Consider the following 123,954-nt stretch of genomic DNA (forward strand, 5'->3'; position numbering starts at 1 on the left):
ATCACCTGAACCAGAGCCTATCTGCAACCTTACAAGTTGTGATGATTTGCTACACAGAAGGCAAAACCCAAATGGCACCAGACAATCAGCCAAGTGGGGAAATTCCTGTCATGCCCCTGTCCCAAGGACAGACGACACACGACAGCATACCAAGGTTGTTAAGTTGTGGGCGAACATATCAGACGACACAGCGATTCTTCCAAAGCAGCTCTTTATTTGTAAGCTGGAATAGAACTAAGCTGAGGAACTCAGTCAGCCTGCTTATATAGAGCTCCAGAACAATGTAACTGTTGCCATTTTCTAAAACTATCCAATCACTGAACGTCACTTTTCGATCCTTCATTTGCATAACTATCTACAGTATCCCCCTGCTGGCCCAGGGTGAGAACTTCAGTACATAACAAAGGTCAATCACAAAACCCTAAAAGTAGGGAGAGGTGTGTGTGTTCCAAATGCACGCGCCAAAAGAGGAAGCTCTGGGTCATGTGCATTGGTATAAATAGGTCCCTCAAACTGTTTGGACTGCATCCCATTGACCAGATTGCACCCAGCTACAAGGGACCTACCAATCGGGTGTTGTGGCTGACCAATCATACCCACCCACAACACAGGGTGTCTGTTTCCAGGTCTCACGACAATATGTGCCCTCTTTAAGCGAGGACCCGATTAGGCATTACATACAGAGCAAAATGGATAGCCCAACTCTGCATTAGGCAGCTCCTTATGTTTCTAAAATAAAACAGCATCTGGCAATTCAACAGCCCCCATGTGATTTGATTAAGGCATGAGTACAAAAACTTGGAAAACATTTCAGTATTTCCTGGTCTCTGCTGAATATATCATGGTGATTATCAATCCTGGAAAGCAATGCTCCCTTCTTCATTTTTTTCAGGATTCAGCTTTCCTTTCTTTTCATCCGCCAGAGATCTTAAAAGCACACAGTGGGCTTCTCTAGACTTGCAGTCTATTCTTTCCCTCTGTTTCCTTGCTCTTGGCACGAGGACAAGAGCCAATAATCCCAAACTAGCATTCACTTTGGTGGGGTTTTTTTTTTAGTTACACTTTGGGAAATGAGATGAGGAAAGGGAAAGTCAGATAGGTTTTGTTTTTTATTTAAAAGTTAGTTTGAAAATCTTAACAAAGGTGCAGATCATATTTATACAACAAAAATACAGCATTAAATGTAAAGAAGGACGACATAGAGGAAAAGAAAAAGAAAGGCAATTTGAACTGAACACTGAAAACTCTACAGAGGAAATTTGTCAGACTTAGCAGTGTTAACCCAGAAGATAACTTTAAGCCAAGATTTTAATAAAGGGAGGTTTGCGTTCTTTTTAACAAGTACCGATACCACTCCACCCCTAATAGGCCAGAACCTATTTAAGTGTTTATAGCAGTTAGTTGCAGTTTCTGCTCCCTATGAAAACTCAAGGAACAAAGCATCTTTTAATTTTTACAGCGAACAAAATGCAAACACAGAGCATGGGGCGGGGGTCTTACCATTTGTGTGGCATGCGAAAGCTATAATTAAAACCAGAATTCTGTCAGGCAATTTTACAATTCCCTGTCTTTGTTACTAGCTGCCCAGGCAACCAATGGTGTAGTAGTCTCTTTTGTTCCTGCAGAAGAGATTGTTAGATCTTTGCCCTAAAAATCAATGACGTTATTTTCTTGATTAGCCAGATGACATTAATAGAAGGTGGCATGGCCTTTCAGAGGACACCTCCTTTCTTCTCAATAATTTTAAATAAAGTACTCAGAGAAGGAAGTGGCTAAATTCCAAAGGGAGAGTTCAGAAGCATGTTAAGTTGTGCCCTATCCTTTTAGTATTCTTGATTGAATGATTTCCATTGTTGCTGAACTATTTTAAATGTAGGCACCCAAAAGTTAAAGAGCCCAGGGGATAGATTAAGCAACCGAACCATCGTATTAGACCTACGGTATTTGTTTGTAATATTGGTGGGAGAGTGGAAATTAACATAGAGGAACTATGTAATATATTTTCTAAGGCAGGACACATTTGTGACTGATTCAATAACACAATAACCTAAAATAAATAAATCCTATTTATAGAATTCCTTCTGTTTGTCCTAACTGGCTGCAAGCTAACCTAGTTATAAGCACTTTGCTGTGATCCAGATGAAAGCTTGCATCCTTCAGATTTCCACAGGGCACAGAGCCTCTGTATTGTGTGTGATGTGGACTAGTTTTCAAAAAATAAAGAAACAAATATAGAGATTTTCTTAAAATAAAGATGAAATCACTGAACTAATTTCATTACTAATATCAGGCGTTTATTCACAACTTGGAACAGTTTCCTTTGATTTAGTTGGAAAGGAGAAATAAAGTTGGGTATCATTATATTGGTGACACTGAACTCCCAATGACCTCCCCACAATTTTCATGTAGATGTTAAATAGCTTGGGGGACAAGATGGAAGATGGACATCACAGACACAATGGCTAAGATGTCAAACAGGAATTCCCAACATCACCTTCCCAGAAGGACTAGAACCACCAAGAAATGATGCCTCAAAGTACCAGCCATGAGGTCCATTGATTGCACAATTAAAGCCACAAAACCAACAGGGAACTCCTCCTACCTATCAAGTTCCTGGTATACATGCATACATACATACATACAACCTCTGGGGGAAGATGCTTGCTGGAGGAAGCCCATTGTCATTTTTAATTAATCTCTGAATGAAGGTGTAGAAATGTTTACTAGGTAAGGTAAAAGGTAAAGGACCTCTGGATGGTTAGGTCCAGTCAAAGGCAACTATGGGGTTGCGGTGCTCATCTCGCTTTCAGGCCAAGGGAGCCGGCATTTGTCCACAGACCGCTTTCCAGGTCATGACTAAACCGCTTCCGGTGCAACGGTGTGACGGAAACTAGAGCACACGGAAACGCCATTTATCTTCCCACCATAGTGGTATCTATTTATCTACTTGCACTGGCATGCTTTTGAACTGCTAGGTTGGCAGGAGCTGGGGCAGAGCAACGGGAGCTCATCCCATTGTGCGGATTCGAACCACCAATCTTCTGATCGGCAAGCCCAAGAGGCTCAGTAGTTTAGACCGCAGCGCCACCCACGTCCCTCTTGAAATATTTACTTATTAGGCATGCACTATTGGTCCCTGTGGAGAAATCCCTCCGCACAGCATCTACTATGAGGAGAATCTTTGGTAGGACCATTTCATACTTAGCTTGGCTATACCCCAGCATCCTCTGATTCCCTTGCACAAGTGCCACACACATTGCTCAAAGGAAAGCTAAAATGTACATATAATTTCAGGGCATGTTCTTCCACTCAGGGGCATAGCGTGTGGGGGTCGGACATGCTGCTCACTCTGCCCTCCTCAAGCCAATGCTGGTGTTGCTTCGGTGCCGAGGACTGGCCAGGCGCAGTGGGCTCCTTCGCCTTCCATGCCCCACGTATCTGCCCCGGGTGCAGTGTAAGCATGCTCCACTGATGCTTCCACTCCGTAGCTACAGGGAAACACACAATGCCACCATAATAGTTGTTTTGTTGCACAGCTAACATTAGATGAATTTTTATTTTATGTACGCTTCCATTTTAAAAAATCTACTGTGCTTAAATCCTTTGCAACAAAATTGGGGTGTTCATTCCAATAGTAGTGATCTATAGTGGCCCAATTTCTACTTGTCACTTGAGACGTTGGGGGATTTTAGGGAAATTTTGGCATAAATCATGTCTTCACATATCACAAAATTTGCTTTGGAATGTTGCATCTGTAGCACTCTTCCACACAGCTTGTTCCTCTGGTAGAAAGGTGGGGCCAGTTCTTAAAAAGAAGAAGAAGGATTTGTTTATGTGTAAAACTGAGTAAGTAATAAGGGGGGGGGGAATTGCAGAAATTCCAAATGTCATCACAAACAAGCTGTAGACAGTTCATTACATTAATTTGCATAGTCCCTTAGGTTTCCTGTAACGTGCCCTCAGTTTTCATGTCAACATCCCCCCCCATTGCAAATTCCTTGAATGTACATGTCCCACTTGAAAGGGGGGGGGGAACTCATCTTATTCTATTTTGACATCAGTCTGTGCTGGTCTTGAACCAGCAACCTTAGGAATGAAAAGTTCATACCAGCACATGGGGAAGGAAGCAAAGAAAAAGACAAATAATATCTGCCAATATGCTGTAAAAGTACACCATTCCCCACCCCGCCAGCAATCCAGCAATGCTTTTTTGGCAACCACTATATGAACTGCTTATGCAACGTAGAAGGATTAAGCAAACTGGCATAAGGTTGCTTTAATTCCTGTGAGTGCGTTTAATCCCAGAGTGTTTATTTATAAGAACTGAACACAGTTTAATCATAAATGGGGGAGGGTCTCTTATAGGGATAGAAAATAAGAACTTTATAGGGTAATACATCAGTAGCTGGAACCATTTGAACTTGTAGTTTTTGTCAAACTCTCAATGTATTCAAATTAACAACCTAGACCTCTTGTGTATTAATTTATTCACATATTTGAAACCTGTATTTTGGTTCAAAAATATCTAAAAGGTGGCTTACTAAAATTTTGAAATGCATAATACAAAAGAAAATAATCAAAACCCATAATTTTTCCTTTAAAAGCCCACAATAAAAAATAAAATAAAAAAGGAAACTGAAAACTACTTGAAATTAGCAGCAGGAGCTGATAGAAAACTCTGACAATCCCAAATGATTGCAGGGGGCAGGGACTGTCCATGCTCAGCACCTAATGATCTGTAGAGATGGGGTAGACTGTGAATCTTCCTCAGGTGAAACCAACAACATTGGTGCCACTGCTGAGTGGGCTCTGTCTTATATAGCCCTCCACCATAACACCAATAACAGTGGGACCTAGAGCATTGCCATGAAGAAAGATATTAAAATGCAGGCAGATTCATGTGAGAGATTGAGGTCTTTATTGTATTCTTGATTCCAACCATTCAGGGCCTTATAGATCAAAGCCAGTACTTTGAACTGAGCCCAGGAACCAACTGGAAGCTGTCAAAGTTACTGTTGACAAAGGCAGTTTCATGTAGAGCATTCTGCAATAATCTACTCTTGATGTCACTAACATATGAATGTTAGGAGTCTTCCATCCACCTCACAGCGAAGGCAGCAAACTTGATCAAAATACAAACTAAAAAGGGCAAGATAATCAGCATCATTCAAATATCCCTGAAGCTAGGTCAACTCAACCTGCCAATGGTTGAAACCTGCTTTAATGGTCTCCTTGTTAAATAAAACCAAAATGTTCTTCCTGAGCTTATGACAGCCATGGATTTGGGTGGCGGGGGAATAACACAATTTCCAGAGGATAATGCAAATGTTGGAAATAGTTGTACATCAACTATGAAAGTTGCAGCTGGATACAGGGTAGGGTTGGTAAATCCAATTCGACAAATAAATTGCCACCAATTAACAAACAGAGTGATGTTCAAGTCAACACGCAATAAAGGCTTTAAACATGTCGCACACAATGTTGTTGTCTGCACCTTAAACCTGGTTGCCACATATAGAGCTCTGGAACAAAGTTTAATCAGGTCTATCTATCCCTTTCCTTTTTTAAAAAAACAGTCACATTTGAAGACTCTGCCCTAAATTGTTGTCTTGGGGTTTTTTGTTTTGCCATACCCTTACAATGAATTGAGTTGAAAGCTTGTTTTAGCAACAAGCACAAAGCTTACTAAGTAACAACGGCCTTATAAACTGCCACACCAGTCTCTGAAAAGGATGAGGACCACATATAGTTTGCACAGCATGGCTATTGCCTGAAAACAGAAGAAACAGTGCACCTCTCTTATCTGTTTACATACTCAGATAAGGGGTTCACGAAGTAGAAAGGTTAGGCCACACCCAGCCACCACTGGCAGATAACTAATCTCTCAGCAAACAGCTTGGAAATCCTTTGAGTCTGAGGCAAGGGCACACTGCACTCTAGTTTTACCCAAGCAAGTATAGGATGCTAATCCCACAAGCAGGCCCAAACTCAGCCCTTCTGCTACAAACTGCAATAATAAAAGTAGTGTGAGGTAAAATTACATAATAATGTATTCTGTTGAAAAGGAGAAGTAACAAATACCAAGGAATACTAATAATAATAATGATCGATAGCGTTTGTTACCCGCATTAAATCAAACCACTTTGAAAGATCCCTTCAAAGTCATATCTGCCTTTCTGAAGGAAGATAAGAAGCATGCTGTCTTTTAGAAAAAAATATTTAATTTTACTTCTTCAGCAAAACCCTAAAATAAATCCAACCCACAGGCTTGGCAATGTTTGTGAAACCCAAACTCCAGTCAGCTCCAGGCAGTTCACTGTGACGCACAAAGTCTATCGATGCTCACAGCATCGCTCAATGTGACCATGTGTCACATAGGCTGCGCAGAGTGCATGTGGAAGTGGCCATTTTCATTGTGAGGGTCTCCCCCTTCCCAGGAGTTTCACTGCTCTTCCCCCACATAGTCCAGGCATGAAAAATCCCCCGGCAAGAAATAAAATTCCAGCTGTGGTCCAGGCCACAGGTTCATTCACGGCAAAGACCCACACCTATTTGCACAGAATGCTTTAGCAGATCATATTCCAACTATGACTAAACACAGCTTGCATTTCCATGAGCTGTTTTGCCCGAGGAAACGCAGTGTGCAAAGTGTGTGTGATTCATCTCAGCAAGAGACAGATAGAGGGTGACAGTGAGAGGCTCTGACTTCCCCAGCGCAGCCACAACACAAGAGGGAAGAAACCCAAATAGCTTTACTTGCCCGATCCCACCCTCATTCCTCAGAGCAATATGGGCTACTCATGGCTCGAAAAGATTCCCTTGCCTTTCCAAGCCTCACTCTGGGCTATAATTAGGAAAGCTGATGTAGCATATTGGCCTAAGAGACAGAGGCTATGTGCACATTAGCGGCCTAAAACACAGCAAGGTCATTCTCCCTCCTACTGCATTTCAAGTCACATTTGCACATTGCTGTACACACCAGAGAGTGTGTGGGGATAACTTTGCCCAATGTACAATACTTGCGTGGCTTTCCTGTGCCCGAACCCCTCCCCCAATCCTATTCATGAAACTGTAATCTGCACCTGTGCAATAGCTGTCACAAATGTACATACCTCAGCTAAACTGAGAAATAAATGTGACTTTTCAAATTGGATGGAAGCTGGTTTGAGGGGAGAAGTATCCAACAGCAATATTTCTCAAGAAACTACAAGATGGGTATGAATTGTGGTTAATGGCATGTGAACATGGTTTCAGCGGGAGTGCCCTGGAGCCACAGTAAGTGGTAATGTGCACACAGTCTGCATTATAAGAAGAAGAAGAAGAAGAGTTTGGATTTGATATCCCGCCTTTCACTCCCTTTAAGGAGTCTCAAAGCGGCTAACATTCTCCTTTCCCTTCTTGGCCACTAGGTGGACTTAGCCAAGCCATTCTCACTCAGTCTCAGTCATTCCAGCTGCAAAATGGGGGATCATACTACAGACTTACCTTACAGCAGGACTGGGGAACCTGATGTTGTTGGACCCTAGTTCCTATTCACTCCATTCAGCATGGCCAGTGCTCAGGCACAGTAGTAGTGACTGTTGGAGAGGAGTCATGAAGCCACCCTCCTGACCCCAGTGTTGCTGCAGCTTACCTGGACAGTTGTGGGGTGGGGCAGGCTGGAAATGAAGTGGGGGGTTGCATGGATACACTGCTGGAAGCGTGTATCCTCTGCTGCTCAGAGATAATGGAAGTTGTAATCCTACCAGTCTTGGAAGGCCACAGGTTCCCCAGCCCTACATTACAGATTTGTTATAAGGATTACAAATAGGTAATAGGAAGTGCTCAACATGTATTTTAATGGCCAGATACAATTTTTGCTCCAAAGGGGAGAACTGATAAAGCCTCTTCCTCCTGAGCCAGACCACTGGGTTCATCTGCCCAGGTACGGCCTACTCAGCCCTACTCCTTGGCAAGTATTTCAACTGAGCACTTTCAGCTCCCGTTGCCTGTGGCTCTTACTGTCCGAAGGCAAAGCGGGTTTGCCTAGAGATGCAAAATGTCTGCCAGTGTTTGATTTAAGCAGTAAGGCAAAGCATGCTGGAGAGACCAGTGACTGAACCTATTCTGGAAAGACCTTATGTGCAGAAAGCTTCTGCTCGGCCCCTGAGATATAGGCTCCCCTTGGCAGCTGGCTATTATGAGGCAGCATAGAAGCCAAAAGCAAGAAAGGCTGTCTCTGTTCTATGAGGCAGCCATGTTCTGCATTCTGCCCGCATAATCAATCACAAGACACAGTGCACAGTGGCAATGCCCATAAGCTTGGGAGTGGCTCCCTCAAATATTTTATGGGGAGGCACAAAGGGACCTCAGCCCTTAGGAGCTGACTCCTATGGGTGGTTCAATATACGTTATATGGCATAGGTTTGGCAATTTTTGCAGGTGCCAGCTTCTGAAGAACTATTAAAGGAAATGACAAGAAGTGGCAGTTCAGGTTTGGAGTGGGGAGGCAATAGTCATAGCAAGGCTTGATTTGATCTGCCCATCTCCTTCCATGCCCATGTGTCCCCAGTCCACAAGAGGCCATTTCCTTACATCACCAAGAGGGATTCCCTGAAACCAAGAGCAGGGCTGTGCCTGACACTCATCCCTCTCAGCCAGTGAAGCAGGCAGACACTTGTGAAAGAAAAGGGAACTGGGCTTTAATAATTAATTTTTATAATAATGATAATGATGATAATGATGATGATGATGATGATGATGATGATGATGATAATAATAATAATAATAATAATAATAGTATTTTTACCCCACCCATTCTGGCTGGATTAAGACTGGTGTGCATTTTCAGAGCCCAAGCAGTCCTTTCAGCAGGGGAATTGTATTTGTTTATTTATTTAAAGAATTTTTTAGCCAGCTTTTCACACACTCAAGGCAGCATACAGAAAGTAGAAAAAGACTGCAAAATAAGAACAAGGGAATAAACAGCACCAAACAAGCAAACTAGCCAGCTGAGCTAAAGGCTAAAGCTCCTCAGCGGAAAAAGAGAGGATGTGTTTTGAAAATTCACCAGAGGAAAGGGAATAGAGAAGGGGAGTTGTTTACCTTGGGGTGAGTCTATTCAGCAGCCTTAGGGAATTTTGTGTAAAGGCTGTGTTTCTTGCCACACCATAGTATTGAGAAACATATTGAAGTGAGGAAAAATGCAAGGAGAAGTGTGAGGGAGCTCTTCCTTAAAAGGAAAGGGGAGATTTTACTGTCCTGTGAATTTTTACAGATCTCCATAGTTGAAGACTATGTGAAAGGATGCTTAAAGCATCTCCAGCCTTTCCATGTAGGGTGTGAAATGTCTCCTATCTGAACCCCTGGAGAGACTCTACCAATCACAATAGACGATACTGAACTAGATGGACCAATGGTCTGACTCAGTATTAGGCATGGATATAAATCAGGAAGTTTCCTAGAAATCACCAATAAACCGTAATTCCCAGACATAGTTTCCATTTAAAAAATAGAAAGTTTGTAGCATTTGTAGAACCTGAGACAGGAGACAAAATGTACATATGCTATCCTTCTTAACTTCTTGGCAGAAATCAGCCAGCTCCTCCTTTCAGTGTTTTAATTTACACACACAGAGAGAAAAGTGCTGCAGAAGCCCATGGCATCAGGCAGCTTCTTGGGTTTCTAGGTGTTCCTCAGGAAGAGCCACTGAACTTCCCTTCTTGTGCCCCATAAATCAGCCTTTGTCTATTGTTGTCATCAGCCCCAGCCAGCTGTGCTGCCCTAAATGGTGCTCCTGAGCTGCTGAATTGTGCTGGCACCAAAGTCCTGCCCTGCTATGGAGCAGGGAGCTGAAGGCCTTTGCTTCTTTAGATATGACAGTACTACCTCAGATCAACTACAAGAAGAAATGTTTTCTTCCACAAGTAGCTTTTATTAGTTCTTTTTTTGTTTGTAAAGAAATGAAGCAACCTGACCGATACTATAAAATGTACAGAGTGCCCCGAGTCATCACATCACATCAGAGGGAATTAATCTGACCTTTGTAATTTCGGGAGCACAGAACTATTATTTTCCAGGCAGTACATATGTGCCATTTAGATGGCAGGAGCTGCCTTTCTCACAGCATTTGTACTGGCATGGATTAACCAACACTGTAAACAGCAGAAGAAAGGCAAATATTTGACCTCCTTTATTTATTGTTATACTAAAACACCCTGTTGAAGCAAGGATGTTACAGCTGCTCAAGCTAAGAGAAGGGAAAGAAAGCTTCTCTGGGTAGCATGGATGTAACCAGTGCGAGTGACAGCAGTTTTGAACAGGGAGGGGTGATGGTTCTAATTATCTGTGCCTCAATGTCACAAGTGCAAAGTGGGAGAGATAATGCCAGGGTCTGGTGGGGCAAAATTCAGACAGCAAGTGAAAACCATAATCTGTAGGTTGGGATGGGTGAAACTGCCAATTGCGGCTTCTCTTGGTTTTCCATTTTCCAGTCTAAGGTTTGGTTCTCCACACTTGTACATCAATTTGCAATGAAAAGCACCAACATCTTCATGAAAATGTATCAGTATTTTAGTGTGGATTTATCCCAATATACACATTTTATATGCAGTTTGGCCTAATCACACATATGCAGAGCAACCTGCCTAGTGCCCTAACGTAATATGTTTGTATATGTTTTTCCCCACTCATATATGCAGTTGTGTGCACACTTCACCCTAGTATGTATGTATGTATGTTGTTGTTGTTGTTGTTGTTGTTGTTGTTGTTGTTGTTGTTGTTGTTGTTGTTTTCTCATTACTTGGCTAGAGAAACTGAATGCAAAATTCAGAAAAGGATGAATTTTGAAGGGTGGCTGTGTTTCAGTTTGTGCATTGTTTCAGAAAGTGTGAATTAGTGAGGTTTGCCTTTAAATGTGAAATGAATCCAATTCTCCCCCCCCCCCATCCCTACAACTGGAGGTGAGCATGGTGCTGTGGGAGGGGGCAGACACTGAGGAAAGGGTTTTGAGTGTACCTCTTTAAGAGCCTGGTTTTAGTTTAACTGGACTCAACTGAAATCCTGCTGAAGACTATTGAGTTGTGCAGAACCAATTCAAAATATACCATTTGGGGAGTTCAGGAGAGAGTAGACATTGGTTTACTTTCCCCAAGCTCAGACTACCTATCATTTCTCAGGACTCCTCTGTTTCTGGGCAACTGGTCACACACAGATTAATATAAACAATGGACATTGCTATGCACACTGATAGGCATGCACAATAAAGGTATAAACCTATTTACTTGGGGGTTTTTTTAAGGGGGAGGGGGTAGCTGATATATATTGACTGATCATATTAAACCTCCTGAAAACATTGCTATAGTTCTCCTAGCATTTGTTATGCTACATTTTCCCCGCTTCAAATATATGCTTAAAAATTAATTGTGAAAATATTCAAGGCCACGTCTTGAACCTTGTTGTTATCCCATCTATGAACTCTCAAACAGTGACCTTGTCCAGTACAAATTCAGGAGACATATTCAGAAATTCTGTCTCTTTGCGGTTATTGCTGTGAATACACATTATTAGTGTGCCAGTTTAATACCTCAACTATGGTGTGTTTAGGCTGGTCCAATCTGGGCAGGTGAGCCAAGGGGATAAGGAGGAACATTTGTGTTTTTTAGGAGGCCCATAAAATTAAATTGTGATTTACAGAACTGTGTTTCAAGGCCTTTTGTGTGTTTAATTTGAGTTTATATTGCAAACAACAGACTTTCTTTGACTGATAACACTTTTTTATTGTGTTTTGTTAGGGACTTTTTTTAGACTGTGCTATTGCAGAATTCTGTATTGCTTCTGCTCTTATCTGTCCTGATCCCTTTGCCTTCATTAACTGTTAACCTTTCCTACGATAACAAGAGGAGACTCTTTAATTTTCTTCTGCCCGATGAGAGAGATTTGAGAGGCATACCAAGGCCATGCATTTCACTTCCCTTGGAATCTTTTCCTTTTTCAGCTGCTAGTTTCTGGCACAGTTTATGCCTGTGACATTTTCAAGAAAAGATAAGGCCACTCAAAATGGTGACACATTTGAGCTCGGTTCACTCATAAGTTGTTCTGCTCTGAGCTAGAAGTGAATCAACTGAATCTGAATAAATGCCATCTCACTTATTTCTGTCCTGAGCAGAATTTCAAGGATGCTGCTATCCTGAGCATGTTTACTTGGAAGTAATTATTGTTTGCATGGATTTGGGTGCTAGAATTCTGAAGTATACCTAGACAGAACTAGAATCAGTTTAAATTGAAGATGTTTTCAGATGCGGGTGGCGCTGTGGGTTAAACCACAGAGCCTAGGGCTTGCCGATCAGAAGGTTGGCGGTTCGAATCCCCGCGATGGGGTGAGCTCCCGTTGCTCGATCCCTGCTCCTGCCAACCTAGCAGTACTAAAGCACGTCAAAGTGCAAGTAGATAAATAGGTACCACTCTGGCGGGAAGGTAAACGGTGTTTCTGTGTGCTGCTCTGGTTCGCCAGAAGCGTCTTAGTCATGCTGGCCACATGACCCGGAAGCTGTACGCTGGCTCCCTCGGCCAGGAAAGTGAGATGAGCACCGCAACCCCAGAGTTGTCTGTGAGTGGACCTATAGGTCAGGGGTCCCTTTACCTTTAATGTTGGATATTTTGAATGGCCAGTTTTGAATGACACACATTTTTAATGAACTTACTATAGTAGAAGTCCTTCAGAACATGCCTGTCACTGCTGAAGGTCATTCATGGGACTCCACCCCCCTTAAGGTTCCTGGCTCTGTAGGGGACAATCTCCTTTCCAATCATGGTAGGAAAGTGAAGAGGTAACCTCCCTTCCCATATGCTCCTTCCCAATTAGAATCAGAATCCCTTGGATCTTGTTTCTAAGGGAAAACAAAGTTTGTAACTGCATACAACATAGTAAGAGAATGTCTACCGTGGCCCTCAGTGACACTTCTGGTGGTGTATCTGAAGAAGTGTGCATGCACACGAAAGCTCATACCAAGAACTAACTTAGTTGGTCTTTAAGGTGCTACTGGAAGGATTTTTTTTGTTTTGACTATGGCAGACCAACACGGCTACCTATCTGTAACTGGAACTTCTGGTGGGAACAACAAAGAGTTTTGTAGCACTATATTAGGACTGCTGACTCTAGCCCTGAGACCTGCGGATAGAGAGCATTATGCAAATTTAATAAACAATAATAAGGTGCAACAAGGCTCTGTGGTTTTTTTGCTACAACAAACTATTGTAGCTCCCTAACTAGAAATGGTAAGGCTCGTCATGACCATCGCCTTGTAATCTCATTCCTAACAAAGATCCGCTATCCTGGCTTTTACAGCTATTCTGTGCTGAAGGGGAAAATTCTGTCTCCTCAGGGGCAGCTTCATCTATTTTCTGAGCTTTGGCATACCAAGATTGAGCCCAAATTAAGTTCTGTTTTTGGCTCAATCCTGTGTAGTGAGTTTGGAGGAGAGGCCTCATGAGAGGAGCACAAAAGTCACCTTGCAATGAAAAACAGCTAATGAGACTCCACCATTGCCATATGGTGGCAGGAAAAATCTAGCTGAGCCAAGAGAAGAAGAACCCACTCACAAAGGGCTTGTTATCATCTTATGGTGTGATTACCTATCTAAAAAATGTTTGCTGATTCAACATTCACCATGAGCTTAGTAACCCATGTTCTGACATGCTAAGTGAGTTATAAACATTCCCAGATCTCTAGATAACACCACTAGATCCTATACTGGATGGGTTCCTTGCTCAGGAAAGGATGCTGGAGTGGAGGAAGAATGGATTCTGAGCAACATGTAAGGTAGTATACAATGGATAGACGAACCTCTGTATACAATGGATAGATGGACCTAAAATAAGGCAACAGTTGATTTGGTAGAAACACTTAACAGCACAGTCCTGTACAAGCCCACTTGGAAATATGTCTTATTGAGTTCAGTGAAATCAGCACCATTGGGCTCACTTCTAGAGAGGCATGTATAGGAATGTGCTGTGAGTCAATATCAAGCCCAGTGCTGAGTGAAGAGGGCCTAGTAATATTGAGTTTTAATAAAATATTCAAAGGTCCCAGAAAAAAATAATGCATGCATAATAATTCATATAAATTTTACACAGGCTTTCTTGTGGGTAAACAGAGATTCACTGGTTGAGGTTCATGAAGGATGCTTTCAGTCTTCCAGCTTCTAAGTCTTTATTCTGTTCTAAGTTCTGTGCCCCGCCCCCCTTGCCAGGGCACACAGACAAGTGGCAGGAAAATGACTATTCCCCCCCCCCATTGTTCAATAGCAGGCTTAAATTAAATAGTGCCAGGTGCCATATTGTCACCCACACATCTGTTTGTTTCATTCTATAAGAGTCTTCAAAAACAGATGGTATCTTGGATACCCCTTTCCTCCCAATGAATCAGCTGGCCTTGAGACACTAAGATCTTCCTCAGATTTCTATCATTAAGAGAAATGTCACTGTGGCATTACCTGTCTGTAGTGCTCATGCCTAATCACTTCTCCTAATTAAGGCTAATTCCAAGCACTAATGTTGTACCTTCATTAACTATCTCATTTTTCTCTACGGCAAATATTAGAGCAAAAAGCTTCTGTGGATCCAATATAACTGTTCAGTGTTTTTAACTACACTGGATTTTGACTGATTTAGCTTGGGAACAATCCTAATTATGCTGGCAGGAAGACTGACGTAATTAGTAACATGTTTTGGCATTGTTTGTATATCATTATCTGCAGTATATTATCTGTCTGCTTAATGAATCCAGATTTTTGATAAAAATGTATTATTTTAATCAGATCAGGTAGAATCAGATTAAGGGGGAAATATGTCCGATTGTTTCTTGTAGCAAAGAGTTGCCATCTAGTGAACTGTACTTGCAGACCCTCCAAGTGTCCCTGTTTTCCAGGGACACCCCTGATTTAGAGAATGATTTAGGGTGTCCCTATTTTCATTTGAGAAATTTTGGAGGGTATGGAGGTATGCGACCTCTGAGCTGTCTGAAGGCAATCCTGTATAGGGAAGTTTTTAAAAAATGTTTAATGTTTTATTATGTTTTTATATAAGTTGGAAGCTGCTCAGAGTGGCTGGGGCAACCTAGTAAGATGTGTGGGATATAAATAGTAAAATCATCATTATGGGATGGGATGTCCCTATTTTCATCAGAGAAATGTTGGAGGGTGTGTGCTTGGCCCTCTCTCTAGCCAGGGCAATTAGGAGTGTTGAAATTTGAGCAGAGGTACTCAAAGGCTCCTATTCAAATTCTTGCAAGCAGAATTGAAGCAGGCATGCCCTGCTGGGAGCAGACTGTGCTAGCCTCCATTCTGCTTGCCCTCCTTGCCCTCCACCACCTGCTCCTCTATCCCTTGAATAACAAACATTCAGCAGGCTTCAGAGAGGCCTGCTATTCCTAGAGCACATGATTTGCATGCAAAAGGTTTCAGGTCCAATCCCCACCATCTCCAGGAACGGCTGGGAGCACCTTGGAAAGAGACACTGCCCATCAGTCTGTCACAGCGCTTAGCTAGATGACTCTGGATAAGGAAATTGCCTATCTACCTTCCTCCAACTCTTTGGAAAGTGAAGATGCTGTGGGCACAATGAAAACCCTTGAGGGTCTTTTCATTAGCCTTTTCCATGAAATGCTCAAAGAGCCCAATGCATTTTGGGATGGCCACAAAGCTTCTCACTCATTTCTAATGGCAATGAGGGTGTTGATGCAGACTTCCACATACACCCCTGCTGGACAAACATACGCCACATAAGTGGTTACCACTCACCTGCTCCCACCCTAAGAATTCTGGGAACTGTAGTATACCCCTCACCAAACTATAATTCCCAGCACCCTTAACAATGTACAGTTGCCAGGATTCTTTGGGGGAGGCCATGTGCTTTAATTGTATGGTGTGAATATGCTGTCAGCATAGTCCAATTTAGGCAGGTGAGATCGCTGGATCACTTGTTTGAAAGTAGGGGAACTGAGCTTAGCTCATTTACTCTCCCTGCTAGGTGACTTGTGCTTCATTTATGTACATGCCACACTTCATGATATTAAATTTCAGTGCCGCATACAAGAAAAAAGTACAATATAATAAAACACAAAAGCTAAGACTGCAGAGTTAACAGTACTGAACTTTTTCAACAGCAGGGATGCTCATGAAGGCATACACAGCTAAGTTGGAGTAAATACCTTTAATTTGGCTGGGTGCATTCCTTGATGCAAAACAAATGTATTAGCCTCTCTCTAGAAATAAATGATCAATTAAGCCCTGTTGGTTCAATGGCACTTAAGCATGACTAATGCGTTCTGGATTAGGACCATAAGCTTCTTGCTTATTGGTTAATTTTCATTCATCAGTCAAGGGTACAATCTTTTATTACAGAAATAAAAAGCTGTAGTTTGGGTCTATTAACAGTCCCCCCAACACACACACTTCCTCATTCAGAAAGGGTAAAAAATAATGTATTTCTGAAATATAGTAGCTCAAAGTCAAAGAAGGTGAAGAAAACAAGAGAAATTCTAATAATTCATTTGCAGTGTGTCATACGGCAGTTCTAGGAGGAAAAGGTGACAACACTCCACCCTTTTCTTTTTTTGGAGGCTATGACTCAGTAACCCACATACCTCAATAAATATATGATTGTCTGAAATAAGTTGGTATTTCTCATGGACTCTCCTAGGTGAAAAAATAATAGTTTCTTCTTACATCTTAAATGAGCTCACCATTCTACAAATCCTCCTGTGGAGCTTAGATAATGATGCTTTACAAAGTTGGGCGCAGAGAGAAGGTCGATACTCTGAAGCAACATACAGCTGCACTGCCTCATTGACGTCAATGGCATTACACTAGAGAAAGTGGTTTGAATACAGTATTGTAGTTTCTTGATGGTGGCTGAGGGGGCACTGAGGGGGACTTTAAAACTGGAGGTAAGGATCATACAGACAAAACTCTGAGTCATTTGAAGAGCTCTCTCATCAGCTGCACCGAGGAATAATGATGGGCTTTCCAATAAAGAGATTCATTGTTTTCCTTAAGTAGGTTATTCCTGCAGCAGCCATTGTCAAAGACTCTATAGCAGACGTGGGGAACCTCTGGCCCCTGGAACCTTCTGGAAGCCACATCCCCACCTATCACTCACTCTGCTTTGTCCCCTGAGAGCTTTGGCTTAGGTGAACCCTGATGGAGCCTGGATGGAGTTTAGAGAGGGATGTGTAAAAACTAGGCTGCCCTACAAAGGTGAAATGTTCATGAGGATTTTTCAAAATTGCAAATTGATGCAGAACTATAGAGAGTTGAATTTCAGGCTGGACAAATGAAAAACAGACAGACAACAAAGCTGAGGTATTTGCCCATCCCTACTGGGTGTATAGGGGACGCGGGTGGCGCTGTGGGTAAACCCTCAGCGCCTAGGACTTGCCGATCATCGGTGCGGGGTGCGCTCCCGTTGCTCGGTCCCAGCGTCTGCCAACCTAGCAGTTCGAAAGCACCCTCGGGTGCAAGTAGATAAATAGGTACCGCTTTATAGCGGGAAGGTAAACGGCGTTTCCGTGTGCTGCGCTGGTGCTGGCTCGCCAGAGCAGCTTTGTCACGCTGGCCACGTGACCCGGAAGTGTCTGCGGACAGCGCTGGCTCCCGGCCTATAGAGTGAGATGAGCGCACAACCCTAGAGTCTGTCAAGACTGGCCCGTACGGGCAGGGGTACCTTTACCTTTACTGGGTGTATGTGTGATTTCTTTGCACACCAGCGCACTAGTCTCTGCCCACTGCAGTGCTGTGTCTGCTTTAACTTTTACCTTGCCAAAACTGGTGGAGTCATAAGTAAAGGTAAAGGGACCCCTGACCATTAGGTCCAGTCGTGGCCGACTCTGGGGTTACGGCGCTCATCTCGCTTTATTGGCCGAGGGAGCCGCCGTACAGCTTCCGTGTCATGTGGCCAGCATGACTAAGCCGCTTCTGGCGAACCAGAGCAGTGCACGGAAACGCCGTTTACCTTCCCGCCAGAGTGGTACCTATTTATCTACTTGCACTCTGACGTGCTCTCGAACTGCTAGGTTGGCAGGAGCAGGGACCAAGCAACGGGAGCTCACCCTGTCGCGGGGATTCAAACTGCCAACCTTCTGATCAGCAAGTCCTAGGCTCTGTGGTTTAACCCACAGCGCCACCTGTGTCCCTGGTGGAGTCATAGGGAACCAGAAAAATATGGGTTTTTTGGGGGGGGGGCAGGTTAGCCATACTTGCTATGAAGCCAATGCTGGCTCAGTGTTTTTGGCCCACCCTTATTGAAGTACCATAGCATAGATCTGGGCCTGGGACACGTGAATTTGAAATGAGCCTTCAACTGGAGCTGCCACCTCTGCTAGGATGACTGTGCCAGCCTTGGTGACACAGTCCATCATCACATAAAAATACAAAATGATAGAAGTGAGAAGAAACATAATACTGGGTTCTGGTTCACTGTAGAATGTTTCTCTTTATAGCCTCCTCCCAACCACAGGACTGAGGTAAGCTCTGAAGCCCTGCCCCGAACATACGTGCTGATGTAGTTTGTCAGCACTACAGATCAAACAGCTGTGTGGTGCAATCCATGGTACAGGTAGCTGTCATGATAAATATTCATATAAATAGGAAAATAATCTGAGTAGTAGTGGCTGGATAATTTATGAGGTAGCAGGCAGGTTTATGTTTATGATTCTCCCCAGAGTGTATGAAATGCTTTCTGCAAAAATGAACAGTCCTTAAGACAATCTTTAGCTTGTCTGAGTCAGTCCCCCCCCCCCTTTTCCAGGCTTATTAGCAACAAGAAATCAAAAACAAAACACAACCGCCACCTCACTCTCTGTGCATAATAAAACAACAAAGGTTGATTTTTCTGCAGGAACATGGCATTAGTTTTTCATGAAGCTTTGGATCATCAGGCAGAAATGATGTGCAGAACAGCTGCCTGGGTGCTGTGCAAACAGTCTGAGGGCAATATTTGTCCAAGTATTCAACCTTTACAGCTCTTCCAACACTTCTATATTTCACACTTTGCCCTGTGGAACAAAACCCATGTTGACGTGGGAACCCAAAGGGATGCTGATAGCCCCAAATAACCTAGAACAAACTGCTTTTGAGTGTTGCTTATTGGTTAATTTAAAACTTATCTATCCTGCCTGATCTTTTTAAATTTTAAATAACAACAATGCTCTAAGGTAAGTAGCTTGCCAAAAATTCAATGTGAGACAGCGAGCAAAGAGAATTATTTTTAAATAGAATATACAGTACACCAAAAGCTCTGAGAATACTGAATTTCACTGTGTAATGCTCATAATTTTTGTGCCGATCTTTCCTTTCCCAAAAGGGGTTTGTGGTTGTGACTATTACATGGGGAAATGCGGAAGTGCAAGCATTATGTGCAGGAAATGGTCCAAGGAGCTGGGCCGGCGGAATAGGGAGAGCAAGCGTGAACCTTTTGTTGTAGGTGAAGTGAGAGAGGTGGGAGGATAAAAGGCTTTCTCAACATAGCTCCTCATATAACCATGTGGCCTTCACAGGAAGGGATTTTTATATCCTTCTAAATGACAGATAAGAACACATAGGCAATGCTAGCATAATCAGTCACTACCCATGTCTGTCTAGTCTTCTTAGCATAAACAGCACCCACCAACTCTCCTCCCACCATCAATCTGCCACACACAGAAAAGGTGACCAGATCCCAGTCTATGGTTCCTACCTAAACCTTTGAGGCTGAGCCCCTATGCATACTTAGTGGGGAATACTTCCGAGTAAACTGGCCTAGGTTTTGTCTGCAAACATTTCAAGAGAGTGGGAAGAGAGTCTCACCTCACTTCTTGCCCTTTTCCTCCATGGGTCCCTTTATTCATGCAGGACTACAATGCCCTTCATGTCCCACCCAGACTAGGCCTATGGGAATTGGAGTCCAACAACATCTGGAGGCTCCCCACCCTGGCTCTTTAGTAGAGAGGACTAGAATGGATTCCACAGATGAGATCGACAAAGAAGCATGGTAGGAAACATAGCTGTGGTTCCCTCTCCCATTCCCTCTAAAGGTATAGGCAGGATATCTGAGGCATTGCCTATCCAGCAATGTCAAGAGACCTCCTACAGCAATGCCTCTTGCTTCAGTGGAGTCTACAGGATATCCCAGGGCAATGATGGTGTGCACTGCTTCCTGTTATTCCATCCAGTATTTTTACAGTATGAAGCCCTGGATGAGAAAGAGCTGCTGATTTGAGAAAGAGGAAAATCAAGACTCTTTGGGTTCTGATGTTCAGAGCTGCTGAGGTTTATAGACCAGAAAGCTGGGGCCTATAAACCCTGGCTTTATAATTTTGGCAAAATCCAGGAACTGTAATTCACCAGTGATTTCCCTTGCATCACTCTCAGTGGAAAGCAACAAAAGAAACTAGCATCAAGAAGAGCCAACTTTTCTATCTGTCAGCTTGCCTTTCATTCTCTCTTTTTAGAAGGGGGGGGGGGATTGACCCAGGGGCTTCTGCAGGGAGCTTGAGTCTGCCAGTCCGCCTGCATCAGCATTAATGAAAGGAACTCAGCTGCTGATCATCCCTGCTGATATAATCTCGGGAGAAATTAGAAAGGCAGAGGCCTGCTTGTGAGGGGAGAGAAGGGGCTGAAGGAAAGCAATCACAGGAGCAGCGAAGAGGGAAAATTGAGCGTGTAAAGAGGCAGAACAGGAAACTGACAGGCTCCAAAAGCATATTGTTTGGCGAGCTGAATGCAGTACCTACACAGCCAGTCCAAATATATGTGGACTCAAGGGAAAAGGCTTCGTACTGGTTCTGAATTCACCTTGTAATGAGGAAAGAAAGGGGTTGCCACTTCTCAGGACACCAGCGTTTGAAAAAACAACAACTCCACTATTGGGCACAGTCCAGGCATGTGGAAGAAGAAAGCTGGAGAGGAATGTGCAGGAAATCCCATCCTCCTTTCTGTCTGATGTTACAGCAGGGGCAGCCCATGGCGTTTTGTTGCTTCCCCATCAGGGTGTCTATTACATCCAAGGGCCACCAAATTATTTTGCCACCCGAGGCAAAATATCCCATGAACACCTACCTTCCCACTGTTGGAAAAGGCTGTTATAGCTAACCCGTTTCCCTGCCCCCACTCTCAAGCAATGCTCTCTCCAGAAATAGTTGCATTTATGCCTGAATGATTTCCAGCTCAGGGGGCTTGCAGTTTATTGTGAGACAGGCTTCATACAACGTATGAAGAACCCCCTGAACAAACACCATACTTTGCCTGGAGCAAGTTATCTCCATTCTATAAAAAAGAAAAGGTGTAATTGGCTTGGCTTGTGTGCATATTAAGTTGGAGCAGAACAAAAGGTTGGAAAAGCCACACCGTAATGGCCTAGCAGCGCATAGGAGTCCCTGCACCCCGTACCCCTCCCCCAGCTTTGCAGCAGTCACATTGAAATCATTTTTTAAAAGTGCAACAGAAAAATATTTTTTTTATCAAGTTTTTATCACAACCCAACATTCCTGCACCAAAAAGGAACTAAATAGGAACTTAAGGACATTCGTTACATTTCACTATTACCGTAATTTTCAAAGCAAGCATTAATGAGTTAAGGAAAGTGTCTTTCTTTTCTCCAGCCACTAGATGTCAGACTAGTCTTTAGAAATGATCCTCACATTTGAAGGAAAACCTGTATTTTATGAGGCCTGCTAATGAGGCCTTCACATCTAAGGTGTGATGGGCATAAGCCATTCCTAGCCAAATTGGGATTATATAATGATAATTTTTTTATGAGAGGTGCACAGTCACAAATTGTTTTCACTAATTGTATCTGTTTCTGAACCAATATTACCATAAATAAGACCGTCTTGGAAACAAGTAATTTCACAGCAATCAGCCCCTTCCCATGGCGGAACATTTGAGGGTACAGTTTCCAGGCAGGCTGAAAGCACAACATTGATCTTTTAAGAAAGATTCACTACTGCAACACCTAGAGACCAGGCATCTTCAATTAATGCATTGATAAGGCATGATATTTCTGTTTTCCTTGCATCTGTATTCTGCCCTTCCTCCAATCTGCCCTGCATAAACAGGGTTTCACAAACACCCCAAACCTGTGTGGTAAGTTTGACTAAGATTTGGCTCAGGGTCAAGTGAGATTTATGGATAAATGGGGATTTGAACCTTGATCTTTCCAGTACTAGGCCGCTACTCTAACCATTATACATCACTCTACCTGCTAAGGATGTGGTGGGAGGGGGGTGCTTCAATTTGCATTTTAAAGCAAACCAGTCTATTTTTTTTAGTAGTCAGAAACACCTATATTTTTACCAAAAAAGAAAAAGAAAAAAAGATACCAAATATATACTTTGGGGAAAATACAATGATAAGGTTACAAAAGTGTATTTTGGGGGGCAAGAATGCATACAAAATGCATGCAATTAAACTGTGATTTTTTCCACAAAAAATGGGGCAGCATAGATCTATGATGGAGTGCCTATCAAATGTGACATGGAATGGAAACAGAATGATATGCAGGCAAGTTATTATCAATTAAAAAGTGGTATGATGAAACATGGGACTATGTTTTAATGGATTAATTAATCCTCTTTATCAGATTCAGAAAATAAAATAAGGACAAATGGGACAAAACTTATTGTGGGATGTACGAGTGGTTACTCAGCGCACGTTATGGCTTCTCAGTGTTTTTATAAAATGAAGTTTATGTCACTCCAAAGTCATTTCTTGTACTACTGTATAATTTCCTTGAGAAAATATACACAATGTCTAAACTTGAGTAATTGTAAGATACTTTTTGTTATCTATTCATTTCAAGATACATCCATTGCAACATAAAGTGAATTCAAATAAGCAAGCAAAGAAACAAATAAGCAGATGCAATTGAATATGCTGTCTGCCCCTACCTGTGGCTGCTCCCACCTTCCCTCTCCTCAGGCTTTCAATTTGCCCTCTCCTCTTGCTGGCAACAGAAGGGCAAGTCTCCATGCTCTCCCTGTTGCTCGCAGGTGGGAGGACTAAGAATATGGCCTGAGCAGCCACAGCTGTTTCATCTCCTCTTTACTGGTGCATTTAAAGGAACGTATTTCATTTTCTGGAATGCAGCTTGGTAATCCTAGTTAGAGTGATGATAGATAGATAGATAGATAGATAGATAGATAGATAGATAGCAATTTACTTCTGTCAGGGTTGCTGAAAGTTTTCCTGACAAAGGTGTCTGTTTCTTTAAAAGTAACATGGCTGCAAATAAGTCAACAGGTAACATCCCCCCCCCCCCAGTCACAGGTTTAAGCAACTGAGCAAACACTCTCAGCTGAACTTCTTGTAACTGTGCAGGAACTTCTTTCAAAATACTGTAGGTGGCAGACCTATTGTCGGTGCCTGGCGGAACCTGCTACAAACTTACCACGATGCAGAAATCCTACTAAACCTCTCATATTAATTCAAGGCTATAATCCCTATGTCTACTCAGAAGCAAGTCCCTTTGAGTTATGTGGGGCTTACTCTCAGATATCTGGGGTTGGGATGGCATCCTTGGCTGGAAGATCAGCTCTTGACATTATGAAGTTTTGTCATAAGAACAAAAAAGAAATAAAACACCTGGCACATCTACCAAAAACTGGTATTCTACGCTGCATCAACAGAAGTATAGTGTCCAGATCAAAGGAAGTCATAATTCCACTCTGTTCAAGGTGAGTACTTTGTTCAGCGTGGAGTACCGTGTCCAGTTTTGGGCACCACAATTTAAGATGGACATTGGCAAGCTGGAACATGTGCAGAGGAGGGTGACCAAGATGACCAAGGGTCTGGAAAACAAGCCTTACGACGAACAGTTGAGGGAGTTGGGGATGTGTAGCCTGGAAAAGATGAGACTGAGAGGAGATACGGTAGCCATTTTCAAATATCTGAAGGGCTGTCACATGGAAGACAGAGGAAGATTGTTTATGCTGCTCTAGAGGGTTTGACCCGAGCCAATGGATTCAAGTTACAAGAAATAAGATTCTGATGAAACAGAATTTTCTGGCGGTAAGAGCTCTGTGACTGTGGAACAGATTCCCTCAGAAGGTGGTGGACTCTCCTTCATTTGAGGCTTTTAACAGAGGCTGGATGGCAATTCGTCAGGCATTCTTTAGCTGAGATTGCAGGGCGTTCTACTAGATGACCCCAGGGGTCCCTTTCAACTCCACAAATATATGCTTCTATGAGCACCAATTAATATAAGGGTGCTTATGTCCTCCTTTTGACCCTACAAGCCATCTACCCATAGCAACTTACAAGAAAATAATATCCCAATCAAAATACAATTAAAACCAAATAGGATCACTAAAAAGACAATCAACCAACAGAAGGAGAAAATAAACATCGCCCAAATCAAGAGATAGACATATTTCACAAAGTCTTCACAGTTTTTGGAGCCTGTTCCTTTAGGCCTTCATGGTAGTGGTACCCACCCTGTGGAACACCCTCCCATCAGCTGTCAAGGAAATAAACAACTATCTGACTTTTAGAAGGCAGCCCTGTTTAGGGAAGCTTTTAATGTTTGATGTTTATTGTGCTTTTAATTCTGTTGGGAGCTGTTCAGAACGGGTGGGGTATGTATAAATAAATAAATAAATAATCATCATATCAGGAACATGACACCACAGTGCGCTCAAGACTGAACGATGCCAATCAAATAGCAAGGCTCAACAGGAATTAAAGACTGAAACCAAACAGATTCATAAAGAAAACTGAAAAGCTGTATGGACTGAGCTTAAGTTAGAGAAATAACATTGCTGGTGAAGTTGAACAGAATCTGGCCAAAGTAAATGTTAAGCATCTTCAAAGCAATCACTCTTCCTTACATAGGAATAATCCACTTGGAATGCAAACTCAGAGCTCATTTGCATGGTGCCTGAGGCTGCTGAAACAGGGTTTGATTCTGAATCAACCATTTTTCTTTATACAAGCAGGGAACCTGAGGGTGCTTTAGCCACACACCCTTGCACATCACTGCATATTGAAGTGTGGTCGCAACTCTTCAGGGTTGCTGTTGATGATGTGCTTTAAGCTGCGTGACAGAGAGACATTCTGTAAATGGGTCTTTTCTTCTCTCTCCCCCAGCATGGAAATGCTCCAAGCAGAAAACATTTCCTATCAAATTTATGGCTGTCATGCAGATATTTAAGGCACAGAGTCTCTGTCAGAAAGCATCAAACCTGAGGGCAGTGCAAAAATGACTAATGTCGACATACCAAAGCCACTATCAGTGATGACGACATGCCCTTATTTATGCTGGTTGACCCTTAATTCTCCAGGTGTTTCCCCTTCTCCTCCACAGCTTCTGAATTATCAAAGAGAGTTTTCTGGTGCTCTGGCCAAAACAGATCAATAAAGAAAAGCTTTGGGCTGCTTCACATGATGTAACAGTTGATTGTTTTCTTCATTTGTAGAAGCAGTGAAAAGCATAGGGAGCTGTTTTATACCAAATCAAATTATAAGAAAGGAGATTCTGACTAAGCATCAGGAAGAACTTTCTGACGGTAAGAACTGTTAGAAGATGGAAAGTGCTCCCTCAGAAAGTGGTGGGCTCTCTCTTGTGGAAGGTTTTCAAGCAGAGGTTGGGTGGCTATCTGTTATGCATAGTAAAGGTAAAGGTAAAGGTACCCCTGCCCGTACGGGCCAGTCTTGACAGACTCTAGGGTTGTGCGCTCATCTCACTCTAGAGGCCGGGAGCCAGCGCTGTCCGCAGACACTTCCGGGTCACGTGGCCAGCGTGACAAGCTGCATCTGGCGAGCCAGCGCAGCACACGGAACGCCGTTTACCTTCCCGCTGGTAAGCGGTCCCTATTTATCTACTTGCACCCGGGGGTGCTTTCAAACCGCTAGGTTGGCAGGCGCTGGGACCGAACGACGGGAGCGCACCCCGCCGCGGGGATTCGAACCGCCGACCATGCGATCGGCAAGTCCTAGGCACTGAGGTTTTACCCACAGCACCACCCGCGTCCCTTCATCTGTTATGCATGCTTTAGTTCAAATTCCTGCATCGCAAGGGGTTGGACTAGATGATCCAACTCTACAATTCTGATTCTATGAAAGTGTCTATTTATTAAAATGGTCCTGCTGCCCTGCTAACAATCTTTAGACATTCACACTAATTTTAAAAACAATTTTGAAACCCTTTGTCCTAATAGAAGTGATAGAAAAACCTTCAGCATTGATGTTTAAAACAGGAGCAGGAGCTCTTGCTGTCAGCAGTTGGACCCAGTTTTCTAACTTCTTGCTGTGTTGTGTCCTGAGGCCACATCAATAAAATCATATCACATTTGCGGCAGGCCAGTGTTCCGACAGACGCTGAGAAGAACTAACAATTGATCTGCTCCCCACAAAAACTTGCATTTTCCAAGTTTACTGTTCTTGCACAAGGTAATTGGCTATCGATATTCCAGCATGAATCTTTACTGCAGTGTGATCAATACCATGTATCCTTGCCTAACGGGTCAGGAGCAGGGAGGTCATCTAAGGCGTTACACTGCCTGAGGACAAAACAAAAAATAGCTTGTAATTACCTTCAGATCTCAAAAGTCCACAGCAATTAGATCTGAGGGCCATAATATTTCATACCAGGAAAGTTAATTACATTCTGTATTTGATATAATAGATCTTGGCTATTGCATGTAGAAGAATAATTACATGCATGTTAGAGCGAGTCTGCATGTTATATGGCAATCACGTCGGCTGCAGGTTTCGCCTCGGCAAATACACAAAAAAATGCAGGATTCCAAGGCTTGGTTCCAAAGGAAAGAAAGGCATTCACTTCCTTATCCATCCTTCTATCAAGAAGAACTGCCCAAGGTGAAAGGAAAAGAGCACAGTCATAGTACAGAGAAACTTGAGTGCTGATGCTTTCTGTCTAGGAGGTCAAGATTCTCTATTGGCCAAGATAAGAGAGCAGCTTTTTGTGGCTTGAATAGCATCAGACTTTTTGCTGTTTTGCCAGCCAATGCTTTTCAGTGATGCTTTTGATTTGGGCTGTTTATTTATAGCAGCTACTCAGCACCGGGTACAGCTCTTGCTGTAGGGAAGAGATTACAGCGTATTTAGGATATAGGATAAATTTAAAAAAACAAACCAACTGTGCCTATCAACATTAACAATCACATCTGTGCTATTTCATCAATAGTTCAATAAAATGGAACTGTAGGGTGATTTGCTAGCTGACATAAAGGAGGGCTTGAACATTTTGTTGATTGGATTGGCAATAATCAGATAAAGACCATAGATCAAGTGAGGGGCGGTTTGGGAGATACATAATTTATGCTATACAAATATTTTCAGGTTAGAGACTTTTAAAATTATTGGTTGCCAATAGGAGGAGTAAGGCAGCCAGATAATTTTGTCAAAACCCAGAAAAATGGTTGCCTCACATATGTCAATCTGTTATTCATACGGGAGACAGTACACAAGTTGACTATGTCACAAAAAATGGGAGGAAATGACTGGGACATCAATAAATATCTGGAAATATATATGGGAAAATATTACCAAATATACTGCATTGTTAGCATTGATAGACAATTCTATTAAACTTTGGATAATGTGGTGTCTAACACCATCTGGGATATCTAGAAGATACAAGACAGGAAATGATAGATGTTGGAAATGTAGAGCGGATAGAGCAGATTTTATCCACTGCTGGTGGAACTATCCTGAGGCTAAGAAATATTGGCATGAAACTGTGTCTAATATAAACAATCCAAGCACTCAGTACACTTAGACCCCAAAGCGTACTTAATGTTGTTGTTGTTTAGTTGTTTAGTCGTGTCCGACTCTTCGTGACCCCATGGACCAGAGCACGCCAGGCACTCCTGTCTTCCACTGCCTCCCGCAGTTTGGTCAGACTCATGCTGGTAGCTTCGAGAACACTGTCCAACCATCTCATCCTCTGTCGTCCCCTTCTCCTTGTGCCCTCCATCTTTCCCAACATCAGGGTCTTTTCCAGGGGAAAAAAGCGTACTTAATAGCTTTCTTTAAAGATGCAGTCCCCCAAGGACAGAGATAAATTCTTATATCATATGGTTCTAGCAGCAAGGATTTTGTATGCAAAATATTAGAGGGGAGAATGGTTTATACAGTAATACTTTTGGAACTTTAATCACAATCACCTGGATGCCTTGGGTCCGACAAGGCAAAAGGAAAATAAATATTCTTTTCTTCTCTTTCTTTTTCTCACTCCTTTGGTGTTCTTTTTTATTTCTATTTGTTTCTTCTTTGTTCATTTTATATTTTGGATTTAAATAATAATCACTGTTATTTAAAGTTCACTTACAATCCGATACATCTTTGTAAACCAGGTAATGATTGTTTGGATGTCAGTCTGTTTCCTATTCCACTTTTTCTATTTTTACCTCTACTAATAACAACAACAATCAGTGCTTTTTTCTTTCTTTCTAAAAAAAAATGTTTAGGGGTACTCTCATTTTCATACCCATATTGAAATACTGCCCCTCAATGAGGCCAAACTTAGATTCACAAAATGTTTAGGGGAATGCGTCTCCCTGCATCCCCCCAGAAAAAAGTACTGATAACAATAGTAATAAGAAAATAAAAATTTAAAATCCCTAACAAGCCTTTCTGTCAGCTGTACATCAGCAACAACCCTATATTTGATACAAAATGATTATTGATTTATTATTTACTTATTTTTGTTAAGCAGTCTTGAGGGAAAGTACACTTTCCACTCCCCCCCCCCCCCCCGTTTGTGTGTGTGTAAACCTTGTTTTGTGCATTATCAACATTCAAGCCTAACGAAGTCAAAACCTCATTGTCACAAGTGCAGGAGCTGTTCAGCTGCAAACAAACCCGTATTCGATGCAGTAAAAATGCCTTGGAAACAAAAATATTTGCAATATATTAGGCAGATATAGAAATACCTCCCTCTAGTGACTAAAGATGGTAATTTGTGACCTCTTTCGATAGGCAACCTTAAGCCTTTGCTGTAGATTTTACCTTCCAGGCGAAGAAAATTATGCATGAGCGCTTAAATTTAATCTACTGTATTAGGCCCCCTGTGAGAATAAAGAATTTCAGGCTGAAATACTTCAGCTTAACTTGGTTAACTAAACTTGGTGCAAAACTTCACAAGAGCCCTCATGCCTCCTTCCCAAAGCTCAGCACCTCATTTACTCAGCTTTGGGAAGGCAGTTTGAGGGCTGGGGAGGCATCAAAAGTTGCATTGGACTGTGTGTGGAGCTGGCAGTATTTTTGTCACCATATTGCAGATGGGGGGCTGAGACCTCCAAGGAGTGCTATTTTTCTAGAAAAAGAGGTGCTGGAGCTCACCATGAACAGCTCCCTTGTTCTCTTAGAATGGCAATTGCGCCCACCTGAGAGGTGCCAGAACTGAGTTCCGGCATGTTCTGGCTGGAAAAAAAAGCCTTGCTCCAGAGGAGAGTGGTTTGTCAAACGCTTATTGGTGAGTTCATGGTTGAGGTGAGGTGTGGATTTCCCAGCTCCCTGCTTTTGCAATCATATTACAGTGGTTCCTTGGATTACAGACGCTTCAGGTTACAGACTCCGCTAACACAGAAATAGTACTTCGGGTTAAGAACTTTGCTTCATGATGAGAACAGAAATCGCGCGGCAGCAGCAGGAGGCCCCATTAGCTAAAGTGGTGCTTCAGGTTAAGAACAGTTTCAGGTTAAGAACGGACCTCCGGAACGAATTAAGTACTTAACCCGAGGTACCACTGTATATGAAATTTGGATCTTACCAGTGTAGCATGAGGGTAGACGAAGATGATGTCAGTCCTGCATACTGCAGTTGGGCCCAGTACCGGGTTCAGGAGCTGTGAAGTGGTGCCATCAACTTGTCTCTCCTCTGATAGAACTTGTGAGAGCCTTGTAGCACACTTAGGTGGATGAACAGTTTAATACTGAATTTCTGCTAGAACGGATGCAAGACCTGAAACAATTCTCAACTAGCATATTCTCTTCTACCACAGCATCTTTCTCAGATGTAACAGGGATTAATTATACCTTTAGAGAGCATCAATTATAGCCACTTACTCACATCTAGAACATAATGAAGATTACTGTATTTTCATCAAGATGTGATTTTTTTTAAAGGGACAAAGCCCTTATAATTCAGGAAGTGAAACTGTTACGTAATGTATGCTAGAGAGGTATACTGATAATGTACTCATTTCAGCCTACTAATTTGGATGCTTTATTATCATAGGTACACATATTTTGGGGGAGAAGGAGTTGCTGAGCAGCTGCTGTAGCATTTTCTGCATGAAACATGTCCGTTACTATCATGATGGATGAAGACTGAAAGCTAGTAAGGGCTGCATACTTCCTTCCCTTCCCTTCCCTGACCAGGGCTCAGCAACCTTTTTCAGCTGTGGGGCGGTCCACCGTCCCTCAGACCATGTGGTGGACCAGACTATATTTTGAAGGAAAAACTGAACTAATTCCTATGCCCCACAAAGAACCCAGAGATGCATTTTAAATAAAAGGACACATTCTACTCACATAAAAACATGCTGATTCCCGGACCATCCACAAGCCAGATTGAGAAGGCAATTGTGCAGCATCCGGCCCCTGGGCCTTAGGTTGCCTACCCCTGCTTTAGACATCTCAAATAATGCCTCCTCCTGAATAGATGCTATGATCTTTGGAGAAGACCCTGTACTGCAGCCTCAGGAGGTCTATCTTGTGATAACTTAAGAGGAGGGCCATTTGCAACTGCATCCTGCCTGAAACAAGGCAAGCATCAGCTTTGATGTGCCTTTGAAACTTGCTAAAGTGCCAGCTATTCACCCAGGTATTTGTGGGTTGTTTATACAGGCCCTGTATTGTTGGGAGACTGCCTGGTCCAAAATCACACACTAAGTTTTCTCGCCAAGCAGGGATTTGATCCCAGGTATCTGTAGGGATAACCCAACACAACAACCACTACAGCACCCTGGCTGTGATTTACATCTCTGGTTGCAGCAAAACTAAGCCACCAAAAATAGGGATTTGGAATTGGTGAGTTTTGTTGCAAAGCTGGACGGCTGCCTGGATGCTATGTTGCACTTGTACAGAGTCATGTTCCATGGGGGCACAATATCATTCATCACATCTTGTCAGTACAAGATGCCTCTGCAAATATATGTTCTGCATCTTCAGTGAAACCTACCCCACACAAATATCGAAGCCTCTTGCATCTGTAGGTGTAGCCCACAGTATCAGAGCTGACAAAGCCAATTAAGTAACTGGTGGAACAGGACATCCAGAATCCAGAATGGATTCTAGCACGAGTGGCAGAACTTCAGAAGACTTCCAGATAGAAAAGTTGTGTCTGCCAAATCTTCTTCAAGCAGCACCAGGTGGTCCCTTCCTTCTGCAGCGGCTTTGCCAGGGGAAAGTGCCATTTGATTGGGGGGAAATGAAATCCATTTGTAGAACCACCAAGAAGACATTGCCATTTTGGGAACCAAATCATTAAATATTTGTAACAATACTTTTGGAAAGGCTCAAGCTGTATACAGTAAATAACCTTGACAAATGTCCACATAGTATGATCAGTTCTCCAGCTTAAAAAATAAATAAATACAGAGACAGTCTCTGACATACAGATGAATGATATTATCTAAAATGCATTGAAGTATAAAAGGGTAGTAAATGAACAAACATTGCTCTATTCTACCTCTCAATTATTTGAAATAAATAGGTGGCTACAACCAATAATTCATTGTATCATTCTGGTTTAACATTGCACTAGAGCATTTTAAATGTGGCATTAAAGTGAAAGGTAAAGTCAAGTGCAGTGGTACCTCGAGTTACAAATGCCTCAGGTTACAAACGCTTCAGGTTACAAACTCTGCTAACCTTGAAGAGTTACCTCGAGTTGAGAACTTTGCCCCAGGATGAGAACGGAAACTGTGTGCTGGCGGCGCAGCGGCAGCAAGAGGCCCCATTAGTAAAAGCACGCCTCTAGTTAAGAACAGTTTCAGGTTAAGAACCTCCAGAATGAAATAATTTGGTAACTAGAGGTACCACTGTATTAATAGGCTAAGAGATTGTGAGTTCCTCTATTTCTCAAATCCTGCAAGAGAGAGCTGAACACATCGGTCACGCAGATGGTCAGTCCAGATGGAGATGTGAACTGCTTTCCACTGAGCCTGATGGATGCTTCTGATATGGAGGAATGCAAGCACACACCTGGCCCATTGGTCACACAAAGCTTGACTATAGCTGGGTCTATGCCATAGCAGAGGCCTTCTAAAGTCAGTAGGTGCGGTGGTCTGTACATGCTTCAACTGTGGGTTTTGCTCTTCTTTTTCTTAGCTCAGCATGGATAGTGGTCTGGTCTTCCTTAGTTTGATATTTTCTTTTTAGCTTCTTTTTTCTCTGAAAGGCACCTCTAGCATCCATTGTTGATCTGTATTTCCTATTTTTCTTAAAAAGAATAAGCACATTTATTTAAATTAAGCCTGACACAACCTGGATTAATGTTGCATGGTTCCTTGCTTATACTTACGGTATTTGGGGAGGGAAAACACACAACCCCTTTCCACAATATGAGGGGACATGAGAATTGCATCACCTAGCCATGGCCCTTTGCATCGGCCAGATATGCCCTCCCTGCAGCCCACAGTCGTAAGCTCAGCCTTAGTGGGCATTATAAACTCAGCATTCCTCTATGGACTCCTGGAAGTCCCGTGCCAATCAAAATTTCCCATCATTTGGAGGAGCCATACGCCTGTACATCCTTACACATGCAGGGCCCATTACCACTGAGCCTGAACTCGCAACCATCAGAGAGGCATGGCTCAGCCAGCACAATCCCACTTTCTCCTCAATATGCAAGGGGTGTTTTCATGAACACCCTCTTGCCAACCTGTAACTACCGACTGTTCTGTTGTGTAATGATAGTGACACTGGGTCTCTGCGTAGTTGTGCTTCTACAGGTTTGTACTTAAAAGTATGGTAAGATAGGAGCCAACTTCTAGGGGCCGAGGGGGTCTATGCCCCCTCCAATAAAATATTTGTGGGGGCCAGGGGCTCCCAAAGTTGATGGGCCTTGCCATTTAAACGGTGTGTGTGCACCATGTGATGTGATTGCTTATGTGGGGTAGGGCTTACCTAGGCACCTCAATATTTTATTCAAGTTGGCACACCTGTAAGACACTGAGCTTTGTGCATCTGTGAAGGGAAGCAGTTTCCTGAGACCACAACTCTGACCGTATCAGCCTAGAGTGACCACCCTTACTCCTCAGGTTTTTGTAAGACTCATATCTGTCATGAGTAATAAGAAAAAGCAATTTCTACATTTATTAAAAATCACTTTATTTCTTTATTACTAGGGCTGCCATTCAATAAAAAATGTAGTTGATTAATTCTGTAAGATTTAGTCAATACTTTTGTGCATAAATTTGCATATAATACAATTGTGCTTGTAAAAGTCTTGCTTTGAGACAGCAGCAAAAAAGTTGCCGCATGGTAGAAAAGGCGTGCCTCCTTTCTAAACAGACACACTGCGGTTTTTATAACTGTGTGCATTAAAAATACTTTTTTTTATAAAGAAACAACCTGTGGCCTGATTAATTAGAGGCACCTTTAGTCAAGCGAAATGTTCTAAATTGATTAATTTATTAGGCTAATTCAATGAATGTTGCAGCCTTTACATATCACACATTTAACACAAATAGATAACAAGGGAGAGAAGCAACAAAAAATAAGTAAACAAAATATACAAAGGTGAATGAAACAGAATTACATAGCGTACAACTGAAAGCAATTCAAAATACAAATAAAAACTAAGAAAAATGATCAATGGAGGCCCTGCAAGGCCTCCCCTTAGTTGGAAATGGTGAATGGAGCGTCACCTCCTGCCAGACATTATGGAACATATAACTACAAAAGCTGCAAGCTCTACACAGGTGCTATTTCCCATTAAACAAGAGGCCTTGCAGCATCTCTCCAACATGAAAGTGAGACCTCTCCGATTCCCATTACTCCCCCCATCCCCAGCATGCAAATGTTCAGGAGTAATTGGATGGTGGTGGGCACAGGGTTCAAATCGCACCTTAAGTCAGGGCCAGGTCAAAAGGAACTACACCTGAAACAAATAAGGTCAGACTTTTCAAGTGTGTGTGCATGCATGCCTGTCAAAGAGAATCACATTTTTAGTCCTTCTCTTCCCATTCAGAGTCTAGCATCATTACTCAATGTGCTTGAAGTTGAATTACAGTGTTGGAAGGGACCATGAGGATCATCTAATCTAGGGTTGTCACATCTTGAAGAGCAAAAAAGAGCACAGCCCTGCTAGCCCATGCTAGGGAAAGAGGCAGGCGGATGCGCGGGTGTGTGGGGCTGCCATGCATTTCTCTCCCCGGCTCGGGCTGCCACGGCATGCCTGCACCCCCCCAAAACTGAACCCCCCAAAACCCAGACATTTGCTATAAATATAAACATCCCCCAGATGGGTGTGTAGGCCCCCCAAAAGAGGACATGTCTGGGATTTCCTGGACGTAAGGCAAACCTAATCTATTCCAACCCCTGCAGTACAGGACTCTTTCACCCAGTGTGGGACTTGAAGGCATGACATTGAGATTAAGAGTCTCGTGCTCTACTGACTGAGCTATCCCTATACAACCCTATACCTTGGTTGTCAAACTTTATCTGTTCCGGGAGTCTATTCGACTCCTGGAACCGTTCGAAAAACCAAGGCGCGGCTTCCAATTGGCTGCAGGAGCTTCCTGCACTCAATTGGAAGCTGCGGAAGCCACGTTGGATGTTCAGCTTCCAAAAAACGTTTGCAAACTGGAACACTTACTTCCGGGTTTGCAGCGTTTGGGACCCGATATGTTCGGGGGCCAAGCCATTCAAGAACCAAGATACCACAGTAATGCTGCAGGAAGCAAGGGTTTCACAACACTCTTGCTACTGCTACTAGTTAATATTTATTAAGTACCAAGATTCCATAGTGTTGGTTCAGAATGCAAACGTGATGTATTAGAAGGGTAGTGAGGGAGAAGCCATGTTAATCACCCCGACCTCATTTGAAACACCACAAGCAAGCAAGCAATCAAAAGGAGAAAATGATAAGTACTATGGGGCCCAGCCTCCATCAGTAGAACATGAGTAAAAAAATAGGGGCTTGGTGTAGTTACAGGACTGCTACACACAACTATCAAAGGCCAGGAGAGTACTACAATTCTCAATTCACAAGCAGCTGCTTAAAATCAGATTATCTGTGCTGATAATGTTGTTGAACCTTAGAGATGGACTTTGGCCCTTAGGTTAAAACACAACAGTTACTGCTGATTAGAGAAGAGAGATTACAGGCAAGCAATGCACCAGCCTCAATATTGTTGCCACAGAACTTCTCTAAAGTCTTGAAAAAGATGCTTGACAAATATGCAGTGCTTGTGCAAATGGTATTGCTATTGTGTGCATGGGGGAAGACTTCCTTGGCTTTCACATGCGGCCATTCACAGAGGATGGATGGAGAAAATAGGGATGGCAAATAAGGTATTAACTTTGAGAAATACACTGGTGACAGAGAGGATGTAGCAGAGGAGCTATAAGGTGAATTTCAGTAAAGACTTTTCAGGAAAGTGAGTGCTGAGTAGTGATGGGCGATTTCCCATCAGCCAACATCAGGCTGACTTGGAAAATTACGGTAGTCAAACTACTTTACAGAATTGAAATACCTTAGCTTCTTTCCCGAGCCAACCCAATTTCAGAAGTTATTTACCATCCCAGCCTGCAAAACACTCAGCACCTATGATTGCCAATCTCCCAGTATTTATTTCTAAGCAACAAATTTTCCTACTTGGAGTAATAGAATGGAGTGTTTTCCTGGACAAAAAGTACTTTGTTGCTTCCTTTTCTTTCTATTCATCATCCAGCTAGGGTGCTTATGGGAGAAACATCTTCCAGCTGGACAAAACAAAGGCCAGTGCAGATGCAATGCCACAGAATGAGATTAGTCAGCGCACGCCTACGTGGGCTAGGACACACTGCCAATAAGCAATGCCTGGTAGTGTGAGAAAGGTTCTGGGATCTAATACCTGTGTTGTTAAAGGAAACTGGATTCACGAATTAGTCTGCTCCATTTCTACAAATAAAAATTATTTATCTTGCCATCCTTCTAATTTAAATGACAGGATTTTGCAGAGCATTTGTTCAAGCTAATCTCAGAACATACCATACTTCTTTAAAGTACTAACTGTTGCAAAGGGAAACAATACTCTCAGTTGCTAAAGAAGTAAACAAGAATGAAAAATGATAGGTCATGTGATGAAACTAGCTCCTTGAGAATTGAAAGTAAGTTGATAAAAATATATCATTGAACAATGTTCCGAGCATAATTTGTAAACATTCCTTTAGTTATCACACATGAGAATGAGGCATCCTTATCTTTTGTCATTTTTTGTAACACTAGGCATAACCTTTCACAAACTCTCTCTCTTCACTAGAAAAGGTGAAGAACAAACACAGCCCAAAATACCAATATTGAGATTCCTAAGAATATTTTAGCATTCCTCTGCTGTGTCATGTACTTTGTAGTTTGTGTGTCTAGATTCATATATCCTTTCCCCCTCCCCCAATAGGTACTTCTACAACAAGGGGTTCTAGAGCTGTTATTGCACTTCATAAAATCCATAAATATATAGCAAAATGGCAATCAGAAGCAGGCACGTGGTCAAGTTTGCACAGAATTTTCTTTTTCAGGATTTTTTTTACATGTATCACCACCTCTTCACCCAGCAGAATAGTTGAGGATGGTACCAAGGTAACTCTCCACTCCATTCCACTAGACTTCCTTGGTTTAGATGTTCGTTTATTCTAAAAACTGTCTGACAATACTGAAATGCATATTGGTAATTTTGTTGCAAACATTTATTGCAATTAAAGCATAAAAATATAATGCCAAAGTAATGGCATACAATTACAATTATAAAATCAATTTTAAAATCAATATCATTTAAAGATTATAAATGGATTTCAAAAATAACACTAGGAAAAAAGACAGAGTTGCATTCCAAAATACTGCAAAAACTGGTGCTCTTTTCTGACCAGTAAGGAGGTTTACCCAGCTTCTATTTCAAGCAAATTTACTTTTTCTTCCCTCCTTTTCCTCCTTTTCCTCCTCCCTTTTTCTTCTTCTGCACATCTGGGGTTTTCTTTTCTTGCTCTGCTCGAAGAGCGGCTTCTTCAGCTGCTAGTGCTTCTAATCTTAAGCGCTCAGCTTCTAATAGCTTAGCTCTGTATGCTTCCCGGACGCTGAGCACCCTGCCTCGTGCTTCATCTAAGGATGCCTATCCAAAGACAAACACATCCACTCTATTCAAAAATAAACCTTTAGGTATATAATAAATCTAGTGCCTCTCTAGTAATATTTTAAGTACTTCATTTATTCCATTCCATAAATATGTGGGTCCTTTCCTTTTCTCAATTACATGGCTTAATTGTCAGTTTTGTTTAATTATATCAAATGGGAGAAACTATCATTTACCTTTTCAAGTGTATACTTGGGTGTATACCTAAAACAACAACCAAATATTTTGAGCAGATTTCAGTGTTCTAAAACTCTGTAACGCTTACTTCACAACTAAGAAAATTGCACAACAAATTCCTTACTTATTATCTGACACCAGGCCTTTTCTACCTATGGAAAAATTCTGCATCTTGTTACAATAATGTTAAAACGCAACAAATGTTCTAAAGTATAAAACGCATCAAATGTGCATGCAATTTGTTTGATTTTCAAATTATTACAAGATGTTATTTCCCAGAAGTCTGTAGTAGCATAGAAGGTACTGTAATAAAAAATCCTAAGTATTATCTCTTCAATACTGTGGGTTGCACAACTTTTATGAATATTTTAGTTACCTAGAGCTCATGTATATTTTCTCACAAAGTTTTTCTTTTTCTAATGACCACATAGATGTATTATACTGAAGGTTTTTTAAAGATGTGTGTCTATGGGCTGTTTGTTCATACATAACTCTAAGTAGCAATACTAAAGAAACTGCCTAGGGAGCAAGCCCCATTGAACCCAGCAGGACTTCTCTGAGTAAACATGCACCGGATCATGTTACTGCAATTTCTGGTCACTATAACTGCATGTTGTACTTCCTCTCCGTCCTCAGCATGCCAAATTTGGATTGATGATAAAAAAGAAAGAAAAGGAAGTGAAAGGAAATCAGGAAAAATATGAACTGAGCAAAAACATAACAGGTAAGCATGCATGCATGCATGCATGCATGCATGCATGCATAAATAAATAAATAAATAAATAGACATTTATTCAAATGATTAACAGAATTATGCATACTTACCTGAAGATTGTCATACATATCAAGTACATTTTGCTTCAACCGATTCCTAGCCGTGTGTTCTTGCCCTCTGTGTTCTCCAACCATCTCTCGAAATTGTCTAAAATGATTTATTTCTTCTGCCTTACGCATCTCTTGCTCTTGAATAATAGCTTCATTTTTCAAGACAGGTTCAGGTAGTGTTTTTCTGTGGGTAAAGCAGAGATTAAATAGTTCCCTTTGATGTGCTGCTTAGTTAGAATTGATTTCAGGGTGCTCAGAACCAGATCCACTCCATCTCCATAGCTTTAGGAGCAGGACATGCTTAGACAATGGGATTAGGCACAAATGCGACAACATGGTGTACTGCTAAATATAAAGGCATATAAAGGTCTGTATCCGAGGAAGCCATCCTTCTCGCAAAAGGACTTTTGATTGAGCGGAATGAACTTCTCAAGTGCATGTTGTGCTCTCAACCCTCTAGAGGGGAAGTGCCGTCACACAAGTGGGAGTTCTTGTGCTAATGGGATAACTTCATGAGATACAACTAACCATAGGAGCTAGATGAGTACTTTAAAATATTTCTTAGGGTTGCCATATTTCTGGAATTTCCTGGCCATATATGGAATACTGCATTTGGCAACAGTGTCCAGGTGGAAATCGGCAAAATGTCCGGGATGTATGGCAGCCCATGCTGGCGGTGTCAACTTTGCCAAACTTCCATCAAAGTCATTTTTTTGCAAAACCAAACCAAAAAACTCAACAACTTTTCCGTCACTGTTTGAAATACGGCAACCCTACATTTCTTAACTTTTACACATTAAAAATATATATATGTTGTAACCAAACTTTAAACACTTGCTGCAATTTACCTAATATAGGGAGCGAGGTCTAAAGCGAATTCCTTCCGCTGCGTTTCAGCAACTACTCCAGCGGGGGACACCACTAGTTCAGAAACGGGAGAAGCAGTCCCTGACCAGAAAAAAGAAACTGGTCAAAACTTTAGTACCAAATTATCCCAGACTATGAATACATGATAGTTATATATTGACCTGATCCAAAGATATAAATATGCACCAGCGTGTATATTTGCAAAGTGACATGATGATCAGATGGCCAGTGAAGTCACCTTTACCCAAACCGAACAGCTGCCTGGTAGAAGAGCTTGGGCTCTATCCCAGTCTATAGAAACATATTGTCAGTACTGTCAAAGTTAGCATTTTTTTACTCATCTGAATGAAACTGCACCTCCAGACCATGTCTGTCTATGTATGAGATCCCTGGTTGCACAGCAAGGTGTGAACCTTTCTCCTTGTGCCATATTTCCTATATCCTTCCAATCACTAGGCTACAGACTTAATTAGCTGGCTTCCACTCCATTTCTGGGCATAGCTGTCAACTTATCCCTTTTCTTGCAAGGAATCCTATTTGGAATAAGGGAATTTCCCTTAAAAAAAGGAAAACGTTGACAGCTATGTTTCTGGGACCAATACAAAGTGCTGGGTTTAACCTCTAAAGCCCTAAAATGACTTATGGCTGGGTTACCTGACAGTTCACCAGCCCCCATACATATCTGGCCAGACCTTGCAACTTCCTTGGAAGCCCTCCTCCAGGTTTTCTACCTAATTAAGTGAGAAAAAACAGCTACGAAGGAAAGGTGGTGGTATCTCCCCATTTATGGAATGTCTCCCCCGCCCCCCAAAAGCTTGCCTGGCACTTCACTATGGTGTTTATGACACCAAAAGAAGACCTCCTTGTTTTTATAATTACAACCCATTGAGTGCTTCAGCTTTTGTGCAAGGGATTTTAAGCTAGTGTTAACTATTTTAAATTCTAGGTTTCTGCTTGCTTTAGTTGCTTTTTTGCTCAGCTTTTTTTGTTTTTGTAGCTTATCTTATTTCAGTGTAAGTGTTTCAACTGTGAATTATATTTTGTAATTTATGTAAACTGCCCAGAGAACTTAGTTGTATGAGTAATATACAAATGATACAAATGCAATTGACAGAAAGACAGATATCTTAAGTGCCTGATTAAATATGTGTGTATATACAAGAGCCATTAGGCCTTCCGACTGGGAGTCACACAGTGGATGTTAATCCTTCCTTCCATGCTGTTCTCCCAACAAAAATGGCCAGTGAAGCTCCCGGGGGCGGGGGGGGGGGGGGAGAGAGTTGATATAGACACAAAGAGCAGCCTCCCTCCTGGGCCAAATGTCAGACTGCCAGGAGGATTTTCACTAGGAAAACATAGTGAAATATATTCAGAGTCGCATAGTGATTTCATGCTCTTTATTCAGCTCATAGTGGTGAGGAGGAATGCACAAATGTCCCCTCAAAGTATCTGCTTTATATACATTATTTACACAATGGGCTGCACATGATTGGCTAATTCCGGAATTCTACTGTAAGCCAATCAGGTTGTGGATTCACTTCTATCTGGAGCATGATTGGGTAGTTCCTGCCAACCAATCATACTGCTGCATTGTTCTAGGACCAATCAGACTGCTGCATTCTGAATCCTATTGTTCTAGGACCAATCAGACTGCTGCCTTTTGGATCCTATTGTTCTAGGACCAATCAGACTGCTGCCTTTTGGATCCTATTCAACTCAGTACATAACACATAGCGAGGGAAACATCCTTCCTCCAAGCTGCTGCCCCTGACTTGGATCAGGGGGCTGTGCAGCATGGTTGTTTATGTTGTGAACCACCCTGAAATCTACAGGTATAAGGCGGTATACAAATTTAATAAATAATAAATAATAATAATAGTTTGGACTGCAGTATTTTTGCTAACATGCATTCCAAAAGCAAGGTATATTCAGAAGTGACTTGAAATGCAGCATATGATAGAAGTAAAGAATATTTTGCCTATTACCAACACAGCCTGGTTGGTAATGACACCCATTTTATGGCAGACAGAAATTACTTTTTCATTCCACAAATCCTACACCTGAAAACAGTTTCTTCAAGGTTTTCATAGGTAAGAAAGCTTGTATTATTTTAGGGTTGCCATGTGTCCTCTTTTTCCAGGACACCTTTCAGCGGTAAAATTTGAGATAAATTGCATTTATTTGCTTTGAATGGCTGTTATAGCCATCATAGCATCCTCTTTTTTGCTCTTCAAAATATGGCAACCCTATTTATGTAGGCATACACATACCTGTTTCTCCTGGACTCACTCTAGTGCTGACACTGTCGGCCTCAGACGCAACAAAACCTTTCCGCGCACATTTATTAATAAACTGCATGCGCTCCTGAACAGCCTGCAAAGAGAGTTTTATTGCAAATATTTGAAGTACTGCATGCTATATTAGTTATCAAGCCATTTTTATATAGGAACATTTTTAGCACTGGCAAAAGATATATTCAATAATTCATGAATTTTATAGATGCAAAAGCCAGAATTTTAGGCTAAAAGCTTAATATGATCATAAAAATTCTATGCATCCATGTACTGGTAAGCACTGGCTATCAACATGGATTTAAAGCCTCTTGGTTTTATCAATACCAACATGTATCTAGCACGGATATCTAAAAGCAATTATAATAGTTGTCCCACCCTCAAGTCTGTTTAGAAGATGCTTCCAAAGCCAACATCTTGTTTATGATTCCCAGTTCACATGTAAACAAACAAGATTGGCCTGGCCTGTTTGTTGTTGGGTTGGCATTGCAAACAGACTTGGGACATTGGGAAATAGGGTTCTTCTATACAGCGACAACTGGTGAAGCAATTTTTAACCCTCCCTTCCTTTCCCACATAATATTGATGTTTATTGCACTGTAGCCTTGGAATGCCTGTTTGCTCCAAATCAAATCCTGCCAACAGGAGGTCTTTTCGTGGATGACAGTCTCCAGGAAAAGGTTGCCAGGCAGGAATGCTCCCCTATATTTTATAATTTTGAGATGACTGACAAAACAGTCCTTGAGGCAGATCTACAATAAGCCAGGCAATACAAAGCAAGGTCATCCACAACCTTGTTGACTGTGATGGAGAATGAGTAGGTGGTCACTCCCTTTCTTCCACTCATGCCATTTTTCTTAAAGTAATCTGGAAAGGTATTATTTCCTTCCCCCTTCAAATAAGTTGAACTCGGGGAAAGGAGATTACCTCTTTTTGGAGGCACAAATTTTCAACAACAAAGAATGTGTCACAATTAGAGAAATGATCTCAATAATTGTCATCCAGATGGGTTGGGGGAGGATCCAGCTTCTCAGACAGGAGAGCAGTGGAGCAGAATCCAAAACCAGAGGCAAGCTGGCAGGGAGTAGCTAAATACACAGTTCAAAATTAGGGGAGGCAGGTCCAATGAGTAGGTGATGGGTGCTTGTCTTCTTTCAACTCCAAAAGGCAGCTATTGTGTCTGACTTTGTATGGAGAAAGAAACTAAAAGGCATGCTACAGAAAGCCAGGATTTGACACTTCACTGGTTATGTTAGGAGACACATCTACTCAGGGCGGTCTTTAGCATCTGCGCTGCCCAGTGCCCCAAAATTTAGTTTAGCTGCCCCCAAATTAACTTTTATTGAGCTTTTTTGGGAAGGGCAAATCACTCACCTGTAACAACAACACAGTGGAAAAAGCTGCTTTTGTTTCCTAACTCATCAAGAATATTTGACGCTACAGGGTAGCAGAGCAACAGAGGAGTGGGGCGGGGACTTTCACTCCATTGCTTTTCATTGCCACCAATCAAGAGGGACCGGTGTACAGCAGTAGGTACACATTTGTCACCCCCCAGAATTCAGCGCCCGAGTGCCCCACACCACGGGTAAAGACGGCCCTGCATCTACTACCACATCTACTTCATGTGAGGCACTTATATGAATACATTTCTAAGAAAGACAGGAAAGTCTAAATCATTGCATGTCTGCTACATGCCCACTTCTCCCCTGTCTTACCACTAGTTTGTGTTTGAGCTGAATACTATCTTAGAGAACAAAAACAAAGAAATAAGCTTGCATTTTCTCACCCAATCCTTTGCCCATTGCCCCATAATAGAGCCACTGCTGGTAAGATGGCCACAATATACCAGGCATAGTCAATGTTAGGGCAAGCAACAGATAGATAGTCAAAAAGCCTGACATGGCATAAGACAGCTTCCTGTATTGCCTATGATGTTACCATAGCAACATAGGCACATGCATGTAATTGCAGTGGCATGCGAAACAACAATCTCTTCAGATTTGGTCTGGCTGTACAACAGTAGCATGTTATCATTGCACACCAAGAGAAAGTATCATTTAAATTTTGAGCCGAGCGGCTTAATTATTTTAATAAGTGACGGAGGTCTGGCTGACAACTGAATGATGAGTCACTGAATTAAAGCACACACATGGGTAAATGACTCATGTCACAACATTCAACTGCAGTGCTTGGAATGACAGGAACAGAAACAAAAAATCAATATTTTCTCCTTAAATTATGCAATTTTAAGCTGTTTGACTACTAGCTGTTAAAAAACAAAAACAACTGGGTACATGGAAAATGCACTGAATAAAGCACAATATTTTTAAAAGCAACTGAAAAGGGGAGATGATTAATGCTTATAAAAGAAAAAACACCTTGTTTTGTTTTTGCAGTCATGTTGATGCTCAGTTATTAACATATGATATGCCCTGCTGGAATGGATCAAAGGCCCATCTAATGCAGCATTCTGAGTCCAACTGTGACAGGTATTGTCTTTTAAACATATTAGGCTGGATTAAACTAAGTTGTTGTGCTAGCAGAATCCAGTGCAATGAGTAATGAGTCACACTGTAGGACTCCCTTGCTCCCCACTCTTCCCAAATCAGCTTGGGAGGATCAGGAGAACCCCTAGAAAAGTCAGAGGGGTGGGAAATCCTTCTGTCTGGAAAGCACAGGGGTGCCAACTCCTAGGGACTGAACCCCCCCCCCCAAGTCCAAAGCATGGAGCCGAGCACAGTGTGGCCTCAATAGCCACGGCTCCTTCTCTTCCTCCTCCTGCTGTGGAGGGGAAAGAGGCTGGAAACAGGCCCAGGCTGGTGGCGGCAGCAGCAGGAGAAGCCACAGCCACTGAAGCTGTGCTGCCACTGTGCTGCCACTGCGCTGAGATCTGCCCCAGCTCCTCTGACATCCTGACATCACATGCACTGTGCACCCCCCCCCCCAAAAAAAAAAATCTTATTCAGAAGCTGGCACATGTGGGCAAGCAGAAACACTTCTGCTGAGAGGGCAATTGCTTTGGCACAAAATTTAATTGCACCCATTGTAAGCCACCTCATGTTGGCTACTGTGATGAAAACAGCAATGTTAAAAATTGCAGCCATAACCAAGTCAGAATGTTACCAGCCAGCACTGTAAAGCATAGATGAAAATTCAGGGCTTTCACTGCCTAGCTGCCTACCTTGATTTATTCAAATCAATCTCTCAGTTCAGCCTCAGCACTCACTCTTCAAACAGGAGTTTGATACTGAAAAATCTCTGCAGGGATTTGACTTTTTGGTTGGCATTTCCACACTACCCTGCTGAATCTTGGAACTCGTTTTAAATGCATGTGCAAAACGATAAGCCCTGGTTACCTTAACAGCTCTCCCTGGCTCCGCAGCCTCCCATGCTTGCTTCATAGCTTTGATCTCATCTGCTCTCTCAGTGTCTTTCCTCAAATCCAGTGCTTCTATTTCATTTTGTTCAACGACTAGACGTAAGATCCAGGAGGGTTTGTTAGGATCAGATTGCTGGAAATGAAATGCACAAAGCGAAATCAGAAGAGCACATATTGCTTTGAAACTCTCAAATGAATGAAAGAGCCAATTCATTATCGAGAAGCACTGTCCGTGATCGACTGTTATTGTCAAAGAATGCCAAATGCCACCCTCTGGTCTCATTTGACGTATGTGTGCTCAACTTTGCAAGGGAACCTGCAAGAGTTACCATCCCCAAAACTAGTCTGTTTCCCCCACACATGCAGCAAAGGCTGCTTTCAGTCAATATCTTCTTTAGCAGACAGGAGCAGTAATGGGTCAGTGGAGGGCTGGATTTGAAGTGAACCCCAATGTGAGTTTTTTAAAACCTGGTTTCTAAACTGCGGTTCAGGAATGCCCCTATTCATGGCTAGCATATGACTGCCAAGAGAAATTTGTACAAATGGGGTAATTGCTGGGGAGGAAAGAGAGCATGTGATTCTGCTACCCAAACTATGAAAAGTCTTCGAGTAGCACTATGTTTATCATGGGCGCTAATCATTTGTAGCACATCAATGGCCTGAAAGGAGGGGGGGGACTCTTTTTCCATTTACAAATGCTTGACGATGGTTGTTATTTGCCATAGCTAAGATACCAAGTTGCCTAGGGGGCTCTTGTGGATAATTAGTATTACTTGGCTTATCTAGGCCATCACCATGTAAAATGAAGAAATGTGGATGGACACAAGTTAATGAAAATAAACAAGAGAGGCCACTTGAGTTGATCCAAGTAGATAGACAGAAGAGAACACCCTAAAAAGTGTGGCAATGTATTTCCACCCTCAAGTGGAGGTGTGGAGGAAGGGGAATCAAAAAATATTAAGGGTCATTAAATAAAGGGTCATTAAAATAAAGACGATGATAATTATGATAGTGGAAGATGTGAATGAAATGTGTATGAGGGGCAGAACCAGTTGTGAAACCTCTCAGTTGTCACAACTATGACATTAGTGATGCAAATTGCGATATTAATATTTCATTGCTTCAGCAAATTCAAATAGAATTTGAATTCAATTCAATTTGCATTCCATTCAATTATACAGGATCTCAAGACAGCTGCCCACCCAGGCAGAGCTGAAATATAGCACAATACAGTGTGTGTTTCAGCCATAGCACTAGAGTGAACATATTACATTTTTTTTTTACTACTTTCCCCTTCACACCTGGAAAAATAAAGAAGAAATTTACCCTATACAACATCATTCAGATCATTTGAAAATTCACTTTATGAACTCATTTATTTATTATTACCTGTGATTCGGGCCTAACAACAGTTACGGGTTTTTCTTTAGCAGCTTTTTCTGCCTTCTCAGTTGTTTTCTCCTTCACTTTTCGACCTCCTTTGGAAGAGCCTGCAGATTTTTGTCCTTCCATGTTGCTGTGAATGTCTGGACTTAGGACACTTACACTTTCTTCATGTTTTTCAGTAGGACGTGCTGTGTAAATTTCATTGTAGTGTTTATTTATGCTTTCCATTTATGCTTCTGGAACTACATAATTGTTTGTTACCAAAGAGTTTACTTTTAGGAAACAGGTCTTAAAAATTATGCAATCTCCCTTATTTACGACAAACTGATGTAAATTTCACTTTAAAAGTAAAATGTTCTGTCCTAGCTACTTAATTTGGACACTAAAATCTACCCTAGATGGCACTGTTGTCTTACATTATGAAATATGAGGTTGAGAGATGAAAGCTTATAGAAGTGGTTTTCTATTTTTCCATTTACACAATAGCGTTTTCTGGAAATTATCAAGTGACATGTTCTTTTGATGCACGACTGTATCAGCATCTTTGAATGAAAAATAATTAAAAGTAACTTAGATCTTCTTGGGAGAAAAGCAATGACAAACCTAGACAGCATCTTAAAAAGCAGAGACGTCACCTTGCCAATCAAGGTCCGTATAGTTAAAGCTATGGTTTTCCCAGTAGTGATGTGTGGAAGTGAGAGCTGGACCATAAAGAAGGCTGACCGCCAAAGAATTGATGCTTTTGAATTATGGTGCTGGAGGAGACTCTTGAGAGTCCCATGGACTGCAAGAAGATCAAACCTATCCATTCTTAAGGAAATCAGCCCTGAGTGCTCACTGGAAGGACAGATCCTGAAGTTGAGGCTCCAATAATTTGGCCACCTCATGAGAAGAGAAGACTCCCTGGAAAAGACCCTGATGTTGGGAAAGATGGAGGGCACAAGGAGAAGGGGACGACAGTGGACGAGATGGTTGGACAGTGTTCTCGAAGCTACCAGCATGAGTTTGACCAAACTGTGGGAGGCAGTGGAAGACAGGAGTGCCTGGCGTGCTCTGGTCCATGGGGTCACGAAGAGTCGGACACGACTAAACGACTAAACAACAACAACAACAACTTAGATCTTAAGAACAGTTAGTTGGATAACAGTGAGTGGTCTTAAGAACAGCCAGTCACAAAGAAGGTGGGCTGGCCAGCTGATCCCACACAGACCCAGGTGGAACACATAGTCCATCGTACACAGAAAATTAAAAAATAAATAAATAAAAAGCACAGGCAACAGCTTCTTCCAATAGCTTCAGCCACAAGGGAAATAGGGCTGGCCACACTCAGCCCTGGATATAACCATCACCACCTAAAAAAACCCAGTTTCATATCCTTTGATATGCATAACTATTTCAATCATTATAAAGGATGGTAAAAAAGTTATCATTTGGGGGCATAATTCAAAACAAATGGCACTCCAAAGTAGAAGTTGGAAAAATAAGACCAAATAAATAAATAAATAAATAAATAAATAAATAAATTGTGACATCATTCTCGTAGTATCAGAGCAACAATTCATCTTCAATTGTATGTTCATATTTGTTCATTTCAGTACACTGTTGTAAGAGAGGTAATAAGGTACACTAGCATACTAAAGAAGAAAAAAGCTACTCCCAGAGAAATTTGCACTCCAGAGTTATTGAATTCCTAAAACCACCTACTAGGAAGAACGTCCCATTGAAATTCATGGCACACATTTCAGAGTAAAAATGCATAGGATTGCCCTGAGACGTAAGCACCATAGTTTTAATGGACTTGAGTATAATTGAATTTTTCTGGTTTGACCTCTCTCTCTCTATTTGATAAAGTTTTGTGCTACTATTCAGTAAAAACATTCTCAGGGTGGTATTAAAGGCATTTATCAGAAATAATTTGCTATTTGTAAGTTCTCATACAATTCTGTTAAATGTAAGTTACATAATTAGCTAACTGAAATCAAAGAAATTGGTGTTTCAGTTATGACGCATTTCAATAAAAAAATAAGCATGTAGCAAAGTCACTCACTCACCTTTGATTTCATTTTTTTCCAGTTCTCTCAGTGCCTGAACAAATACCAATTGGTTCTCAGTAAGTGGCCAACTATTATGCAACACGGAGGCTTGTATAATATACTTGTGAGGCTGTAAAAGCCAAATGCAGTAAATTACTTTTTTCAGAAATAATCACAGCTTCTTATTTTAATATTTTAAAAAACCTTGCTTTTAGCCATCACCCCCTTGACTGCTATCTTGGATTTCTGTAGGGAAGGAAAGAAGGGTCAAATAAGGTGCTTGAAGAATCTGAATGTGTTGAATTCATGTACAAAACAACCTGATCTAAACCTCTCAGACTGAAATGCAGAGAGCAGAAGAGAAAGAGCGGGTTTGGTGCCCTATTGCTGCCTGCAAGGAAAGACAGAGCACACTCCAAGGCATTACTGGGCTGCCTCTTTGACAACTTGAGCATGTCCCTTAACTCCTTGTTTCCTACAGGTTTGTTCTGCAGGTGACCGTGCCCAGCAAAGGCATGGGTCAGCACAAGAGAGGAAGCAAACCATGACATACAAAAGCTGCCCTCTCTGTTACAGGTAAACTTGCACATATTCTTATTTATTCGAGTTGTTAGTCGCTTTTTACACAGAGGTCTCCAAACAACCTACAGCTTATTACAAACATAAGCACCAATACATTATAATATGAACATGTACCTTGGATACCAAATATTGTATTACCATGTGTTTATTTATATTGTATAGATTTAATATCAGCTGAGGAAGCCCTTCAGGGTGAAACAAGGGAGATATCCGGAAACCTTGTTCTGCCCAAATTAGCAGTTTGCAGCTGCACCAGCCAGCTAGTGTCAGCAGCCTACATTAGCTGTGTTGTTCTTATTACCTTGAGGACTTTTCTATTTTCACCTAAGGATTGTGTTATACAGGAACTTACAAGGAGAAACAATAAGAAAAGATAAGTAAAGAAGAAATGTATTAATATTGTAATTAGTCTCATAGGTTATATACCGTACATATGAACTGTATATGTTGCACATACTGGGCTAGACCTTTACATTAGGAAATAACCAATAAAATGTTTACAGTTATTATTATTCAGCTTGTTGCGCTTTGTGTATTGTGTTACACCTGAATACAGCCACCACAAGTATGTGCCTCCATCTGGCCATTCAGTAGCCCTGGGAAGAACAAAAGTACCATTTTAACAAGCTAGAGTGGCGACTCGGCAAGATAGCCCCACTGCTGGTGGTGCCTTGTTCCGTTTTGCACAAAGCGTTCTGTTCTTCCTTTTCATCTAATTCCAAACCCACATTTTGCAGGAATCTTGAATTACCTGAACCTTGTTTTCATCCTCTTGTTTTACACGATACGTAAGAGTTCACTGCTGGGGAACTGCTTTGTTCAACCTTCCACAGGAACTTTAGGATACGATGTTTATTACACTATGAAGCAACGTAGTAGGAATTATTCTCAAAATTCCTCCACAAATATATTTAAGATCTCTCACCTGCTGAAATAAATTTTCATCAAGAACAGGGGTAACAATAGTTTCTTCTTCTGTTGAAGTTGGGCCTTCCTGTGACATCTTGGCTGCAGACTTGACATTCTTCTGAGCTGCCACAGTACCTTTTTTCTTAGAGACTGCAACTACTTCAGGTTCCTTTTTGGGAGTGCTTTGGGCAACTCCACCTTTACTTGATGTTGCTGGAAGAGGCAATAACATTTTAAAGAGTATTTTAGCATTTAGTCATTTGTCTTACTAGTTTCAATTTTATATCTACTTCTGTAATTCTCTCCTTCTCCTGCTTTACCTACTTATCTACTGACTCTTTCTAAGGATTTACATCCCAACCTTCATAAACCTTCCCAGGGAATTTTAAAACATAGTAAAATAATTAATATAATACTAAAATACAGATAACCACAACTTCCAAAATGCTGATATCAAACAGTATAAAAATTAGATAAAATACCTATTTAAAGTGCAATGAAAAAGTAAGAAGTCTTCATCTGACACCTAATTGAGAGAGCCAAGTCTCTTCAAAGACAGCATGTAATAATTACGTACCACCACCAAAAAGGCCCAAACTGTTTTTCACCCACTAAATTTATAATGGCAGAACTTCCCAAATCATATTTCAGTGAACAGGCAGGCCCATATGGCCCACTCCTTTAAGTTGAATAATTCATATTTTAAAATGGAATTTGGTCTCTTTGCTCTTTATTCTTTTGAATAATGCACGTCTGAATAATAATTAATCCAGAAAAACAGCTCAGAACTGTTTATAAGGAGCTTATAAATGTTGATTAGTCTTGGCAAAATAATTGCTTGATTGGAAGCTTGTTAGTTCTAAGTAAGGCTTAACAGTCAGAATGAGGAAGTATCACATCAGACTTTGCTATTCCTGCTATTAGCTGCTGTGAGACTCCTAATAGCACCCTAGTGGAAATCTCTAGAGACAATGTGGTGTAGCAATGTGGTGTAGCAACATATGAGATATGGCTCTCTTGGAACACCTAACTTACCACTGTAGGGTAATTTGAGGGGAAACAGAATTTGATTCACTTGACAAGGAATGGTATACCCATTCTGCATGGTCTGATGGTCTATATGCCGGAAACTGATACTAAATATGCAAGCCTGATCACTCAGCAGCAAGCATGACAAAGCAAAGTCAGTAATCCTTAAATGAGGTCTTAGCGTATGCCACAAATTATTAACTCCGTTATTAAGGCAGGTGCACATGTACATGTATTGGCAGTCTCTTTGTTCACAATAATCATAGCAATTAGTTTACCATACTTACACATGCTACTTAGAGGCCGCTCATTAGATATGAAATAAAATGCAGGGACAACAGCATGACCCTTCCCAACAGAGTGCACCATTTCTTCCTCAGAGTCCAGAACTTGCACTTTAATGATTACATCTGGCTTGGAGGTCTGTACTTGCACAGTAGCCATAAGTGGTGTTGTTACTTTTACTGCATACCTGAAGGGGGAGTAAAGGTATATAGTTAACTGAGGCAGATTTTATTATTTTCAGCAAGTCTAAGATCTCAATCCTTAAAATAATGTTATTCAAGAAGGCAGCCTAGCCCCAGCTCAGCAAGCTCTGAGACGGAAGTTAACACATATGTTTAGAACAGGCCATTTGCTGCTATGGAAACCAGTTATCAAAATGAAACTGCAGTTAAAATGCCAAGATTGACTACAATAAACTTTCTGAACAAACATTAGACAAATGATAAAAAGAGGCCTGTGCAAAGCCCTGAGTACCTTAGGAACAATCACATACATGTTTGCACAGAAGTGAGTCACTACTGACTTCAGTGTGGTTTACTCCTTCATGTTTTTAGAATATAAACCTTATTTCCTAGATCATGCAAATGTCTTGAGATGAACGTGAGAGAGAAAAACAACTTTCATGTCTGACTTTCAGAAAGACCAGCATTTTAGAAATGCCCAGTGAGGTGCATTTGGGGAAATATACAAAAGCATTACTGGGGACAGCTCAGTTGGCAGAGCATAAGACTTAATCTTGTGGGTTTAAGCCCCACATTTGACAAAAATAATCATGCGTTGCAGGGGTTGGACTAGAATGACACTCACGGTCCCTTTCCAACTCTAAAATCCTATGATTCTATGATTACTACTCATTAATGCTTCAGTAAGTAATATGCTCAAAGTAACATATGAACACTCAAATAGGGTACATATGCAAATACCTTTGCTGTTTCCTCAATTTTACCTGAATATAATATTCTTAGCATTTGGTACATAATAGTCCTTAACTTCTTTAATGGAATATACATTGTTTATAGTCTCACGAGAAAGAACTGGAAGGGGACTGTAGGAACCTATGAGTCGAAGCCTCCATTTCCCAGCCAACACTGGTGACTCACCAGTTTGAACTTCAGCCATAAAAGTATATCCTCTCTGAAATTAAAGTTAATTTTGTTAGCTATTAACACAAGTAATATGATACAATAAGTACTGGTAAGTAAAGAGCAAATATTATAGCTGCTGCTGATGCAATACTGTATACCCCAAAATGGCCCTACAATAGTCAAGACTTGTACATTATGAAGAATTACAGGTTGTGTTGTTGCATTCACAGTACCTGGGGAAAATAATTGTTATTTATATCAGTGTGTAGTAACAGGTCCTTTGTATCATTTTGTTAGTAAGGTAGTCAGTGGCGTAGCGTGGGGGGTGCAGGGGGGGCCGGCCGCACCGGGCGCAACATCTGGGGGGGCACTCCACGGGTTAGGGGGCGCAAAATCCATGGGTTAGGGGGCGCAAATTACTTGCCTTGCCACGGGTGCTGACAACCCACGCTACGCCACTGAAGGTAGTAGTACTGTAATTACTATGAAGATGTTTGTATTTATCACCTTATTCTTTGTATAAAGATGTGGTGCAACCCTGAGAAAGATCCGAGGCATTTCTTCCAATGTATCATTGTCTACGACATGCAATGCACATGTAGGTATGGAAGAATAAAACTTTGCTGCTATGATCATATCTTCTGGAACATAAAACACCTCTCTATAATAAAAGGGAGAAAAGGGTAAAGTAAGGATAAGGGGATCTGTCTATCTGCAATTCATGCCATTTTTGCAGGTTTTAGCCATACAGTGGTACCTCAGTTTATGAACTTAATCCGTTCCTAAACCGAAACTGTTCTTAAACCAAGGCGTGCTTTCCCTAATGAGGCCTCCTGCCAATGGTGCCCTTCCACCGTTTGGATTCCATTCTTAGACCAAGCTAAAGTTTGCAAACTAGGACATTGCTTCCGGTTTTGAGGAGTTCGTAAACCAAATCATTTGTAAACAGGAACAACTGTATTTCCATGTCACTTCCGCCATGAATCTAATTTTTAAAAAATACATTTAAAATGCCTATTTACAGGCAGATTTTGACATGCTTAAACTGCCTAGAACTACTGCACAACATTCAAAGAAGGGTTGCAATCTAGTGAATATCAAAGTTCTGATCCACATGTCACTTCTAGAGATGGTGATCAGATAATTTCATATCGAAATTAATGAAGACTAAATTCCTCAAGCATGACCTTCATGAACAAGTACAAGAATGCTTCAACATGTGGTCCCTTGGCTTTCAGTCACACAAACAGAATTAGCAGTTAAACTATAATATGATATAGATGGTCTGTATGTGACTCATCAATAACAAACCTCACCTGAAGACCACAAACCAAAAATTTGCTGGCTGGTCCGCATATGTTACAGTATAATCAGCAAAAGATGTCTTAGTCCACTCATCTTCAGCACAACGGTATTTTTCAAGTGACTTACATTTACTTTTGAACATATCTCTATGAAACACAACAAGAAGAATATAAAATAATCAATTGAGATCATAACCAACAGTACTGAGCTTCAAGCTGCCTCCACTCTATATATACATAAGATCCCAAAGCGTCCCAAAGATTAAACAGTGGCAACTGTATTATGAAAAAAATGCCTTCAACAAGCAACAAATTACTTGTGGCAGAGGCATATCAAACACTTTAAGTGTGGGTCTACTCAATCTCACAAACGAGGGATCAAGCCTTCCAGATGCTGCTAAACTACAACTCCCATCAGCCCCAGCAAGCAAGGCCAATGGCTTCCCCACACCAGAATAAACAGTAGGAGTCTGATTTAAAGGGCAAAAGGGATATGGGGATGAAGGGTGCTGAACTATACCCCAATCTGAGGAGTATCTCTGTTTAACTGGGATTTCACTTCTCTGTCAGCTTGAATCTAATTGGGAGGTGAAAGCAGCTGGAGCAAAAACCGCAATAAGCTCAGGTTTAAAGCCTCACTACACACCTTTTTTGCTCTTAAAGCCAGACCTCCCTTGTTCCTTCTGCTTTATGCTTAATTAGCCAGACCTATATTTCATGTTGGCGACCCCAGAGTCATTTGCAACTGGACTTAACTGTCAGGGGTCCTTTACCTTTTTATATTTTAAGAGCTGGCCAAACTAGAAGTAGCATGGGAGATGCTCAAATGCATCTTTCAACATCTTTTTTCCTGCTAAACCCAGCTGTGGCGCCCCCACTTTGGATCACAGCCAATCCAATTCGCACATACACCAGCTGCTATTAGCTGTGAAAGGAAAGTGTGCTGTGGAAAGTGAAACTCATACTGTTTCTATATATTTTACTGTCTGAAACGAATAGCAGTTCCCAGAGGGAGGATTTAGATTAGCAGTGTGACCCAAATCTAGCCCTACTCCCTCTCTGTGGCTGTTTTTGGAGAAGAATAAGATGTCGGGGGTTGCATTTCTGAATCTTTCACATCACATCTAATGTGGCCCTGAGGAGTAGCAGAAGTTCAAAGGGAAATTAAGATATGATCATGCAGCTTTATCACTGGACACAAGAAATATATTCTATACATTCTTTTAAAAACTACTTTCTCTGTATCAATGTAATAACTATGCTACCTCCAGGCTGGCATAGTTTAGGGATCCAATTCCGGGGCCTATCAGGAAAACAAAGGAACTTTGGATCCAGCGGGCCCAAAAGGGCTACCTTTAGTCTGCCTCTGCAGTACCCTGTTTCAGACCTTATTGCTGGCTGAAGCTGAGCTGTCAACACAGAACAGATGTGTACATTGGATAGGCAGTGTCTCAATCTGTGAGCAAGAAGAAACCTCTTGTGGATTCGAGTCACAAGTCTGTTCTTACTGAGCGGTGTAAAATCTATAAAGCCTTAAATGGCTCAGGACCACAGCACGTTTCCTTTCCTCATATGAACCAACCCAGTCCTTGCAATCATCATCTGAGGCCCTTCTTTGTGTGCCCCCTCCATGAGAGGTCTGGAGGGCGGCAACACAGGAATGGGCCTTTTCTGTGGTAAACTCCGCAGTTGTGGAATGCTCCCCCCAGGGAGGCGCCTGGCAAATCTACACCATTATAAACTGGGGTGGGGGGTGTTTTTGCTTGTTACTATGTTATGTATTTTTGTGCTTTTATATTGTAATCCAGTCTGTGATCCTTGGGATTATGGGTAGAATAGAAATGTAATAAATAAAATTATAAATATATAATCCTTTCCTCATGATAAAAAAAATATTAAGAAACTTGGCTTCCACCTTATCAACTAACACAGTTTGAAGACAACCGTCTCTACTCAGTCAGACTATAGCCCATGATTTGTAGATCTATTCATGCAGGGTTCAGTCATTTATCTGGGACAGCAATCTGGTATCCTTAATACAGATGTGAATGTGGATCAATTAACAGAAGAGATGTTGCCCCATTTGCCAATTTGCACATAAAGGTAAAGGTAAAGGATCCCTGACAGATACATTACATTTAATTCTTCAGTAACAAATTGATGTAAAATTCATAGTCTGTCTCTTGATTTTTTTATCCTGAATATAAAGCAGAATAAAAATTGATTCAATGGTTAAGAAGGGTGTTCTTTAAATTTCACTTTTACATCTGAAAAACTAAATATAGTGATGCCCCAAAATGGGCTTCAGTACTTTCCCTATAGCACTTACACAGGGTCAGGTCAGTTTTTATAGGAGAAAATAAGGGGGCGGGGGAGGTGTTGTGAGGCAAAACATGTGACCCTGCAGAAACCATACTTTGTATTACCTCAAAAATGTCAAAGAACATTGTTCAAAATTTGGCTCTATTAGAGCCCACAACTTTTGAAGTGTGTCTTTGACTTTAGTATTCTCCTTAGTACCTGAAAAATAAAAAGACAAATAAAAACAAATTTGGCTATTAGTAAATATTCAACATAGTTATCATTCCTAAACACTGGCATAAAGAAATAAGGTAAAATATAAAGCTCTGAGAGTAATCAGAATGAAAGCATGTCTAGCTGAAAAGACTATCTAACCAACACTTCTGAAAGACATCATCTGAGGACATTTGTAGCCAACAATGCCATGTTTTGCACAAATAAATAGTTTTTATGATATAATGACCAACTGCATTATAAAAGCACTGTGGTGATTCCTATGGCATTCTGTGAATAATTCAAGATTCTAGGTGTCGAGATTGGGCCCTGGCCCCCCAAACCGAAAGTCAGGAAAATTGTGTTTGGCAGCCATTTGGAAGTTCTATGTCCTTTCCACTCCTCATCTGGGTTTCTGGACAGAATCTTCCATCCAGATCCCTTTACAGGAGTACCCTAATATATCACACCTGATAAAAAAGGCGGGGTGATGCACCATCTCACCCCGCTGGGAGTAGACTAAAGAGTCAACCCTTATCTACCACATGAGCTGGCACCCAGTGCAGCCCACTTATATACTTCAGTGGTGGACCGGAGTGAAGCCTTGGTTCCTTCAGTCCGTTTCTGAAGCCCCACCCTGCCCTGCATGTAGGCCTCCATTAGCCAACTTAGAGTTTTGGTGGGCTATACCATCATCCTCCGTGGCTGGTTGAAGCCAAAGCAAATGGCTGTCTTCAAAGGAGGAAGGTGCTGCCCTGCTCTGTCCCCTAGGGGCTGTGTCAGGGCACAACTGTCACTTCTCTCAGAAGAATCCTGACCTGGTTTTCTGCCATTCATTAGTAGCCGCACATAAGACCCTTTCCAGGCAGCCTGCAGTTTAAGTGCAACTTTCTCCTCTTCAGGTGTGGGATCTTTGCTTTGCCAAGCAGAAACATCTGTCAGCTCTAAAAAGAAATTAATACAAAAGTTACCTGCCTGTGAGATTACAATACTTACGTCATGTCTACAAAAACCAACAATGGAGTGTTTTATTGTTTTATGATGAAATCCTCTATACTAATACACATCTACAAGTGTGGATTCTTATGTAGTCACACATAAGAGGGATCATTGCAACATTTGGTTGCAGTTCCCACTTGTTCATTACAATCCAGGAACCCAAAGAAAGCAGTCTAATGCAACATTTCTGATGAAAATATATGGTTCTGTACTGTTTCCCTGCAAAATGTTTTCAGGTAACTGGATAATGCAGGACATTTACATGAATTTAGTTGGTGGGGGGGAGGAAGAGGAGGGGAACAGCAGAAACGGTGGTGGCATCTGCTGCCATCTCAGGTGGTGCAATATCTACTGCTGGTCCTGGTTAATCCTGATTGCCAAAAATGGAACCTCACTTTTCAGAGGCAATTCATTGCCAATTGTCAGATGCTAGGCACCAACTACAGTAGTGGCTTGTAACTTCCTGGAGCTTGGCCTGGCAACTATTGGAGATAAAGCACTAGCTAAACAAAGTACTTAGTTTTGGTCCAGGATGACCTCAAACAGACAGCACAGACCGTTTCATCCTCCACACTAGATGCAATGCATTTACACTTTAAGTCTGGGAACATAAAATGCAAATTGATTTTTGTATTGAGTGCTAGACTTATGTCTTGCAAGCTTAGGTAAGCGATGTGCTGTTCTCCTAGTGTCAAATGCTAATTAAAACTGAAATCCAATTAAAGTTTAAGAACATATATAAGACTGATTTTTTTTTTGTAGGTGTTGCAGAGCATTTGAATGATTGCAGTGCTGTTGAAATGGGAAAAGGATGTAGCTCAGTGCTAGAGCATATACTTTGGATGAAAAAGCTCCCAGGTTCTATCTCTGGCATCTCCACATACAGATGTAAAAGACACCTGCCTGAAATCTTGGAAAGCTGTTGTCAGTCAGTGTCAGCAATACTGAGCTAGATGGAACAATGGTCTGTCTCTAGAGAATCAACAATGTTCAAGTGCTGCAGGGCTCTTATTGTTAACATTGTCCTAGTCTTCCTTTGTATTCCTTTGCTTGTGTCTCCACATTGATGCCCCAAAAGTTGGGATCAAAGATGGGTAAACCTCAAAAGTATCACACAAAAACCAAACAAGTTCAATGGCATAAAGGTGTGCTGATAAAGAATTAAAGTTAGCAGCATCATGTTAGCTCTGCTGTATGAAGTTCAAAAAATCTGTAGGCTCCATCAGTTATATGAGAGAATACCACCTAAGAATTTTGTGTCTGGTTTGTTGTGTTAAAAATGGCAGGACACCTCAACATTCAGGTATCTTCTTAATAGATTATTTAAAAATAAATATTGCTGGTACATTATTTATGTTTTCCATATACCTGAAGAGTCTGTGTCTTCAACAGACACATCACTGTCTTTAAAATCCAAAGTGAAACATCTGTAAGCAAATTTATAGTTGAGAGGAACATTCCCCAATGTCTGTTTTATCAAATGCCAAAAAGCATTATTGAAAGCCTAAAATGTAAAAGAGAAATGGTCAGTAAATTATTATAAATAAATGTTCAAATGCTTTCTACTAATGATTTTCTGAGGAAAATATTACCGAACACATACCCCAACCTGTATATTTGACTACTAGATAGAGTGGATTTGTAGAATCTATAAAATGGCTCACTCCAACTAAATGAGTTTTCCTTTTGATATTTCAAACCAGCCACATAATGTGATCACTATCTTAAGATATGATGGCATATAAACAGTATATTTCCAGAGTATCAGATATCTGCCTAGTGACACTATTGTTTCCAAATTATTTAATTGCATAAGCAACCAGAACAAACAAATGTATCTTTTCAACATCAGTCAAAGGTTGGGGACAATTCAGATTTGGGGGCATTGTGGTGTTTGAACAACTGACAACCCAGCAGCAGCAGCAGCAACAACAACAGTTAGCTGAAAGCTATATCCAAAGTCAAAGTATTTTGTCTGAGAAAAGGCAGTTCAACAACATGTTAGCTACTGCAACATGGGCAGCATGATCCTCAGGCTTGCACAGCCATAGCTAAAGGGACAGTCCTTTGAGATAAGAGGAACACAGCTGCTCAGTGGAGCACATTGTAATTGTCTCTAAAACTCATACTTCACTTTCTCATTATTTATATAATGTACTGAAAATTAGGGAATGGAGATCTGTTCTGAAGACAAGGCTGTTGATCTTATCCATTCTTCACTGTGTCTGCATGATTTGAAGAATGGCCCTTGTGTGCCACACTGGCACAAGACCATAATTTCATTTTCATAGCGACCAAGGATTACCTCAGTGCAACAGCACAGCTGCTGATTCTATGCTCTTATGTCACTAAGCAGCCAGAGAACAGGAATCAGTGTAATTATTAGTTCATACCATCCAGAATATGGGGTTAGGTTTCTTGTCAACATTGAGGAAAATCTAGACTTTTCAAACTAACTGATGTGAAATTCACAAGAGCATGTTTACAGGAATTCATGACAACCTAAATTTTCATTATCAGGAGTTTCAGCTAATGGGCTGCACTAGAAAACAATCATTTGAAAAGCACAATATATTCTGCATGTTAACAGAAGGATAAGATTCTTCTTGTTTTTTTACCTTAAAGTGTTCTCTAGTTGTTCCTGGAGCACAGAGGCCAGGAGGACAATGTGTTGCTTCCAGTGTCTTTATGGCTGCGGGAAGGTTTTCTGCATTTCCAAAATTCAGTATCACATTTCCAATGGCTTTCATGATAGTGGTGGCTTGTTCTATGAACCGATAGCTTTCCTGAGGACAAAATACATACACTACTATTAGTCAGAACTATTAAAAATATATCACTATTTCAACAACATGCACATGGTCAATTCATTAGGAATTACTGAAGCACTAAACCTATGTTAGCGACTATTACATTCGTATGTAATTACTATGAGGGTTTTTTTAATGTCCCCGGGGAGAGGAAAGAGAGTTCCACATAAAGAATCATTTGAAAAATCTATGAATTCAATATACCGTATTGGCCAGAATATAAGCCGCACTCGCAAATAAGCCGCACCTTTAAAATCTGGCTGCTTGGGGGAGGCTTGGGAGCCACGGACGGGATGGGCACCATTGCCCCGTGCTCCCAGGCTGCTCTCGGCCAGGGGGGAGAGCCGTGCTGCTTTGCCGGTGCTGTAAGGTTGTGAATATAAGCCGCACTTTAACTTTTCACGATCGGAAGTTGGAAAAAAAGTGTGGCTTATTTTGGGGCCAATACAGTAGATCAGATCAGGAACCACAGAAACCTAAACATAGTGAAGAAACAAAAGGGGAAAAACTACTGAATGAAGACTGAGCATGCTCAGTGGGTATGGAATGCTGTCTGTCTGCTAGAGGAAAACTTAGAAAAACAGGAGATGAGTGGAGAAAGAAGAGAATGTCTAGAACCATGAACAGAAGGACTTTACCCTGTAACGCCACTTGTATAAATGTATTTGCTAGCTCTGTTAAACCTACAAAGAAAATCCTCTAGAAAGAAAATCCAGCAGAAATTGAACCACAACTACTTTTTTGAAGAGCTAGGTGAGATCCTCGTGGAGCTCAGTCTGTAGTCATTTTGCAGAATTTTCTCCCCGTATGATTTGGAGAAAAAATGCTGGGCACTTACCTTTGGCCATCAGTGGGGCCTGCAACCAAATTTCAAAATTGCATAAGCAGTTGTATGTCTTAGCATTATTTTGGGATGATGCAAGTGTCTTCCAGATTCTGCCCATTTTAAAATTAAATTGCAGGGTAATTATGGATCTGTGATCTTTTCCATTCAGAAACAGACTAAGTACTTCTCGAACAAAACTTTAACTTCAATAGGATTTAAAACTTGACAATGAACATTTGTTTCTCCCAATGGGAATATAGCTCCAGTTGTTATGGTAACAAATACCTTTTCAAGATTTGGCAGGACAATATCCTCTTCACCAAACACACATGGGACCATGCTACAAAGATGGATATGGTGCCCTACAGGGGAGTTCGCAGTGAAGAGTAACACATGGCGCCTGCATTTAAAATAAGCACACTAATGGACAAAGAAACTAAAACATAACAGAAATTCTAAACAGTCAGTGTAAGTAAACCCCTCTTGTCTCTTTCATTATTTATTGCTTGGCTCTCAAAACATTTAGAGAATGGCTCTAAGACTATTTGGTGGACCACATGTGTTTGTACACTTTGAAAACAAGTTATATGTGAAAAAGTGCTAAGACTTGTTGGCATTTCATCCACCCACTAGCAAATAAATATGTAGCTTATTCTGCAAAGTAAGTAACCATAGCTATCTTCTTCCTCATGCAAGAACAGATGCCTCAGGTGGGAGTTGAGCTCTCCCTTGTGGCTGAAACTGAGGTGGGAATCAGAGAGTTCCTGGTATAAAGCTAAGCTCTAAACAAGAGAAGAGATGAGGGACTAGTGAGACACGTTAGCACTAAAAGTCCAAACCATACTGAGGTAAAAAACAACAACACTGGCAGCCAGGGAGGGAAACTACCACTACCTTAGAAAAAACACACATACAAAACTGACAAAAATCACAAATGGATTAGAAAGAAGAGGCCAGAAAGACAGCACAAGCTTTGTGAAACTGAGAAATCAGATTGTGGCTTTCCAAGGGAGAGGCACACAGCAACTTCTTTGAAAATGTCAACATTTCCTGTCTGCAAGCACAGAGAGGAACAAGATCCCAGTTGGAAGTGTCCTGTTGCCCACTAGAAAACAGAGAGTTCCTCTGCTGAGGCATAGCCCTACCATGAATTAATTTATTTAAATATTTAAAACTGTATTTTTCATAAAAGATACAGCAAAGGGGTATACAACATACAAAGTGACAATAGCTTTGATAAAAGCATAAAGGTGTGTTTATTTATTTAAATATTGAGGTAGCGTAAAAATAAATGCTTATTTCTCAGCCTCAGTAACTCCATGGAAACAATGGCACTGACCTATTTTACAGGATTGCTGTGAGGATTAGAAAATCTGAGAAGGTGTGTAAATAATTATTTAAAGCACTATTTTAAAGCACTATTGCTATGCCTCTAACTCAAAAGGGATCAAAAGGGTGTAGCAGAATGGCACATACCCAGCAGGAAGACTTATCACAGAAGCTTTAGTGGCATATGTATGGATCTTCAGGATTAATTGTCCTGGCGCCAAATTTTTCCATGAGAATTTTTCAACCATGAGTAATCCCTTGGGCAAAACATGACCTTCTTTTTGTGCACTTGCTATAAAATAAAAGTATACAGATAACTTGTTGTTTTTTTAATCACCAAAATGTAACCATTTCCAATATCTTTACATATGCTGAGGATTTTATTTATACCCTACTCATCTGGCTGACTTGCCCCATCCACTCTGGGCGGCTTCCAACACATAAAACATAAAAAAGTCAAACATGAAAAACTTCCCGATATAAGGGCTGCCTTCAGATGTCTTCTGAAAGTTGTTCTTAGATGTAACTTGTAGTTTGTTGCTTGTAAACCTCATAGAACATGATTTATATCTTATAAATATCAGCAGGCAGTCTTTCAAGAGAGTAGACAATAAAACAAAAGGAAAGGAGAAAGCTCATCAGCCTTTTCCTTTCTGCCTATAACATGTTAAGTCAAGTTGCCAGGGACAGCAAATAATTAAAATTTGTAAGCAGTTCTACTAAGAAACAATGAAACACTCAAATTCTACTGTCAGATGCTGGTGTGGTTGCTCAAGAGTAAACAGGCAAGACTCCGACCTGTCTTTTCCAGGCTTTATTCTTGGTGCAAACTATTTACAGTGAAGAGAGTCGTAAGTTCATGTCTGGCTCAATCGCTAGCAGAATCTGGGAGTGGTCGGTTTTTGTAGCTCCCCCAGCATAAAAGTCGCGTCACCCCCAGCCTTTTCCGCCCCTCCCTGCGCCGAAACCTACTGCACAGAATGGGTGCTGGCAAGGGCCTCTCCGGTTTGCTCAGGCTCGGTGTTGGGGCTCTCCCTAGCATCCCCTGGTCTCTGCACCTCTTCTCCACTGGAGGTGGGGCTTTCCTCTTCACCGGAAGAGGAACTGTTTCGCAAGATTTTCGGAGGCTCCCTATAACACAACTGCCCTTCCATCTCTCGCCTCTGAGCTGATGGCAGTTCCCTGACACCTACATATGCCTACCACTAAGAGGCTTACTTCAGGTACATGAACAAAGAGTCTAACATGTTTCTCTTCTACACCTTCTTGAACAGGTAAAATCTTGAATATGCAAGGAGTGAGGAACATGCTATGTTACCCTCTCCAGGTCTCAGGTAATGAGATGCCTCTTGTGGTGGACAACAAACCAAACCCAAGGCAATGATAGGAGACAGAGTAGACTGGTCCTTCACAGGTTTCCTTGAGCCTCATGTGCACTGTACTAATGCTGAAGGGACTATGTGTTCTATGTGCCTTCCTTAAAACCTAAAACAGAAAGCTTAATAGTTGTGTGGACTGGGAAAGGAAGCTCTAGGAGATTAATGTAGGGCAAATGGTAGGGACAGTGGTGAACAGAGCAAGCAGGGCTGCAGACCCTAGAACTCCAGTAACAACTGAGCCACATGTAAGGCATTTTTATTCTGACATATGCCTTGAGGCTGTTTTCAATTGCAAATTATGGCAAACCATAAAAGCAGCCTCAAATTATTATGAAGAGGATGGAAGTTGATTGAACTTTGATTTGTTTGTTAATAACATGTGCAGTTCTACTACAGACTCTGGGCTTAAGAACAATTAATTGCATCCAAGACTTTCACCACACACTCGTAAAATGAGAAAGTTGTGTGTCAAAATAGGAGAAGATCACAAATACTGCAGCTCTAACAGAGTTCTATCTTTGAATACCTCTTTGTGAAGAAAATCACAAGAATCAATACTTGCCTTACCTATCTATTTGATACTGATCTTACCTCCTGATTCCCCCCAGTGTACTAATGCAGAAAAGCTAACCAGGATATCAGTAGGCTTCAAACTATCTACAGATAAATAATATACAATACGATCGTCCACCATCTGTAAGGAAAAAAAGAGTATCCATGTTTATTATTTATCTAGTGTTGGAGCAACTAGTATTTGACAGCATTTGAGTTATATTTTAAACACCGTTTTTCAAATCAGTGTATGATATAAAGTGAACAATGAAAGGTCATCAAGCAAAACCTTAGGTTTTGCTTCCCCATAACATTTAGTTTCTATTTTAATCTACTGAAAAAAGTTAAGTTTATCCTAAGAATAATTTTATGTATGGCTTCCTACAAGGGCTGCTCATTAAAGATTTTCCCTGACCCACTTCTGTTATTGTAGGAAGATGAAATTGTACATGTATACATCTCTCCATAGGTAATGTGGTAATTTGTAGCTGCATAAAGCGATGGGAGAAGTGTGTGACTCTTGCTGGTAGCTATGTAGAGAAGGACTAATAACTGTGCCCAGTTTCGTTTGCCTCAGTCCATAGGAAGTACCGTATTTTTCGCTCTATAACACGCACCTGACCATAACACGCACGTAGTTTTTAGAGGAGGAAAGCAAGAAAAAAATATTCTAAACAAAACAGTGGATGTATGATTTTTGTGGTTCATGCTGTGGCCACAAACGTGATCTGACGGTGAGTTTGGGGTAGCCCAATGCAAAAATCCTGTGGATCCATGTGGATCCATGCTTTGTAACCACGTTTTTGCGCCATTGCAGCCCCATGAAACAGTGGGTGCGTGATTTTTTTGGTGCAGGCTGTAGCCATGGACATTTTATGTGATCTGATGGTGAACCTGGGGTGACCCAGTGCAAAAATCCTGAGGATCCATGTGGATCCGTGCTTTGTAACCACGTTTTAAGTAGGGAGGGAAGGAAAAGCATTCAAGGGACAAGGAGCATGCGTGGGGTGTGTAGAGAAGGATGTGGCTAATGATGCAGGCAAGCGGTTAAAGGGGAGAAGGAACACGCGTGGGGTGTGTAGAGAAGGATGTGGCTAATGATGCAGGAGAGGGATTTAAGGGGAGAAGGAACACGCGTGGGGTGTGTAGAGAAGGATGTGGCTAATGATGCAGGAGAGGGATTTAAGGGGAGAAGGAACACGCGTGGGGTGTGTAGAGAAGGATGTGGCTAATGATGCAGGAGAGGGATTTAAGGGGAGAAGGAACACGCGTGGGGTGGGTGGAGAAGGATGTGGCTAATGATGCAGGAGAGGGATTTAAGGGGAGAAGGAACACGCGTGGGGTGTATGGAAAAGGATGTGGCTAATGATGCAGGAGAGGGATTTAAGGGGAGAAGGAGCTCGAGTGGGGTGTGTGGAAAAGGAGCTTTTCGGCGAGCTGAGAGGGGAGGGGGGAGGGAAAGAGCACTGTTGCTTTAAAGGAGCCAACCAGACAGCAGCCACTTACAGCAGTGTAAGCAGCTCCTTTCCTCTCCCACTTTGCTCCTTCTCTCCCTCTTTGCTGCTTTACGCAGCTAATGGCGAATCCCCTGCAACCCAAGTCCTGCTCAGCGGATCAGCTGAGACGCTGGGAGAATCGTAATTTCCCTCTCTCCCTCATCCCGTGCCCTCCTGTCCCCAGCAGCCTTTTTAAAAACCTTTTTACTGGTTTTCACTGCGCTCGTGGCTCAGAGCCCTCCTGTGCCCTGCCGTCCCTCTGCAGCCTCATTGCTCCGTTTAGAGAGCGTTGCTAGCTGAGGCTGCAGCAGCTGTTGCTGGCTACGCGGCGCTTTTCCGGCTCCCTATGGCTCCCGTCTGTTCCTCCTCGCGTGTAAGCGGCTGCTGCCCGCTTTGCTGCCATGGCTCTCCTTCCCTCCCTCCCTCCTCGGCTCCTCCCCCTCCTCCTGGCTGTAAAGCAAGCAAAGCTTGCTTTGCTTGACTGACGGCAGCCATGGATCCAGTCGAGTGCATTCGCTCCTTAACACGCACAGGCATTTTCCCTTACTTTCTAGGAGCAAAAAAGTGCGTGTTTTGGAGCGAAAATTACGGTACATCAGGGGAAATCTTTAATGAGCGCTCTTCGTAAACTACTGGTCTAAATATTTTAAAAGAGAAGACACAAAAGCTAGTTAATATGATGAAGCAATGGGTTTAGGACTTCTGCAACTATATTTTACTTAATTAGCACAAAACACTTAAACACAACACAAGTCTCCTCTCCATTTGCCCCCCAAAATTGGCCCTGAGGGGGTCAGGAGAATCCCAGAACAGTATGAGTGAGAGGAGAAAGGGATCATTCCATCTGGTAGGCTGAAATGCTTGTCCTGCTGGAACAATCACCTTAGTACAACACTGAATTCTTTCCCGTGTATTGGTCCAGAATGTGCAACTTGCTTTAAAAATGTAGAACAAATGAACTTCTCCTCAATTTCTTCTAGGCCTTAGGGTACAAGGGGTACTTGAACTGGCTGAATGCCTAATAACTTTATTTCACTGTATTCCAAAATGTTTTGGATCCACAGAAAATTCCACATCAGTGGACTGGGATAAGTTGATATTCCTACCCCCATTCCTCTGGCAGCTTCCAACTCCCAGAAAGTTTATAATGAGAATCAGGGGACCCAGTTAAATGGGGTAGGCTGTGGCATGGGGTGGGGGGAGGGGGGAGGGGGGAGGGAGATCACAGAAAACCAGGCAGTGGCATCTTCCATGAGATGGCTGGGGGTAAGCCAGCTGCGTTTCTATAGGCTTTTATCTGGATTCAACTCAATATAAATTTGGTGACAGAGTTTAATGCTGGATTTGTTTTAATACTCGATTGGGAGCCGCCCAGAGTGGCTGGGGAAACTCAGCCAGATGGGCGGGGTATAAATAAATAAATAAATAAAGTTATTATGTTGAAAGCCTCTATAATAGTAGTTGCTTGGTGACATGCTCTGAGAGGGAAGAGAGGTGATCACTTTGAAAAGGTATTAGGCGGGGCCTAAATCATGTAAATTCATTCTGATTGGACTGGGTGATAGAAGACTCTGATTGTACAGAAATTCTAGAGTGGGGGTGTCAATAGTCAGGAAAGGAGTTGAAAAATGGTCAGTTAAGGAGTTGGGGAAAGACAGGGAGATCGGAAGGGAAAGTTGAGTCCCAAATATTAATACTCCATCTGGTGAAAACCAGGAGAAGGGAGCTGGTGACTGAGTAGGTCTGAGAGGCTGCACTATGTAAAAGTCTTAACAGAGGAAGGTTGCACAAGCAGGTTTTTTAAGCTGGCTAAACTGTCTAAGCAACTAGAGGAATTTGGTTGGTCAGAGGCAGATTGACTCAAGTAACTGGACTGGGTTGTGGCTGCATTTGACTGGGGTGGAGGTTTAGGGATTTGGCCTGAGGTAAAAGTCACTTATCAAGTACCTTTAAGACCCCTGATGTAACTATTAGTATTCCTTTGTGCACAGTATCCATTTTAATTAACCAATTATCTTAGTTAAAAGTTCATCATATCTCTCGTGTTGTTGTCCAGCTCATATGTTAGCCTACTATACTATACAAACTACAAAGAGGTTTCAAAGTATTCTGAGTGAATTGATGGCAGAGGAAAAATTAAAAAACACAATTATCTAAACTTGTGTTTATACAAAATGAGGCTAAGGGAACTAGTTTCCCTGTCAGATCCAAACTGAAATTCTGCAGTATCTCTGATCCCAAAGTATCATGATAACATTGTTTTTAATGTCTATCATTTATATTTTAGGATTTGTATCAATTATTTCTGTGCTAGGTTTTTGTAGACAGTAACATTTTACTGGCGAATGCAAATGTTTACAGAATGGATACAAAACTGGGATTCACAATGCCGTTATAGTTTACAAAGAGATGAATAAATCATGTAGTCAGTGCACTTACTCTAAAATCTGACTTCTGATAGGTGTAGCTATAGGTATTTGGCTTGTGGAAGACATACAAATTCCTAAGGAAAGCAAACATTATTATTTTAGCATTAATTATACAGAAACCTCTCCCTCACGCTGTGCATCACATTTTACTGAATTATAAGACAACTGAAACAAACCATCAGGATTCTTTGAACAGTTACTCAGTATGTTATTATCATCTAGCAATAGAAGTTAACTTCCAAATTACATGACAGCTTCTGAAATTGAAAATGTGAATAGTCTGTCACCATTCTGGACTGCAAGTAGTAATTAAGTCTAAGTTTCCATTGTTCATTTAGGCTACAATCCTGTGCTCCATTGCTGAGAGTAAGCCCCATGGAATTGAATGAGACTTGTTTTTTAATTGATGTGCATAGGATTGCACTGGTAGTTGTGGTTGCAGCCAAGACAGAACTCTTCCATTACACCTTTATCATGTTCAGGTTGAATTTAGGATGTTTATGAGCATCAAATCTGATGTAAAAAATATAACCATGTGCTTAAGATTTTCCTAAATGCTAAAAAGTTATGTGAAAGGACCTTTTCATAGAATCATAGGGTTGGAATAGACCACAAGGGCCATCGAGTCCAACCCCCTGCCAAGCAGGAAACACCATCAGAGCACTCCTGACATATGGTTGTCAAGCCTCTGCTTAAAGACCTCCAAAGAAGGAGACTCCACCACACTCCTTGGCAGCAAATTCCACTGTCGAACAGCTCTTACTGTCAGGAAGTTCTTCCTAATGTTTAGGTGGAATCTTCTTTCTTGTAGTTTGGATCCATTGCTCCGTGTCCGCTTCTCTGGAGCAGCAGAAAACAACCTTTCTCCCTCCTCTATATGACATCCTTTTATATATTTGAACATGGCTATCATATCACCCCTTAACCTCCTCTTCTCCAGGCTAAACATGCCCAGCTCCCTTAGCCGTTCCTCATAAGGCACCTTTTTACTTTTTACTTTTCATTTCACCATAACTGTCTTTTCATAAATAAAATAATATTTGGCATTTCAAGTCATTTATGTATGAGGGAAGAATGTGTCCAGTGAGTCATTCTTATGTCCAGGAGACATAGAACCAAAAACCAATGTGAAAGCATGTATAGTAAGTTCAAAGAACCTGGTTTCAGGAATGGGGCAGCAAGAGGCAGAATGGCAAGAACTACAAGGGACCAAGAGCTCTGTGTGGAGGAAGTAAAATGGAGCTTGCAAAGGTGTTTTGTAACCGACCAGACAGGCCTACAGACCTATGGGCTGAAATGACATCTGTGACGTTATGGGTGTAGCAATTGGGCATGTGCAGCTTGTTCTCTAAGGAACAATGGAAAGGGGATGCTAGGAGTTTGGCAACTGCTTTTGAAGACAATTATTCTGGAAAATTGATGTTACATTTTTTAAAGAAGGTTATCAGACATCACAGAAATCTCTTACTGGGCAACATCCATTGTTGCATGAGCGGACTTTTGCTTGCACAATGGGACTTCCCCGTTTTCTCTGCCATCATATGTTCCCCAAATCTACTCCAGGGGGGTCCCTGAACCATCAAGAACAGCTTTTGAATGTATGCAGGGGACTGCAGAGGGAAGGGAAGGAAGGGGAAGTTCTGTCACACCAGTAGAAGTCCATTCTCCTAGTGGTGGCCACCACTGGACACCATCCATTGTCTTAAAGAAAATACAGAAAATTGCTAGGAATCATCAGATGGCAGATTTATAAGAAAATCTGCTGAATTTCTAGTATGCACCACAGGGATTGAGGATGCCTTTTGTGTAGCAGCCATGAGTCACCTACGCAAATTTGAAGGATAATTTGGAAAAGTCCACAAAAGAAGATATAGCCTCTGTAACAATAATAAAAGCATGCCTTACTGAAAACTAACACAGAAATCTTCATAGTCCATCCATATTTCCTTGGAGATAGGGCTCTTTTCTGATTCTATCTCTTCCTGAGATTTATTTCCTAACTGGTTATTAGCAGGTTCTGTTGATTCTGGCATTGGAGCTGCTTCACTACTTATTTTTTCAGTCGATTCCCCTGCACAGATAAGGGAGGGAAAAAAGATGTCCTTAAGTTTACACTCAGAAATGAAAGACTATATTCTACTGGTAAAGTTGAGCAACATAAACAGGGCAAAATTATCCTAGTAATTTATCATAAAGCAACTTAGCAATACTGTATATGTATACCCGTAACAGCCTAAATCCTCACTGATTGCTGTGAAGCTGCATGCACTACAAAGGCAAATGCTTTGAAGATAAATGGACTGAACTATTCTTTCTTCTCTTAAAAAGGTAAAGAAAGGAGAGAGATTGAATATCTAACTCCCAGAAAGCAGCAAAGTAAGGCAGCCTTCTTTAACCTGGTGCCCTTCCGATATTTTGGAATACAACTCCAATCAGTCCCAGCCAGCAACACTGTACAAAACATCTGAAAGGTACTACGTTGGGAAGGGCATGTTTGTCTAGCAACATAAGCACAGATGAACTATCAATACGTCAGAAGAGAATTCTCAAAAGCAGAGAAGCATTTTTCTTAATATACACCAAGACAGCTGCAAAATAATGACTGAATCAAGGAGGATTTGTCCATAACCCCTTGAAACAGGACCCCCAAACCAACATATTGCTTGCATACTGAAGATTTCATACATCTTCAAAAAGAAGAAATAAATTATTTGAAGACTGTGAATTGAAATGAAGGTTGTGAAGCTGTGAACCCTTTAAACCCAATTCACAAAAAAACTGAATAAATGAAAACATAACGGTTATGCTTCACCTCTAGAGGGCTCTCTAGGTTAGCCCTGAAGCATGCCGGCAACGAATGCTTCTCTGTTTTACCTAATCTCTAGTAAAGAAGTTGCCGAATACAGGGTTGTCAATACACATCCTTGAATCTATTTTATACACCATATTTTAAAATAATCTGTTTTTAAGAGACAAGCCCAACTGAAGTTCTGGAAGCATTGTGCTCCAAGAAGCCAGTCTGTGCTAACTCTGATAAGAAGGGAGCTGAACAACATTTCCCGGATCAATATGACAACCTGAATTTAGTTAACCGACTTTTGCAATTCACTAGTGTTTGGGCTCAAAGTATTGAAATACATTTTTAAATGTGTATTTTGAGAGAAAGCAAGTTAAGAAATGCAGATTTTGACAGAAAAGGCCTATTTAATACACCCCCCCCCCAAATACAGATTAATGTGGAGATGCAATAAATGTAATTATAAGTGAACATAAGAAAAAGTGACACAGAACAGAAATAAACAACCATCCATCCCTACTTACGGTAGGTTACTGCTATGAGATGTTTCTGTAGTTACATGATAACACAATGCGAAATATTAACACACATGCTCTTTTGAGAGAGAGAAGCACTCATGTACTTTGTGCATGTTTTGACAAAGTTCATGAAGCATTAAAAGAGATTAGGTATTATTAAGAGGGCTTCAGAGAACACAGAGCTTTAGCATTTGGGAGTGTGATATAGGATTGGTTCACATGTAAACCAAACCATGGTTTAGCATAATTTTCCCCAAACTGAGGCTCTTTAAATGTATTGGACTACAATCCTATCACCCCCCATAAGCAAAGTCAATGGTCAGAGATTATGTCAGTTATAGTCCAAAATTATTGGAGGGAAATACTAGTTTAATGTGATGCAATATTAGAAATTCCTTTTTACCAACTGCATATTTCTCTGGCAAGTTTTCATTGCTGTTCTCCCCCTATAATTTTGCATTGTAAGACACCTTGGAACTAGCTATTTATAGAATTTTTACTTCATTTATAGCTAAATAACTGAATGAATGAATAAATATTTTCCTATTCAATAGAGAATTCATTATTCACAATCATATTAGTTACCTTTGGTGGATCCTTCCATAGTATGTGGTGCAGCTAAAGTAGATTCCTGCAGAGTGGGGAAAAGTTTGTTTAGAAAAATACTGACAAAATAGCAAAAAGCAAAATAAATTAAATGTGTCATAACTTAGAAGTGTCATAGAAAGCTAGTTATCTGTAGCAAACGTCCACAGTCTGGCAAACTTCACTACACACTCATTTCCATGAGACTGTGTGTGCATGTGCACACATGTGTGCTAGTGTTGGCTTCACTGCAGGATGTGAGGCAATAACTGAATGCTTAAAACAACTCTGTTCTCGTCCCTAGGGACAACTCTTAAATCAGAAGTATGCTCAGCACTCTACTACCAAATTGCTTCTATGCATGGTGGCAGATTTAGGATCATGCCCACCAATTCCATTCGAGGACAACTGTTCTGCTCTCAGATCAATATAGTACTGGGAGTCCAATTTAAGGGAATATTTCTGTATTTTTACAAATTGTGTCCTCCACGTTACAGTATGCTCAATAAAGGTTATAAAATGATAGAATCTGGAATCCAGAGTACAATCATAGCTTGGAAGACAACCGGAATCTATTCTGGAAGCCCGTTTAACTCTCAAAACATTCGGCAACCAAGGTGCAGCTTCTGATTGGCTGTAGGAGCTTCTTGCAGCCAATCGGAAGCCGTGCCGGACATTCGGCTTCCAAATAAACCGGAGCACTCACTTCCGGGTTTGCGGTGTTTGAGAGCCAAAACATGCCAGTGCCAAGGAGTTCGGCTTCCAAGGTTTGACTGTATAGTCCCTAGAAGACGGATGGTGGAAGCTGAATTTCCCAACTCATCCACACAGGCCCTTAAAGCCTCTCATGGGACTTATGAGACACTGGTGAATGGGACAGAGGTTTATACAACCTGCCCAGCAGCATTTTGTGCTTGATAAGCATCTTGTTTTTGCTGCCTACTTGGGACTGCAAAAAAACAGGGCCAATTTCAAACCCCAACAGGTTATACATGCGTGGCTGGTAGGCTGAGTTGTGCTTGCTTGGCAAGTTGTGCAGGACTGATCTAGAATGATTTGTGAACATCACTTTTTTACTACAAACTTCAGATGAATCACAGTCTTCTGATTTATTCAAATGCAGAGAGAAAAAGCTCAGCAACATTTTTCTTTTTTCAAAAAACTGATCATACAGGAAGCAGTGTACACAATTTTTAGCATGAATGGAGAACAACCCATGCAGGGTAAAACCTTCACCTGAGAAATTTCTTCTGTACTTGTTAAATTTGAATCTCCAGAAGAGTCAATTATGCTTTCATCATTTTCAGTGACAGCAGGAAGACTGGATGCTGGAAGAGATCCCTTTTTGAATGTAGAAGGTGGGAAATGGCTAAATAAAACACAGATAAATTAACATTCATCTCTAAAGAAAATGTATATATTAAAATGTCCAGCCGAGTAACTCTACTCCATTAGCAGTTACCGTAAAAAGAAGTCCTACTGGAAAATAGGGAATATCCAAGGAAAATTAATTTAAGTTCAGAAATCAAAAACACTTCCTTGCACTTTGAGGAGGTGAGATTTACTAATGAAGCTTCTAATCCTGGTACCTGTTCTATAAAAGAAGGTAGACTTTTTTTAAGAGCAGAGGCTCTGCTCACCAGAGGCCGGGCTAGCTGTTCCAAGGAAGTGGGAGGCCTGTTTTAGGCTTAGTCTGGGTTCACTGTTTATTGGAGCTACATTCAAGCTTTCCTTGTCTCACTGCCAACCTAGGTGCTACTAGGAGCTATCCAGGGTGCTACTTATCTAACAACCTTGCCGGTTTGCCTCATCCAGATGCTTTGGGATAACTCCTATCATCCCTAGCTAACAGGACCAGTGGTCAGGATGATGGGAACTGTAGTCCCAAAACATCTGGAGGGCCAAGTTTGGGGATGACTGATCTAGGCCTACATTTTCCTTTGTCTGGCTGTGCCTTACTGGGCCTGGCTTCCTGAATGGGAGCTAATAATATGTGACAATGAGTCCCTGGAATTTGGGTCTAGCACAGGCTTCCTCAAACTCGGCCCTCCAGATGTTTTTGGCCTACAACTCCCATGATCCGTAGCTAGCAGGACCAGTGGTCAGGGGTGATGGGAATTGTAGTCTCAAAACATCCGGAGGGCCGAGTTTGAGGAAGCCCGGTCTAGCATTTGCTACCACTTGGGCAAGAACCTTGTCTCCTGGCTGAAACCACTGCCTGGGAGAAAACAAGGGCATCGTGTTGATTACCATCCATTGCATTTTTGAAGCATAAATTGTAAGCCATCATTTCTGGTAGTTATTTTTTGTGATTGTCTTTTTTGTTTTTAAATCTGTTTTTAATGTTGTATTTAATTTTTTTGTAACCTGCCCTGGGAGCTTCGGGGAAATACACATTAGAAATGAAATCATCATCATCATCTCCAATTCCTTATGTAGCCCACCCCCCTCGCACATGCATGCTGCCTCTCATGCTGCTCTAGGGAATCTCCAAATTCTCTGGTTCAGTTTTTCGGGGGGTGGAAAAGAATCTGAGAAAAGTGCCTCTCCTTCCTCTAACAGGAATGCAAGTCTGATTCCAACACATTGTCTTTTGGACATATAGGAAGTTATATATGTCTAATGGGATTTTTGAAGTTCGGGTTTTTTTAAATTACAGCATTACCATGAACTTCTATGAATACAAATCACTTGTGGCACATTTCCCCTCCTTTCCTCCCTTTCTTCCTCTATTGATAAACACACCCCTTTAATACTTTGTAGTGTTAAATTGTTGTTAAATTAACCTTTATTGCACAAAATATCATTATTTATTAAACTTTATGTAACGCTTGATTGTAGGTTTCCAAATATAATTCACTGAAGCCCACTGGTTCATATACTTACGTGTCTCTTGGTATTGGTATTGGAGAAAGTCTATAGCTCAGAAACGGGCTAGCAAGTTCAATGAATTGTTCTGGCTTTTTAATGACAGGTTCTGGAAGGTACAGAACAAAAGCAGGAGTTCTTCATGGTTTAAGAAACCCTCCACAAAAAACGACTCTCATTGAAAAATAACAACCTGAATCCAGGGAATAGTATATTATCTGCAGGTTCTATACAATTAGACTCCCTTTCATTCAGAAAGGTGAAATGTGCACACAGACAAACATGGTTAGCAGATTTATGTTAAAATGTTAACAGCACAGATTTAACAAGAAAAAAATATTCTTAATGTTGTACAGAACATCAGCCTCACCTTCATGTCAGTACCAAAGCAATGACCCAAACTGGGTGATCCCCTTTCATGTCACCCTTTTGGGGTTAGCCCACCAGCAGCAGTCTTGCCCTGTGGGCAGGAAAAGAGGCTAAGATGCCTAGAGTCCTCCAGCTGGTTCTGCCACAGCTGTAAAGCTTCAAAGACAGATGTTGACTATTAGGAGCTCGAGGGAGGGATAATATGATAGTAATATTCTTCTCTGCCACTCTCTTTTCTCATTAGTCTGGCCCAAACAAAGAAAAAGTAAACATTCCTCCCATCAATATGATAACACTTTCCACATTGCAAGTTTCTGTGCAAAACCAGAGAAGTGTCCTATACTATATTTTGTGTATGTATGTGTATTGCTGTGGGTCAGATTGCTTTCAGAAGACACAATATATCCCTATGTCTCAAACGTGATCAAGACCAAGGGAAACACAACAAAAACCACACAATAGTACTACTTTCAGTATTCATTTCAAGCACAGAATAATACTTATTAGGTAACCGATAAAGTAAAAAGCATCTGAATTTTCATATATCAATCCTTTTGATCCTCTAAATGGCAGTGTGGGTGAAATCAAGAGACAAGTATTACATTTTGGCTTATTGTTAGTTTAAAATATACCGCAAAGCCTGGAAAGACAAACCTTGGGGTTCATCAGTCACAATTGTTTCTTTTTTCTGGCGGATAAGTTTCCAACGAGGAATAGGTGGTGGTTTGGGAGGGGCTACCAGGGGACCGGACCTTGTTCTGGTTAGCAGTGCAGGGTGACTGTATATGTGGGAAAGACCATATTGCCGCAACTGCTCAGATGAATCAGCCTGCAAAAGAAAGAGGAATAAAATGCTCAATGGAGGCTGTGTTACACATAAAAATACCAAGAGGAAAGTAATTTTGGCACAATTATGTAATTTCTGACTATCATAATTGTTCTAGGACAGAGAGCACCGCACTGCCTCTGTATGTGGGGCCATCAACAGCCCTAAACTCCATCTGAGCGCTCCAAACCTACCATTGGCAAGACAGAGTATCAAGGAGGTAGAAGGGGAATATAGAGGAATATAGGAACAACTGCACAGTCCTGTAAAAACAATAAGACTCAGGTTTGGAGTGGAAATAAAATATTGTACTGTAATTGAGCTGTAATTTCTCTCAAAGACTGTTGGCAAGCTTGGCCAGCCACTAGCATAATTACAGCCCTGTCTACTTCTAGATTATCCTTCGTTACGATGGGCAACTTATTCTTGGCTAGACCTATATGGAAAGTCTCCAGTAACATTGGGAAGATATCCCTGTTAATGGTAAGAATACTATACATGCCAGGATTCCAATTAACTGCACATTGCTGTACCGAGTTTCAAAAAAGGAATGTTTATGAAACATACATTTATTTTTAACAAGTCAAAGCACTTAAGGTATAAAACCAACCAACCACAAACCTGAGCTGGACAAAGGCAGAAAATTGGTCTACAAACAGCCTTTTTCACAAATATGTTTTGTGTTCTTTGTTGATATATTTGCTGTTTTTATTCAATTATTAGTTCATATTTTGAAGGCAAAATAAACAAAGCCTTACCATTTTCCCTAAGACAAATATCTTTCTTTCAGACACATAAAGAGGCATATAGCAAGCATATACCACCATCTGTGGTTGCAGTGGTGTTGCAGAACCTATTAAAAGAACACATTACATATTATTATTAATTAGATTTATATACCACCCATCAAAAGATTTCAGGGCAGTTCACAAGATAAAAATACAAGTTAAAAAAAACTCCAAAACAGTAACAAAAACCCCCTGAAATGCTGCCACAGATAATAGCTCAATATTATCATAACTATTATAGACCTTGTTAGGTGCTATGTTGCTATGAAGGCAAGAAATGAAACTTGATTTCACCAATTTTGTTCAAGTTAAGTAACCTTTCAGGCACAGATGAATGGAGCTACTACAGAACAGTGGTTTCATGATCAGTTAGGGCTTTACACTTAAACGGCATACATTTTATTCACTTTTTTTTTCTAGGGACTGATCTGCCCCTACGTGACCTCTTGTGCTTAGAGCAGAAAAAGAGGTAGCCAAACTATGGAAGGAACTAGCAACCTCCAAGTGAATTGTTCCATGTACCTTCCCAGCCACCACCTGCTTTTCCCACAACAAACCCAAGGAAAAGTCTACAATCCTTAATTATGAGCAGAAGTCAATAAAGTATTCGGTGTTGAGATCAGTTGTTACATACATCTAGGAACAATTATAATTTACCATCAAGAAACAGCTGGAGAGAATTTTGAAAGTCAGAAGACACGCGTCCAGAATGAGGCCCTGGCCTAAATTTATCCCTTTCACCATCTTTGCTTCTCTTCTTTCCAACATCTTTTTGATCTTGCTTCTCTACCAAAGAAAGACAATGCATGTGTGAATACTACCATACATGGTCACACAACACCCAGTGGTCCTTGTCTCAAGCAATGGGTAGTGCAGAAAACAGTGAACCAAAATTCATGCCTCTGTTTTAGATAAATGTTAAGTTCAAGATAAATCATGATTCTGTGTTCAAGGCAACCTTTACAAATGGCTCGCCACTCATAACTTGTCTATAACCTTTCCACGTATTTTAATTTAATTAATTAATTAATTAATTAAATTTATATAAGACCTTTATCTTCCAAGGAGCTCAAGGTGGTGTGCATGGTTCTCCTCCTCCCCATTTCATCCTCTGAACAACCCTGTGAGGTAGGTTAGGCTAAGAGATGGTGACTGGCCTAAGATCACCCAGTGAGCTTCATGGCTGAGTGGGGATTCAAACCCTGGTCTCTCAGGCCATAGTCCAGCACCACCCATTAGCAACTATGAGAATCAATAACCCACGCAGAGACTGTGATCTTCAGAGATGCCCCCATGCAAAGCCCCAGCAAAGACTGGAATGCCAACGCAGGGGCTTCGTGAGCAGATAATATGAGTCTCTCTGGAAAAGAACTAACACTATGCCTGCTTACTGGCCTGCCTGGCGGTTTTATAGCAGAACAAAGCACAAAGGATAACTAATAGTCACCTTTCTTTCTTACAGTATTTAAAGTGTTTTTACACTGTACTTTGTATTCTAAAGAAGTTTAAGACACTTAACAACAATATTGATAAAGACTATTCATATACAATAAAAATATAATGCTTATGCAAAACTATAAAATATTATAGAACATTATAGTAGAAAAATTACAGTAGGGATGAAATAAAAAAGATTACAAATCCCAGTAGCCTGGGCCCATGGAAAAATGTTTTCACCAAAAATAATAAGTTAATCTGGGCTTCTTGTGAGAAGGAATCCCAGAGGTAAGGCATGACAACAACAAAAGTCTTGACTACATACTGATCAACCACACTTAGTCATGGAGCAGAACCTCTAAAGATCTAAGTGGCATGGGCAGGATTACAACCATTTCAGGTCTTTAAAGGTGAGAGCCAGAACCTGCATTGTGCTCAGAAACAAATTGGAAGCAGCAGAGTCCAATGATTTGATTTGATTTTTTAAAGAATCAGGTTAAGTAAAACTCTTTCTGCCACCATTTGAAGTAGATGAAGTTTGTGGATACTTTTCAAAGGCAACCCTATATAAATTGCTGCAAAAATCCAGTTTCAAAATAACTAAGGAATGTGTGAGGATGGCCAGCCTTCTCCAGGGAATGGCACAGCTGGCTCACAGGACCTAAGCAAAAAAATACAACACTCCTGGTTGAAGCTGCTATGTGCTAAAAGTAGAGCTCACCTCAGTTTCTAAGGGCCAAACTTGACATGACCCCATTCCATGCAATTAGAAAGTGCACTGTGTGTATGTGTGTGTGTACACCCACACACCCACACAGTATATATAGAGAGAGAATATGACAAGAATCCTTTACCTTCCTGTGATTCCTGCTATTTACTTTATTAAAAAATCATGCAATTGCTACCGGAGCAAATATTTTTGGCTCTAAACTATGTCACTTAAAGAAGAAAACCCGAGATAATATTTAAGACTTGATTAAAAAATATTTACGTGGAGAGTATTTTTCCTGTATTCTATTTGATCAGTACTTACAACTAGACTTACACATCACTATCCAGTGTACAGTTAAGTCTACTGAAATCAATAAGGCTTAATGTATCTACTGTGGCAGTATACTGTATATTTACTCAGAAGTAAGTCTCAGTGGTGCTGAGTTATCTGAGGGCAGTCCTAAATTTTCAATCCAGCACACTGTTGCACTGATTTCAATGCGATTTAAAGGTACTTTATTGCACACTGGATTGCAACCTTACATCGAACCTCAGTTCTCTCTCTCACATACACGTAACACCTTCAAGTCTGGTAACTCCTTGGAGTTTAATGTGATTATTTGAACCTATACAGAAAAGTGCAAAGAAATAAAGATGTGGTTTCTCTGTCCAGAAGGTGTCCTTTGTTGCATATCATTTACAGTCTTTATAATTTCATACCTTTGGCAGTTTTTTCAGGTTTCTCTACCTTCTCTGGTGGCTTAACAGTAGGTACGGCATCATTTTTAATGTCAGATGATTTTAGATCTTTTTTAGTGTCTTGAAGTGACATCTTAAGTTCAGGAACGGATTCTTCTGGTAACTTAAATTCTGGCAATGTCTCTCTTAAGAATTCCCAAACTTTATCCAAATATCCAGATCTTTAAAATATACATAAACATTACTTTGAAATGTAGTTCTGTCTGCTCTTTATTTACTGCATATGCATTATGCTACTCAAGTTATTATTATAGTCAAGCAACCATGCTGAATTTTACTACCATTTAAATAGTCTGGTTATCACTGGAACTGTTCTAGTCACTCTTGGAACCTAGTGTCATCTAGAATGTATCCACTCCTTGAAAAGAAATGCAACCCGTTTTTTTCCCCCCTAGAGTACTGAGAAAATAACTAACGAAGACAAGCACAACAGTTTGCCAAAAGGTAAGGGACAAAGCAAAAGCAACCCCAACCAGGGGAGTAAAGTGGTGGAACAATGGCCACATGCCCAAGTCTTGCCAGTCAATCTGTTTTTTGCAATGCTGGCTCTAGGCTGATACTGTTGAGGGGCTCTATGCTGGCACACCCCTCTTGGGATAGAGCAGCTTTACATCTAGTGGATCTATGGCTGGTTCTGCATTGTACTCTCTTAATGATTCTATGATTCTATAAGGCTATGTTTTGGAGCCCTATACTAACTGCTGCAAACAGCCTTTCAACCCCCTGCACTTTTGGCAGCAGTGGAGTCCTCCACTGGTGGAGGGGCATCATCTTATCTTAACTCTCTCTAGCAGCACAGATCAGAAGGTTAGGATTACTCTGTAAAACTCATTTAGAAATAACATAAACAAAAAAAACACTAAACCAAGCAGTTTCAAAATTAGATATTTAAAAGAATCATTTGATACGATGAAACATAGTTTCCCCCCTACATCCTTCAACAGCACAATCCAATGTATGTTAGCTCAGATGAAAGCCCTACTGAGTTCAACAGGTCTAACTCCCAGGTAAGTGTGAATTTGAAATTCATTTAGGCTAGAATCCTATAGACACCATTAACTACCAGACAAACCTGGAGTACTGTGTCCAGTTCTGGGCACCACAGTTCAAGAAGGACACTGACAAACTGGAACGTGTCCAGAGGAGGGCAACCAAAATGGTCAAAGGCCTGGAAACGATGCCTTATGAGGAACGGCTAAGGGAGCTGGGCATGTTTAGCCTGGAGAAGAGGAGGTTAAGGGGTGATATGATAGCCATGTTCAAATATATAAAAGGATGTCATATAGAGGAGGGAGAAAGGTTGTTTTCTGCTGCTCCAGAGAAGCGGACACGGAGCAATGGATCCAAACTACAAGAAAGAAGATTCCACCTAAACATTAGGAAGAACTTCTTGACAGTAAGAGCTGTTCGACAGTGGAATTTGCTGCCAAGGAGTGTGGTGGAGTCTCCTTCTTTGGAGGTCTTTAAGCAGAGGCTTGACAACCATATGTCAGGAGTGCTCTGATGGTGTTTCCTGCTTGGCAGGGGGTTGGACTCAATGGCCCTTGTGGTCTATTCCAACTCTATGATTCTATGACTCTATGAAACCCAACAAATAAAACATGTGTACAACCATTTTAAAAGATAATATTTCACTAAAGGAGTCATAAAGTGATTAAATAGCGAGTGAGTATCGAGCAGGCAGAAAGGAAGACAAGAAAAAGACCCCAGCAACAATCAACTTATGATCTTTTAAGTTTTTTTAAAAAAATCACAGAGTTCAGTTGATTTTGACTGCCTTTAAGTTTTGAGTCATACTGTGTATCTGTTCACCCCATCCCACCCCAAACACCAGATCAACCAAGTATACGGGACGCAAAGCTGAAGGAACTGCATATAAAAGTGGAACTTACTGGAGAGGAATAATTTCTGGTATCCATCCAGTAAGTGCATGTAGAACTGTGAATTCCCCCAGCTCCCTTTTTCCTACATCATTTATGCTAAAACAAATACAAATATGCATATAAGCAGATCAATATTCTATTCAGATATTAATTCTGTCTCAACAGTCACTCATATCCTTCCAAATTCTTCATATTTCATATATAATTTCCACTGCAAGCAAACAAGAATATTCACAAATCAATTCACAGTACAGCTGCAGTCAGAGGGATACAGGCCTCCTATCTTATCTTCCCAGAAACAAAATATAGCATCAGATAGGAATGAAGCATTAAGCAGTTCAAGCTTTCAAAGGTTTGAAGCAGGCTTCCTCAACCTTGGCCCTCCAGATGTTTTGAGACAATTCCCACCATCCCTGACCACTGGTCCTGCTAGCTAGGGATTGTGGGAGTTGTAGGCCAAAAACATCTAGACGGCCGAGGTTGAGGAAGCCTGGTTTGAAGAAATTAGAACAAAAACCATGGCCAATAACTTTTTATTGGCAACACAATTTGCTGTGTTATGTTAAACTTATGTTAGCCAGCTAGTCTGAAAAATGAAAATTTATCTTGAGCCATAAACTTTCATGACAATAAAGACATGCTTCCATATTAAATGTCCATCTATAAATCTATTTAAAATAGCCATTCTACATCTTCTCAGTAAAATTTTAACGTATGAACACAAAGAGAGCCTGCTGGTTCAGGTCAATGGCACATCTAATCCATCATCTTGTTCTCAGTAGCCATTCAGAAACATGTGGGAAGCACACTGGAATTCAGAGGAATACTGCCCTCTCACAATGGAGGTGGAATTCTGCTGCTATAACATCTACGTTTCTTTAATTTTTTCATTATATTTGTTCCAAAGCTGTGCAACTGAAACTGCTAGACACAAAGTTATAGAATTATTGGTCAAACAGACCAATATGTAGGGTGGCAATGCAAACGTACTTTGTTAATTGTTGTGTTAGCTTTTCAACTGCCAACACATTTCATGATCTACAATGCAGTGAGCTCTATAACATATACCCTCCTAAAACCCTGAATCTTCCCCCCCACCCCAAACTTCCCTAGCATTTCCTTGTTTGGGTGGCCCTGGGCCTTGGGAGAAACCAGGTCTATAGCTCCCATCTGCCACAGACATTGGCTGAAGAGGGAAATAATTCCATCAAGCCCCCTCCCGAGAGGATTCTAACTGCCACCAAGTCAGTTACGGCAGCTGCCTTAGGGAAGAACGGTGGCAGAAGCTGCTCTGTCCTGCATATTGTTCAGCAGTCCTGCTCCTGGACTGGAAGAGAAGAGTGCTTCTGGTGAAGAAAGCCCTGGCCATAACTGCCTCTGACACCTGTGAGTAGATGCTGCTCTTCTACACAAACAGAATCTTATAACAGTTATAAGAACTGAATTCCAGTTACAGATAGGTAGCCGTGTTGGTCTGCCATAGTCAAAACAAAAAAAAATCCTTCCAGTAGCACCTTAAAGACCAACTAAGTTAGTTCTTGGTATGAGCTTTCGTGTGCATGCACACTTCTTCAGATACACTTCTTCAGATACTGTGTATCTGAAGAAGTGTGCATGCACACGAAAGCTCATACCAAGAACTAACTTAGTTGGTCTTTAAGGTGCTACTGGAAGGAATTTTTTTTGTTAAGAACTGAATTGTTACAAACTGAGCTCCAGTATGCTTTCCCACTCCACCTCGCTCCCCGACCACTCCTTTTTCCACATGTGTCATCTTTTTAGATCATAAACCTAAGGGCAGGGACCATCTTAAAGTTGATTTTTTAAAAAGTCCTTTTGGCAGCCTTTTTGGCTGAAGGGTACAATATAAATACCTCCTTAACAAAACAGAGCCTTAGAATCTACAACTGCAAAATGAGTTCCAAAAATGGAATAGGGCTTCCCCACTTCATTCTTCCTACTACAACTTCATGTCTACTTCAAAAAGCTTCATGTGACAGTTGAAGGTGTTCAGTGGGGTACAGGAGATTGCAGCAGAGGGAAAGGAAAATCAAGGACACCCTGGGCCTCTGTGGGATTGAAATGAAAGTGTTTGTTCATTAATGCAAATATAATCCAGTTGCATTTACATGTGACATTAAACCATGGCTTATTGCTATGTGGATGAGCCTGAACAAGTCTGAGTAAAAGGTCTAAGCTACTGCACTGCATTCTCTCCTTCTCCTGTACAGCTGGAAAGAGCCAAGTTTAACTTTCAAAGAATCCCAGATTAGCATTATGTTCAAACCAGAGTTCCTGTTTAAAACAAACTCTGGTTAAGTTTCAGAAGAAAACAATTTCAAACCATGGGTTACGAAGCTCAGTTCTTAAAACTAACCAGTTGGTTTTAAACCAATGTTCTTGGTTTAACAATAAGCTGGGATTCTTTAAAAGTAGGACTAAACTCTGCCAAAGTCCTCCTGCCAGATGTGCAAGAGGAGTAAAGCAGGGAGGATGTAAGCTAATGCTGCAGTCAGACATTTCATCCATGTAGCATTAAACTATGGCTTAGTATATTATGTGTTAACATACCCACTGACTTTGGCTGCAGCTGAGGATCTTCCTTTGTTTACTATATTTTATAGGGTTCAAAAAGCACCCCTATCAATTCATTCATTCTTAACAAACAAGCATCCACCCTATGTATTAAATTCTAGCTTTGCTGCCCATTGCTCTATTTTCATCTCAAAACAGACACAAAGCTTAGAAAACATACTCATTGTTTGCTAGTTTAATTATGGCTTTGGATAATATCAATGGCCAAAGTTCAATTTCACATGTTGTTACTGGAAGCAGCATCTCATTGTCTTCATTGAAAGGTATGCTGTCATCCACAATGATCTTTCGCCAGCTCCCCTGCAAAAGAGAAAGGAAATTAAATGTGATTAGGTGGCAATGAAAAATTGTGTCAGCATGAAAATCTGTGTGACCTTCCAAGAACTTGACCCTCATTATAGATAATTTTAATAAATAGGGAGAGCAAATATGAAAGTCCAGTAGATTCCGTCTGCACAATGGAAAGCAGCACAGCTAGTACTTTCAAAATTGTTTGCAGGGTACTGATGAGCTATTCCTCAGTTGTCAGCTCTCGTGGTTTTCACCAATGCAAAACTATCCTCTCAGAACTAAAAGGATTAGTTGGAACGTTCTCATCTTATAAAAGCATAATGATAAAAGCAGTTTGTCATCTATCGTTATTACTCATATGAAGTGGAAATATGGGGTGGGACAAAGTGTGCTACTCAGATGCCACTGAACAACCATTGAGGGAGAATGTTATTGGAATGTTATGGTACTTTGGGAATGGCTTGCTATGCTTCCATAGCAATATATTAGGAATCCACTTTTCTGGAACTTTCCAAAGCATCTGGAACAAGAGAGAATTATTTCCTCCTTGTTGTATATATAGGACATCTCACATATGGGATTGCACTCCTTTTCAATACATGGATTGTATCGGCCTGAATCTACATTCACCTAAGTGTGGTTTCTCCTTAACATCAAATGGTTTAGTTATTTCAAATGTTACTATAATTTATATGCTTTAATGTTGGGTTTAGAATAGCTTGTGGGCACAGCTTAAATTTTAAAATGTATAATTTCTTGCTGAAGAGATAGAAATTTGTTTCAGCCTGTGCTATCTCTTTATATTCATGCATCACATACTGGTCAGTATTTTGGTTCAATATTTGTCATTCATTTATTAAAATCATTGGCAATGCCGGCTGAGGCTGATGGGAGTTGCAGTCCAGTAACACCTGGAGAGTTGTAGCTTCCCCAACCCAAGGCTATAGGAAGCACTGGATTTCCCTTTCTGCAGACCATGTCAGATCTGAGGGAGACATAGAAAGATCCAACCCTATATGGCCCCTCCCTGTCATTGCAGAAGTGTCCACAGCCTCTGTGTGGAAAGGAATGAAAGGGGTGTGTGCTGGGGGAAGGCACTGATTCAAAGGATTCTTAGCCTGTCCAATTCTCTGGCACACCCACCCCTACAAACCAAGAAGAAAACCATGCCAGTTTTGGAGCTGTTGCTACTAATGAAAGGAAAACTGTAAAATAAAATAATAAACTGGAGAAGGACATAAGAGTGCAAGAACCTCACTTCTACCCTTCCAGCGAAAGATCATTAAGCCTTTGGATGAGGCCGTTCAAAGGCTTTCAGCCTTCAACCACCCCTCCCCACAACAGGACTGCAACCTGTGTAAAATAAATGATGTGCATACAAAGATTGATGCATACTTACCATCCAATAAAGCTTTACCACATATTTTCCATAGCTATTGTACAATGGCATATGTCCCTTGATAGCTTTACATAATGAATATATATGTTCCCATGGCTTCCACAAAAGCTGAGGTGCTTCATTTGCATTAGCTTTAGGATCAGGACTTAAAGCAGGTGTATTATACAATTTCCAGACTGCATAGATTTCACTTATTATCCATCTTATCAGCTGAAGTCAGGGGTTTTTTTGGGTGGTGGAGGAAATAATAGAAGTCAGTTTTGTTCACAATACATACATATATACATATATAGCCTAACTCTACTTTAAAATGAAATACATAATGATAACAACACCATTTAATTGTATAGAAGCTAATAAAGCAAGCGCTGCATAGAGAACATTAAAAAAGAAGTCTGTGCTCAACACAGCAGAATCTAAGCACCAATATGACATGAGAGAGAAGGGTATGGGAGACAGAAAGACATATTAAAAGGTGCAGAGAGTACTTTATTTATAAATCACCAGGCCTTTATAAAAGTAGGCAATCAATGCAACAGAAGAAAAATCAAAATAAAGCAGGGAACACTTTTCCAGATGAATTTATTGAGGGATCTCTTCTTGGATCACACACAGCCGGTGGTGTGTCAGTATTAAATAATCTGAAACAAAGACACCCTAAAGTAGCAAGCATGATCTGGAACCAAATGTGGCCATACATTTGCAAAAGAATTTTGTTAGGGAAAAGGAGCAGAACCCTGTCATCTGGGAGAATAGACGACTCCTTTCCTCTCCTGTCACCACACAGTTGTTCACCAGCAGCAGCTCTGACAGCATGGATCATATGTGCATGGGGACAAAGTGGAAGATCCTGTATGTTGTTGGGGGTGAACAGCATCCAGTCTCTAGACTGAGGCCAAGAACTTGATATCCAGCCTGGTAACAGATTAGTTAATTTTAACCAAAGCCTAAGGTATTCTAGTATGTAGCCCTTTCTTAATTAACAGTTCAAGTCTATTCTTATCTACTCAGAAGCAAGCCTTACTGGGTTTAGGGTAACATACTCCTTATTGTTGTAAGGTGCAATCCAAATGTACGTATCCTTAAGGCCAATGACATCAATGAGACCCCAACACGCTTAAATTCACCTGGATCCCCCACTTTTCCCTTTCAGTAGCTCCCCTATAACACCAAACCCCTTGTTAAAATGGATGAAAATTGTTCTTAATCCATGTGTTATCATATATTTTTTCATATAAGCTACCCCTTCAGCAGCTGGGACTCTACCCCCAAGCTGATTTTTTTAACTCATTTTGAATTTTAAAGTAGCTCAAGGTAGCTTATACCATTTTGAAAATGTAAGTGCGCTCATTCTTCCCTTCATTTAACCCTCCTTCTTGTGGCATCACCTGCAACAGGTCACTTCGCCTTGCAGCATGATAGAGCCATGCCAGCCCGATCAAAGGCATTTTACCTGTTTTATGATAACATCAAAAGTCTCCTCCATTCATCTACAGAATTAATATGCTTTCTTAATTAAGAAGAGATCATACACATACCTCACTGCCCATTATATGTTCATTGGCTGAAAAAAGGTCAAACCATGTTTCATTTTTCACTACCACAGGCACCTAAAAAGATAATTGTGATTATTTTATTAAAATGTTTATGAACGCTTATAAACGTTCAAAATCTTGAAATAACTTATACCTGCCTACAAAATGTTAATCAAAAGTTAAGAAAGGTAATTTAAATTATGTAAAAGACTGGTGAACTGTTGTTGAACTGAGTTTGGACATTAGTGAAATAATCAGTGGATAACATACAATAGTGTGATAGTGGCATTGTTTCCCATTGTTTCCGATGGCATACATGTCCCCCCACTGTTATACACTGGTCAGGCAAGTTTTGATGGCAAACACCTGCAAAACCTTTGAATATAGGTAACAGGTGGGTAGTTAAATAATACTGGCCCAGATTGGACAAAGTTTGAGGAGGAAAGTCATCTACAAGCGTCTCAAAATTAGAGGTGTATGAGGATATGATTGTAATTATGTTTCTACCATTGCACTATGCTCTCCCCTACTCAAACAACTTGGGAACAGGCAGGAACAAATGGTGATCATCATAATGATGACTCTGAAATGGGCACCCCCCAACCCCCACCACTACAACTTTGCAGGCAGCAAAATGACTGACAGGCAATTCCCACATTCTTTCTACTACCACAACAGAGACATTTTAAAAGAGCCTTTCAAGTAGCCCCTGCTCCATGTGGCTGGCAGGCAGAAAAACAAAATAAACAGAGCAGCTAAAAAAACAACACCACAAACTGGAAAAGTGCACTAAAGGGCAGGAGAAAACAGAAACTCTGTAGGACTCAATGGATTCATGCTGTCTGGTGTCCAAACAACTCACTTATCAATCACACCTCTGACTTCACTCATTGGCTAAAAATATTGACAGGCAAGAGAGCCAGGCTGGCTCTTTTCACAGAAATTGATTATATCTGCATATTTTGCTTATCTGCATATTTTGCTTCATAACTGTCTTTCTAGGAAGGGGGACACTTCTTTCTTTCTTTCTTTCTTTCTTTCTTTCTTTCTTAGTCTTAATCTGGTACTAATGGGTGCAGGGTTAGGAACTCTGCTGTATAAAATAAACATCAAATAAGAAACATCTTCTCACCTTAGTGACTAAGAATTCTTGTGGCCTTCTCCAGAAACTCACTTTTAAAGAAGGGGGCAATTCAATTTTTCCTTCTGGATCTTCAAAGACATGCTGTAAAAAGCATTCATTTACTATACATATCAAACAATTATATGCTTATCCTGAAGAGATTGAATTACACACAATTCAAAGACAAGTTGCAAACTTTTCACTTGCAAGTCTTTTTTCAGTAGCATATCTAATATTCTAATAGTGATCAAAAACTAAAGCTTAAACAACTGAGAGAAATAAAAGAACACTTGTATGAAATGGAAACTATCAATTATTTTTAATTCTGAATTTTTATAGATAGCATAACAACAACCATATAAGGAAAGCAACAATGTGTGTTGTTGCTTTTGGTCAGCCAAAAATTGGGGAGCTCAACTTTTAAATCTTACTGATTTTAATATAGGTTATAACACAGATGTACACACATCTGAGCAGTTCAACCAAAAAGTGCTTAACTTTGGCTGGACCCTATCAGCATATCCAAAGCTACTGGTGATCCCACTCAGAAATGCCTCATTTACAGACTTTCTCCTTCTACTGCTGGTGGGAAAACCTCCAGCAGCAGCTGTCTGCCCACCTAGGCAAAGTTGGGACCATCACCATAATGTAGCCTCCCCAACAGGCAGATTCTTCTTAGTGAAAGATACCAGCAGAGAGGTAACTTTGCACAATCCTGATCAGAAGGTGCTAACAAGGTCCTTCTATCAGTGAAGTGCTCCCCTTCCTCTACATCCTCTGGGAGCTCTCCTGGTGGTTTCAGGGGAGGCGTGAGGGCACACAGAGGGAGGAGAGGGTGCTGAGACACCCACTGAGGTAGTCTTTTTGCTGGCTTCCACCAGCAGCTGTGTTATGACTGGTGCCCACATCGCTCTCTTAAAATGCAAAATGTGACCACTAGTTGGCAATGCTTGAGCTAAGGTATGATTCAGAAACAGCTAAGAACTTTTAACTTTAATATTAGTTTAATGAAAAGCCTCATTGTGTTACTAGAATGGTGAGCACTCATTCAATGATGAATCTTTAAAAGGTGTGCTTAAGAAGATACAGTGTTAATACATATTTTCAAATACTGATGAATCTGAAGGAACTTTTATGATTACTACAGAAAACTTACTAAAATAGGACTTCTTCCAGCTTTATCTTTTTCCTTTGCACCTTTTCCTGCATCCCACTTCTCTATATTGATATCTGCTTCATTCCATTCTGGCCAGATCGGAAATCTTGGTTTCCTAGACTCACCCAAAGGACCTTGAGGGTTTACACTAGAGACTGATCCAGTAATACCCCAAAGGCTGAAATAAAACGTGAGCACGAGAAGAGAACTTGCTGTTAGTTACATGGTAATCAACTTCCAAATTTTCTTATTCTAATTTCAGTTTCATACTGTTGGCAAGCACAATATCTTCATTTTGAACCCCATGCAAGTACTATCACTACAAATAAAATGAAGAGATAAGAAATACATCATTTGAGCAGCTTATTATACGTGCCTTATGACTGACACAGCTCACAGTCCCTCAGAAAAAGTATAAACAATTATCATTTCTACAACCAAAACAAGAGTCTTGTAGTAATGGGAACAGCATTTCTTTAAAAATCTTTATTTTCCCTAGAATGACCCTGGGAAAGATGCTATGATGAAATGCAATTCCCATTGGTCATTCACAAGGAAGAACGCTGTTGGGTTGCTGCTTATTGTAGCTCTGCCACTACTTGAAGTAGCAGCAAGTTGTTTTTTTGTTTTGTTTCAATAAGACAAATCACAATGCTCTACAATCAGGAAACCCACCTGAAACACACACTGCTCCCCCTCTAGTCTTAAAAAAATGCCTGCAACTTTTGTGGAGACAAATGACCCCAAATAATGAGGGGGACATTATTGTCCAAGCCTACTAGCCAGTTGGCAGGGAAATAGTGAAAACTCTACTAGTAGTAGCATCTAATTGAAGAGCCATGCACCTCTGAGCTGTTTGACATTCAAAGTGAGATTGTTTGTTCAGCGTTGTGCCAGTCTGATAATCAAGGGTGCCTTATTGACAAACAGTGCACATCACCCCTTCACCAAGCTCAAATGAATCCTTTACATAATATAAATGTTCACTGGGGCTGCGACTAAATGTCTGCACCTGCACAGAGAAGTAAACTTTGATCTTGCACTGCTGTTACATTCCTACCACCTCACCCTTTGAGGAGCTGTCAATGGAACCTTAATATCCATTTCAGTTGTGGTTCCACATCTGTGGAATACTTTTCCCAGTGAGGTCTACATGACATATTTTTGGTGCTAGGTGAAGACTTTTTCCAAAGCTGAGCTGGTTTTGTTCTGCTGCTAGTGTGCTGCTAAAGTTTCCTGCAGATGTTACCCAGGGGATGGGAGGGTGCATTAATTGAAGGTGTCTGCATGAGAAGGTATGGAGAATGTATGAGAATGCTAATGTTTTATATGATTGTTAACAGTATAATGTATTTATGTTTATGTTCCTAAATGTAAGTCCCTTGGAGACCTTGGTAGCAAGTGACTAATAAAAAATAAAACTAAAAAATAACCCAAATGTACCAACAATTGAATTTTACTAGTTGAATTCAGACTAGTTTCTAAGTATCTACTATAAAATTTTTTTTCCATAAAATGTCTATAAAGACCATAGTAATTACTTTCTTCAACATGTCTTCATTATTGTACCTCTAAGGCAAACATCAAGAGAAATTAACAAAGCAGGTGAAGTGCAAGATAGCAGACAAGCAGATTTTCCAATATTTTCCCATTGTGTAATAGTCTGTAGGGTGGTGGTAATTCATTTCCTCTTATTATGTTGAATAGTGACAGCTCCTTAGATAACAGTTTGTGTCTTTATTTACTTCAAAAAGACATACTGTTGTGCTGGAAAATGTGTGGAAAAGGGCAACCAAATGTTCATAGGGCTGGAACCACATCTCTAAGAGGGAAGGTTACAGCATTTGGGGCTTTTCAGACTTATGGAAAAGCATGTTCATTAGTCCAATTTTAAAAAGCAGCAAGGCTTCCTAATACTTTCCAGGTGCTTTATTTTTAACATACACACTTAAATATTCAATATTATGCATACAGACGTATGCCAACAAGCTAGGAGAAAGAAACTGACCTCTTTGAAAGTTTTATACTGTAGTTAAAAATGTCACTTAATAGACGACAACAAGCTGCCATCAACCTCTTGATTTAAATACTATCTACAGTTCAGCAGTAACTAAACTTAAATATTTCCTGACAGCTGGGGCCAGAAGGCTTAGCTGGTGGTTTGTCAAAGTAGAAGAGAGATATGCTGCTCTGACCTGACACTATTTCGAGTACAGCTTCGTAAAAGACTTCATATATATATATCCTTTGGGATATATAAGCAGTGACTTGACTAAGGTCAATCTGCAGAACAATGTCAGGATTGGTTGTTGTTGTCATTAGGTTATTTGTTTAAGGGTTTCTTCCCCACTTTCATATTAGACAAGACAGCAAAACAATCCATCTATAGCAAAGAAACTGAGCTTGGAAACTTCTGCCTGCTGAACTTTTAAGGGACCCAGGACATATATAGAGCCCAGCTGTGGGGTGTGCTCTACTTTTTAAAATAAAATTGGAAAGCAGACAATTATATTATATTTGGTACTACATTTTATTTCCTGTTCATCCCCAGGTTTCCCCTGTGTACCCTTTTCAAGAGGAATAGGTGAGGCCTCTTTATGCTATAAAGTCATACCTCGGGTTACAGACGCTTCAGGTTGCACGTTTTTGGGATACAGACGAGCCGAAACCCAGGAGTACCAGAATGGGTTACTTCTGGGTTTCAGCGCTCGTGCATGCGCAGAAGCACCAAATCGCAACCCGCGCATGCGCAGATGTGGTGCTGCGGGTTGCGAATGTGCCTCCCGCACAGATCACGTTCACAACCCAAACGTCCACTGTATTAGTAAATAAATGTATTGGATAAAAGTGGATAAATACCCCAAAGACTTGCTTATCAGTGGCCACTAACCATGATGGCTGTAAGTGTATTTGACACTTCTCAGCTGCTGAGAATACCTGTCATTATCTTGTGCTGGGGCATGTGGCTAGCCACCATCAAATTGACAGTGCTAGAATTGATGGCTCTTTAGCATGACCCTGCACAACTATTATTACCAATCAGCTACTGGTTTAGCCAACTTCTGTTGAAATTCTGTTCCAGCCCTTCCAAAAAACAGTAAATATGGTTAGTTCTCAGGTAGGCATGACATGTCTTCTGGCCACACAAGCAGTCTTATACTCCTTTCTTTCTGCATCGGAAGACGTTAGTATTCAAGGCTCAAGAAAAGTATGAGAGCTTTCTGATATAGTAACTTATTTAATTCCCAGTTACCAGGAAACAGCTGAAACGGCTTGATATGCTCATTCAGAAGTTCCTGGAGACTGATGTGGCATCTTCTCTTAGGGGGAGCGGTGGTGAGAGAGGCAAACAGACATCACTGAAGACAAAGAAAATCCAAGGCTTACTAAACCAAAGAGACAGTACAATACCCAGCAATTTGGTACTGTACCCAGAATCTCAATAGCACTCATTTAACACCATTAACTGATGACAGTTCTTCCATATTTTGTATGAATTCACTCTTAACTGCGGCAGGTATGCTTACTGTGTACCAACAGGGTGCACATAACATGTGAAGAGGAAAGCCTATTTGCAAACATGCAGCAGACACAGAGAGGTGCAGTTAACCTTATCTTCCCAAAATGTATCCCCAAGCGTTCTGAAATCATAAAAAGCCCTGCTGCATTAAACAAAAGGTTCATCAACCAAATACTTCCTGGAATCCACAAGCAGAGGGTATAAGCAATAGCTCTTCCCTGTTGTTTATAATTCATCAGTGTCCAATATTCAAAGATATACTTTCCTCAAACATGGAGGATGCCCTTAGCTATTAAAGCTAATAGCCACTGATAAACATATCCTCCATGAATTTTAGTAATAAAACAGCTTCCAATGCTAGCAATCATCACTGCATTCTGTGGTAATACATTCTGCAAGTTAATAATGTTTTGCGTGAAATAGTCCTTCCTTTCATCTGTCCCGAGCCTATTGCCAGTCAATTTCATTGAAGTTAGGAGCCTCTCCTTCCTACTTTATATGCTGCCCTTAACATACATCTGTGCAAACAAGGAAACACAGCTACTGCTTTTAAGTGTGGCTGACTCTACCTGACCCCTACTGCTCTCGCTGCCTCTAACCTGCCTGTGTTGGATTCCACCCAGACTACATTTTCTGGGTGCACAGCAACACTTCTATAGCAAGTCTGCATATTCCAGACAAGGAAAATATCTGACACTTCTAAGATACAGTACCTATTTTTTTAAGGAAAAGTAGAAAGTGGAAGGATGGTTGCAGAGGAAAGACCCAGCTTCAGTCTCTGCTCAGCCGTCACACTCACCAAGGCCGATTCCTGTACCTATTGTTAAGGACTGGGAAAGGGAAGTGTGTATGTCACACAATGAGCTCCTTCCCAAGTTTCTTGAAGGAAGGGAGAGATAATAAATGAGCAATCTACGCAGAATCATTTAAGGTTTTGAGTCCCAGCCAATCCCAGGTGCTGCAGTTCCTCAAGCATCAAAACAAGGCCACCGACTGCCGCAAAGTACACGTGGCGGATACGGCATGTGGCCTAGAAACAAGAATCAAGAACATTTAGCACAGGCAAGACTTACTTGAGTAGCTGATGGCTAGATATAGCTAAACTGCAGATGGGAAGAAAAAAAAATTGATCACCATACACTCAACCTTTCCCTAGACCCCAGACACTGCTTTGGCAAGGATAGTGCACTCTGCACGCGCCCAGAAACACTCTTCCCCGCTATTATCGCTTCGCATCTTCCAGGAGCGAGTCCTTAACCTTAGAAACAGAAATGCATTGAAAGAGGCGGCGAGTTGTGCGCAACCCGCAAGGAACGGGGGCCGCCTGAGAAGCGGAGGGTATTGGAGCCTTACTCTTTAGCGGGGAAGGGCGTCTGGAGAACGTTGTTGCTCTTCACCGGCTCCTTCTTTTTGCTTAACTTCGACATGCCAGGCTCCCTTAGACGAGCTTCAGCGCCGCCGCAATAGCTCGCCTCCCTCAGGCGTCGGCCGCGTCGGCGTCCATTTCGTTGCTAAGAGACGCCGACTCAGCCGCAGAGATAGAAACGGGGATAGAGTGACACGCATCCCATACTTCCGGCACAATAAAAAGCACGGAAAGTTTGAGTCGCCCACACCAGCCTCGCAATCATCAGAGCCCACTTCCGGTCCGGAACCTTCCCTCCAAAGCACAATAGATAGGGAATGTTCTTTACCATAGAGCTGCCGCCGGGTAGACAGACGCCTCCCTGAGTTCATAGAGATAATAACACGCGCCTCCTGACTTCCTGTTTTTATTTATCTTTTGTGTTTTTACGCTGTTGGGCGAAAAGCCCGACGAGTGAACAAAGCCGGAGGCGCAAGGGGTTCACGCGCAGCTGAGCGCAGAGAGGACGGTGTGGCTGTGTGTTTTCAGGGAATTTAGATACAATTGAATTGCATACTGAACAAAATCAAGTATCTGTATATCATCTTGCGTAAATCGTTCTTCCGCTGCCTGTCCGTATCTTGATAACATGTTGAATATCTTCATAAATACAAAGAGTGAGAAGGGGACGGCTCTTCAAATCTGCATTAATGTTTGTTTATTTAGGTGGCGGAGCGGAGTTCAACTTAAACATATATAATGTCCGAGAAATAAAACAATTTGAAAAACCCAACGGTGTACATCTTTTCTGCTGGAGGCAGTTATTTGTCCAGAGGAGTTACTGAAAGCAAGTATTTTATCTGTTAACATTAGCCTAATCTGAGAAGTAGAAGATCTCGAGACGGAATAGTTGTGATGTCTTTCTATCATTAATGTGGCAATATTAGTCAACTACATTACAAGGGGACGCCGATCGGAAGGTCAGTGGTTCGAATCCCCGAGACAGGGTGAGCTCCCATTGCTCGGTCCCAGCTCCTGCCAACCTAGTAGTTCCAAAGCACATCCAGGTGCAAGTAGATAAGTAGGTACCACTCTGGCAGGAAGGTAAACGGCGTTTCCATGCGCTGCTCTGGCTTTGCCAGAAGTGGCTTAGTCATGTTGGCCACATGACCCAGAAAAACTGTCTACGGAAGCGGACAAACGCCAGCTCCCTTGGCCTGTAAAGCGAGATGAGCGCCGCAACCCCAGAGTCGTTTACGACTGGACATAACTGTCAGGGGTACCTTTACCTTTTACAAGGGTGTCAGAAGCCACTCTTAAATTTATGACCTACAGTACAGAATAATGATACTGGAGTACCCAGAGCTGGTCCACCCATGAGGCAAGGTGAGGTGACCACCTCAGGTAGCAGGATCTGCAAGTCAGCAGATCCCTAGGTAGATTTTTATTCCCCACCCTTATTCTTGATGTAGCTCTTCACTCACCTCTTCTTTCCTGGCAGGGAAGGAGCACCGCTTTGCAGTTTGCATCAGGTGCCAAAATGTCTTGGGCCTGCCCTGGGAGTACCTTACCAGATCAACTGTTGTGCTCAGTACAAGCAGTGAGGCACACACAAGGAAACAGGAGTAAAAGCAAAATAGTTCTTGGAAACAAGATAAGGGAAAGAAAACATTACAGGGGAAGGAGTTTGGCATTAAAATGCAACAGATTTTCAAGTAACTCAGATTTGCAAGGATTGGGGGTCCTGTGGCCCTCCAGCTGGACTACGTCTGAAGGACTGGTCTATACATACAGCAGAATGGAATGCACCACTTCAGACAAGAAGTGAGTGGTGTCACTTTTGAGTACTGTACTTGCTTTTAAAAAAATCCTGCAAGCAGAAGACAATGCATCAGAGAGAAAGTTTTTTGTCCAACTGCATTGGCTTTCTGTTTGCAGAGAGGTTTAACAGAGCAGTGTTGGGAAAAAGCGAAACAAGTCTGAAATACACAGTCCCCTGCAGTACAGCTTTGTTCTGCTACATATGTGAACCAGCCTTGAATGTACACAACAGAGAGCTGCAGCCTATCCAGTTCTCTTATTAAGACTGGTGAGATTTGGGTCTGACTCATTCCTGTGAACTGTTTGACTTGCTTGGGGTTCTTTTTTACAGTATCAGTTGCAGTTACGGGGTGGGCGGGAAATGTACAGATCATTGCATCTTCTAAAACCTGTCCAACGAAAGCTCATGAAGCCTCCTAGAACTTAAGGAAATAATGGATCTTCTGGGGAAATGAATTACTCAGTTACTTCGGACGTTTGTTAATCCACACTCTGTTTCTACCAAAACATCATCTCCCAGTACAGTACTTAACCCACATGGAATAATTCTTGACTGACTCCCACTGAAGAGAAGAGAAACACAATGTATTGACTACAAATTTTATTTATACAAAATATAAAGAGCACTTTAAAGTTTTAGAAAACAAAAATAGTGTCAAAAAAGCAAGGGTGAGAACAGAGAACAGATCCTGAGCACTGTATTGGAGCAAATCAAAGTAGACAATTGCTTTTGCTTTTACACACACAAACAATTGGATTTCGTATTAAAAACTTGGTGTACAAAGTAGAAAAACTATCAACATATATTTTCTTCCAAAAATATTTAGAAATACATATTCTAGTGCCTAAATAGACACAGGCAACACATGTTGGATTCCAAAAGGGTTCAGTGGAGACCCATCTTCCTAGTTAGTGTTGATGCAGAGGGTGGCACATGCTGGATGTGGAAGGAATATGCAGGCTACACATTCCCCAAACTGCCTTGTCTCATTACCTGCTCATGCACCTATGCACTTATGCTAAGCAGGAAAACAGCTAAACTGAACAATGAGAATTGGAGTGCACTGTATAACTCTTAGGCAGCAGATTATGCCCTTAATGTGGGAAATATTTTAGAACTTGTATGGTTTTAAAGAGCCACTTCCAACCAGGAGCCAAAAATACAGAAGCAGTCAAGAGTTCCAAACAGGGTTAACAACTAGGATGATGCAAGGACACCAACTGTTGCCAGTATGTCATGGGTTATATACTGTGAGCAAGCGGTTTGGATATATAGCCTAAGCATTCATTTTACACCTGCTGGCTCAGTTTATTCATCTCATATATACAATACGTCTCAAGCTTTATTGTGGCAAGGATCCTTTAGGTGAACCTTCCCCAATTTTGGGTTACCAGATATTTTTGGACTACAATTTCCAATCATCCTTAGCCAGCAGGCCAATGGTCAGGAATGATGATGGCAGCTGTAGTCCAACAATATTTGGAGACTCAAGATTGGGGAAGGCCAAAGTTTCATAACTAACTTTTGACCACCCCCAAGTATGGTTAAAAACTTAAGGCGGGTTGTTTATGTGGGAGCAAGTAAATTAGGAACAAAGAAAAGGACACAGAAGCAAGTTGAGACAACTAGTTCTCTCTTGGAAAATTATTCCAAGAGAAGAAATTGTTCTTAATCCTGGAGAGCTAGTGGACAACACAGACGTATGAAAAACAACAGTGATTGCACATGTACACACATGTATGTATAGTGTTACAGAATCCTTCATCTCAACTAGAGGACACACCACCGCAAAATGAAGGGGGGGGGGAGCCAGAACATGGTTCTTGTCCATCATTCAGGAAACCCTCGAATTAGGCCAGCCTACTCCATCCTGGCCCTTCTGGTGTCATGGGACTGTAACTATCATTAGCCCTGGCAATCATGTCAAAATTAACCTCACAACAAGGCTGTTAAGGGAGAATATTAGCTTAGAAATACAAATATAAAGGCTTCACACACCAGGACCATCATTCCATTTTGCCTAGTACTGTTTACTCTGACTGGCAGCAGCTGTCCAAGCACATAGCAGAGATCTTTCCCAGCCCTTATAGTGTAGGGATTTTAACTAAATATTCTACAGTGGAAGTCATTAGCCCTTCAGTCGCTCATCAGGGAGCAGTAAGGTCACTGTGCAGTTTGAGAAAAACACGAAACTAAGCCAGGGAATAAACCACATTTCATTTACCCTTCAAATTTAAGAGTGACAATTATAAGACAGGAGTTGAATGAACTTCAAGAAAGGGGAGAAAGGGGGTCACTGCTGTTGGACTTGTCTTCTCTGGACAATAGTGACTTATCAAGAGCCATGCATGGAAGTCAAGTTATACAATTATGCTGCTAAGGTTAAAAGATATAGAAAGGAGGTGGAGCTATCAACAACTTACTTTACAACATTCTTTCTGCTACTCACAGAGAATAGAAGGCACTAATGCTTCCCTTCCCCCCCAAACTAGAGATTACATATAATACTGCCTCTGGCTTTTGAGCTCCACCAAGCATTGCCTACATGCTTTAAGCTAGTTTAAGAGGCACAAAAGTTTTTGTGTTTTTTTTAAATTAAGCTAAGTTCTACAGCTAATACCACATTCTGTACTATACAGATAGACTGAGGTGCAACACTGAGTACTCTATGGCAGTGTTTCCTAACCTTGGGCCTCCAGCTGTTTTTGAACTACAATTCCCATCATCCCTGACCACTGGTCTTGCTAGCTAGGGATGATGGGAGTTGTAGTCCAAAAACAGCTGGAGGCCCAAGGTTGGGAAACACTGCTCTATGGCCCCTATGCCAAAATGCACCACCATACCCCTTTATGCAAGTGCTTTGCTCCCATTTAGAAAGATACAATATCCATGGAAGACCCCCCTATCAACAGTAATGTGCTTTGAATAGTTAAATAGGCACACCAATAAATATTTGGTAAGCCTTGCTACTATCACCAAGCTAGCAGATGTCTCTTTCCCCACCTTTGGTACATTTCTAGTGGCTACAGGATGCTTTACCATTACATAGGATAAATCATGTGATATGTATTCAGCCTATTTTATATGCTGCAATGAAGTTTCACTTTTGAATGTTCTAAGAATTCTGTAAGTGATCAGAGCAGCTTGCTGATATCAGAGCTCTAAACACCCACTGTCAAAATAAAATGTAAACTTCTCACTTAGATTTTGGGAAGAAATATTCAAAAACGTGTAAGATTTAACTAAACTGTTTAATTAAAAAGCTGCAGAAGTGAGAGTTCCTTCTTAAGAAAAAGTGGTGCAATGCTTTCTCAAGGACAGTATGAGCTCACGGTAAGTATACAAAACCTTTTCTTCTTCTTCTTGTAAATTGATATCGCATTGGACAAGTATCAACAAGCAGTGTGATGTTATCCGTCTTGCTGACCTGTGCATAAGATTGTTTCCTTACAAGCAGAGATTACTTCTGCTCAAAGGACTGCCATGTTAAGCAGAACACTGAAAGCCTGGCAAAAACGAGCCCCCAAAGAATGTCTCTTGTCTATTGCCCTACTCAGAAGTGCTGGAGGCTAGCAGACCGCATCTCCAATGAGGTTTTATAAACATGTTCATTTGCACACATCTGTTAATGTAAACACAGTTACCCACACCCTCCACATCCAATGCAGCAAGTTTGGGGTGCAGAAGGTGACTATAGGATGCTTTACCATTACATTTACCATTAGGAAGCGTATTTTGATTTTTTAAAAACAGAATGAGTTACTCAAGCTCACATTTAGAGATTGCACTTGATGTGTATTAAAATCTATTCCAAATGTTTTTATTTATTTTAGAAAACTAAATGAAAACCACAACGGTTAGGGGATTCGGGATTAAAAGGGGCTTTGACTTTTGTGGAATTAAACAAAATTAGTGCAAGCCTAGAACAGAAGTCTAGGAACATGAGATGCTCTCTTTGGATTCTTGACAAAGTGCCTGAACATACCTTCTAAAAACTCTAGGCTTGTGCATTTACATCATAAAAATATTTGCCTGGTATTTAAATCATATCAAAACATCTTTGGTCACATAAATAGATTTGTGACCCAGTTTAAGCCTTCAGAAATATTAGGTCAAAAGTACTTCAAGATGTCTAGTGGCTGGCATGCTATGTTATATAGCTGTAAGGTGCAGAAAACAGGATTAACAGGTTTTAAGATTGTAATATGCAATGCGTTAAATATTTTACAGAAGTCACCCCATTTCACACACACCATAAGAAAAAGGCAGTTTTTGCACAGATACTTCAGACTTCTTATTTTTGCACACACAGCATTAGCAGATAGCAATAGTAATAAAACCAATAATATATTCCACATTTGCAAATTGTTCTTGTGCAAGACTTGAATCAAGTGTGACTCCTTGTGTAGAACAGTAAAAGTGGAAAAATACAGGTACTATAAATATAGCATGATTAAGAAGAGGTCTCTACGCGTACACCTATCAGTTAAAAGATCGAAGTTGACAGTTCTGTGTTGCAATCTGATTTCATTTTTAAAAAATGATTGAGACAGTTTAATCAGGCACATTATTCATTTTTAACCCATCAGATACCATAAGAACATACAGAAATTGTGCTTGTGCAAGAAGGGAGATTTTCCTTAAAAGTTTAATTGTGCACAGATGCAATGTATGCAAGTGTACTGGAATGTTTGTTTCCATTATCTGAGTCAGAAATGGACTGTTACTCATTGGTCAGATGGGACAGCACTGACTTATCCTTATCACTCCCTTTCAAACAGCATAATCTTCCTATCCCGACTTTCCAAGCAATAGAGTTTAAGATTACCATTGCTTAATATCTGTCTTGTGCTATTCAGAAATGAAGTGTTCTTGGGTGCCAAGTGTCCCTAAAGGCTTGGTGGCCCTGGTGCTCAAGACGAATGGAGGAGACATTATGGGAAAAGCAAAAGGAGGCAGCTACAGGATTTTGTATGCATTAAAGGGGATATAAGCAAACGATAATAGCACTTATCAAAATGAACAATTTCACTCATAGACAGATGTTCCTATTCTAGTTCTGAAATTGCACTGTGAAAGATAAATATTGGAATTGAGTCACTCATACTGACCCTTGACTTGTAGGATAAATACTGCCTTTTCGTATTGGAGGCAGCTTTCAACTGTGCTAAATGGTTCACAACCAGACAATGATATAGTGTAGAAGGCAATTTGAAGTCCTACCCAACAAGGGGGAAAAGTGTGTAAACGCCTGGAGTGTGATCAACTCTACAAAACACAATTCCTCATTAGGATTGTCGTGATGAAGCACCATAGCAGCAGTCCAACATGAGGAGCAGGAATCTCGCTGCTCTGACATAGTGTGTCACTGCAAGATTGGATGTTACTAACAGCACTGAGGTTTGCTTTCTGCTGTCAGAGGACCTGGTTCCAGTTTTAGTCTCCCGACATCATTCTCTTCACTAGGAAAGGTTTTGAGATTTGCAAGGATGTTTTCTACCAAGAACCGAGCAGCTTCATCTATGTTGATATTATCCTGTGGAGGAAACCATAGGAGATAAGTTAATGCTTTCGTGTGTAGAAGAATCTAAGAGCGCCACCTCTTCAGCATGCAAGCCTTGTACAACAAGCCCACAACTTAATGCACATTCAGCTTTACATGCTCGGCAAATCTTTTCTAAAAAAAAATAAAAGGGGGCAAAAAGGGGGGGCATCCAGTAAAAAAAGGCTTCAGCAATCCCATCCACCAATGCACTCAGTGGGTTTTGACACTACACTATTTTGACTTCCAGGAAAAAAAGACTTCAGCAATCCCATCCACCAATGCACTCAATGGGTTTTGACAATACACTATTTTGGCTTTAGGTACGATCCCTGAACGTAACCCCTGCGTAAGTTGAAGACTTGCTGTATATGTGTAAAAGGTGTTTTGATACAATGATTCAAACCATTTAGGAAAACTGTTCAGAACTAAAGTTTACAAGCAAAGCACTTCATGACTGTTATTTCAGCTTCCATGCAATTGGTTTAAGGTTAAAGTCTGCAACTTTACCTTTCTAAGGCCAGTGCAAAACCAGTGCCCTGTTGAATTTCATTTTCTACACAGAAAAATGATCTTCAGGTGGTGCATTAAAAAGCTTTTAATTTAGTTTCCTGTTTTTTTTTGGGGGGGGGGGCTGTTTTGGCAGCACAGATACACTCCTGTAGCAGCATCACTACCATTTCCAGAGCTTGCTTCTCCCCCGCATGAGCCTAGCTAAGCAGGGATCAGACAGTGAACATGTTGAGATTTGACATTAATCAAGATTACTTCCTAGTGCCTTATTCACATCTCTCTATCTTGCTGTACAAGCAGTTCCATTGCCCACCATTGCTATGGGGCAAGATTTCTCCGCATCTACATATGTGTGGTTCAATTAAGTAGTTGGGGCAGAATGTGGGTGCCTATTTAGATCTGAATGTCCATTCCTTGTCAAAAGTAATATGCTACTGATGGACAACATCTGCACCTGAATGCGTGATTTTAAGAAGGATGAAATTATACTAGCTCCCATCTGCAATTTTGCCCCAATTAGTCAGCTATGTGTGGCAGCAGAGATACATGAAACTTAGAACTTGGGCCCCCTTAAAACATCAACGATATACTGGTACTTACAGTAGTTACTGAGCTACATGTCTTCCTTTCAAGAACCACTATTGAGTGAACACCCAGAACTGAATTGGAACTTATAGCTATGCTTCCTTACACATTTATCATGAGAAATAGGTTGTGATTCTAGTTATTCAAATGTTTGCTCAAAGCAAGAAACAGTGGGGTTGCCATTTCTTTTAAGAGTCACATGTGTCTGAGCTTCCTAGAAGCCGTTACTGTTTCAGGCGATGTGCTCTTTAGATCAAAAGCACAGCCATTAACTATAAAGTTTGGTCTAAAGTTTCATTTCCTGGATTTGAATGCTTCACCGTTCATATGACTAAAACAAATAAGTATCATATACCACATAATTACATGGCAAGAAGATTTATTTACACTAAATTAAGAACCACATCGAAATTAAGAAAGGATAGGCAATAAACTCTGGGACATTTGGCTTCTTACATGATCAAACACAGATTGACTTCCGTGGTAAGGGCGATAGTGAATACACACTGTGCGACATTTCCCCCCAATTTATTATGCCATATTTTAGAGCTGTATTCAAATTTTCTCTTTTGTAACAGAATTTGTCACAAGAAAGTAATCATACTAATAGTAATTGAAATAAATAATAATAATAATAATAATAATAGCTGTTCCCCAAAACTGTATCTGAGACAAAATCAGACAGATATATGAAAGAAATCAGATAACAAACATTTATTTAGGCCAGAAACTTTTGTAATTCAATTTGTAAGTGTGCCTTTGCACAGCTTTTGTTTTTCACATATGTACACATAAACTTTAAAGCTTACCCTGGTTTAAGAATATTCTTACCTTTGCAGAGGTTTCAAACCACCCAGCAAAACCTCCTTCTTTGCAGAACTGGTCCATCTGAGAAGGATTTTGGCCACTGTCTTTCTTTTGGTCACATTTGTTGGCAATTAGAACTGCAGGGATTGGGCTGCCGTTTGGGAGAAGCACTTTGCTGTCCAAGTCATGTTTCCACTTGGAAACTGCCTCAAATGTTGAGCCTCTTGTGACATCAAATACTACAAAAGCACCGACAGCTTCTTTATAGTACACTCTGGTCATGTTGCCAAAACGTTCTTGACCTGAAAGACAAGAGGGCAAATGTTATGAAGGGCAGCACTAGGCACTGTTTTCTTAAAGTAGCCAAAGCAAAAAGGGGTTGTTCAATACTGATAATCAGGTTATGTGGCAGCTGGCAGCCGATCATGTGAATATGGCAAAATGTATGTCCATATACATTTGAGATGAGTGAAATAATGAAGTCTGCCTGCACAAGACTTTGAGGATCCCCGCCCCCTACAGAATTTAGGGAATCCAACAGTAAACAATTGATCTGGCCAAACACCATTGGCCTGCACAGCACAGATCAGGCACTCTGAAAGGGTCAACTGGAAGAGTGAAGAATACGATTTGTACAAGGTCCTGAACACATTGTCCATCTATGGTGAACAGAGTCCTGCAGAAGTCTGGGATATGTAGAGGACATCACAGACATGCACTAGAGCCTGGAGGAAGTGCCATAAGTTGGTGCTTTGCATGCAGAAAGTCATCAGCATCTCCATATAGATCTAGTTATTTCCACTGTCTGAAACCCTGGAGAGTGGCTGCCCATCAGTGTAGGCAATACTGAACTAGATAGACCAGTGGTTTGACTCTGCGAATTGCAAGTGGGGAGTGCTGTTACACTCAGGTTCTATTTTCAGGCTTTTAATATAAATGCAGTTGGCCACTGTGAGAACAGGATGCTGGACTAGATGGGCCATTGGCCTGATGCATCAAGCTCTTCTGCTTGTATGCAAGACATTTCCTATGTTCCTAGAGCCTAGGATGTCTGCACAGGGGTGTGTGCATGTCCTGAGATGTTGGGGGACCCATTCTTGTTTCAGATAACCTTTGGCCCAACCCCTTGTTGTTGCAAAGTAGGCTTGAGACACAGACACACCCTGGCCACATCTACCTTCAAGCTAATCCCCAAAGCAATAGCTTTACTCAGCTTAACAGTGGATTAGTCGGTCAAGCAAAAGCCATCATTCATGGCTGAAGGTGTGCACGTTTTATTGCAAAATTCATGTACCCTATTTCCAAGGGATTAAACTAACATTTACACATTGATAATAAAAGAATTCTAGTTGCTTAACGGTCAAGCATTGAGTAAGTACTAAGAATGCTAGGACGTCTTTCGATGAACAGGAGATTGAGATCCCTTGTCAAGTGCTGGAGGTCATCTGCCTAATGACCCTGTGTACAAGGTAGAAAGGAGGAGCAAGTTTTTAAAGATCCCACCAGAGCACATGCCAAGGTGGCCAACCTGAAGTCCCTGACATCGTTTTGTGTGTCCTCTGCACCCTTCTGAATCTACCCTGTCCTTCCATGCCAGAGGTCCTCCCTTCCTGTTTCTTCTTAAGTTTTTCCTGACTTCCTAACTGCATCCCCCCTCATTTCACATAGAAAGGAAGAGAATAAAAATTAACAGGTTTTTTGGGGGGTTTTTTTAGTCCTGGGTGTATTGGTTAGGGAAATGCCACGTTCCTCTGCCCCTGGCTGTCTGGGAACAATTGTTAGTCTTCTGCCACTTAACTGCTTACTATGATTATATATGTCGGTGTGTGTATTTGTATATAGCACACTAAAGTCAGAAAGGAATGACTTTAACTTAACCTCCAGAACAGTAGCGGTATTGGAATGTTGTACAAAACCCCCTGTAGACTTTTTGAGGGGATCCCATTAAAATCAATAGGGCTTACTTCCAATGAGATCTGTATGGTACTGGGAATTGTAATGAGAGGTGGCCATGTTGCAAACTGAAGCAAATTCTGGATCGATCAATCAAAACCACATGCTGCTGGCTTCACCCACTGCAACACCCACCCACCTAGCAACAGAAAAAAGTCCATCCATCTCCATGCTCAAGGATTCCCTTCCATAGTTTAACCACTTTGCCACAAAATTATCAAATTTGTGCCAGGGACTTCAGTTAAAACATTAATAGCTCACAGTTAGGCCAGAAGATGTTGACAGAAAGGTTGGGCAAGTTGTTGGTAGACAGAGTTGGCATCTGAATTAGCTGACATACCATGAACAGCTCAGACTCCTGATTATGCCACAATATGAAATTCTATCATTTAAGAACATAAGAAGAGCCTGCTGGATCAGGGCAATGGTTCATCTAGTTCTGCTTCTTGTTTTCGGGCCAACATTGTCACATGATAGGTTGGCCAGCTCAACATGAACCAACTTTTCATGGGTAGTACTGTGAACAACTACTGCATGTGTGTTTTACAGTACAATTCTGCTAACATGGCTACTATGTTTAGAATTTTTACAGTACCACTTAAGGTGTGTGTGGGTATTTAATTGGCTTTTGGCCTGTTGAGAGCAGGCTGCTTAATGAAGCCATTGGGCTAGGACTTAGAACACACCTTTCTTCCACTGTCAGAGAATTGCTTTGACTGAGTCGATTTAGGTAGGCAGTAGCCGCAGCAATTTTGGGTTATGGGCTCCACAAGACTTCCTATTATGCAAGGCTTTTCTTCCCCTCCTCCCCACATCAACTGATTTTTGCAACAATGCAAGACGCTATATCAACCAGTCCTCCCTTTCGCCCTTTCTGACCACATATGCCAAGTTTGTAAAAACCTGTGTAATTATAAACTATCCAAGTTATCTTGGATATCTTGCATGGAAGGCTTTTATCTTTTGTAGAGACAAATCACACAGTCAAAAAGAGGATTATGCATGCTGATCTTAAAAATTGCAATAGAATTAAACAGGGCACGGGGAGGCTGTTTCTATGGTACTGGGGTCAGCACAGTAATGAAAAATTGGATCATTATTCCACATTTTATCTTGTAATTTGTTCATGTAGGCACTGTTGTAATATTAACCAGCCAAGTTAATGACATAAAAGCCTCTCACTAAACTCATTATAAAACTATACTTCAGGTGCTAGGATAAAACATTTGAAGATGACGGATCCGGCACCAGAAAATCAGTGCAATTTTCAGCTTCCCATGAAGTCACACATATCTGGCTACAACGCAGCATTCTGTAGTCTGCTGAAACTAGGTCCATCAGCTAAAGTGAAGCTGACACCAGTTCTAGAATATACCTTAATCCATCCCTAGATCAAGTCAAGGGCAAACACACAAAACACCTTGCCCCATGAATCCTTTGGTATTCTCTGCAACATCACGTTTGAGAAAAGTGGAATTCTCAATTCACAAAGTTAGTTATTGCACACAGTGCCTGTTAAAACACTACTCATGTGGGCATCAACTCCAGCAGCAAGTACAGTGGTACCTTGGGTTAAGTACTTAATTTGTTCCAGAGGTCCGTTCTTAAACTGAAACTGTTCTTAACCTGAAGCACCACTTTAGCTAATGGGGCCTTCTGCTGCCGCATGATTTCTGTTCTCATCCTAAAGTAAAGTTCTTAACCCAAGGTACTATTTCTGGGTTAGCGGAGTCTGTAACCTGAAGCGTATGTAACCCGAGGTACCACTGTACTGTTACTGAGAAGCTTACTTTAACTGGAACTCTGCACATGCACCAGCATTGTGCAAGCCTAATTAGTCTTCAGAACATCTACCATATCTAATGGTCATATCTGCTGTTACTTATCATGAATTAATCCTAGGACAATGGTAATAAAACTAGCATCTTCCACCAGTAATTGGATGAAGCCAGGGATATTTATACAAGTCAATGAGGTAATGGTGAGGGTGCAGGCAAATTCTGTCAAAACTTATAGTAACAAGAGCTTCCTTGTTAGATTGTAGGTGTTCAAAACTGGGCAAAAGTTTTGAAGTTTAACATGACCGAAACCCTTTAACATGGTCTTCTGCCAAGCACAACACAGAACTGAAAAGTCAGGATCTCAAAGTTTCTTTAGCTTGTGCACAATAGGATTAGTAGGGTTTGACTTGTAAGTAGGATGAGACCACCCATCTACTCCAGGGGTGGAGGACTTGTGGCCCTCCAGTTGTTGCTGGATTGCTATTTCCTATCAGGCCTGACCGTTGTCATGCTGGCTAGAGCTGATGGGAGCAGAGTTCAACAACATCCAGGGCAACATGTTCCCCACCACTGGTCCACTATTTCTAGTTGCTGAATCAAATTACTGCTACTGCACCTGAAAAGGTAAAAAAACAAATCCACATCCAAGGCCAGACCCCTTCAGTCTTGAATGCCTATTCCATGCATGTCAGCTCACTTCTCTTCTGTGACTGTTGCCTTCTGAACCTTCACTATTCTTTCCCCAAACCATTCATGCTTCTTTTACAAGTTCTGGTGAACCACATCCTGCTTACATCTTGGGCACTTCTCCAACATTTCCCATGCTGCAGGTACATGGTAAAGTTGAGCTTCTACCAAACAATGTTTGATGGGGCTATATGTATATGTATAGAAGTGTGTTAGGAAGTCACAAACCAGTTTTAGCCCCCTGAAATGTACGTTCCATTGTATGTTTTTTTAAAAGGCTATAGTTGGTTTTAGATATATTTTTAATTGCTTTTCCTGTCATCCTAAGGGTAAAAGTTGACCTAAAATTAAAACAGCTCTGGATACTGAAAATTCACTTCCTTTAACAGAAGGAAGACATAATGCACTTGTCAGCTCTGAAGAGATGATTGCTCAAAACCAGTTTCAACAGTCACCTTGCCTTGTCTTAGGGGTTTCAACGCTTCATGCAATGTGTACACTTCAGCCCTGTTCAGTGGTTCTCCATGTACAGAATCCAAGTGTGGAGAAATGAATGGAGGTTTCTATATTTGCAAAAACAAATGGCAACAAGTTGCATACTGGACACCCCAACTGATCACCACTGACTACAAGCAAAGTGTACAATTTCCTTTTGTTTTAAACGCCTAAGGACCGAAATACCTCAAGGACCGCCTCTTTCCATATGAACCTACCCAGACCCCGAGATCATCTTCTGAGGCCTTCTTTCATGTGCCTCCTCCTCAAGAGGCCCAGAGGGTGGCAACACGAGAACAGGCCTTCTCTGAGGTGGCTCCCCGTCTGTGGAATGGTCTCCCCAGGGAAGTTCGCCTGGTGCCTTCATTATACACGTTTAGGCGTGAGGCAAAAATGTTCCTTTTTAACCAGGCCTTTGGTTGATCCGATTTACATCCTATGCCATTTTAAATTTTGTTTTTTTGGGGGGGGGGGCTATTGGGTTGTTTTATTTATTTTTATTACGTATTTTGTGGTTTTATATCTTGATTTTATTCTGTGAACTGTCCTGAGACCCTCAGGTATAGGGCAGTATATAAATTCAATTCAATAAATAAATAATAATAATAATCCACCATGATTTACCTGCTTGTTTGAGCCAGACCCTAACTGAAAGATAGTCTGCCCCAATGAGAAACAGTTACAACATAGCAAGTAGTGTGACAGCACCTTCTTCTCTCATTTATTCCTTCCTTTCCCATCTGCTTGCCACAAGTTTGTCTGGAAAGCAGCCAAGGCTACAAAGCCAGTCTAACATCCCTGCACAATACTGTGTGGCACTTTACAGCCCATGCTGAAGCAACTCTCACATTATTCTGCTCTGCCAACAACTAACAACTATCACAGGTTTTAAACACATTGAAACCTCTTGAACTGGCAGACCTGCCATACCACACTTCTATCATCTCTTCTGCCTTATGAAATTTTAAAGGCCATTCATCTTCTGAAGTAACACAAACAGTTAGAGGAATGACCCAATTTATACAGAGGGAGGTGTTGTAACCTCTGGTGCGTGGTTCTTCCTGGTTCCTTTTAAGAGACTCGAACTAACTTCTAAAATGTTCTGTAAGTTATTTGACTTATTTGTGTCTAGCAGAGAAATTTCAGGGCCAGGGTCATGTGCAGCTTGTTCTTCTCTCCAGGCTACCATTTTCTCAGCCACACACACGAATCCAGGGAACTGAATTGAAGCGAGTCAGGAATTTGCATAAAATGTGATACAAGGGGCTGATTTCATACATACAGTGGTACTTCGAGTTACAAACGCCTCAGGTTACAAATGCTTCGGGTTACAAACTCCGTTAGCCTGAAAGAGTTACCTCGAGTTGAGAACTTTGCCCCAGGATGAGAATGGAAATAGTGTGCTGGCGGCGCAGCGGCAGCAAGAGGCCCCATTAGCGAAAGCACGCCTCTAGTTAAGAACAGTTTCAGGTTAAGAACGGACCTCCGGAACGAATTACCGTAAGTTCATAACTAGAGGTACCACTGTACTGGCCTCCACTAATGTTATTCCTGGTGTGTTAAGTGTGTTGGGATGGGGGTGGGGTTGCACTGTTTTGAACTTTAGTGCATTTTAACTGCTCTGCAATGCCATGAGTCTTATGATTTGGATTTTAGATATTCTTATCTAAGAAATTGCATAAACTAAACTTAAGAGCTCCACTTAACTCAGAGACATGCACACTATGTTGCCAATAATATCTGAAAGGAAATCCCTTCTGCCTCAGTATCCTTTCAACACCTTCTGCTACCTAATCTAAGCAGACTTGGGGAGCCGTTTGACATAGCTTTAAAACTCATATCCCAGTCTCATTTTGCTAGTCTCTTCTGCTTCTCATTTTAGATTTACAGTTGGAGGTTTGTGATTCTTCTGCTCACAGTCAAGACTGTGCCCTTCTACGATTGTCCTGGCAAGCTTTGCACTGGAAGTAACTTAATTTGCACTGCAAGTGCTTGCCTCCCAGCTTCCTTGCAGAGAAGCAGGGGACCTCATGTTTGAGTTCTTTGCTACAGGTGCTTCTTCCAGGGGGTGGTTGATCATCATGGGACCACGGGCCATCTAGTCCAACCTCCTGCAATGCAGGAATCTTTTTGCCCAACATGGGGCTGAAACCCATGACCCTGAGATTAAGACTTTTATGCTCCACTATCTTCAGTCCACTTATCACCAGTCCACTACCATGAATGACTTGTCAAGGGCACTCAGGAGCATTAATGACCAAGTGGAGATTTGGGCCTCCATGATATTATTATTGGATACAGAGACCCACTTGACACCATTCCTCTCAACTATTTTATTTGCCAAGACTATTTTATTTACCCAGCTGATTTCATGTCAGTGCCTAGAATTTATACCAAGTGATTCCATCCTGCTGCTTTTAAATCTGGATTTTATTCCGCTTCTGTGTTTTTCATTTTTAACCATTTTAATCTGCAACTTTATAATTTTCTTTGGGGGTTTTGTTTGTTTGTTTTGTTACCTCCTACTCTGGTGATGTTGTTTATACGTTTTGAAAAGTGGACAAAGTTATCTTCAAGATAACTTTTAAAACAACTGGGAAAAGGTTAGTGGGTAGACACAAGCATTGCAGCTATTTTCTGTAACTTTTCCTGTTTTTCTAGTTAGCCTCAGATGTTCATCAACTTCTGGCAGCCTGTGATTTGAACCCCCAGTCCCTAGACCTGCACACTGGCAAAAGCTTGAACGTATTATTCTGCTTTAGAGGAAACAAATTTCTAATTCAAAATCCAGTTGAAACCACACATTTACACAAAACAGCACTTCCTTATTATCTTGCTTAATCAGGAGTCTTGAAAATAAGCTTGAAACTCAGGCTAATGGATCTCCATTCACAAGACTTAGCTCATGTGATAAAAAGAATGAATAGTCACTTCTACATTTTACCATGTCTTTCCACAAGAGCAAAACTAAAGCCACAAGCCACAAGACCTCAGGGACTTTTGCTTAAGTCTTGCATTAGCACACACTACTCATTTTTGGAAGGCCTTCTGTGGCAGTTGTATCTGAACTGGGACACTGTGCAATATACGTGCAATACGTGCTCTTGCAATCCACCACCTGTATTAAGCAAGTAACATACCTGGACCGGGATCAAGAGGTGCCTGCCTTTCCAGAAAAGCCGATTCCTATGCCATACTGAAACACTCATAGTGCATACATAGGAGGAAGTCTACTGCGAAAGGGGAAATAAACATGCCTTATTTCGGCATTTGTCAACATGTTACCCTCTAGCTGTTTTGGACTGCTACTCCTGCCAACCTGTCTTCCAAAGGCTATTTATTTATATGTTTAAGTCTTCTTTCCAGGATGAAGCATAGGGGAAAGCAGTTGTGTATGCAAACGAGTGGCAAGTTTACCCACCTCCACCCAAGAGCAGCTTATTCCAACTTTTAAACAAAAAATTCTGCTTTAAAAGTGAGGAGACAAGCAAGCAAGCAAGCAGCAATTACCATATTTTTTGGCTCTATAAGACAAACGTTTTCCCTCCTAAAAAGTAAGGGGAAATGTGTGTGTGTGTGTCTTATGGAGAGAATGCAGGCTGCGCAGCTATCCCAGAAGCCAGAGCAGCAAGAGGGATTGCTGCTTTCGCTGCGCAGCGATCCCTCTTGCTGTTCTGGCTTCTGGGATTCAAAATATTTTTTTTTCTTGTTTTCCTCCTCCAAAAACTAGGTGCGTCTTATGGTCTGGTGCGTCTTATAGGGCGAAAAATACGGTAACAGGCACAGTACAAGTCCCAATTCTCTCCCCTCCCCCACCATTTTTTTAAAAAAATGTGTGATTTCTCATACAGGACTGCTGTTCAAGGCACAACTGCCTAAAGCCCCTTGTAAATATATACCGAGTTTCACACTGCCTTGGGTCGTGGCGAGGACTTCTCCTGCAAGAGCTCCTGCATATGAAGCCTTTTCAGGCTAGCTTGGCAGCTAATGCAATTTTTTTAAAAGGCAGGAGTCATATATACGTGCAATACTTGCAGGGGTCAGCAAACTTTTTCAGCGGGGGGCCGGCCCACTGTCCCTCAGACCTTGGGGGGGGGCGGACTATATTTTGAAAAAAATATATGAATGATTTCCTATGCCCCACAAATAACCCAGAGATGCATTTTAAAGAAAAGCACACATTCTACTCATGTAAAAACACGCTGATTCCCGGACCGTCCGTGGGCTGGATTTAAAAGGCAATTGGGCCGGATCCGGCCCCCGGGCCTTAGTTTGCCTACGCATGCACAGCAGGATGGCCCACTTAGCAACTCAACCACTGCATTGTGCACCAATTGCAGCTTCTGAGCTAATCTTAAGGGTGACCCCACACAAAACTCATTTGCAGTAGCCTAGTCTTGAGATTGCTAATCTACTGTGGCCAGGCTTTAGTAGCCAATGATTATTGCTGATGCACTGGCTGAAAAAGGCAAAAGGCACTCGTTAGACACAGAGGTTGCTTGGGCTTCCAGTGATGAAAATGGATCAAGGAGTATCCTCAGACTGCACACCCATATCTTTGGAGGGAATACAATCCTATCCAGAATATGCACATTCCCTAACTCCACTCGCTCACAGGCATGTTTACTTACCAATTACTACTTTACTTTAAATTTTTATTATTATTACAATGAAAAGTATAGTAAAAGATGATGTAACAAAATAATTATAAAGACAAAGTAGCCAGGTGAATAATTATCACAATATAAGTAAACACAACTTTCTGTTATCCATAAATTCTTCCCAAATACTCAGTAGTAAATCCATTCAATATATTTTTATGGTGTACCTAAATGCGGATGGAAATTGTCACATTTTATTGCACCAGCACAGGATAAGCATAATTCTATTTTTCAATAAACAAATCATTAGATTGTCCACCTTCCCTCAATGTCATATAATCGTTACAGTAGAATGTATTTGCCAATTCCCAGACCTGCAAAATCCACTCGTCTGATAAAGGAGTCCTTGAGCCCCCCCCCCCCCCCCCGTTAAAACAAGTTGCCATATGTGCCACTGTTAATAAATGAAGTAACAATCCGATATCCGTTGACATAACCAAATCATGCATAGCCAAATGACAAGATTAATGAGTGTTCAGAAGAGACATATCTTGTTGCAAGTTTGATTTAATTTATTATGACTCTGCAGAAGGCTTAAATTTTCAGGCAGAACCAAAAATACCAGACATATCAGTGTGGCTCACGATTTACACCTTCAGCGTATATTTGTTCTCTCTACCCTGTTAAGCCTTAAGGGTGCTAAACACCAGCAAAAGATAAATATGGAAAAGCTTTCTTCAAGATTTGTGCTTAGGGTTTATTGGGGGGGATGGGACGACATGCTGTCATAATCAATTCCAAGCCTGATGCTCTGTCAAGTATCTTTCCCAATAGTTCTGGTATGCATGTCTAAGGGCTCATCCATACAGTACTTTCTTTTCTGCCGGGTTTCTAGGCACAGGTACACACTTAAAGCTCTACTCCCTCCTTCCCAGCACTTTCCCCACAAAAACCAGCTTTACACTGCTGAATCGGATCAAATGGCAATTCGTTGAAAACCCAAATTTCCATTAATTCCAATTCAATGTTAAAAAGCAGGTTTTCCTGTGGAAAGAGGTGGTGGGAGGGAAGGTTGCTTGGATGCTTGGACACAGAGGTTTAAAACACAGACTTGTGCCTTGAAAACACAGGGCAAAAAGTAAGTGTGGTTGAGCCCTAAATTAATGCTGTAGTTTTATCCTACAGGCTGCACTCAGTACTCACTGAAGAATGGCCAAAGCAATTATGTACCAAGTCTCTCATATAAAAACGAAACACAAAACCTGGCAGCTAAATTTATTAACACAGTCAAAAATAGTTATTCTCTCATTTCTCGATCTTCTTTCACACCCTTTATTATAAAGGACATTGTTGCACCTTATCAGAACTTCACCAAGGTATCCAGATAATGCACCATCAATATATTCTTCTGTATTTGCAAGCTGCATGTTCTTGTAGCCATCGACGGAGACGAGGTAGCCTTTGTATTCCATTCCCCACTTCACCTTCACCATCCCTGGTTTCCTAGTCAGCTCATTCAGAAAGGGCTTTGGATTGAGAGGCAGACGCACAGCCAACCAAAGGGTGGCTACAAAAAATTACTTGCGGGCAGCACTTGTGCCCACCAAAGCTCTAAAAAGAAAAGGCATGGAAGTATGTACCAAGTCTTATACATCAGCAGCAGCCATCATATGTATATTGAAACAGTCTCAACTGACTCTTGATTCCTGCAATTAAATTCTCTACCCCCAGTTAGCCACGCATTTCCACTTGAAAATACAATTTGTTTTTATACATGATATAAATACCAACTTTGATTGATTTTAAGCTTGATTTTATGTAGATGAGTCATTTTCCTATTTGCTTCAGATACCCACATTTCATTTTAAAAAACAAAACAAGTCTAGAATTATTTTGCCTGTCACCACACATCAATACTGCAAAGACAGACAATATGAAAAATTAAAGAGAATGACTATCACATGCTCACTCTGGACCGTCACTCCCTTTTTCTAAAGGGCAAGCTTTACTAAGAACTTGCACGTTTAGTTTATGAATGCATCTGACAACTGGAACTCATCTGTAGGAACATTGTGACCCTTCCATTTACTATCTGCATGCACCCCAAATATTGAACATATTTACTGCTGCGAAACATTCATTTGGTAGCTAACCAAGGACAATTTATTGTACTGCAGAATAGACACACATAGGACTGCAGCCTACAATTCTTTTAGGTAAATTGTCAGGGGAATGGTTAAGGGATTATCAGTGTGGTGCTTTGTTCCTTTTGAATTCTTCAAGTGAAAAAGACCATTTTTAATTTGAGTCTACTGTAAAATAAAATAGTCTCATTTATCTTCATCAAGAATGGTACTTCAGAGAAGTCTATTGCCATGCACTTTTTATTTTAAAAAAACACTGTTGCTCAAACATTCCTGTTAGCTGCTTAACCATTAGCCTATGGTGGATACTCTCTTTGGAAAAGCAACTTCCATGTTCAGGCACCATATATTCAGCCTAGCAAACAGTTGAGCAGCAACCTCATATCCCTACTATAACTTTCTCACAGCCTGCCTGCTCTTCATTACTGCTCACATTATTAGTTCTCTTGCCACAGAACAGTCTCTTTCCCTGCAGGGGATCTCTGCACCAGACCGTCTGCTGGTTGTATGCATCACCACACAATTTCCTTTACAAGCATGAGTCCCCTGCAATGGGATTATGGCAGTGATGGCCAAACTTGGCCCTCCAGTTGTTTTGGGACTGCAACTCCCATCATCTCTAGCTAACAGGACCAGTGGTCAGGGATGATGGGAATTGTAGTCCCAAAACATCTGGAGGGACAAGTTTGCCCATCACTGCCATAATCCTATAATTTGTTAGCTGGAAGTAAACCCCACTGAGTTGATCTGAGCTTGCTTTTGAGTAGTCATGTTGAGGATTACACAGAAAGTCACACTGAATTTAATGGAACTTGCTTCTAAATGCTTTCCTCAGCTTCCCACCCCAAACCCCTCATGATTTAACATTTAAAAGAGTTGGGTCTTGCAGACTATCATGAAAAACAAAAACAAAGTTGTTGAAATCAACAAACATTGAAATAAGAGCCCATAGAAAACTTAGTTCCCAATTTTAAATGGATGGCAACGTAAATTATGCTGGAATAGTAAGCTAGGAAATCCTGGGCACCTTGTGCTAGCATGAGGTTTTGTAATGCACATACACAGAGACACTGACATTAGCATGTACCAAGATTAGAGCCTAGTTAAGGGCTTGCCCCATTGCAGGGGACGCTCAACATTCACCCCCCCCCCAATATTCTTGGAACCTCTACTTCAAACCTTCATTATTTCCTCTTATAGCAAACTCAGCTGGGAAGCATCATCAGGAGTTCAAGTGCAGTCAGTGAGGAGGAAAAGAGGGAACATCAGTATGTTTAAGCAACTCCAAGTTTTGCATTAGTGTGCTAATAATGGATTGGAGTATCCTGTAAGAAAGCATTGGCAGGAAAATAGAAGTAGAGCACTCCACAATGTCAATATTTTGTTGTAGATCCTACTTGTTTCTCTCAGAAGTTAATCGGCTCTAGGGTCAGAGTGGCTTTAGTTTCCCTGGTTGCAATCATCAACTCAGATGCCTCAGTAACCTAATTTGGGCACACATATTTCCTGGCCTTACAATTCAGTAAAAAAGGTAAAGGTAAAGGTACCCCTGCCCGTACGGGCCAGTCTTGCCAGACTCTAGGGTTGTGCGCTCATCTCACTCTATAGGCCGGGAGCCAGCGCTGTCCGCAGACACTTCAGGGTCACGTGGCCAGCGTGACAAGCTGCATCTGGCGAGCCAGCGCAGCACACGGAACACCGTTTACCTTCCTGCTGGTAAGCAGTCCTTATTTATCTACTTGCACCTGGAGGTGCTTTCGAACTGCTAGGTTGGCAGGCGCTGGGACCGAACGACGGGAGTGCACCCCACCGCGGGGATTCGAACCGCCGACCATGCGATCGGCAAGTCCTAGGCGCTGAGGTTTTACCCACAGCGCCACCCACGTTACAAAATTCAGTATGTAACAATAAATCCACTTGAAATTAAGTTACATTAGTAATGGCTGTATGTCACAAGATTTTGAATGGCATCTTGCAAGTACAAATTGTTTGAACGGCTTGAACCTTTCTATGGGCAGACAGGGAGACTTGCTTGCATGGAAGCAGAGTTTGAAGGTTGCCACCTGGCTGTTGACTACTTCTTTTCCCCTGGCTGTTGACTACTTCTTGGCAACAGATGGCACCTGATGACTCCACCATCTGGAGGTACATGCCTGGGGATCTTTGCACTAGCAACATACCCTGTAGAATTCCATCCATTATATTTTATCTACACAATCAGAATGAATTTCAGGAACCAAAAAGTCGTGTTGAAAAATACTACTTCCAAGTCGTCTGGCCCAAAAATGGAGCAAGACATTCCATTTGGGTGATTGTGACCCTGGTCTGAGGAGCCATTTGGCGCCTAGCTTATATATATGAGTTTCTAACACTGCATGAAAGTTTGTCTGCTCATAAAAGGAATAATCAGAACTTACACAGCCAACTTAGTAAAACTTCAGCTTTTTCCATTTTGGTAGTTTCTCCAAGAACGTATGGTTTCAGTACTTCACGTGATCGCTGTGTTTGTATCTTGCAATGTTTATATTGTTCTATTATTGGGGTAACCACTTCTGTAGAAAGTGCAGTGCAAAATTGTTTTGGACACACTTCAAAACATCTAGGGGATTGACAAAAGGAACACACTGGTTCAGCGGGCTCCTTGCCAGGTAGGTTGCATTCTCTGCATTGTTATGTTTCACTCTACAGACTTCATTAACTTATGAAGCGCAACCAATTACAAGTACATTTCATGGCACTGATTAGCTGAAAACTGAAAGGTGCCAGACCACAGAAAGATCAGACTATTAAGTAACACAAAGCTTTGGAGACCAGAATTTGGTTCTTCACACACTGTGCTTCAGAACTAACTGGACAAGAGACTTAAACTAGCCAATTCTCTCATCCTGATGTGATGAAAATACAACAGTCACAAAGGAATTCTAACCAGGAAGATACGCCTGTGTATCTCTGGTGCAACATAAGCTACATTCTAACTGCTTCTGGCCATGTTTTTGTTTTGTTTTTTCCTGCGGTGGGGGGGCCAGCACAAACCTTCACTAGCTTCCCTTCCACTGACTCCTATGTGGTGCATTTCAGTTACACCAGTGACTCTGCTGGCATGAGTTACGCTGAGTGCTGAATGAAGGCGGTTATAGGATGCTGCATAACTTCGTTTATCCCTGTCCCTGTCTTGCCTATTCCCATCTCTGACGCTGTCTGGGAAAGGTTAAGATGTGGAATATCTGAAACTTAGTCCTTTACCATCAGTCTCATTAGTACTGCTAACAGGTTGTCATGTTCTGTTGTATTTAGATTTATTGTTGTAGAACAGCCTTAAGAGAAATAAAAATAAAATACTAGATCAAAAGCACTCAATATCTGCAGATCAGTACTTCAATCTGCAACCTCATCTTGAAAAGATAATTTCAATAGAACTCGATGAAACAAACATTTGCAACAGTTTGGCTGTCAGTTGAGACTCATATATATGTTACTGAACACTGGTGTTCTGTTTTTTCAACCATTACACCTGGGGTGGGCAGGCTTGTCAGATGTACTTTTTGTTTACTAGAAGAACACAAAGACCTACCCATCAGAATCAGATGCAAAGGACATACTGTTAAAATTAATCAACATGTTCCCTCAGAGCACATTCTGAGTCCAGGAATTATTTTTCCATGCCAAACTGTATCAAGTTCATAGTTCTTTCACACAAAAATCCATTCCTGATTTGCTTGTTTCATTCAACAGCCTAATTTAGCTGCGAAAGTCATTTTACTGCTGCTCTTTAACAACTAGGTGTCAGAAACCTTTGCTGAGCTATTACAAATGAGTCTGAGATCAATCATCAGACCCACTCCCCCATCCCGCCCCCAAATTAGGCAGTAACAGCAACAGAGAAATTACAGGTGGTGCTTGTTAGCACTTAAATTGTACTGGTTGTGTAAATATAAGTATATGTAACAAGGACCATTTCTAGGCTACCAGCGGATTTTGAAAAATCACACCAATATAAATACTCCCCATATTAGTGACTGCTTTGGTAACACAAATGTTCAAAAGAGAAGTGACCAGCCTTCATTTTTAATCAACTATCAGAATGGAGTTTTTAACAGTATGTTTCTATAAAGGCTGCTTTACAGTCCTAGCAACCTTATTAAGTTAGTCATTATGATTCACTTTTACAGGCTAGTATTTGAAGGTGAGCAACTTGCCTGATGCCACCCAGGTTAAAGTACACTTGCAAAGCTCAAATGCTGCTGCTGCATGCAATCTGGCCTATCCAAATATGTCATTGCAAATTGGCCTATGCATCACCCCCAATTCGAAGCTGCTCTGCAATCACATCAATTCAACCAACTAAAAGGTCAGAAGAGCAAAAGGTTTGCAGTAATCACATTGCAATCCCCCCCCCTCTTAATTTAAAGAAGTAGTTATAGTAGCGTTCCCCCTAACTGACCCACTCTATGATACATAGTTGCTGGACTCAGTTGTGGAGCGGGAGCGGGTACTAGGAAGAGAATGCTGATCCCATAGCTGGAAGGTTGTCAACTTGGCAGATGAAAAAGAAATCCTTCTTGCATTCCACTGCTATATAAATCAGTTTGTAGTCTTAAAAGGTAGAGCAAACTGGGAGCTAGCAAAGGAAAAGAGGAACCGAAGAGACTATTACAACGAATTTTGCAAAACTGGGAAGACTTCTCTTTCAAGACTACATCCTTGTAGTGAAGCAACTGAAGAAAATGCCACATCAAAAGCTCCCTGCAACTTACAGTTACTAGAAGTTTGTCTAAAACAAGAAGTAACACCTTTTATTGAACAACACAGCAACTGCCATAAATCATAAAGAATAACACTCGTTTCCAAAATCCAGAGTTTTTAACACACTTCACCAGAAGTCTGGAATAATGTAAAAAGTACACTTAGAAATATTTTAGTTAAGCTGATACTGATAACTCCTGGAAAATCCAAAATGCAACACAAGAGTAGAAACATCTTCGAACCCCCACAACCTCTACAGCTGTCACACATACAGACCTTTAACCTATGCCCATGTTTTAAAAGTTTACACATATACATACTTTACACATTAAGTCTTAGTACTTCTGCTTGCATGTGGGTGTATACAAAAGACTACAACTTGTGTGCATGGAAAATCATACATGAAAAACTTTATCAGACTATCTCCACATAACACAAACATATGCATTTAGAAAATTGACAGGCAGAAAGTGGCTCTTCCCCCTCCCCAACAAGTAAATAATGGCAGACCCATTGGGATAACCCTCCCCTCCAAGCAGCTCTGAGTGGCATATATGAATTCTACTTCCCCTATTGATCATGCCCATCCTACAAGGCGAGTTAAGGCCGAAACAGAAACTGGCTGACCTAGATACACCCAGTGAGCAGGACTATGAACTCGCATCTTCCCCGGACAAGCCCGGCCCTCTCTCCACTACATCACACTGACTTTCCATCCAAGTAAGCAAAACCAAAAGCAAGCTTCTACTCAAGACCGCATACAGCCCGCATAACGAGGGACGGCCTCCGAGCACATGCAGAGCGCCTTTTCCATACGAGATCTGGCATCGCCCGCCTGTCGCCTCCTCACCTGCGATGTCCCACAGCTGCAGCCTCACCAGGGTCCTGCTATCCCAGTTGAGCACTTTCAGGGCGAAGTCCACGCCGATGGTGGCCCGGTAGTGCTGCGAGAAGAGCTGGTGCACGTAGCGCTTGATGATGCTCGTCTTGCCCACGCCCAGCTCGCCGATAACCAGCACCTTGAACAGATGCTCCCGGCTCTCCGGCAGCCCAGCGCCGCCGCCGCCGCCTCTCTCGCCTCCCCCCGCCATTCTCGCGCCCCTCGCCCGCCTGCCCGCCTTCGCCCGGGAGCTCCCCAGCCGCCAGCAACACTCAGGGGGAGCCGGGCGAGAAGGGAAAGGTTCCCAGAGCTTTGCTGCGGCCGCTCGGCAAACTTTCTTTGTTCAACTCCTTCTTTTCTGGTGGGAAGGCGCGTCCTCCCGCAGGCGGCTGAGGAGAGCGAGGGAACCACCTGACCGGAGTCACAGGACGCGGAAACCCGGCAAGTTATAAAACTCCCTGGAGGGGCGGAGGCACCGCAGGCGGAGGAGCAGCAACAGCCGCCGCCTCCTCGGCTCGAGCTCCTCCCCGCCTCTCAGCCCGACGCTGTAAGGCGCAAAGGAGGCTGGCGCTCTCTCGCCCTCACGCTGCTCCCCTGTTTTGGTTAGGCCCCGCGCACATGGGACTAAGCCCCGCCGAATTCCACAGGGCGTCTTCTTCCACAGAGGGGAGGGTCTCGCTAAAGATAGTAGGGAGCCTTCTCGGGCTTAGGGTGGCGAGACGAAAAAGAGCCCTTGCGCCTTTAATGGCTGCGTGGAAGGGGGAAGCTGTATTGGATTCCCTCTTCTGCACCACGCAACTCTTAAAGCTGCCCGCCCCCCTTTGCCGCCTGGCCACGTTAATGTGTCGCGGCCACTTGAATGCCACAGGATGGCCACTATCCTGTGACACTTCCTGCGGAATGAAGTCGGCGGTGTGTTCTTTTCAGGAAGCATGCATATATGCTCAGTCTGCAGGTGTGCTCAGGAATGCGGGCCTTCATCAGACATAAGTCACAATAAGATCTGTCCTGCACAGTTGTATAAAATATTGCATTGACTGAAGGGAGCTGGGACTAGGAGGTGACTGATTTCAGGGTGAATATAAAATGTGCCAGGGTATGGCCTGGGGGGAATATGATGCAACTATCTTGTTGAAGATAAGCAGGTCTGGTCTGGGCAGTGCTTGGATGAAAGACTGCCTGAGAAGTCTGCCATCTTGAGTTCCACGATGGAAGGTGTTATGTACTGAAGTTCTCACCCTGGGCCAGCAGGGGGATACTGTAGATAGTTCAGGTCCACATAGTTTTAGAAAGTTGTTACAATTACGTATGTTGTTCTGGAGCTCTATATAAGCAGGCTGACTGAACCCTTCAGTTCAGTTCAGTTCTGGCCTGTGAATAAACAAGAGCTGTTTGAAGAATCGCTGTGTCGTCTGATATGTTCACCCACAACTTAACAGAAGAAAACCGGAGCATTAATGTACTATGTAAATAAATACTAAAGAAACAAAATGTAACCTGACTGATCAGGATAGCAGTATGTCATTAGCAGGTAAGTAAAGGTAAGCACCCTTCTAACATTAAGCATCTAAACTCAGTCCCACTCCAACTCATACCTCTTCCTCTTAGTCGAGTATGGAGTTTACTTTGTTGCTCAGCAGAAATGAACCAGATGGCGTGCCCTAATGAATCCTCTTCAGTAGCAGAGGTGCTGGAGAATTCAAACTGTACATCCCAGCAACCCCCTGGAAGCCACCACAGTTTTGGAATAGTGGAGAGGAGAGTGTTAGGAGATGGTACTCAAAAGTACACAGCATGCTTTCATGATCCACCAGGTTTTCAGGGTAGTAGCTGTCAATGGACCTATTGTGAACAACTGTCACCTTTTAATAATAAAATGTTCATAACTACTGCTCTAATTAAATCACAGTGTGAATCACATTAAAAGGCTTTACACAATGTAAACTGACAAGTCATTTTAAATTTACTTAGGCAAATTTATTTAGGCATGGGGAGAGGAGAGGGAGGGGAAGTTCCTTTCCTCAGCCAGACGTTCTTGCACTAATGGAACTACTTTGGTCAATCACACCCATAGTTAAGCTATTTTCCAAGTGATGAATTTACTTTCAAATGTTAATTGCGTTGTACCTGCATTTAGACAGCACTTTATTCTATTTTCCAGACGTTTCCTTACCTGATAATGTTTACATTTTATGTGAGCTTTCACACAATCTAAAAGTCGCTTCTGGAAATATAGCAGAAGTTTGATGCTCCTTTCTGTGTTAATTGCTTCCAGAAAAAAAGATCTGTTTGCAACCCCATTAACACACAAAATTGTTGGAGTTTTGCACTGTAATCCCCCCCCCGCCACTTTAATGGAACATGCCATGTGACAAAATTTGCGGCAGTATTCTGGTATACAGCTCTTTCCTGCAAGGGGAAACATGGAGGACCAAAGCATGCATGCACGTTATAGTTATGACATGTATAATGGCACCTGCTGTTGTGTCACACTAAACCCACTGGTGTGAATGAAAGTAAATTTGACATGGCAGTATATCAATCAAAAAGCCACAATTCCATAGTGCAACGGGTCGTGCAGTATAAACGAAATGTTAGTCCTTGCCAGCTGTAGCAACTAGTGTTCAGTGGCATATTGCCTCCAAATCTGGAGGCTTCATATAACCCTAATAAATAATAACCATGTTATTTCCTGGACTCAGTGCATTGCAGAGTGGAGATCAGTAATTCAGGGCAAGCTGTCTTATCATTCTCACCGCATAAGCCCTTACAATTGTCCATGAAACAAAGTTAAAAAACTGCTCAGGAACACACACAAATGTTTCATACACCACATAATATGTGAGGACCAGAAATGTCTTTTTGCAAGGTCTGTCATATCTGCAAACCACGTCTCAGCTTGTGTCATCTAACTTTCTCTTGAAACTTTCAGGTTCAGATACATGACACACTTAGGGAAATGTTGCCAGGCAACTATTAGTGCCCCAATAAAGTTAACTGAAACTTTCCTGTTAGCTTACATAGGAACAGAATGTTTGGTCCAAACTTTCATTTCTCTTCATTATTGTTTGCTGCAGTCCTTTCTAACCTCTAGCAGCA

The 123,954-nt window shown here is 41.3% G+C and overlaps 2 protein-coding genes and 1 pseudogene across 4 annotated transcripts; all 3 read right to left on the reverse strand.

The window, feature by feature from the left end:
- Positions 1-31,569: 31,569 nt before the first annotated feature.
- Positions 31,570-94,546, reverse strand: ADGB (androglobin). 3 transcript variants are annotated; one of them, XM_028723614.2, is made up of 35 exons: positions 94,311-94,546; positions 89,438-89,615; positions 88,291-88,383; positions 87,162-87,233; positions 85,624-85,833; positions 84,094-84,233; positions 81,348-81,434; positions 79,417-79,616; positions 77,206-77,334; positions 76,519-76,613; positions 75,589-75,763; positions 74,584-74,674; positions 72,934-73,066; positions 71,698-71,743; positions 69,703-69,868; positions 67,808-67,871; positions 63,912-64,014; positions 62,089-62,233; positions 60,898-61,012; positions 59,595-59,762; positions 58,345-58,480; positions 56,796-56,921; positions 55,890-55,983; positions 53,476-53,610; positions 52,667-52,820; positions 52,021-52,208; positions 51,077-51,261; positions 49,777-49,973; positions 48,288-48,399; positions 46,240-46,424; positions 44,828-44,983; positions 41,451-41,553; positions 39,162-39,261; positions 38,314-38,497; positions 31,570-32,419 (listed from the first exon to the last, which is right to left on the reverse strand). In XM_028723614.2, exons 1-35 carry the CDS (start codon positions 94,382-94,384, stop codon positions 32,249-32,251), a joined length of 4,710 nt encoding a protein of 1,569 aa, XP_028579447.2. In that variant the 5' UTR covers positions 94,385-94,546; the 3' UTR covers positions 31,570-32,248. The 3 variants fall into 3 exon arrangements, with proteins under 3 accessions (XP_028579447.2, XP_028579446.2, XP_028579448.2); XM_028723613.2 differs by lacking the exon at positions 31,570-32,419 and adding an exon at positions 36,854-37,290 and having other exon boundaries at positions 94,311-94,544; XM_028723615.2 differs by lacking the exons at positions 31,570-32,419; positions 39,162-39,261 and having other exon boundaries at positions 38,332-38,497; positions 94,311-94,545.
- Positions 94,547-96,709: 2,163 nt separating this feature from the next.
- On the reverse strand, positions 96,710-121,313 carry RAB32 (RAB32, member RAS oncogene family). Its single transcript, XM_028723612.2, has 3 exons — positions 120,826-121,313; positions 103,596-103,873; positions 96,710-101,660 (listed from the first exon to the last, which is right to left on the reverse strand). The coding sequence occupies exons 1-3, from the start codon at positions 121,064-121,066 to the stop codon at positions 101,511-101,513; spliced, it is 669 nt and encodes a 222-aa protein (XP_028579445.1). The 5' UTR covers positions 121,067-121,313; the 3' UTR covers positions 96,710-101,510.
- Positions 112,705-114,662, reverse strand: LOC144327121 (small nuclear ribonucleoprotein F pseudogene; annotated as a pseudogene).
- Positions 121,314-123,954: the final 2,641 nt, after the last annotated feature.

The sequence above is a fragment of the Podarcis muralis genome, chromosome 3 (genome assembly GCF_964188315.1).
Source record: "Podarcis muralis chromosome 3, rPodMur119.hap1.1, whole genome shotgun sequence".
NCBI classification, from domain to species: domain Eukaryota; kingdom Metazoa; phylum Chordata; class Lepidosauria; order Squamata; family Lacertidae; genus Podarcis; species Podarcis muralis.

What these genes read in the sequence shown, in the direction of transcription:
- RAB32 (XM_028723612.2), bottom strand. Translation starts at nt 121,066, where the DNA reads ATGGCGGGGGGAGGCGAGAGAGGCGGCGGCGGCGGCGCTGGGCTGCCG. An exon ending in GCAGCTGTGGGACATCGCAG is followed by an intron (nt 103,874 to 120,825) that starts GTGAGGAGGCGA and finishes CTTGTCTTTCAG; the next exon opens with GTCAAGAACGTTTTGGCAAC. An exon ending in GGTTTGAAACCTCTGCAAAG is followed by an intron (nt 101,661 to 103,595) that starts GTAAGAATATTC and finishes TTTCCTCCACAG; the next exon opens with GATAATATCAACATAGATGA.
- ADGB (XM_028723613.2), bottom strand. Translation starts at nt 94,384, where the DNA reads ATGTCGAAGTTAAGCAAAAAGAAGGAGCCGGTGAAGAGCAACAACGTT. An exon ending in ACACTGGGGGGAATCAGGAG is followed by an intron (nt 62,234 to 63,911) that starts GTAAGATCAGTA and finishes TTTATTTTATAG; the next exon opens with CAAGTGCACAAAAAGAAGGT. An exon ending in AGCCAGGGAGAGCTGTTAAG is followed by an intron (nt 41,554 to 44,827) that starts GTAACCAGGGCT and finishes CTCTCTTTGCAG; the next exon opens with GCTGTTCAGGAGCGCATGCA.